Genomic DNA, 144,179 nt, shown 5'->3' with positions numbered 1-144,179 from the left:
CCCTCCGGTAGCGTTTCCTAAACTGTACTTCATCCAGCAGATGCTAGTTTGACGCCCTCTGACTCACAAGCAGTAAGCAAGTCGCTGATAAAAAAGAAGAAACAAGGCACTGGACGAGCAAGGGTTTCTGCTACCATTAACAATAAAATGCTTTGTGATCTGGCTGCATTAGAATTGGTTCAACTAGTTAATGTTCCTACCCATGCTAAAGGCCACACCATTGACTTGGTCTTTAGCAACACTGCTGGCCTAACCTCCAGGAACCCTTCCCCTCTGGTTTGGTCCAATCATTACTTATAACACTTAACCTCATGGTCCCCATTAATCACATACCTCGTCCTACTATAACGCATCCGTACCGTCCGTGGTCGAATGGACTAACACCCTCGAAAAGCTGAAATCATCTTTTGCCAACCACCCCACTGGGTTTGCAGAGACATTTAATGGTTGGATTACTAAAACTCCGGATATAGTACTCCCTTAATCGACTAAAGTGAGGTGCCGCCATAACAAATGTGTTCCCTGGTTCACTCCTCACCTTCACTCTCTAAAGAAAGATTATAAGCATCGTATGACGCCCAGCTAAAGGTGGAATATAGAAAAGCAATTAGACATTTCCACCTAGTAATTAAGTCAGCTCAGGCCACCTATTATATGTCAAGAATTGAACAGGCTTCGAATTCCCCTAAGGCGATTTTTCAAATACTCAAAGAGGTGGCACCGCCTAATACCCAGAGTAGGCTCCTGGATGCCTCCCAAGGAAAAAAATCGAACTCTTTTTTCCAACAAAAGATAGCAAACATATACTCAGCTTTACGTGGAAATTTAAACCTTCCCTTTAATCCTACAGCTCAGCTCATATCACATAACATTTCCCTCTCACACTTTTCCCTCCTTACAGTAAAATTGGTCTCCAGTTCATTAGCCACACTGAAATCAGGCTCCCCCATTGATCCAGCCCCTCCCTATCTACTCGCTCTGGGGTCTTCTACTATAGCCCGGGGCTCACTGATCTCCTGAATTTCTCCCTTACTGAGAGTTTTGTCCCAGAACTTTGGAAACAAGCTATAGTTAAGCCTCTACTGAAAAAGCCCCACCTAGACGCAGCTCTCCTGAATAATCACAGACCTATCTCCTTGCTGCCAGCAGTGTCCAACATAATAGAAAAGCATGTGAACACCCAGCTTTCAGACTTCCCTGAAGAGAATAATATTCTCCATCCCACCCAAATGGGCTTCAGGCCTCTACATAGCACTGAGTCGGCACTGTTAGCAGTTACAGAGGAGGCCAGAAAGTGTCTCGATCAAGGTGGTGCAACAGCCGTCATCCTTCTTGATTCAAGCGCTATCTTTGACACAGTTGATCACGGCACATTATTCTCTGGAATGGTGGAGCTTGGAATTACAGGTATTACCTTGAGATGGCTCTCCTCCTTTATGGAGGAAAGGATTTTCCAGGTACTAGATTGGTCTTTTTTATCAAATCGTATATCGTTCAGCTGGGGGGTACCTCAGGGCTCCTCCCTTAACCCCACGTTGTTCAATATATATATATGTCTCCATTGGCAGAGATTGTGAAACCCTATGGTCTCTCAATAGTGTTGTATTCAGATGACACTCAGTTGGTATTCTCTTTCTCCACTAACTGCAACACTGAAGACTCGGCTCTTACACCATGCATACAGGCAGTGACCAGATGGATGTCAGAATGCAAACTGAAGTTAAATGAAGACAAAACCGAAATAATGATACTAGGGCACAGTTCTCCTCTGGGGCTGCATCCTTCTACCCTTGATCCCATAATGAATCTGCCCGCCTAAAGAGAATAATAAGGCCCTCATTATGACATTGGCGGTAAGTGGCGCTTACCGCCATGCTGACTACCGCCAACATACTGCGGCGGTATACCGCTACGCGTATTATGAGCCACACCAAAGGTCAGTGATAAAATGGCAGTAGCAAAACCCACCCCGTTACGCCAACAGAAATACGCCCACAGAATTATGACCCACGAATCACCGCAGCGGACATTCAACCGCAGTAAACCATTGGCGGTATAGACCGCCGCGCTCAAAATACACACACAAACATACAAAACAACACTTCATTGGACAATACAAACTACATACACCTGACACACATACACACACCGCACCCACACACCCACAACACTATAGTACACACACACACATTACCAACAACGCTTTACGACTCAAAAAAATTGCCACTAGAGAGAGATACAGCAAGAGCACCCACACAACCAGAGCCACATAACACCATCACCCATACACCATCCACGCACCTCACAGCACACACACCAACACATCACCCCACACACCCTCACATACACCACTCACACTACACCCATGACACCACAAAGACACCCCAAGTTCTCAGAGGAGGAGCTTAGGGTCACAGTGGAGAAAATCATCCAGGTAGAGCCACAGCTATTCGGATCACAGTTGCAGTAGACGTCCATTGCTAGGAAGATGGAGCTACGGCAGAGAGTTGTGGACAGGGTAAACGCAGTGGGACAGCACCCCAGAACAAGGGATGACAGCAGGAAGAGGTGGAACGACCTCATGGAGAAGGTACGTTCCGTGGTAGCAAGACACCAGATAGCTGTACAGAGGACTGGCGGTGAACCCCCACCACCTCCCTCACAACTAACAACATGGGAGGAGCAAGTCTTGGCGATCATGCATCATGAGGGCCTGGCAGGAGCAGAAGGAGGACTGGATTCTGGTAAGTCAAATCTTTACTACTTTATCACCCCCCTACCTGCATGCCTGTAGGAAAGTACCATCTTGCCTGGCATGTTACCCCCATATTTCACTGTATATATGTTGTTTTAGTTGTATGTGTCACTGGGACCCTGCCAGCCAGGGCCCCAGTGCTCATAAGTGTGCTCTGTATGTGTTACCTGTGTTATGACTAACTGTCTCACTGAGGCTCTGCTATCCAGAACCTCATTGGTTATGCTCTCTCATTACTTTCCAAATTGTCACTAACAGGCTAGTGACCAATTTTACCAATTTACATTGGCATACTGGAACACTCTTATAATTCCCTAGTATATGGTACTGAGGTACCCAGGGTATTGGGGTTCCAGGAGATCCCTATGGGCTGCAGCATTTCTTTTGCCACCCATAGGGAGCTCTGACAATTTTTACACAGGCCTGCCACTGCAGCCTGAGTGAAATAACGTCCACGTTATTTCACAGCCATTTACCACTGCACTTAAGTAACTTATAAGTCACCTATATGTCTAACCTTTACCTGGTAAAGGTTGGGTGCTAAGTTACTTAGTGTGTGGGCACCCTGGCACTAGCCAAGGTGCCCCCACATTGTTCAGGGCAAATTCCCCGGACTTTGTGAGTGCGGGGACACCATTACACGCGTGCACTACACATAGGTCACTACCTATGTGTAGCTCCACAATAGTAACTCCGAATATGGCCATGTAACATGTCTATGATCATGGAATTGTCCCCTCAATGCCATCCTGGCATTGTTGGCACAATCCCATGATCCCAAGGGTCTCTAGCACAGACCCGGGTACTGCCAAACTGCCTTTTCAGAGGTTTCACTGCAGTTGCTGCCAACCCCTCAGACAGGTTTCTGCCCTCCTGGGGTCCAGCCAGGCTTGGCCCAGGAAGGCAGAACAAAGGACTTCCTCAGAGAGAGGGTGTTACACCCTCTCCCTTTGTAAAAAGGTGTTAAGGCAGGGGAGGAGTAGCCTCCCCCAGCCTCTGGAAATGCTTTCATGGGCACAGATGGTGCACATTTCTGCATAAGGCAGTCTACACCGGTTCAGGGACCCCTCAGCCCTGCTCTGGCGCGAAACTGGACAAAGGAAAGGGGAGTGACCACTCCCCTGACCTGCACCTCCCCTGGGAGGTGCCCAAAGCTCCTCCAGTGTGCTCCAGACCTCTGCCATCTTGGAAACAGAGGTGCTGCTGGCACACTGGACTGCTCTGAGTGGCCAGGGCCAGCAGGTGACGTCAGAGACTCCTTCTGATAGGCTCCTTCAGGTATTGCTAGCCTATCCTCTCTCCTAAGTAGCCAAACCCTCTTTTCTGGCTATTTAGGGCCTCTGCTTTGGGGAATTCCTTAGATAACGAATGCAAGAGCTCATCAGAGTTCCTCTGCATCTCTCTCTTCACCTTCTGCCAAGGAATCGACTGCTGACCGCGCTGGAAGCCTGCAAAACTGCAAGAAAGTAGCAAAGACGACTACTGCGACCTTGTAACGCTGATCCTGCCGCCTTCTCGACTGTTTTCCTGGTGGTGCATGCTGTGGGGGTAGTCTGCTTCCTCTCTGCACTAGAAGCTCTGAAGAAATCTCCTGTGGGTCGACGGAATCTTCCCCCTGCAACCGCAGGCACCAAAGAACTGCATCACCGGTCCTCTGGGTCTCCTCTCAGCACAACGAGCGAGGTCCCTTGAACTCAGCAACTCTGTCCAAGTGACTCCCACAGTCCAGTGACTCTTCAGTCCAAGTTTGGTGGAGGTAAGTCCTTGCCTCCCCACGCCAGACTGAATTACTGGGAACCGCGTCTTTTGCAGCTACTCCAGCTCCTGTGCACTTTTCCAGGATTTCCTTTGTGCACAGCCAAGCCTGGGTCCACGGCACTCTAACCTGCATTGCACGACCTCCTGAGTTGTCCTCCGGCAGCGTGGGACTCTCTTGTGCAACTTCGGTTGAGCACCGTTTCACTCCACTTCGTAGTGCCTGTTCCAGCACTTCTGCGGGTGCTGCTTGCTTCTGAGAGGGCTCCTTGTCTTGCTGGGCGCCCCCTCTGTCCCCTCACGCAATTGGCGACATCCTGGTCCCTCCTGGGCCACAGCAGCATCCAAAAACCCTAACCGCAAGCTTTGCAGCTAGCAAGACTTGTTTGCGGTCTTTCTGCGGGAAAACACTTCTGCACGACTCTTCACGACGTGGGACATCCATCCTCCAAAGGGGAAGTTTCTAGCCCTTGTCGTTCTTGCAGAATCCTCAGCTTCTACCATCCGGTGGCAGCTTCTTTGCACCCACAGCTGGCATTTCCTGGGCATCTGCCCACTCCCGACTTGATCGTGACTTTTGGACTTGGTCCCCTTGTTCCACAGGTACTCTCGTCTTGAAATCCATTGTTGTTGCATTGCTGGTGTTGGTCTTTCCTGCAGAATTCCCCTATCACGACTTCTGTGCTCTTTGGGGAACTTCAGTGCACTTTGCACTCACTTTTCAGGGTCTTGGGGTGGGCTATTTTTCTAACCCTCACTGTTTTCTTACAGTCCCAGCGACCCTCTACAAGGTCACATAGGTTTGGGGTCCATTCGTGGTTCGCATTCCACTTCTAGAGTACATGGTTTGTGTTGCCCCTATCCCTATGTGCCCCCATTGCATTCTATTATGACTATACATTGTTTGCACTGTTTTCTATTGCTATTACTGCATATTTTGGTATTGTGTACATATATCTTGTGTATATTTGCTATCCTCATACTGAGGGTACTCACTGAGATACTTTGGCATATTGTCATAAAAATAAAGTACCTTTATTTTTAGTATACCTGTGTATTGTGTTTTCTTATGATATTGTGCAAGTGACACTAGTGGTACTGTAGGAGCTTCACTCGTCTCCTAGTTCAGCCTAAGCTGCTCTGCTAAGCTACCTTTTGTATCAGCCTAAGCTGCTAGACACCCCTATACACTAATAAGGGATACCTGGGCCTGGTGCAAGGTGTAAGTACCCCTTGGTACTCACTACAAGCCAGTCCAGCCTCCTACAATGCCATCACAAACTCCTACCCCTACCCTCACCCCCATCACTCCACCACCTCACATATACCCAACCATCACAACCCACCCATCCCAAAACCAAGCCCTGCATGCAACACCAATGCATAGACCCCCATCAAAAGACCTGCATGGACACCCATCACCACAGCTTGCACACTAGTGACAATTACTTAGCCAACCAAATAACAACTCACACAAGCCAAAGCTGCCTTGGCAATGACAACCATAGAGGGATGCACAAGATGTCACATGTAGAAACAATAACACTGCATTTACATCCCCACAGGACCCCCACACAACGTCATCAGAGAGGAGGTGCCAGCAACATCCAGTCCCCCCACAGAAGAGGCCCATAGTGATGACAGCAGCGCTGCACGCCTGGATCAGGATGACCAACCAGGCCCATCAGAGACCTCTGGACAGTCGGTGACCCAACCACAGTCCCAAACCACCACAGAGCCTCCTCCCTCAGGAAACACCACCACAGCACCCACCCAGCAGGCCCATCCCTCTGTCCCCAGGACACGTCAATCAGCAGTGTGCCCACCACTACAGGGACCCCAGGGCACACCACAAACCCAAGACAATCAGGCACCTGGGGTCTGTGGCAGTGGGCACACGGTTCAGGGGACAGAGGCACAGGACAACAGGGAAGCTTGGAGGACTGCTGTGTGACAGGGGGGAGGACAGGCCCAGGGAACCGACTCTCCACGAGGCACTCACCAACAACCTGGGAGCATACCACCATTCCCAGGAGACCATGGCCCAGATACTGGCCAAGCTGCAGGAGACCCAGTTGCCGCAGGAGGGAAAGTACCTGGGGATCAGGGAGGACCTGAGAGACATCCACACCACCCTGGTCACCATTGCAGGGGTGCTGGCAGAGATGGCCAACACCATGAGGGAGGCAGTGGCACACCAACGAGCCCCAGACACTAGCCACACCGATGAACAGCCCTCCACCTCCTCTGACGCTAGTGGACAGGAGGCCCCGCCACTGGAACAACAGGCCACCAGCACCCCTCCCCCTGCACAAGGAGAACCACCACGCAAAAGGTCCCTGCGATCCAGGCAGAAGCCAGAGAACATTGCCAAGACCCCGTCAGGAAATAAGACTCCCCTAAATGTCACCCTTGTGTCCCACTATGTCACCCTGTCCACCTTGAACTGCCATTGATCCACTTTCTATGCCTCCTTGGACAATGCACCTGTGATACCAATAGACTGTACTATATCCTGGACATTCCTCCACCATCAGCCCAGCCCATTGCAATTCTCCCTCCACTTATTATCACAGAAATAAACACCCTTTCAACTAATACAAGTATGGAGTTTGTCAATTGATTGAAATATGTATTAGTTTAACAAGCTGTAAACATTGCAATTCAAATGTACAGTTACATATACATAGGTAAGACCTGTAGTGGGCAGCAGTAAACACACCAGGAGCCAGAGTGGGGCACAGATATCTGAAAATAGAGATGCCAAAGGGTACAGTAAGTGGCCATAGAATTAGGAAAATCAGGCTGCCATGTACAATGCCCAACACAAAACAGCAATGGAAGGTGAAGTTTGTGCCTTACCTGTGTGTCAATGGAAGTACTGTTGAATTATAGTAGTTCTGTTGTCCACATCTTCTCCCTCTGCCTCTTTTTCGTCACTGTCCACAGCCTCCACCACTGCCACACGACCATCTCCAGACTCATCCTCCTGCAGAAAAGGCACCTGGCGTCTCAAGGCCAGGTTGTGCAATGATGATCTGGCACACCTTCTTGGGTGAGTAGTACAGGGATCCACCTGTCAGATGGAGGCACCGGAATCTGGCCTTCAGTAGGCCAAACGTGCGCTCAATGATCCTCCTTGTTCGCCCATGTGCCTCATTGTAACGTTTCACTGCCCTTGTCCTGGATTCTTCACTGGGGTCAATAGCCATGAGAGGTTGGGGTAACCAGAGTCACCTGCAAATATCAAGGGATACCTGTTAGCCAGACACTCACCCTTAGGGCCAACCCCTTCCCCATATACCTATATCTACTGTGTGGGCTCACCTAATAGCCACACCCTGTGCCTCCGGAGTTGAGACATCACATATGGGATGCTGCTATTCCTCAAGATAAAGGCATCATGCACAGAGCCAGGATACTTTGCATTGACATGGGAGATGTACTGGTCTGCCAAACACACCATCTGCACATTCAGAGAGTGAAAGCTCTTTCGATTTCTGAACACCTGTTAATTTCTCCGGGGTGAGAGAAAGGCAATATGTGTACCATCAATAGCACCAATGATGTCGGAGATATGTCCCATTGCATAGAAGTCAGCCTTCACTGTGGCCAAATCCTCCGCCTGGGGGAATACGATGTAGCTGCACATGTGTTTCATCAGGGCAGACAACAATGGTCAGCACGTTTGAGAACACTGGCTGTGACATCCCTGATGCCATGACCACTGTCGCTTGGAAAGAACCACTTGCCAAGAAATGGAGCACTGACAGGACCTGCATTAGAGGGGGGGAGACCTGTGGGGTGGCGGATAGCTGAAATCAGGTCTGGCTCCAATTGGGCACACAGCTCTTGGATTGTGGCCCTATCAAGTCTGTAGGTTAGGATAATGTGCCTGTCCTCCACTGTTGCCAGGTCCACCAGAGGTCTGTACACGGGGGTATGTCTCCATCTCCTATTCATCCTCAGTGGTTCAACTCTAGGGTGAAAATCTGTGAGCAGATGGTCATATTCAAACATATACTCAGATTAATATGCCTTTCTTTATTTACAGAAACAGTATGTGAACGTGTAGGTCCGTTGATGTGCCTATGTCTGCTGTGACGCAGTTAGGTGCCCTGGCCTGTACCCCCCTGAAATGGCAGCCGCCTGAACTGTGAGGAGGGCCAAATGGAAATGAGATAATTCCGCTGGCGTTGCGCGCCGTTGGGGGAGGCTGTCAATGACCGCCGTGCAACACATCATTGGTTATCATTGGGTCCTACTGGTTCCAGGAGCCAATGGTGATGTACGCCAGCGGTGGCGGTATGCACCGCCGCGGACATGACCGCCATTTTCTATCTGTTCACTCACTTGCTACCTGACCCTCAACAGGAGAGGACCTACACTGCAAGTGCTGCTGTGACCTGTGTCTAGAAGCGACCATGGCTCGAGTGTCTGGGAAAAGGGCCCCTGCCTTCACTTCGGAGGAGTTGGAGAGACTGGTGGATAGGGTACTACCCCAGTACCCTTTACTTTATGGTACTCCAGACCAGTAGGTGAGTACACTGTGAGTACACTGTGAGCACGATGTGTGGGACATGAATGTATGTAGTGCTGTGTGTGTAAGCCTCGTGTGGGGGGGGGGGGGGCTGAGGGGTCCTGGGCAGAGTGCTCCATGTTCAGTGGGAAATATCTGTGCGTAAGGGGATGGGAGGGATATGTTGGGCCATGAGTATAACATTCCGGACGGTATGAATAATACCTTTTCTGCTGTATCTTTTTCTGCAGGTCAGCACCCATCAGAAAAACGGTATTTGACATGCCATCGCCAAGGAGGCCAAATGGTGGGAGGACCTGCACCGCTGGAGAAGGAAGACGGCGGAGGCCCAGCTGGGGTTGGCCTCCAACGAGGAAGGGGTACCTGTCGTACCCTGACCCCCCTGATCTGCATACTGGGGGTGGCCTATCCGGAGTTGGATGGGCGCTTAAAGGCATCACAGCAGCCACCAGGGGGTGAGTACATATTCAGAATCATGGCTTTGCACGCGTTGAAGTGTTACCTGGGTGGGGGATGTGGGCTGTGGGTGCTCCTAGGCCAGGGCAAACATGGAAGGGTAGGTTCCATGATGGGCAAGCTCAGATGCACTCCAACCCCAATAATGCTAGTGGGCATCTACTACTGGGCAGGATCCTGTGGGTTTCAGGTGTGCAGCTAATGGCGTTTGGCATTGTACGCCATGGCCTGGTGACTAGCATTGTAACTGGTAGTGCATCGCCTAGTGCATAGGGCTGTTCCCTGTGAGTTGTGTACGCCAACGCTGGTGGTGTTGCTGGCATTGACCAAGTGTATCCTCTTCTCTCACCCCCTTTTTGTTTTGTCACCCTGTACTTGTGTGCATTAGCATCATCTGGTGGAGGAGCAGAGGCACCGGCGACGGAGGGAGCTGCATCCCACATGGGCCTGGAGGCCGAATCCACTGATGGTGAGGGCACCAGGGTGATTGATTGATTGACCAGTGGGACGGAGGGCGAGGGGAGCACCACGACGGAGACAGAAGGGGACAGTACCAACAGCGACACCTCCTCCGATGAAAGCTCCCTGGCGGTGGCAGACACCTCTGTGCTCACCCCAACTACAGGTACAGCCGCAAACCCCCGTACCAGCACTGCCCTCCCAGCAGCCCCTCAGCAAGTTTCCTGTGCCTGCTCACCCAGGAGGGTGGGCATCTCCTTCGCCCCAGGCACCTCAGGCTCTGCCCCAGTCTACCCTGCTGCCCTCAGTGAGGAGGCTATTGACCTTCTGAGATTCCTCTCTGTTGGGCAGTCAACCATACTGAATGCCATCCAGGGCCTAGAAGGGCATTTGCAACAAACAAATGCATACCTGGAGGGCATTCAATCTGGGATGGCGGCCCAACAGAGAGCATTCCAGGCTCTAGCCAACTCACTGATGGCAGCCATTGTCCCTTTCTCTAGCCTCCCCCCTCCAACTTCCTCTACCCAGTCCCCTCAAACCCAGCCTATCCCAAGCACACCTTCAGACCTGCATGCACCCAAATCAACACACAGAAGTGGCTCAGGCAAACACAAGCACCACACTTCATCCCACAGGCACTCACACAAGCACCATCCAGATGCAGACACACCAACATCCACTGCCTCTACTTTGTCCCCCTCCTCCTCATCGTCCACCTCCCTCCCAGTAGCGTCTCCACTCACACCTGCATGCACTACATCCTCATCCACTACCTCCATCACCAGCACACCTATCTCAACACGCCCCTCACTGACAGTCACCACTCCCACATCCGTGCATACGTCCCCTGTGTCCTCTCCCACTGTCATGCCCCCTCCTCCCAAAGTACACAAACCAAGCACTCAGACACCCAACACCCATCCACCTCACGACAGCATCCAGCCCATCCACCTGCACGCCAACACAGCAGACACCTCCTACAACCACTCCCTCTTCCTCCACTCCCAAACCATCACCCTCTTCCAGCCCCAGTGTCCGTAAAAGGCTTTTCCTCGCCACCCTTGACCTATTCCCTGCCCCTCCCCCCCCGTCCTTCACTTCGGGCCAGGGTGGCCAGAACCCTGCCCAGCACCTCAGCCACCCAGTCCACAGCCACTGTAGCTTCTGCAGCTACTGCGGGTGTGAGAGGCTCCAAGGAGGCACCCGTCAGCACAGCCAGTGTGCCTACACCACCTGCCAAGGGCAAGAAGGGGCCGCCACCTAGCAATGGCAAGAAGGGGACACCAGCCAGCAAGGGGAAGGAGGCACCACCAGCCAGCAAGGGCAGGAAGGGAACACCAGTTGGCAGAAGCTAGGAGGCACCAATATCTGCCAAGGGCAGGAAGGGGACAACAGCTTCCAAGGCCAATGTTAAAGGAACTGACGCCGCAGGCAGGATGGATCTGGTGCCTGGGGCTGGAGTAGCATCTGGGCAAACAACACCAGCCATGGCACTTCAGCCGTCCGAAGCTGCAGGGGAAGGGCTGGATCCTCCCCTCACCAATGACAGCACCGCCACCTGCACCGCCACCAGCACTGCCACCTGCACTGCCAGCAGCACCACTGGCAGCAGCAGCAACCCTAGTGGGCAGCCGTCCGAGGCTGCAGGAGAAGGGCTGGAGCCTCCCACCACCACTGACAGCATCACCACCTGCACCGCCACCAGCACTGCCACCTGCACCGCTGGCAGCAGCCCCAGTTGGCAGCCATCCGAGGCTGCAGGGGAAGGGCTGGAGCCTCCCCCCACCACTGACAGCACTGCCACCTGCACCACCGCCAGCATCGCCACCTGCACCGCCAGCGGAACCACTGGCAGCAGCCCCAGTGAGCAGCCGTCCGAGGCTGCAGGGGAAGGGCTGGAGCCTCCCCCACCACTAACAGCACCGCCACTTGCACCGCAACTGCCATCCACTGAGCAGCCGTCACCGCCGGCGAGCAGTGTGTAGTCGTGACTACATTGCCTGTAGTGCTTCCTGGCCCCTGCAACACCTGTAGGTGTGACACCCAGGTGAGAGACTGTGACCTTGCACCATCCAGGATGAAGCACACTGGGCACAAAGCCCCCTCCAGAACCAGTGGAAGAAGCTATCCACTCAGCCTCTCCTTGCCAGGATGAAGCACACCGGGCACAATGCCCCCTCCAGAACCAGTGGAAGAAGCCATCCACTCATCCCATCCTTGCCAGGATGAAGCTCACTGGGCACAAGGCCCCCTCCAGAACCAGTGGAAGAAGGCATCCACTAGAGAGACACTGGCTTTGCACTCCCCATGACCAAGCAGTAGGCAAACCACCCAATTGAGAGACTGTGGCCTTGCACTCCCCAGGACATCGCAGAGAGCATGTAGCCCTCTCCAGGAGCAGTGGCATTGTACCATCTTCCATCTGAGCTGCCCCTCCCATTCCCTTTCCCCCACAGGTGCATGTGTGTTTTCGACCTGATGCCCCTGCAGTGTTCTCTCCGTATTGAGGCAGGAGTCAAGTGTGGCCTTGGCCTATGTGTTATGGCCTCGTGGGCCACGGACATTTTGGAGTGGGCATTGTCCCTCCATTTGTATATGTTGTACATACTGTTTATTGCTATAATGACGTAATTACACTAAATTTCAATCAATTCCTTTTGTCTTTGTGTTATTACTGGGGGGAACGGGGTGGATATGTAATGTTGTTGCATCTGTGTATGGTGTTGTGGGTGTTGCGTGTGTGTCACTCTCTTTTTCCTCTTCCCCTCCATTGTGTGCTAGGTGCGGCACTCACTGTGGTTGTCTTCGCCGCTGTTCGTGTTTCTGGTGTAGGAGGAGGTAAACCAGCATTGGAAAAATGTGCAGCTCGGGCTCCATTTCATCGTGGTTCTTCTTTGAGTGTCGAGAGGTGAGTCGTTTCCCTTCTGTGTACTGTTTCCGCCGTGCTTTTGATTTGGTACCGCCCCGGAAACACTGGCGGATTGGCCTCTCATAATACAGTGGGCGGTACATTGTCTTCCACCTGACTGTTGACGGTTACCGCTGCTGTACTTGTTGCTACCGCCGTGGCGGTCGGAGTGTTAAAGTGGCTCTGTGTTGGCGGGTTCCGCCATGAACAAACTTTTTTACTGCCGGCCTGTTGGCGGTATTACCACTGCTTTATCACCGACCGCCAGGGTTGTAATGAGGGCCCAAGTGTCTAGGAGTCTGGCTAGACCTGTGACTTACGATGGACCATCATGTAAAAAAAAAGATGTCTGCAAGCTGTTTTAGTCTGCTTAGGCTTCTGAGGAAAGTCCTTGGAATCTTGCCATTTGTGGCTAAAAGACTAATTATTCAGTACCTTATTATATCCCAGCTGGACTATGGTAATGCCTTATATCTCGCCTTGCCAAAGTATGTAAGCAGAATACTTCAGGTGGTCCAGAACGCCGCTGCTCATCTTCTTCTAGACATACCTAGACATATGTCGGTCAAAGAGACCATCACCTCCCTTCACTGGCTCCCGGTGGCACTGCACATAAAGTTCAAAGCTCTGTGCTATATTCATAGGTCCTTACACAATAGAGGCCCTACTCTACTAAGGTCATTAAGGTCATAAACCTCCTTCTATATGCCTTTCAGACAGCGTAGATCCTCATCGGCTGCATTAGCTAGCCTTGCAGTTGTTAAAAAAGCTACATGGGGTGGTACCTCTATGGCTTAGTTGGGAAGTAAGCTATGGAATTCCCTTCCCCTCAACTTTCGGCTGACCAGCCATGAGCTTTTCTTTCGTTGACTGCTTAAGACTTGGCTATTCAGAATATAATTCCCAGGCTGTATTTTCAGGGACTGCATTTAGCGCTGGGAGGCCTTTGGGTAGCCATGCGCTTTACAAATCCCTATAACATAACATAACATCCCAATCAGACACTGTTGATTCCCAGTGTATTAATGATCTTTGTGAGAAGCTTGAATTCAGGATAGGTCTTCTCCTGAAACCGCTACAGGACTGTTTGGACGGTATTGAGGTTAAGTTGTCCACTTTGTTTGATCAGTACTCCTTTCTTGCCCCCTTACAATCACAGGGCCTGCAGACAACTTCCACTGGGACATTGGGGTGGGAGTAGAGGGTAGCAGAGTGGTTGAAATTCAGGCCCTAATCAACGCAAATGTGATTAGGATATTGGATCCCATAGAATCAGTCACTCTATCACAGGCCACTGCTTTAATGGCCGCAACTGCCATGCCTGCTAACTCCAAAGAAAATACATCCCATCCCCCTGGTTAACCCAGAGCATAAATAAGGGACCCTCCCCAGATTTTGGTGTTCCGGAGACATTACATACTAACTTGGGCCCCAAAGGACACGCCCCATACAATGTGTTGCTCATACGAGGTTACACCTCCTGACTGCTTCGTGTCGCTATATTTTAGTACTTACCAATGTCCCTTGCCTTGGCCCCGAGCAACATAAATCAACTGACCAGCTAATTACAAACGTGTCCCATTGGTTTGGCTGCACCTACAGGAGTGGGTATGTTAGGGCAGACCACATTTAATGACTAGAATGGTGAACTGGCTGGACATGTCTCCAAAGACCTGCTCGGGGGATTGTGTGGTGGTAAATTTTAGGTCTCCAGGGACAGTGGCAAAGTTGTTCCACCATTCGCCCAAACTTCTACTTCGGTCTTCATCTATTGTGGTATGCCCACTGTTTTTTTTTCATAAACCTTGTCATATTCCAGCTCCAGCTTATGAATCTTCACAGGAACAGCATAACATTCCCAGTGTATCTGACAATCGAGATGCCTTCACAAGGTTACCCCTTAGTAATAGGTCTGCACAAACTTGGAAGATTGTAGAGCTGTGACTAACTTCCCCCACAGTGGCTTCATCAGATAGGGTTGCAAAGCAGCACAAAATGGGTACAACATCATTGAAATCCTCTTCAAGAAATAGGGTTTGGAATATAGCCGGGCTAGCTAAAGGTTCGAATCCTGAGTGGATAGACCTTTTGGGGACGTATCAAATTATTTGTCTCCAAGAGACGTGGGTAACTTTTGTCTAGGGATTAAATGGATATCAAAAGGTTGCAGTACCCACCAAACCTTCACAGACAGGTAGGGCCAAGGGTGGGCTGGCCACTTTTGTATCTAACTCTTTAATGGGGAAGGTATCATTACACTCTGCTGTGTCCTAGTGTTTTCATTCTATTATGGTGGCATTTGATTGTGATTGGGATCTTCTACTAATCAAGTTCTATAATAATATTTTTGATGGGTCAGTGGAAGAGATAGAACAATGAATTCAGCCACTGGAGATTCTACGGGTTGGGGACTTAAACGCCCATCATTGTCCGCTGCCTACAAAATCAAGGTGTGGCCTTCTAGAGAGCAGTATGATATGGGCACTTTAGGCATAGTAGCTATGGTAATGCTCTGAATCACCTGCTGGTAAATATAATTAGAAAATGTTATATGATATGGGGGAGGGGAGAACCTTGGCACTGACTTTTTGGGGCAGGATTTCTACTTCTGCTATTGATTATATCTTTAGCTTTGAGCAGTTAGTGAGCTTTCTGGGGGGATTTCCAGGTTACACAAACTTTTTTTAGTGATCATGCTTATTTGTCATCCTTATTTGTCCTGCTCTTGGAGAGGGTTTGGAGACAAGACCCCACGAGGAAAGGTAGGTTTCCGACACATTTTGAGTAGAAAAAACAGATACTCTATCATATGGACCAAGGTAGATAAGGTCAACTGCTTGCGCTCCCTGATTGGGGAAAACCAGCGGGCCATATCGGTGTGCCCTGATCCTGACTCTACTGAAATAACAAAGGTCTTTGCTGATATTGCACACTTCATTAGGACCAGACTCACGTGTCTGTAGGCTAGGAATTCCTCTCAGTCCCAGGGCTGGTTCGATAAGGCATGTTCTAAAGCCCTAACTAACCTTCAAACCGCCCTAGCCGGTGAACCAAGGGATAAAGATCTGATTAAGGTAGCCAAACAGAGTACCGAAAAGCAAGGGAAGTAAGGGGCAGGGAAATAAGGGAAAAGGCATAGAAGATCTTAGGACGGCAAGTGATTTGAGAGTTCTGCTTTTTGCGGGGTGATAAATTCTTCCTACTGGAAAAAGCGTTCTGATCCCTCTACTGAGGAGCAGATGCAGGAGAGTCAGTGGGTGAGGTATTTCTCCAACATGTTTTCATGTCAACAAGTAATAGGAGTGACTGATGGTGACCTGTATAACCTGCACCCTCCCCCCCAGTGGACCTGAAGTTTGATCTAGACAAGGTGGTGGAGGCTCTTAGCGGGTGTGCCAGAGGGAAAGCGCCCTGCCCAGATGGTGTTCCGGCAGATGTATTCTTGGAGTGCCACGACTTTTGGGGCCCTTTATTAACTACTGTATTTGTTGCAGCCACTAAGGTGGGTTCTCCACCCTCTTGGAAAACATCTCTTCCCATTTATTAAAAGGGGATAGGTCCCTGCCTACAAACTATAGACCAATATCCTTGCTCAACTCCACAGCCAAAATAATAGGACGTGTTTTGCTCCAATGATTAGAAAAGTGGGCAAATCAAAATAATGTCCTGGTAGATACCCAATATGGATTCAAGAGGGGCATGAGCACCATTGATCAGTCTTTGAATTTGAACCTGGTGATTTCCAAATATACTGTGGCCAAAAATGAGTCAATGTTCATGGCGTTCATGGACCCATCAGCCGCCTTTGATTGCGTCACACATTCTAAATTATGAGCAATACTTGGAGGAGATGGGGATTGATAAGGATATAATTACCTTTAACAGACAGCTACATTCTGTGGCTGTGTCTTTGCCCCTTTTCATTTTTCTTTGTACACAACAAGACAGAGTTGGCTTTTACTTCTAGAAGTAGAGATACCCCTTTTGTGGGATCTCGACCCCTCCCTATTCTACTATATGCAGATGACTCAGTACTCCTAGCAACAACTGGACAAGCCCCACAGAACCTCATGTAGGATTACATCACCTTCATGAAAGATTTGGATCTCCAGGTGAATCCCCAAAAAACCTTTGTGATGAGGTGCAGGAAGCGCCCAAAGAGAAACCCCTCCTTCTTCAAAGTCAGGGTAGAGGATAAGGGGGCTTTTCCTTACTTGGGTGTGCTTTTCGATCAGAAATCCTCATGGAAGTCATTGGTAGCCAATAGAGTGACCCTTATGGAAAAGTTAATTGCAGAAATCAAGAAATTTTGCAAAGCATTGGGGGCAAAACCCGTGAAAGAGATCTTGTCAGTTGTAGGAAAGTCCTCCTTTTTGGCCTGGTCACCCCCACACTTTTTGGACAGGTACTGGTGGTTACTGACTCTTGGCTGTGCCCTGGGGACTGCTTACCAGTCCCAGGGCCAATGCTCTGTGTAAAGTGGATATGCAAATTAGGCTAATTATAATTGGCTAAGTCAACCTACCTATTCGTCCCTAGTATATGGTAGGGCATGTAGGTGTAGGGACCCCAGCATAGGTAGTGCACCCATAGGTGCAATGCTGAGATGCCCAGTGCCATTTTAAAGGCAGGCCTGCCTTGCTGCTTTTAAATTAATTTTTTATGCAAATTCGACTTTGGAATTAAAAGTAGTTCCAAAGTCTTAAACTACCTTATTTGTACATATCAGTCACCCCTAATGTGTGCCCTATGTGCCCCTAGGGTTGGGTGCAATGTAACTATAAGCAGGGACCTTATAAAAATAGTTTTATAAGCCCTGGTGAGGTAAAAATAGCCAAATTTGTTTTCCCCTCATTGTAGTGAATGGCCTTCATAGGCTAGAATGGGGAGATTTTATTTTAATTTTAAAAGTCCCCTTAAGTGACAGATACGAAGAGTTTGTTATCAAATAATTGTTATAATAAACCCCACAACTTTCAGTTGTGGGATTTAATATAACTTGTTCAGGTAAAGAGTTTTAAACTTTACCTGAGAAGTTGCCAACTTCAGCTCTGCATTGTTTTTGCTGCTGTGCTCTGATTGGCCAGCCTCTGGCAGCCTGGCCAGGCTGCCTTGATGGGGTGTGAAGTGGCCTGGCTTCACACAAAGAAATGTGCCTGTGCCTGATCCCCATCAGATTCCAACAAGGAAGAACCAAAGAAGAAGAAGGACTGCCCTGCTGGACCCCTGGCCTGCACCTGGACCCTGCACTCTGAAGGACTGCACCAGCTGCACACTTGGGCTTCACCACAAGAAGGACTTTACCTGGCCTCAACTGGTTCAAGGAGGGACTCCCTGTTTGCTACAGGTGTAAAATTGCTAACCACAGTCCCCTGCACCCATTCCTGAAGAAATCAACCAGCTGACCACTGTCCAGTGGCCAAAAAAGAGTTTGCGCAGGTGCATTCCGGGAGTTGTAGTCCATCGCAGAGCTTCTGGAACCTTGGGGTGAGCTGTGGAACCCAAAAGAACCTTAAAGAAACATCTGGGAGAAGATCCAGAAGTTTGGAGGAGTTTGGAGAACTTTTGAAATAAAGCTCCATAGAGGGACCGACCCGCCGCGGCAACTCTAGCCGGCTTGCCTCAACCGCGGCCCGGCCTGGTTTGCAGGTTCGTCCTGGTGAAGAAAATGTCCAAAAAAGAGACTAAGTCAGAACGTAGAAAGTTGACCGGGACCTCCCAGCCACCACATCCGAGGAGGGCTCCAGGGACGTCAGATCAAGAGCCAGGTTTACCCCCAGTCGAAGGATTTTCAACTCGAAAAAAACGACGAACTCCGAAGGTAAAAATCTCCAGTGAGGGCTCCCGCGACGCGTATCCGGAGAAGAGTTCCAGGAGGACGGATTGGACTGGCAGGTTCGTCCCACTGAAGAAAATCTTCAGAAAAATGACTAAGTGCGAAGGTAAACTTTTGACTGAGGCCTCCCGCGGGCTGTAGCCGAGCCGGGATCCATCGGCCTTAAACTTTGACTTTGCCCCGGTTGAGGTGCGACCAGATGACCAGATTGGCACTTTTTGTTTCTAGGCACTAGAAAACAATAATTCTTTAAAAAATCATATCTCCGGTTCCCCTTATCCGATTTGATCATTTTTTTTGCCATTTAAAGATAAAAATATAATCTATTCTTTATGAATTGGTTTCGGATTTTTAAACTGTTTCCTGTGTTTTATTTAATTACTATTTTGTGATAATTGAATGCTTTACACTTTGTCTCCTAAGTTAAGCCTTGTCGCTCGTTGCCAAGCTACCAAGGGTTGAGCTGGGTTTAACTTACTGAGACCTAACTGGACCTAAGTGGAGGTTAGAAGCCTATTGCTAAGTGTAGGTACCTATCTGCCCTTACCAATAACCCATTTTCCAACATCAGTCTATACTGCCAAGCCAGTATTTATAGTCACTTATGGGGACGTCTTGTGGGGGTATGGTGGGCGTTGGCTAACAGAGGGTGGAAAATGGTTTCTTTAGGAACCTCCTAGCTATATCTCAGAGGTGGTTTACTGTGTTATGTCCCTCTTGCTTTAAAGGGAAATATGGGGAAGGGAGTCTGAACCTCTGAATTATCGTATTATCAAAAATTGCCTAAAACTTTTACAGGCCTGTGAGATTGTTTGGCTTGCATATGTCAAACAAACATTGGATGAGATGGGGCTAGCTCAGCTATTTTATCTCTGAGCCTATGTAGTAGTCACACAAAAGTAAGCTTGAAATAGAAGAACTTGGGAACTAGTTTGCCCAGGAGGGGAGCCATTAACTGCAATAAAACTTCAGTGTGCTTTAATAAGCAGTTATTCCCCAAGTATGAGTTACAACTGTATTTGTTTATGGGGTGGAATTACCAGCACAGTTTTGTTCTGAGTAGATTATGCTTAAATTATATCCCGTTAATGGTGGGATTTAGAGCTTTCCACCTGCCCTTGTAATGGGAAATCTACCGTCAATTATGCACATTATGTTTTTTCTGTTTGTTATACTCAAGCCCAAGGCAATCACTTCTTCGCCCATTTCTTAAACAGTTTAACTTCTGCCAATGTAAGCCAGTGCTGCTGTTTTGGTAGCAGCTACAGTCCCCTATGGCATGTTATGTGGTGGCAACCTTTATCTGGCAAATTTTTAAAATCAGAAAGGCGTCTCCCTAAAGTGGGGAGATTTGGTAGAAATTCGGTCCCCTGAAACAAAACTAAATGTGGTTATGAATTTAGCCATTTCTAAATACAGTTTTACAGTTTTTTGTAAAGAAGTATCATTTTAAGTTATTTATTGATTGACTCAGAGTCATCACAGCTCTGTCCTTCCATTAGTTTTTGGTTGGCTTAACTACCTGACTTTTCTAGCATTCTCAACCAACAAAATGCCCAAAGTGATATGTTTGATAGGACATACTGCTAACAGAACTGTAGTGAACTGTAGTAATGTATTGCAGTTGTATTTTGTTAAAATACATAATAAGGAGAGGTGCATCTGGCATATAAAATGGATTATATATTTCATGGCTTCCATAACAGATTTACGCCTGTTCAAAATTTTCCCTTTCATCATTTGTCAACTACAGTGACTGAGTAAGCCAAAACTTAGCACGATGATGATCTGTGACAACCCTCTATTCCTTAGCAAAACCTCTTCCTAGACTAATCCCTATAACTTACCCTGCAGTAGAGAAAATGTCCTTGCTGCCAAGCAAAGGTATTTATTGAAAATAATGTGTGGGGGAGGGTGAGGCCAAGGAGTAGAGTGGAACTAAGTGCCAGATTTAGAGTTTGGCGTTAGGAATACTCTGTGACTAATGTGCCAAATAAAACCGATATCCCCTTCCTTTCCTTGTCCTGCAGTTCTCCTTTTTTCCACTGTTTTCTTATGGCAGACATGGTATCCGCCTTTTATACGTGATGTGTGTGACGTGATATTATTATTATTCATTGGCATCTTTAGCATCAGGCTAGAACTGAAAGGCAGTCAGAGAAGGGCAGAGCCACTGGAATTAAATTAAGATAACAAGGTTTCCATTACAACTTCCTCAGCTGCAGACTGCAGAGAATAGCAAAGCACTTAATGTGCTAGCATGCCTCCATTAATTTAGTACAAGAATACTTGTGCTGCATAGTGCAAAACACCTTAGTCATTAATGAGAGGTCATTTATTTTCATTTTTACTCACAAAGTGCCAATTTAGATTTTTTTTGTACCCCGAAATCCTTTAAAAGAAAAAAATCACATATTTAATCTGGTGTCATTCTTTCTGGCTTAATTCTTTGCAGCCGCTCAGTGCTTTTCTATGTGAGGCATGTATGGGAAAAAGTTCGCACTATCCCCCGTGACCACCAAACATTCCATTAGCCCTAGGGACTAGCAGAGTACTGCTAATCTGCCACTATATATTTAAACAAGTGTTTGGTCTGAGCATTATTTACAATGTTTTTTTTTTCCTTTTTGATATTGCTACTTCTCTGCCCCACCATCTCAGCAGGATAGCAGCTCGTCTGCGGCGGCAACAGATGGAGGCCATCTACAATGAATATTGGCGGCTGGTGGCTCCGGAGGAGGAACAACAGGAGGCAACTGCCATTCAATATGTCCCCAGTACCTCCAGCCAGTTGCCAGCGCCGCAGTCAAAACACCACTGCTACACCCCTACTCAGACCGCTTCCAATGCCGTGTGCTTTGCCAGCTGGTGCTGCTATGCCGTGCAGTGGCAAACCTCCGGTGGGAGGTGAGAAGCCTCCAGGCCCTCATTTAAGCCCTCTGATAGCCTTTTTTTTTTTTTTATTTGGTTGGAGGGACTTTATTGTAGGTGGAGAGGGTGGGAATTGGGAAGGGGATGTTGGACTTTGTTTTCTTTGAACATTTTGGACATTTCAATTGGACATTGGTTGGGGACAGGGTTGTTTGGGGAGGGGGTGGGCCTGTTTTGGGTGTAGAGGATGGGTTTACTTTTATTGTTCTTAAAAGGTAAAGGGGATTATTATAATATTGATACCAGAGGGTATGCCATTGCCTATGCCTACAACCATCTACATAAACAATAATCTTCATTAGAACAGAAGTCAATTACAAATTAAACTACTTCACCCATACCATAGTTCTCTAACCACCTGTCAACACCAGAGCAGTACGCGCTCTATTGGCGACAAAAATGCAAAAACCCAACACTCTCAAAACAAAGTATTTTATGCATTGTGCTGATATGCTGTGGTTTAACCTTTTGCATTGCAGAGTTCAATCCTGAAAACTTATTTTTAATATGCTTATAAATACTGTTCCTTTGCAATGTATTGCTGCAGGTTTTCAGAGTGTGTTAGGGTGTGGCCCCTTTCCAGGGCCTTCCAGAGACTTTCCCTGCAACATGCCTGGGCGTGGTTCAGGGCTGGGCCAAGATTCTATAAAAGAGAGCCAGCCCAACTCCCAGTGCTCACTATTAGAGGTCCCGGTGCAGAGCAGCAGCTTCTTCCTGAGCTCCTGTCCCGGCGGCCTATTTGGATCTTCCAGTTTTCTGCCCTAATCCTTCATTGATGATCATTGTTCCAGGGGGTAAGACGGTGGATGGACTGTCCCGACACCGTTATTTAGAATTTTCATATTCTTGGTTTAAATTCTTAACTGAGTAACAGATTACTTGCGTGCTACAATTTCTTGACATTTATATGGTAGTTTACAAATAGGCAAGACGCACAATTTATTTCATAAAGGTTTGACTTTGTTATTCATTGCGCGCTACTATTTCTTGACATTTACATGGTGGCTTAAGAATCGGCAAGACGCGTGATTCGTTTTATGGTGTTTAAACATTGTTGTCCATTGCGCGCTACTATTTCTTAACATTTACATGATGTTTTATGAATTGGCAAGACGCACAACTCGTTTCATGAGCATTTAACTTTGTTGTTCATTGCGCATTCCCATTTCTTGACATTTTACATGGTGGCTTAAGAATCGGCAAAAGAGGCGCAATTCGTTTCATTGTACTTTGATCTTGTTATTTATTGTGAGCTGTTATTCCTTGACATTTACATCATGTTTTACGAATCGGCAAGACGCTTGATTCGATTAATGATGATTTGACTTTGATATTCATTGCGTGCTACCATTTCTTGGTATTTTACATGGTAACACTCGAATTGGCAAGACGCACGATTCTCTCCTCGAGTTTAATTCATGTCGTTTATTGTATGCTACTATTCTAAGATATTATTATGTAATATTCGAGTTGACAAGTTATGTGATTTGTTTCCTGAATCCATATTGTGTTATTCATGGTGCATAATCCTTTTATGGTGTTTACTATATATATATATATATATATATATATATATATATATATATATATATATATGCAATATGCGCAATTTGTGTTGAAACATTTTAAGAGTACACAGAAGGCCAGAGTTTCTAGATGCAATATTGTATGGTCCTAGTATACATTCTCAAAACAGGATTTATATGACTGGTTTAAAATTTAGTCAGAATGTTTTTTCTGATCCTCATGTAAAGGAAAGTACTTGAATAAGAAAGTTTTCATTTAATTCATCTTGATTCCCCTACAGGTATCCGGCCATCTTGAAACTTAGTCATTTTAAACTTAACTCTTAGATTGTTCATGTTTTCAGAGTGACTAGGCTTAGAATCATAGTCTAGTATTGATTTCAGGAGATATAATTTTCGTATCGTGTGTTCTAACCTTTTTCTTACTACAGTTCTCCTTCCCAGCTGTTCCCTTCCTAATCCCCTCTTCCCCTCTTGAACTCTCTCAGTCACTGTGATTTATCTATCAGAGTCTTGGAGCTGTTCAGTGGTGGAAGTGTTGGGAACGTGCACAGACCCCGAGGATCTGGTGACTCTGACACCACCTCTCTCAGTCTTCAAAATACTTAGTGCAGGGTTTATCAAAGTGCCTTCTCAATGGTGGTGGTGGTAGTAGTAGTAGTAACAGGCTAGCACGCTAACAGGAAAGGCATCACAAACAAGGTCCCACTCCCACCTATGTAAACTCCAACTGTAGGATTAATCAGAAGGATTATTCATCACAAGCACATAGATTGCAAGAAAACACAGAGTTAGTGGGTTGTTTATATATATGTAACAACGTTACAAAGACTGTCTGAGACCAGACAACCACCTTGACAAAAAGGCCTGCTATTATCATCACAGAACCTAGCAATTCTAACTTCTTTAGAACAATGAGGAGCTAGTATTCAATTAAAACTAAACTTATGAAATCCTCGAGTCAGGAGGAAAAGTGGACTCATCATAGTCAGGAGAGAGGTAGTGAACAAGGTTAAGCATTTACGCAACACACGGGCTGAACGATGTTGATGAATGATGCATGTAAAACATCTAAATTACGGATACTTTTTTATGCGCAGGTGGGTAAGTGGGGGTGATGTGGGCAATTACTCAGGTAACAGAAGATACTCCAGTAAGCTGGTGTCGCTTTGACAACATCTGCCCCAACAAAGTCTGTGATTAATTTTGGGTGTAATTTAATTAAGTCACATCTCAACAAATCACACAGACTGGGGAAAGAGAGTTAGTGGGTTGATCAATAAATGGGAAAGGGGATTTAGGGAAAGGTGTGACAAACACAAACACTACACAACATAACAACAATATTCCTCAGGACGATGAGCAGCACATCATCAATCTGTTGTGGATGGAAATGAAGCAATGTGCATGACATAGTTCATTTAAATGCATTGAAAACAGTCCTTTAGCCCAGAGACCCAAGTTATTTATATCTAAATGTTCTGTCATCTTGGTTTGAAAAACTACATATTATGGAGTGCAGTCAAACCCCACACAGAAAAATGATACTGTACTGCCAAATTCGGCGGTGCATCTGCATTCTTCTTGGAATGTCCATCACTCTTGAGTGCCTCTCTAAACCAGTCCGCTAAGGTAAGCAGGAATGCTAAAGAGCTCTCGTGTTTCGTGCAGGAAAAAGAGAAGGCCTGCGGATTGTAAACAGAAATTACAGAAATTATATTGTAGAGTCAAAGAGAAGAACAGAAGGTAAGCTTCAGGAGGCATTCACCAAGAAGACTCAGAAGGTGAGCAAAACCATTAACTGCTGCAACTATTCATTTCATTTTATGACTTATGTCATGTGCGATCGATTAACTGAGAAGTGAGAGCAATTTACAACCAATCAGGGATACTTAAGCTGCATGTACGGCACTGATTAATCAAAATGACTGTCATCATCATTATATTTATCTGAGTTTGTGCGTACATTATGTGATGATGTGCCATGACAAATGTCTCCAGTTTCAAGCAATAGCACCCCTGACCACAATCACATAGGAGGAGATTCACATTTGAGCCAGCACCCACACTCAGCAGCATTCCCCAAATTAATGTACACAGAGGTTCGTTGAACTCAGAGTCATCTTTATCATGGTTTCCCTTTGAAGTCCATAACTTCCTTCTTCAGGCTATTGAGGTAATCCTGCCTTGTGTTCTTCCATCCTCCTCCTTACTCTGAGTAACAAATCAGTCTAAATCCATTCTGACCTGAGCAATATAGAGCTGTAGTTCACTGCTGTTGGAGAATAAGAAGAGAAACAGAATTTGAGCATTATGTGTAGATTTGTGTTTGATAACTTCCCTGACTGGTCTCTGAAAAACAAGAAAACAGAGTGGTCCTTAAGTGTGGAAGGATCAATCACCTTCAGGAAAAAGGATCAACCATCGGGCCCCAAACACTGCATATCACTGAAACCAAGTTTACAAATTAGTAGAACACCCTCCCTCACTATTTGCCACCACATCAATCACCACTCACAATCACTCAATAATATATCATCACTCATTGGTGCAATAGTTACCTCTTCTAATTCAAGCATGGTGGTAGGTACATACTTAGATCTCTTTTTTGATTCAAGAAACACATTGGAATTAGGCATTCTTGTCAGTTAAATGATCTTCCAGGGCAGCCCTGCTATGTGCTTAAAAAAAAGGATAGGCATAGGAGGAAGGCAGGCATTGTCTCCAATGTCCTGCAGGGAATGGGGATGCTCCTTCCCTGCACATGGTCTAACACCAATCCGGCCATACATGTGAATAAATGGTGGAGCTGCACAAGGCAGACACAAACATAATGTTCCACTAGCTATATCCTTTTTTTTGTTGCCAAAGGAGTTTGACGGCAAATAATTGAACAGTTCTATGGTTGCCTACTCAGTCAGGGAAGTAGAGTTTGTCCGCAAATGGAGATGATTTGCCCAGAAGTTGGTTAGCTATCACACTTGAGTCTGACCAATTACCCTCCTCCTCCTGTGGTATTTCAGGAACAGTGTAATTGTGTGATATGAAGTGTAGGTTCTTAATGATCATGGTTAATCTCTCTACATTTTGAGATGAGAGACTGGTCCTTTTCTCTGTGACAATTGCACCCGCTGCACTGAACACATGCTCAGCACACACTCTGCCCACCGGACAAGCCAGACACTCTATTGCCAGCCTGCTGAGCTCTGACCATTGGTGCATCTTTCCATATTAATACATCAGTGGGTTTTTATACACTCTTTAGGGTCACCCAAATACTCCTGGAACATCTTCTGAATGGTCGTTGATGCTGCCACTTGCTCAACCTCTTTTGCCTCCACCTCTGCCCTGGATTAAAGACCTGCCACATGAAACCAAGCCAATGCAGAGGTTGGGGCCGATTCTTCTGTTTCCGATGTTGTTGTTGCTGGTGTTGGCTGCCGTGAGACAACAGGACTGCCCTCTCTGAAAATTGATTGCCATCTGTAATTTACATGTGTGTCCCTTGGAGAGTGGTATACCATATACCCAGGGCCTGTAAATTATATACTGGGATTAGCAGAGCCTGAATGGGACATTAACTAACTTGATGGGGCGGAGCACAGCCCCATTTGCACCTCAAAAGGCTGTGCTTTGCCACCACACAATAGGCTTAACGACCTTGTTTTGGCAGTGCAGCCAGTGAGGAACCAGGGTAGGGGAGGCAGGAAACTCCTGGAACTTCACAAAACCCTTCTGGAGACTTCTCACAACTTCTAGGAGCAGAGCACCAGGGAATAAAAATAGGGCTCTCAGACCTACTTTTCAGTTCGCTACTGGACCTACGGAAGGACTCTCAGACCCTCGGAGGACTGCCTGATGCTGTGACCTGCTGTGCATTCTATTAGACTGCTGCTGTACTTAGAAGGACTGCTTTGCTGCCCGGAACCTGCCTTGAGCCCTCAGAGGCCAGCCTGCTGGGGTGCCCCACATCTTCACCCGCACCTAGTACTTCAGAAGTGATTCAAAGGACTAGTTAAGCTGGCCTCTTGTTCAGAGCCACAGGGACCTAACAGGCTCCCACCATCTTGAACCCACACTTGGCCCCGACCTGAGTGAGTCTTGAACAGCCAAGAGGTCTCCATCCACTCCTGGACCCTTGTTTGCGGTGCTAAATGTGCCCAGAAGGCAGTTTTCTAAAACTGAGGTCTTGCTATTTTAAACTTTAAAAATCATAACTCTGGTTCTATTAATTTGATCGTGATGGGTTTGGCGTCAAATAATTTATTAAATGTACTCTATTTTGCTAAATTGGTTTAGTATTTTCATTGTGTTGTGTTTTCACTGTAGTGCAATTTGTGTGCTGCATAGATACTTTACACATTGCCTCTAAATTAAGCCTGACTGATTTTTGTGCCAAGCTACAGAGGATTAAGCACAGGGTAATTTAGTGACTTGTAGTTCACCCTGCAAGGGATTGTGACTGTTGTTTGACCAGGGCTGACATCTGAGTCAACCAACCACCCAATTCCTCACACATGGCCACAACAAAGAACACTTGCAGGCCCATGCATAAGCACACTGTTTGGCTACACAAAAATGGCCACCAGACACGGTCGACAAGCAACAGCTAGCAAGAAGGCATGGCCACAACAAAGAACACATGCAGGCCTATGGCAAGAGCACATTGGCTGGCTACACAAAATGGCTATCAGCCACATGGTCAACCAACAAGCAAGGAGGCATGGAAAATGAAGAATACATTCAGGCCTAAGGACACTGACTACACATAATGGTCCCTGACCACATGGGATGGAGAACAAAGACAAACTGTGACCTATGGTAAACACACACCCACACTGGCCAGGCAAACCCTACTACTAATTCAGCAATGTTAAAAACAAATATTAACTGAGTAATAAAATAAAATAAACAGCACGCAATTTCCCATGGCATCCAATATTACCCCACCTATACACTTTTTGCAGGAAAAAACATGAGAAATACACAATTTAACCCACATTTCTAATTTAATCTAATACCTCCTTGCTATAAATTATGTTTATTTTTTTAAATTAAAATAACATATTACAGAAACAGTCCTTTCATACACTGATGAGTAGTACTGGGCCACTGGCTGGGTGGCTCGTTGGCCCACTATGCCATATACTAAAATAAATGAATATTGCAAATGTTACAAACATGAAAAAAAAAGTGCTTTACTGTGCAACGTTTTTCCTTTACAAATGAAGAAATATGAAATGCAAAAAAATAACTATGCCCCTACCACAATCAAATTTAAAAATCAAATCAAAGTACAAAGAAATACTGTGCATGCCCTATCAAACAAACAACACCCTTATGCAGTAGTCCTTTTAACTTACTTGTGATATCACAAAAACAAAGTCCCTAAATCCAATGGAATGTATGCAGCTGACAAAGAGAGTGATACTTCCACCTCAAAATGTATGTGAAAAGTAATTAGGAGATGGAAAAAACACTGGAAGGAGCCGGCTGGACAAGAACAGGAAGCTGGAGCCTCCGGGGCACTTCCTTCCAGTTGAAAAAAAAAAAGTAAAATAAAAAAGGCTTCATACAGTAAAAAAAATAAAAAAACTTGAACAGTCTGTTGGAGTAGAATATCCACTGAAAAAACGTCTTTATGAGTAGATTTAGCTGCAAGTCGAGTAGAGAGTCTGCTCGAGGTGCACCCGCGATCTCTTGCAGTCGCTCAGCAGCATGACGAGAAAGGAAAAAGGCACCAGAAGGCACAGTCACGGTCAGTAACTGTGCTAGTGGGCTCAAAATCCCGCAAGCGCTCGCAAGTGGCCGAAAAGTATGGTGGCCAGTGGTCACCAAAACAAGCCTCGCATGCGCCAATGGAAAAAAGTCTCCATGTGCCAGATAGCAGAATTTAGCAGGAGCTCCATGTTAAACACACAGCGTGCGCAGTGATTTTTTCTGCCCACCCCTAGTTATGTCTATGTGTCCCAATAAGATTGTCACATGGTTTAGTTTACAAAAACATCTCAATTTCCAGTCAGAGGACGAAAAGTAAATGCCAGTCTCTGTGTTAAAAGAATACAGCACAGTTTTTCACAAAAACATCCTGACATTTAACCTCTGTCTTTGAATGCAGAAGAAGTAAGAAAGGGTAAAAATGCATCTTCCTTGACTTTCAGTATCTATGCGCAGCCAGTTTCTCTTCTAATACCATGCATCAGGTTGTAACCAAGATCCCAATATTTGTCTACTGTCTACAACAAGTTGGCATTTATTCCGTGATGCCTGAGGTCAGTGCTGCCCTGGCAGAAATTAGGGAATTGGTCCTTTTTCCACAGCTATTATCATTGTGCCAGGTTGCAATTTTTATATATTATTTCCAAGCATCACCTAACCGTCTACCTGACTCCACAAACCCCAATAACCCAAAACAAACAGTTAGCTCCTGTAATCCACATTGAGAGTACGAAAAGTTAATTGGGTCAACCAACTGACATCCCACTTTCAGAAATCCTGTGGCTTTTCCACCTCTTCTCCAGACTCGTTGTAATCACTATCACAAACCACGGATCTATAACGTCATACTACTCCACGTATTGTGCCCTTGTATAAATGTTTTACATTATGCTGAAAGCCTTGAGCACATGGGCAGGCGTAAACTCTGTCCCTAGTCTTTATATGAAGAGGACAGATTGAGCACTGAAGCTGCTTGTCACGTGGGGGACTCATATGTCAACCCTCAATTGTACAGGGCCATCTACTTGTGGAAGGAATTTTTGATGCACACCATAAACGCAAGTGTTAGTGGCATTCCTGCAGCAAAGGTAATATCATATGCCAATGTCACTCAGCTGCTTTTCCCATATGAAAAGGGTGAGGACTTCGATGGAGAGGCTATTAAAACTTGCCTCTCTAATGTGTTCAACAAGCTGACAACCAACCAATTAAAATGTAACCCAGACAAAACTGCGATTGTGTTTTTTGGCCCCAAACTGCCAGATCTTTGGAGGACCTCCTGGCCAAATGGCGCTCCCCTCTCTGGCACACAACAAAGCACTGTAAAGAATCCAGGAATTAAATTTGACAGTACCTTCACCTTTCAACCACAAATTCAATTCCTGGTTGCTACTTGATTCGGGCTGTTACACACCTGAATTTTTTTTAAAAACTTTTTCTGTCTGTTGAAGCTAAGAAAACTGTGATCCAAACCATGATAACTTCCAGGTTTAATTATGGAAATGCACTATACTTGGATCTTCCAGAATATCTTAACAGGCTGCAAGTAGTGCAGAATGTGGTGGCTCTGATTATTTTTAATCTCTCCCCAAATACCCATATGACCTTGCATCTGAAAGTGCTTCATTGGCGTCCAATCAAAAAGAGGCCCCTTTTTAAAACCCTGGTCCTGCTTCATAAAGCACTACACTATACAGGAGCGGGTTACTTGAGGAGGGGGATTCATGATTATTCCCCCCCCCTGGAATTTACAGTCATGCCACGGTCGATTAGCCAAAATTCCGAAAATATGCAGGGCCAGGACCTGAGGCAGATTATTTTCTTTCCTTGGGGCAGTCGCCTTGAACAATCTTGCTGTGGAGTTTCGTATTACTACTGAGCAGTCCATTTTCATGCAAAAATTAAAAACCTGGCTCTTCCAACAAGCTTAATAATGTGAGCAGCCTTTGTAATTAGTGCCAAGACACTCTTTTAGGATATCCGTGCACTCTATGAATCTCAGATCATATCAAATCCAATAGGTTAAGATGACACTTGGACCACCTCTAATGAGACCCCTGCCAAAACTCACTCACATTTCTAGATACCCATCATCTGCTGCCATTGCCATGGTGGCACTGGGGAGAAAGGGGGACATAATAAATAGGCAAGAGATGAGCCCTACTTACAAACAGGTCCTCTGTAGAAGAAGTCTTACCTCCTAGTAAAAGTAATTGCTTCTGCTGCAGACCTAGTAAGTATCTGTAGTACAGGCAGATCACTTCACCTTGCTTAAGTCACAAGCATCATAATAGCTCAGAACAAAACCCAGACCTCATTGTACCCAACATACAATCAATCCCTCAAAGAAGGCAAAGTGTTGCACTTTGAAGATGCACTCTAATAAGGAGATTCAGGGGTTGGCAGGTACAAGTACTGGTAAATTATTCAGGGGCATGATGCATGTATGGTATCCCCACCAAGAGCTAACAGGTAACCAGCTTAGCCCCAGTCTCTAAAATGAAATTCCATGTGACAGGGATAGAACACCCAACTTTTTCTAAAAAAAAAAAAATCTGTTTATCATACACATACCATTCTCAATTATTATCACATAGCATTTACAAAGATTGTTAGTTCGAGCGCACCACCACATTTTTAAATCAGTTACAAATTATAATTTTATATCAAATATCAAAGAACAGTTAGAGCGGGCACAACAGATTTGGCAAGTATATCTAGTGCAAAACACAATTTAATTCCCATTCCAGTTTGGACCCAGCCATGTGCAAATCAGTCTTGACCCTGTTCCCCATGGGAACAGTCCAGCCCGAACTGCCTGGCCAGGTCCTCCCTGGACCAGAAACAAGCATCCTGGAACTGGTTTCAGGGTATCACTCTTCATCAGCCAGGCTAGCTTGAATCTGGTGGCATAGCAAGCATGGTAACATACCCTTCCCACTTGGGGCAACAAATGCAAGAACAACAGATGATGAGATGTTTCATCCAATCTTTATTGCGGAGGTCCTTGCCTACCTCAGCGTCCCACTTAACCTTGATATGCCCTAAATCTGGTTAAGTCATCTCCTACTAGGAGCAGTAAAACTAGGACACCAGCCTACGCCCACCTCCAGGCATAATTATCAATTATAAAACCTAGTGAGTATCTCTTTCACTGTGTTATTGTTCCATAAAATGTTGCTCATCTGCATTAGCAATGCATAAGACAAGAATTGTGAGTGTGGGAGGTCTGTTTCATTTGAGAACAGTTCAAGGGATAATAACTTCCCACTGTGGTACAAATCATCAACCATTATCAAACCTAGCTCCATCCAGCAGTCAATGCTCAAGGCCTGAATCAGTCTTTACACTTCAAGAATCCCACCAGTGCTATTGTAGGTGCTTACAGTGGTCTAGATGTCATTGTACATAACAGCCCAGGTCCCAGTTGTACGTTTCAGGCACAGGGAGTGCACATGATTATGTCCATTTGGCCCCGAGACCACACAGCCTGCCATACTCTAAATATCTCACTGTGGATTACAGGCTTCACCTGTTTTTCAAAAATATTAGCAGATTACCTGCAAATAATGACATAATATGTAGCCCATCTCACAGAGGAATTCTTCAGCAGAACTGTTTCAATGGCCACAGCAAAGAGCATAGGGAATAATGGACTGTCAAGATTTGCGATACTTGTGCCCATCCCGCTTTGTGATCCGATTCCGTCACCAGCAGAATGGACTGGACAATTCTGTCTAACAACCTTAAGAAACAAGAGTCAAGCTTAGTAAATGTAATTTTCCATAGGGTCCCCACTGGTTGCTTTGCTGGCATTGATGAAGTGAGGGAGTGTAACATTCCTTCTGCAGTCAAATACTTCATTTAAAGATAGATGCCGTATTTACTACAATGCTAGTGAGCCTTGCATAATCCCACAAGACTGTGTCCTATTTGGCGCCATTTCTAGAAGAGAAGTGTATTTAGAGGCAGGAGACAGTGGCCCTGAGCCTGTATTCAAGGTCTTTCCAAGTGAGCGGAGACTTGTGATATTCCTGTCCCTTTTTCCGGGTGAGACTGCTGTTTGGTGGCCTGCTTTGCATGAGGACACTGCTATTTAAGTATGGAAAAGCTTTCTGAATCAGCTTAATAGGACTCTATTACCGAAAGGCTATTTGATCGCTGAACGGTTAAGGGTGTACGATCAGCGGACTTGTGATATGTACGCAATTGTTTATATTGCAACAAACAACATATTTACATACATGAGATTGGGGCAAAATTGATTATTACTTCAAGTTCACAATTCACTTAACCTAATCATTTCCGTGCCCAGATAAAGAGTGTGTTATCCTTCAAAAAATCATGTTTTGGTTTCTCTTGCAAAAGATATTTCTTTCATTTGATGTTTTACCTCAGTGAGGATTGTACTGTCAAATATCTGTGATGTTTCAGTCCTTCTTTTGTTGGTTATTTTCTTTGTGTTACAGATCTCCTTCCCTCCTGAGCCTACCCTAATTTCTTTTCTCCCCCATCTGGCCACCCTGTTTTATTGTAGTCAAAGCTGCCGGAAGGTGGGCTTCGGGGGGGTACTATTTCGAGGATCCTAACCTTGTGACACAGACAGCATTGCCACTGGACTGTCATAGAGAAGCCTAATCCATCTGATCCCAAATCCTCCCATTCTCATACGTCTAAGAACTCCCATCAGACATTTCCAATTAAGGGACTCAAATTGTTTTTTTTAATCAACTACTAAAATCATAGCGCTGGAGAAGGCATCTATGGGCATTTCACATATAACTCACAAAACACATCTGATGTTAATGGCCGTGCATCTTATAGAACCAGATTGTTTCCTGTGCTCTAGCGAAGTCGTATGTGAATGTAATCTTAGGACTTGTGCCTTAATCAGAGTTCAGCACAGACAGGAAGCACAGTCATTTGGGACTCTTTGAGGTCATTAACGCTTCACCCCATAGTTTCAGGTAGACCACCCATCTCCCTGCCTACTAAATACATCTTGACACCTGTATCCGAATATGCACAGTAGAACCCAGCAGGCAGACCGTCAGTGCCAGGGGTCCTCCCTAAAGTTATTAGTTCGAGGATATTATTCATTTTCCCTTCAGTGATGTGATGTGGTGTGATGTGATTCCCCAGTATTTCAGGAGCCTCCACTGAAATCCTCAGAATTTTCAATTTGCCAAGCAATCCTCTATTTGGGGTTTTAAGGGGACTCTAGCTTTATATCCTCAAAACATGAGTTAATACTGAGGGTCTCAGAGTGTCTGTCCCAGGTATCAGTGATTTGGGTGATCGCAGACCACAGGCAGATCGGTCTAGAAGACCACCCCAACGGACATCCTAACCTCTGGCCTTCTGCATGCATTCAAGCTAACTATCCCCCATTGTCAAGGCACAGCAGCCGCTCTATTTCCATAGCATATTCCTACTGTAAATTTAAAAGCTCTGAACTCTTGTCCGTGTCACCCACTATTCCATTTCCAAGTTCCATAAGGACTCCTCCATTTGCTTCAGATTCCTAGTTAATAAATAGCTGCTGCTCCCCTAGTACATTACCTATTCATTGATCCCCGACCAGTATTTTAAATGCATCTCACTCAACACGGGGAGACATAGCTGATTCCTGATTATAATTAAAATATTTATTGATAGCCCCTCTGAGAGATTTTTTAAACACAGCATCCTCTAAAGCTCTCTGCAGGCACCAGGTTGGGATTGGTGACCTCTTATTGTTGCAAGTAAGAAATCTCCAGGAAGTATCCAGGTACAGAGTGCAAAACACACAACGCTATGCTTATGGTCTGACAGGGCCCTACCCAAATACTCCCCTTGAAGTGTAGTCAAGGCTATATTGAGATATCGGACAATCCAAACTAGGAAAGCATGTAACTCGTGCATTGGGAGTAGAAAGAATATTCTTTATTTCACAGATGAATATTTCTCCATAATTTAAACATTCCACAGTCTAATATCTATTTAAAAATGCAACTGACCACCACAAATTGATGTGAAGACAAGGGAGGAAATCATCTGTCTAAATCAACATTTAGGACAAAGTATGTCTCTGCCGATCAAATTGTTAGCTTGAGACCACATTTCCAGGCTGATGGAGAACCCCTCAAAGAATTGCAATTGATCTCTATTGGGGTCATGGAAACTCCCCAGTGTCACTTCTAGGCCATTCAATCTCCCATGCATTATCACATAGCACCACTGTGTATCTATTTCAACCTGTGTTGCTATAAACATAATCCCCAGGTGAACCCAAATCAAGGCTCCCCAGCATATCCTGAGTAAACTGTGGCAAATATTTGGCTCCTCCATCTTTATTGTAGGTGGGCAACTTTCTTACTAGTCAGATGTGTCTCTTTTAGAAACATCACCTGAGCTGCTCACTGTTTCAAATAAATATGAATCTTAAGGCACTTAAGGGCAGAACCCATAATTTTCACATTCCACATTGGAAGGTATATTCCTTTACTGTTGGCCTCTGGTTTTGAAGTTAACACTGCCTCCACCTCTCATCTCACAATCAAATAACTCCCCATTTCGATTTACCTATCTTTCCTGTCTCGCTAGGCATAAGTGAAACAATTATTCCCAGAAACTCAACATAATATAATCCCCCAGTTTCACTACCCAGGACCAGGGCACAGCAGTTCTGCATCCAAACTTCTTAAACACCAGAACATCATCATCTCTCACTCACAAGGAGATTATGGGGTCTTGGTTAACCTCATCTCATGGCACACGCTCTTCTTAGCTATGCTGCCAGAACACATTGTGCATATGTTATAATTAGTGTAAATAGTAATTTCAAACCCAAGGCCCCTACCTCCCCAGCTTTACCTTCAAGGATACAAATGACAGAGTGCATTACGTCACAAACAGGTCCGATCATAAACAGGCAGTGTCTCGCTGAAATAGTCAAAATCCATCAGCAGAGTATGGCATGATGGTCGACAACTCATGAGCCCCACTCTCAGAACTGGCCAGATTTGAACCCTGCTCAATTACATTGGACCCAGATGTCTGTAAACAGGCAGAGGCTTCCTCACTCCAGATCACCTTCACCAGTGTAGTTCTCTCCAACTCTTGTTCTGTGGGGTGTTTAATGGTCCTGCGTTCTGTCAGTAGTCTGCTGGGTTAGCAGCATAGTTTCTTGGGGCGCTGCCAAATATTGGTACCTTTGCAGATTGAACACCTCGAGCCAGCCCCAGACTTTAGGCATCTGTGAAAAACACTGTGGTTCTATCAATCATTATCTTCAATTTAGCAGGGAAAAAACAACACTTATGAAATCCCTGATTCCCTCAAGGATCTCTTGACTTCCAGGATTGAAGATCACTTAAATTGCATTGCAGCTGTTTAGTCAGGAGAAATGAGCAAATTTTCACTCTCTATTTTAAGTAACATTTAGCTGTCAGCCCGATAGAAATCTTGGACAAAATCCAACTGTCTCAAGCTCAACATTGACAAGACAGAGGTAGTGATCTTTGGCAAGAACACCTAGCCATGGGACTCCAACTGGTTGCTGACCAAACTCAATCCCACACTCATGACCTTGCATACACACCAGGAACCTCTGGATCATCACGGACAGTAAAGTGGACATGACCGCAGAAGTCAACTCTGTCACTGCATCCTGTTTCAACACCTTGAAGATGCTGAAGAAGATCTTCAAATGGCTCCCACGCAACACCAGAACCCCCCGTTATGCTCTGGGAACATCCTCTACTCCAAACACACCAAGCAACTCAAGAAGAATTCAAACCATCCAGGTTTTGGCAGCCAGACTCATTTGCAACCTCCAACGCAGAACTCACATCACACCACACTTCAAGGAGCTCCACTGTCTCTCGATACATGAACACTCTCAGTTCAAACTCCCCGCCTACTTGAACAATCGCATCTTCTTCTTTCAACTTCTCAGACACCTCTGCTCTGCTAGACTCTCTCACACACACACCCTACATATAAACAGAAAGAGATCCGAAGGCTAGGCCTCCCAAAGCGTGGAACAACCTTCCACTGCACATCAGTGCCTCCTACTCTCTTTTTCAATTCCACAAAAAGCTGAACAACTGTCTTTTTGATTAGTCAAGCTGTTCTCAGCACACTCCTGCTTAGCGCCTGTATACCCTGGAGGTTGATAGTGCACTTTACAAATACATACAACATAACATAAAATACGTCTTTGTCTCAGTAGTCATGCAAATCTCTAGGGCTCAGCCTTTGGGCCTGAAGCTTATGTGCTCACTCTAGAGTGAATAACTTCAAGAGTTTTGTTGGAGTCACCATATCAGTTATCCAAGTTCAAGGTCTGAGATCATGTCTGTATTTTCAATGTCTTCTGGTATTTTCACAATTCTTATACTTTTCTGTTGTTCATTCTCCTGAATCTTCTGTTCAGTATTTTAAAAGCCTCAATAACTCTCTTGTCTTAGGCGTTTGTTGCAGCCTGAAGAATTTCACCAATGGCTTCTTCTGTGTTTCTAACTCTGCCAGTTTTAATTAGTGTTCACAAGAGAGGCCTATATCCACTGCAAATGTGTCAATTTTTGAGTCCCTGAGCATTAATGGTAGCTTCTATTGCTGCCAAATTGGGTCTAACTTGTCTAGGGCAGGTGTTGCTAAAGTAGAGTAATTGGCTTTTCTGCTGACAGTTCTTGGGTACATAGAATCCCCCACTGCACCAGTGTGTTGAAACCCCAGATTCAGTTTTTTTAGCTACTGTAGTGTGTACCACTGTAATTCCAGCAACAGGAACTAGGCCCTCTTTATGAGACCGCCAAAGCCACGGGTGCCAGAAGACCGCCAGTGCTGGCTGTCTTCCGCCCACTATATTACGGGTGTTGCTAGATTTCCACCACATTTGTGGCAGAACTCCAGCAGTAGTCGTGATGGCGGGCAGAGGCACTGAGTTGGTTTTACCACCGGCCCCGTCCTGCCAGAAGGACTCCGCCCGCCATATTATGTGCAATAATATGGCCTGGCACTGTGCTGCCGGAGGTGGAAACGCCCGTTCCAGGCTGGATGACCTCCGCCCAACAGGGGAGGGGAGTCGGGGGGTGTTGTGTGTGCGTGTCTGAATGTAGAAGTAAGTGCATGTTTGTGTGTGTATGCAAGTATGAGTGATGTGGTGAATGCCAGTATGAGTGTTGTGGTGAATGAGAGTATGGAAGCATGTGAGTGAATGTGTGTATGTTAGTGTTGGGAAATGAGTGTATGTGTGGTGCGTGTGGGTGTCTGTGTGCGAGTGCATGTATGCAGGGAGGGGGGCGCTGTACCTGGAGGGGGTTGAAGGGGTTTTGTGCTTGCTGGGGTGGGAGGGGGTTGGGGGAGTTGTCTACCAGTGGCACGGAAGCAATTCCCTGTCACCGGTAGCCTTTCCACCAGGGTTTTCGTGGTAGTACTACTGCCGCGGGAACTCTAGTGGAAAGGCGGCTCTCAATATCGCTGGTGTTCTTCTGCGGACTGCCAAGTCAGAGATGCTCATCTCTGGCCCAGTCGGTCCGACCGCCCTAGCGGTATGAGTGAAGATGTGGCGGGTTGGCAGAGGCCAACCCCCAAAACTTATAATGTGGCTGTCTTCACTGCCAGTCTGTTGACGGTGAAACCGCCACCTTTGCCCTGGCGGTCAGAAGACCGGAAGGGGCATAATGACCACCTAAGTGTGTGCTAACTGGAAACAGCGACAAAATTACTAGGAGGTGTTCCTTTTTAATACATATGTTTGTGGTATATCCCTGTGATAGGTTTGGTGCAGCAAGGGAATCTGGGTCCTCACTAGCTTTTAGACAGATGTAGAGGCTTCTTAGTTAATGTGTATTATTGATTCAGATCTGTACACTCACCACTTCACACTGTTCCCATGGTGGTTGGAAAGCACACTATTTGCAAAATGTAACTATTGTCAGTCACAATATGAGGCAGACATTCCACGAGTTATCCAGTAAGGTCAGCGGACTTACAGCTTCCCTTGGGTGTCTACTCCACCCTGTTGTTTATACCAATATCTTAAAGGCATTCTCACTTGGAGGGCATCAGCATCTTGGCCCTTCTCCCCTTTCAGGCGAGCCTAAAGTGCTAGAAAGGGTCACTGCCAATAGAGTAGATCCCAGTTCTTATTTATAGATTAGACCAGGAATGACGGCATCTGTCAATAGTCCATTTCAGAATATAACTAAAGACGGGATAGCACTTATCTTCCCACTCACAAAGGGCAGAAACTTAATTTACCTATAAAATCCCTACAACATTTAGCCAGAATAAATGCAAGATAAAGCCTAATACACCATACACACACCATACTGAAAATTAGCTTAAAACTGAACAACTTCCATAACTTCCCACACAGCAAAGGGTAACATATACAACTACATGGACGCTCACATATATCACATAACTGGAAACCCACAGAGGACACCTCATATCAAGTGTCCGCATAGGTATCACACCTACTGGAATATGGATGATTCATACAAGCAGAAACAAAGTGGAGCCTGCACCCTCCATGGAAATAGCACAAAAGTATCAAACCCAGTGGAGTATGCACCTGCCTCTCGAACATCACACATGCATTCAACACAGTGTATGATGTACATTTTACAAAAACAGCACAAGGACATACGACCCAGTTGAGTACACACCCTCCAAGCAAACAGTATATGGGCATTCAACCCACTAAAGAAAGTACCCTCCACACAACAGCGTGTGGGTATCACAATACCGTGAGTCTCTCACACCTCATCGAGCAACCTAGAAAAAAGTCTGCTATTTGATGTAATGTGAGCACAGTGACTACTCACCAAAGCACGCTCATCATTGCACATGCTGTTATAGTTGTAGTCTTCCTGCTCAGTGAAATATTGCAAACAACTTAGAAAGAACATTCACAGTGAAGCATGGGCAGTAAGGTACATCCTCTGTCATGCAAAAAATGAAAGTACATTCTCAATTTTTCTTTTTTTGTTAATTTGTGTATTTTGTTTTCATTGTATAGCATATAGCAGTGACAAATGGAAATGCAGTGACATTATTAGGCAAGGGCCACCTTGAGAAGGTTTTGACACATAAGTTAATATATCGGTAACTCAATATCTGGATAGGTGATATCATGCACATTAAGGCTTATGAAATGGAGAAACACCTTAGCTATCAAAGTACATGCGTAAGCAGCGGTGATTTGCCTTTGTTTGCCGCTCATCTACTAATATCAGGAGGCACTGTGTGGTGCTAACAATAGAAATAAATGGCTTCATTATGATACTAAGTCGATCATGAACTAGAATAAAACACCCATGGGCAACACAGTAACCCAGCACTCCCCTACTTCATACAGCTAATCGTCTCTGTTTGGGAGCGCCAGCCCTCAGATGTAATATTGTGAATTATTCATAAGCTGCACATGTATTAGAAAGAAAACGGACATGAGGCAACATACATTTGATGAGGAATACAACTGATAGAAATGCGCTTTGGGGTGTCTTGGATTCCAGGGTTTGCGGGGCTTCCCTTCCCCCACTTCCTCTGACTCGGATGAATCTGTACCGTCATGAGAAGCCTCCTGAAAGTCTGCTAGGATGGCATCCCAACTAGTTGCCATGGGGAAATTGCGGAGACCCAGGTTGTCCTCCCTGCGCAAAGCCACGCCCTCCGCTCTGGCCCATGAGGTCGATGAAGAAGCCCAGGCTGCAATGGCAGGGGCTTGTTTGCCTGCCATCTCCTGGTAATGAAGCATTTATCTGTCAGGAAACACAGGTCCTATGCTACTTAGCCCTGTGGTAAAGTCCCAGGAGGCATACCTCCCATGTTGGAGCTATGGTGGCGCGCCGTACAGGCACAAAGTTGAGATACAACTGCTCACCAGTATTGATGGAGGTGAGGGCAGGACCTTAGCATATGGATTAGGTCTGCATAAATCAAAGAGCACCGGGGGACATGCCTCGTCAGTGCAGTTAAAGAAAAGTTGATATTGAGCGGTGTAAGGCAGGCCTGATGAATTATGTAACATTGGATAAGTCTAAATCAGGCATTATGGGGAGGACATGTTGGATCCTCTAACAGGGAAAACCATTTCTTATCTGTACATGGACGGGAGAGGTCATCCTCCCACTGGCAGCAAAGGGGACCGACCGAAGTGGTGAGATGTGTCTGTTTCTCTTATGTCAGATTGACCCATTTGTGTCGTAATGTTACAATCAAGAAGTTATAAAGTAAGAAGTTGCCAGGGAGTAAACCATCCTCTGCGACCAGAGTGTCGAATGAGAGAAGGGATCAATCATGGTAGAGGTCCCCTAGGGTATGTACACCTGCAGAATGCCAGGCCGCTAACTCCGACAAGGACATAATGTTGCGCCACCCCTTGGTGTACCATCGAAAGGGATCGCTGGAGCATAGGGAGTTGAGAAACGTGTTAGGAAGAGACTACAATGGAAGCATCAGTGGGCTGCCTTTAGGAGAATGGGATCTGGGGTTGTGGGCCTGGAGCAAGGCTGGAACAGATGTAGGATGCTGGTGTGGGTCCAGGACACTGTGGCAGTGTCCGACAACTGTGACCCCGCAAACCATTTAGCCACCCATTAAAGTTGAGATACAAGGTAATAGTGTTCAAAATGGGGGAAGGGCTATCCTACAACAAGATTTGTTCCAGATAAATTCTCTAAGGGAGCGCTAAAGTGAATGATAAAAGGGTAGGGGGAAATAGAGGGTAAAAGTAACGAAATAATACAGGAGTCTGGGGAGTGCCACCATTTTAAGACATTTAGAACCTAAGCGATGTGACTGCAGGGGTAAAGTTGCCCTCGAAAAGATTGGGGTGAATGGTATATCTGAATCCCTAGGTATCTGAACATATTAGGCTGACAAGGCACCTGAGTATCTCTGAGGGTTAGGCTGGGGTTGGGCAATGTGAATCTGAAGGGGACTGGACCTGTTTTGGACCAGTTTACAGTTAGACCAACAAGGCAGCGTAGTGGTTGGGTGTCCGGACCACTGAGGTTGGGAACAAGTGTGTATCCCTAAAATAAAAAAGGAGGTCGTCTGCGTAAAGTGAGACTACATGTGTGCCATCTCATAAGGGGATTCCCCTGTCACTGCCCTGGTCTCGGAGGGTCAGAGCCAGTGGTTCTATAGCCAGGATAAAAAGTAGTGGGGAAAGCGGGCATCCCTGACGAGTGCCCCTGGTTATCGGTATATGGACTGATATAAAGGGACCTGTTTTGACCTTGGCAACAGGACATGTATATAGCAGTTGGATTAGAAATATAAAGCGGGGTCCTATGCTATAGTATGGAAGCATTGCAAATAAAAACGACCATTCTAAGGAGCCAAATGCTTTTTCTAGGTCTAAAATCAAACATCCCCATTTTGGCCAGCAGCTGAAGGCATAGTTAATGACGTGAAAGAAGTGTCGGAAGTTAAGGAAGGTGTTACGGGCCGGTACACATCAGCTCTGGTCAGGGTGGACCAAGGAGGGAATCAAGGGCGTCAGGTGATCCACCAGGATTTTAGCCAATATTTTATAGTCAGTCTTCAAAATTCTCAGGGGTCTATAAGAGCCCAGTTGCACATGGCTCCTGTCTGGCTTTGGGAGGGACATGAGTAGCACCTCCCTGAGGGAGGCAGGAAGGAAGGCTGACTCTAGGGCCTCATCATATATTGTTTTCAGTCGGGGGGCTAAAAGTGGGCATAGGCTTTATAAAATTCAGCTGGTAGGCCGTCGGGCCTGGTGTTTTATTGGTGGCTAAGGCCCTAATGGCTTCCCTTATTTCAAATACAATCATTAAGTTCTGTACGTTGCTCACGTGCAAGGTGGGGCAGAGGTAGAGTGGACGGGAATTAGGTGATTTTGCCTGGAGTGGCGTGCGTAGTTGATTTATCATAATTCGGCATAGTGTTGTGTCAGTTCATCATGTATGTCACGTTGGGAATACAATACCTTGTTGATAATAGCACACAATGACAGGATGGGCTACCTAGGCTGGTTCTGGCCTATTAGCCAAGCTAGAAGACAGCTGGAACGGTCCACTGAACTGTGGGTTCTTGCAGAGTGTACCACGTAATTGAGGCAGCATAGCCGTTCGAGCAAGGAGGCATGTTTGTGTTGCACCTCAGCCAGGAGATGAATGTGTGATGAATCATGTATTGCCTGAGTCTCATGTACTAGGAGTTGATGTTCAATACATGATACGTCCTTGTCAAGTTGCTTACGCGTGCACCAGTTGACTCCCATGCAGTGCCTTCTCATGGTAACTTTGAAGGTGTTACATTCTATCATTTTGGTGGCGCTGTATCAGTATTGTGTTAGAAGTAGTCCCCTATGGCCGTACTGAGAGCTTTGCAAAAAGGGGGGAGGGAGGGAGGTCTTCCAATGCGGTTGTCTGTAAGCACAACAGAGGATTGGGGGGGAGAACCTTTCTCCACTGTCATTTGTAGATAATGAGGATTATGATCACAGTGAGTGTAGCCTAAATAGAGTAATCAATGGTAGGAAATCAGATGTGGTGACAAAATGGTCAATACGTACATGGAGCTGTTGAGGCGAGGTATAAAAGGAGTGCACCCTGGTGTTTGTATTACATTGTCTCCATATGTCGAGTAGCTGCCAGTGTTGCAGCCAGTCGCGCAAAGCATGGGCAGTAGTGGTGGCTGTGTGGGGCAATGGAGGGAAAGAGTTGTCTAACATTGTATCCAATACACAATTAAAGTTGCCCCTGTAAGCCGTGGGACGCCATTCTAATGGGATAACATCCCAGATAAACTGTGCAAGAATTGAGCCTGCTCTGCGTTTGTCTGCAGTTGGAGCATATATGTTTCCTATAAGGATATATTGTCTGTCTAAGCAGCCTTTCAGTGACACATATTGCAATTCAGGTTCCACCATCACCTCTTCAGCTGCAAAAGGAACCCCAGTCCATATCCAAATAAGTGTGTCCCTAGCATAAGAAGAATAACTAGTGGAATTTAACTGACCGTGCCAACTACACTGCAATTTAGTTGCCTCTGTATGCGTCAGATGTGTATCCTGTAGCATTGCAAAGTGAGTTGAACGTCGTTTGAGGTAAGCATAAACAGCATAGTATTGGGAGAGAGTGTGCATTCCTCGAATATTCAACTGGATAATATTAGTGTGTCGTCATGTCGATATAGTGGGAGGGGGAGTACCGTTGCGTCGTTTTGCGCAGGGCATGAATGCACACGTGATACAGATGTAAAAGGTGTAGAGAGATTGGGTATCCCGGCACATGAAAACATCGCTAAACCTGAGAACAACAAACAAAATGTAATTGTAATTACAGCAGATGTCCAACATGGGTCGTCCCAAACAATTTAACAATGAACATCAATAGTCAGCAAGAGATGCCGATTGGGGGGATGAATTAGAGTTGTGTGTTAGCCTGGTTGTAGTCAATTCCATGTTGTGCAACGCATATGGACACCGGCTTCACGGATTAACAGAGGGAGGCTTACCTCAGAAGACACAGTGGATGAAGCATGTAAACAACAAGCCACAGAGCACTCACATTAAAAACACACATAAGAATAATATGAAATGCTTGCATATAAGTCATGGCCCCCATTGTACAGCATGTGGCAGCAACAACCAACAAGTGAGAGGGGGATGGCAAGGAAATGTTAACAGAGTAGGTTGAGGCCATAGGTCATATAATATTGTCTGCTGTTGGAGGGGTGACCTCAGGGAAGGTTACAGTGTCTGACTCAGTGGGCCATGTGGTATTAGATCCATCATCGCTGAATGATTTGGTGGCGTTGTCATCTGGGTCAGACATTTGGGGGGTTGTCCGGATGACAGCAGCCATTTGTAGGGTGCACTGCTGTTCCAGAATTACTTGTTCCAGATCAGGAGTGGTACCAGTTTTGGACTTGTGTTTCCGTTAGGGTTTCCACTGACTGCAGTCAGGGAATTTCTGTGATTGCTATGATCCTGTCAGAGGGTGTCCCGTGGTTGCCAAGCCAGACGATTCCAGCCAGTTCCAAGTGCCCTCTGGGGAGTCAAAAAAAAGTGGTTGTCCATTCGCTATTACCCTGAGTCAGGCAGGAAACAGAAAAGAGTACTGAAAATCTAGGTTGTGAAGGCGGTGTTTGACCACTAAGAATTAGTTCCTCTGTCGCTGTACTATTATGGTATATTGCTGTTATGGTAAAAAACATAGCTCAAGAGTTATCCACTGTGAATTCTTTAAGTTTGTGGATTTCACACAATATAGAGTCCCTGTCGCAGTAGTGGAACGGAAGTGGCCTGTGGGTGGATCCTGTAGGAGGTCTCCACGCTGGGACGCAATGCCCTGTTTCTATGGAGAAAAACTGTGAAAACATAGATCCTGGGGGTAAGTCTTGTAGCTATTGCTCAACATAGGCTGCCACATCAGCAGTCTCGGTTCCCTTGGGGAGGCCCATCACACTATGTTGTTCCATCTGGAACGACCTTCAGCATCTTCTATACAGGCATCCAACATGGTCATGAATTTCACAAGTGTCTTCATTGAGGATTTCATGTCTCGGGAGCATGATTATAATTCAGTAATGACTTGTTCTGCAGTGTGGGCTTTGTCTGCCTGTTTGCAGTGGTCTGCGCGCAAGAGTGTAAGATCTGTCACAACGTGATCTATTTTGTTTTCTGGCGAGGTTCTGGTGTCATCTAGAGAGGTAAAGATTTTCTCAGTCACTTCCAACATTATGTCTAATTTGTCCCCAAAGCAGAAGGGTGGCCAGTTGGTTCAGTGGCAGTGCAGGTTTTAGTGCTGAGATAAGTGGTTGACGAGACGTGTGGGGTCACACTCTGGGTGACCCACTGTAACCACCCAATGGCTCTGCTGATGAAAGGGAGGTGGTAATGAAAGAAGGGTGTCCCCAGGCAATCTTAAGGGGCCCACTTGCTGACACGACTGATCTGCAAAGGCATCGGAGAGCAAGTAGTCCCGTGTCATGGTAGGCAGGATATGTTGTCCAGTAGGTTGGTGCATCTCACAGGATGGAGAAGAGAAGAGAAGAGATGGAGGAGGTCACTCTGTGGTACCCATGGGCCCGCTTACAGGTGCCAGATTGTCCCCAAAGGGCCCAGCAGCACAAGCAGCCTGGTCTAGCAGTCAACGGCAACCATATGTATTGTCACAACTGGTGCAGCAAGTCTGAGGCCAGTGCTGAGGTAACGGTGGGCCCACAATCAGGGAGCCTCTGTAGGTTGTGCTGATGTAGCTCAACCAGGGTGTGTTGGAAAATCAAGATGAGAGAGCACTAATAAGAGCACAGTGTAATTTAATCCACCACTTCAGTCACATTTGTTGTGCCACACCAAGAAAAAGGTGCATGAGGCCGGCCTCATCACATATTGCAGGGTGACTCTTGGTCTGTGGTTGTGGCTTCATTCGTTAGTGCACTGCAGGTGAGGGGAGCATTGCGAGGCACACCCAGGGCAGTCAGGCTGTAGTGTAGCACCTGCAGTGCACATGAAGGCCCTTGTTGCAGAGTGCGGCAAATGCATCTCCAGTCAAACCCAAGCAGTGTTATGCCTCCCCTGATGCCCCCAGCATGCGAGGGGCCCAGACGAGCCAATCGGTGAGACAGTCAGGTTCAGAAAGGACCAAAGACTGCTGTCGCTGCCTCACATATGCGTGCCTCACAGCATCAGACCTTACCGCCAGTCTTGCATTAAGCTGGGCAGCCCCACTCTCCAATGGGGCCCAGTGTACTGTGGTGTGGACTCCAGGATCAGGATTCAGGTAAGGAGCTCCAGGCAGTTTATGTAATTGTTCTCGGTTGCGTGCCAGTATGCCGGAGTGGCTGGTCCAGCTGCCAAAGTAGCCTCTGCAAATCCACGAGTCAGGTGGCCATGAGGCTAGACCGAATGGGCACAGAGACGGCAGCAGGCACTTTAAGGCTGCGGCGATGATCTATAAGGCTCTGCGTGTGTTGGAGGGCAGAAGGGGCATGAAGTGGGCTGCGATGTTTGCTAAGTGCCAGTGTGGTGCAAAGAAATTATCAGATTACTGGTGTTGTAGCAGAGCTCCATTAAGGTGCGACTACTTTGTTGGCTGTCGAAGCCAAGCCCCCTCTACATTCTCCCTTCATGCCATTAGTATACAGAATGCAGCAGCACAAAAATCCATATTTCATTAGGATCCATGAAATATCTAACATATTTCACAGGTGCCTTTGAAATAGGGATTTCGTCATCATAATAAGAGGCCTCAAACAACTTGGAAGAGTTTTATCATTGTAAGAGCTATGAGGTTTAGGCAACAATTGAGAATCAAAGAACAAAGCAGGAAGTGGCAAACTATGCAGCACATTGTCTGGCAGCATTAATTATTTCTATTTGAGCAAAAAACATTTTCCATTGTTTTATAAACAAAAGAATTACCAATGGTAAACAAAATCTAAACATTCTCATTCCACTGTCCATTGTTACCTGCACTTTCTAGAGAACATTTTAGCGTGTTTTTTTAATAATGCAAGGGGTGTTTTTTCTAAATTTCAACATGGTTAGCTACATAATTAGGTATTCTCTTCTTTTTAGCACAGAAAACCAAACAGTATAGTCCTGAATTTCACTTTCCAGTTTAAATATTTTTTCCCCGTTTGAAAAAAAAAAAAACCTTTCAAGCGAACCACCCCAAAATAAACACTTACTATAAGAAAACACATATTGGATAACATGACATTTAATGTGGTCCATTATTGGCATTTGGTGGTTCTGGTGATATTTACAAATTACTTGACCTTTGGTCTTTGGTTTATGAATTACCAGAATGCCTCGACAATACTGGACCATATTACACAGTTAGCCGGTATATTGTTAGAAATTGCCCTTTCTGCAGGGTCATCCCCAAAACGTTTTGCTTTCCTTCTTGTGTTCTGACTTTGTTTTTGTTGGCTTTAGGACTAACCAGTGCAAAAGTGCATTTGCTCTCGCCTTAAAATATAGTAATATTGGTTTATCCATCATTGGCATATTTAATTTACTTGTAAGTCCATAGTGAAGTCCACTATATGTGCCCAGAACCTGCAAATGAAATGCAACTAGTGGGCATGCAGCACTGATTGTGCCACCCACTTAAATAGCCCTATAAGCATGTCTCAGTCCTGCCACAGCAGGGCTTGAGTGAGAAGTTTCACTGCCACTTTGACTTGGCATTTAAAGCCTCTTGCTGAGCTTTAAATTCCCCTTTTCTTACATACGTTACCCATAAGGTAGGCCCTATGTAGCCTATAGGGCAGGGTGCTGTGTTAGTAAAAAGTAGAAGATGTACTTTTAAGTTTTACATGTCCTGGCAAAGACAAACTCAGAAAGTCGTTTTTCACAACTGTGAAGCCTGCTCCTTTTATAGGCCCACAGTGGATATGTTTTAATGTACTTTTAAGCTGTAATTCCTGATCAGAAAGGAGTAGCTGCATCATATTTCATATAATTGGAATGGTAATGATAAATCCTCTTTTTTAATAAAGTTGGATTTATTATTACGATTTTCGAAACTTTTAAAAAGTGGGCATTTCTCTGCTTTCACTGCTCTGTGTGGCTGACAGTCTGTCTCCAATACATTTCTCATCTGGGCTGGGTGACCGCTACGTTTGCACATTCCCTCCAGACGCCCACAACACAGGATACGCAAGTGCGTCTGCATTCACCTGCAAACTGATAGGTCTTCATGGGCAGGGAGGATGGGAAGGGCTCACACTTACACTTCAAGGGTAGTGGTCTGAGCCCCACACAAAGGGCTGATACCCCCCACTGATTGTCTGGCGCCAGGGCTGGACTGAAAGGGGGGGGGGGGGGAACTGTGCACTTTAGAAAGATCCTTTTGAATCATCCTCCACATCACAGGCACTTGTTGGTAGAAGTACTGGGTCTCTCTCCCACTGAAAGAAGTACACTATTGGATCTGAAAGGAACTCTGCTGGAGTAAACACTGCTGTGCTGTAAGAATTGCCACTCTGTCGGAAATGACTGTTCACAGCAACTGCTGCTCTGCTTTGTTGTGCTGCCTTGCTGCCTGCTGACCTCTGCCCTACCAAAAACGAAGGGCTAAATCCAGAGTGACTCCAAGGGCTTGCTGACTTGCCCCTGTTCTCATTGAGGTCTAAGGGACATCAAAGACCTTGTGCTTCATCTCAACCCCCTGCGCCGCTCAGTGTGCTTTCTGCCACTGGCACATTGGAGAAGTGAGTGCAGTGCTTCATTTCAGCCTCCCCCACTGTCCCGAGCATGCCTTTTGGAACCTGCCACCCAGAGAAGGGAGCACAGTGCTTCATCTCAGTCCCCTGCACTCTTTAGAGCATGTCTGTTGCCACCGAGAAGTAAGCACTGTGCTTAATCTCAGCTCCCACACCATTCAAAGTGTGCCTGCTGGCATATCAGAGAAGTGAGTGCGATGCTTCATCTCAGCCCCCTGCACTATTCTGTAACAGTGAAACTTCCCTGTGTTGGTGCTTATTCGGATCACCGGAGGAGCAGCACCTCTGCGCTATGAACACTACAGGAGCAGCGCCTATGGAGACTTCAACTGCCTGTGTGCCTCCGCTCCACCTCTCTGGTCACCCAGCACCTGAACAACCGTGCACACACCTGTGCGCTGAATCCCGAGACAAACTTGTTATATTTCATCATGCATAAGGAATTATAGTAAAGGCTCTAAGAGGAGCCCATTAAAATCAAGCACTGTTTTGACCTTTACATTTAAAGAAGCATAACTTGTCGTTTTGATCTTATTTAATGCACATAAATAATCACTATTTTTCCAAAACCTGTGAGGAGTCTTTTTGTGGTGTCTTCATTGTGTTACTGTGTGTGTGTGTGTGTGTGTTGCACAAATACTTTACACATTGCATTTTATGATAAGCCGACCTACTCTGCGCCAAGCTACAATACTGTGAGCACAGGTTTTCTTAGGTGTGTAACTAATTTATTCTCACTAGAGTGGTGGGTTCTGCCTGGCTTAGATGCACACCCTATCCAAACAGAAGCCCCCCATTTCTAACATACATAAAACACAGAAACAAACACTCTGAGGAAAACGACACACATACGTGCAGATAAATTCCACAACTGGCACGACAAAGGACGAACATCCTCTCTCATGTACTTGCTAGATTCAAATGAAGGGTTCACACATTTTCACTAAACTGCCATGGAAACCAAACCCAATCCCCGGCAGATTATTTTTTAAATAAACACACATGAACATTGTGATAATTCTGCAATGCGGCAAATTCAATATCAATACTCGACTTTAACTTCAGCATTGATCCCCATGAACCACCTAAGCATCAGCCATATACTTAAAATAAGAAACTACGTCAGCTGCTATCCCTCTAGACTAGAAAAAAAAACACAAAATGATTATATCTTAAAACGCCCCTTGATGGATAAAATATACATAAATCAGCAGTGGCTGTTCAAGTCTCCGAAGATCCTGGAAGCTAGTACTGTCTAGCAACAGAGCTTTACCCTCTAATAATGTTACTAGGAATCATAGCTGGGGCAGAAAACAGGCGAAAGGCTGTCCTTGATCTTTAGGAATGAAAATATTTGCTCTCCAGTGAAGGAACAGAAGAGCTTGGTCCCATTACAGTTTTGAAAGCCTGAAGAGGTTCCCAGCCGGTCTTTCATGTGGCTGCATTGCAGTTGAGGGAATGCCATATTGAGAACGATATATGTTGATAGCGCCAGTGGCATGTGAGCTCTCAATTAGACTACTTGTAGAGGCTGGGTTTCCACAGCACAGGCTATGTAGCACTTCAGTATTCGAACAATAACACCAGATGACGTCACATGTACTCACTGATGCCTGTGTTCGAGCTGGCCAGTTACAACTGACCAGGCCATGGGACAACAGCAAAAGGAAGCAAAATGCTGCAGGGCTACGCTTTTTCGCTTAACAGTAGCCGAGAGAGTCCCTTTCTCAGATACCGTCCCTGGCACCTTTTGCTCTGCCCTGCATTTTGATTTCGTACCATATATATACCCTGTGCTCCTTAGTGCTGGTTTCACATGTGTCACAGAATAACAGCCACTTCTTGTGACCATGAACTGAACTGGGAACAAATATTCCAACTGCAAAATTGTGTATGCTGCAGAAAACCACTACTTCGGAGTTCTCCTGGTACAGAACTACTCAGCAATGCTAATGCAGATCTAATCCATGGAGTCCCTTTCTCTGCCAGTACCTCATTTGAATTGAATTTAGCAGTGATCCTTGCACTCAAATCCACTGAGTGATACTTTGGACAACCTTGCTTCTCCTCCCCTTCTCTCCAGCACACACTCCTCCAAGTGAGGTGGTGGATGCTGCTGTTCTCACTCCAGACAACTGCAGAGGTCTGCTGTTGGGCTCCCAGATCTTGTAACACTGGTGGGGTTACCTCTTCAACTTCACAGTTACACAGGTCTCCACTTGGGTCTTCTTCAGCATCTTCAGTGTTCACTCTCACCATTTGTTGCATTTGGAACCAGTACGCTGGTATGGAGATTCAGGAGGCAGGCAAGTGCAATTTCAGGTACTTTATTTAGGTGCAAGTTACACATATGGAAATCTCAGGCCCCATCTGTAGCCCAAATCTCTAATTGATAGGGGCAGGCACTTACCTACATGAAATCACACAATCCACATGACTGACAAACTCCGAACGAGACGAGAGCCAATGTACCACAAGAAGAATGTAATTTCACTTAAAATTAGTGAAATGCTTGAAGCACAGATAATACATGTTAGGGTTTTATCTGGGTGTAGTAAAAAAAAAAGCCCTCTTTGTCTTGAATAGGAGGGGGTAGCGGGTAAGATAAATGTGAAATTAAAAGCGCACTCATAATGTTTTAGGAAGCTTAATGAAGAAAAGTGTGTACTGACATCTACTAAACCTCAAGATTGGAACTTTTCCTCCAAAATAAGGCTAGTTGATGGTTTGGCTCAGCACTTATTTTGTTGCCCAGCATTATTTGAGAATCCCTAGCACATCTTTTGTCATTAGATGATCTGTTCCAAAAAATATTCTCAATACATCGAAAGCCTCCTTAAGTGTTTTGATGGCTTCTTGTCGCTTGTTTTTTTTGTACAGTATGAAGCCTAAGTGCATAAGCTTGAGAGCACCATTTCTAGAGACCCCAGAAGCATACAGTCTGTAGGGTGCCAGAGTTCTGTAGCCAATCTGTAAAGCTTCGTCCAGCAGATTGAGAGCCATGCAGGCTTCCATGGCATAGTCCAGTATTTGTAGCTGGTAGATATTCTCATCTGGAACCCGCCCCGAGTTCCTTTTTAACTGGTCCCTGCACAGAGCCAGGCTCTCTTTCCACTTTTTACTCTCCTGCAGTTCCAGCACTTTGGATACCAAGGCCTTAGTCTCATCTGAAGCTTGCTTGTCACCCGCCAGCATCTTGTCATCCTTGTCCCGTGTCTGACACCGGTGGCAGTCACACTCAAAGCAATATATGCGCATCAGCTCCCTCTGGCGCTCTTCAGTAGGCCTCATGGTCTCGGTGTATTGGATGGTCAGTTCATCGCCTGCTTTAATATTTTTGATTGCCCGGAGGTGGACATGTCTTCCCATAAAAAGAGTAACGCAGTTTGGATCACAACTGTGGTTCACGAGAGACATGCTGGGATAGAGACCAATTGCAACGCTCAGTACTGCTCCATCTTCGATTTGCATTGCATTGTAGGACACTTTGGCAAAGAGGTCAGAAGGCTTTATGTGAGCTGGCAACTGGGAAACGATTTCATCTTTCAGAAAGTGTTGCAAAAGCATTCCATATCTCTCAAACTCAATTCTGTTTTCATTGCTCATTTTCTCTAGATTGGCCTCAAGGTCAGATACAGAATACAGCTCTTCTGAGGGACAAGAAGATTTTCGAAGAATCTTGAAAACAATTTTGCCAACAAGCCTGAGTATGCCGGTGCCAAATTGTGGGTTCTTAAGAAATGTACACTCTCTCTTGTGGTCACGCCAGGATTCTCTCTGACACTGTTTGCTGCAGTATTTGGCAAACTTGCACTGAGAGCACTGAAGGAGGCGGTCAGGGGTGCACAGGCAAAACTCACATACAAGTCCTCTTCCTGTCTCATTGACGGTGTAGGAAAAAGGCTCAGAAACATACAGCACTTCTCCCGGTGACACTGTGGATGTAGCCCGCAGACCGTATCCTTTCCCTGCACTCTTGAACTTCTCCACCTTGCTTGCCATTATAGATAGTTAGGCTTCCCTAAATTGTGTTGTTTTGAAGCTGGTGCCCACGGCTGGTGAGTTTAGGAGAGTTGGTGGTACTTCCTGTTTTCAATCTATTCAAAAGCTGAGCCCTTTACTTCGACGTTGCTTCAACAGTGACTTTTTATTGTTGAAAATGGAATATAGCGGCAGGGATATCACCAAAGTTCCTATGGAAAGAAAGAGGAATGAGTCATGTTCGCTGATTGGTACACAGACACATAAAATATACAAATGAGCCCTAGCAGTCAAGATTGATTTGAAAGTCAACTCCGATTTCTGCTATGAGTTCCTTCTAATTTAAAGGTTAATTGAGAAAAGTGCCTACTTTACCTGTAGAATATAATTTCCAATGTTTTGAGGTGCACAGTAAATATATATTTTATTTTCCATTCCAACACAAAGATCCATTCGAAATTCGAACTTAATTTAAAATGCACAAGTAATCTGTGGGCATGAAGAACATTTCTGCTAAACTGATGTGCTGCCTAAATGTGCAACTTGTAATTGTGCCAAAATTGCACACTGTAGCGGTGGTCTCCAAATGTTTTAATGCCGCCCTCCCCCAGTTGAAAAATAAAAAATCACTTTTTCACAAATATTTTATAAAGATGGCAATGTTTAAATATGTCTAGACGTATTTAAACATTGCAGTTAAGTGCTGTTACCTTTTTAAAAATGCAATAACATGTTTCTGCTTAAAACAAAACACTGTTATCTGTGTAATGCTTCTTTTGTCCAGAGCCTGTGCCCCCACCGGGATCACTTGAGGCCCCCCTCTGCCCACCCCCCAGTTTGAAGACCCCATAATGGGTGCAACACTATGAACAGGGGTGTATCTTTGATGAGGGGGTGGGGATGAGGTGGAACACCTCTTCAATATTTATTATCAGTCGAGTAGGATGTCCCAGGTGACCAACAGTTCGTTTCTAAACATTAGAAATTAAGTCTAAACTGTGCAGGTTGTCTGTTTCCCTATCTGCGGAGTACGCAATTGTGACAGAGGCCGAGGGCCGACTGTGGGTGCAATCTTGGCAATGACAGACCCCCTTAGTAGTGACCCCCGTGACTCCACGTATTTTGTAAGGACAATAATTGTATGCGTCAAAATAAAGAAATGTATGTGACTGGGTCTCCTCTCCCTGCAATAGTTTTCGTCTCTGATGATGGAGATGGGATTCATTCATTAAGATTATCATCTGAGTTGGTGTTAAGGAATTAGTAGCAAAGGCACCCACCCATGAGTGTGCACACATGTATGTTGAATGTGAGACTCTGTGCCGTGTGTGAATGTGAGTTTGCACGTGTGTATGCGTTTTATTGAGTGTATGCATATGTGCATATGGGTGTGTGCATGTGAGCGTGCGCATTATAATAATAACTTACAACGTGTCTGCTCTAAATAGAAGATGCTACTATTACCCGCTGCTGGTACTCTATTTACTTACCTTTCGCAAGAAGGAAGGCTGAGTCGGCCTTGTCAGGGTTGAAATACTTGACTAGCTGATTACTGCTTTGTTGCAACGACGAACGTTCAGCTCATTGAGCTACTTCTCCACACATGACTGAGTGTGAATATGTGTGTGTGCCAGTGTTGTGATTTGTACTTAGGAGTGTGCACATAAGTGCACGCTATCATATCTGCAAGAGTGGTTGTGTGCACCCAGGTGTGTGCGTGTGTCTGGATGTGCAGGAATCTTTTTGAATACCGACAGGTCCACTCAAGTTTTCTTCATTCTGAACTCTATTAAATGAGCTCAATTGACTTGGAGAGCAATAAACATCTTGTTAACCTGACAGCCTTAGGGTGGTCACCCCTAACTATTTCCCTGCCTCCCTCCAATTTTTAGATACTGTTTTTGCTGGTTTTACGACTCCCTTTAAACATGATAACTTTGGATCATACCCAATTGGATTATTTAATTTACTTCTAAGTCCCTAGTAAAGTGCACTATATGTGCCCCGGGCCTATAGATTAAATGCTACTAGTGGTAGCACTGATTGTGCCACCCACTTAAGTAGCTCCTTAACCTGGTCTCAAGCCTGCCATTGCAAGGCCTTGTGTGCAGTTTCACTGCCAATTCGACTTGGCATTTAAAAGTACTTGCCAAACCAAAACTCCCCTTTTTCTACATATAAGTCACCCCTAAGGATGCCCTAGGTAACCCATAGGGCAGGGTGCTGTGTAGGCAAAAGGTAGGACATGTACCTGTGTAGTTTACATGTCCTGTTAGTGTACAACCATTTTTATACTTCTGTGAGTCCTGCTCACTTCATAGGCTAACATTGGGGCTACCCTCATATGCTGTTTGAGTGGTAGCTGCTGATCTGAAAGGAGTAGGAGGGTCATATTTAGTATGGCCAGAAAGGTGATACAAAATTCTGCTGACTGGTGAAGTTGGATTTAATATTACTATTTTAGAAATACCACTTTTAGAAAGTGAGCATTTCTCTGCACTTAAATCCTTCTCTGTGTTACAATCCACGTCTGGCTGGGTTCAGTTGACAGCTCCCTAGTGCATTCACTCAGACACACCACAAACAGAGGATACTCAGCCTCACTTGCATACATCTGCATTCTGAATTGGTCTTCCTGGGCTGGGAGGGTGGGAGGCCTGACACTTACATGTCAAAGGACAGTAGCCTGCCCTCACACAAAGGACTGCCACACCCCCTACTGGGACCCTGGCAGACAGGATTGAACTGAAAGGGGACCATATGCACTTCTAAGCCATGCTTTGAAGTCTCCCCCACTTCAAAGGCCATTTGTGTATTTAAACAGGGCCTCTGCTCCTACCAACTTAGACACTTCTCAACAAGGAGATCGACACAGCATCAGCGTAGCAACCGAAAATTCGACGCACGGCCCACTGGATCGACGCACAGCCAAGCCGGAACGATGCAGCCCGACTTCCAGAGAGGAATTGACGCAACGCCTGCCGTGCGGTAGAAATTTCCACGCAACGCCCACAGGATTGACGTAGTCCCTGTGACTTCGTCCTGTCAGCGCTGGAAATCCACGCATCATCCCCAGGGCATCTGAAAACCCCGCAAACCGAAGAGGATCCATAACCGAGCTCTGGAATTCGACACAAAGCCGTCCCTGCGTGGAAACTAAACGACGCATCGTATTGTGCGGCCCGAGAAATCGACGCACACCTCCCTGTTTTCCACGCATCTCCTCCTCTGCGGTTCTTTGCGGAGATTTGTAACACAAACCAGGTACTTTGTGCTTGAAAGAGACATTGATTGCTTTTAAAAGACTAAAGACACTTTATATCATTTTTACAGTGATATTTTCAACATATACTTATTGCATCTTAATCGTTTTGACCTGCATTTATCCCGATAAATATGATATATTTTTCTAAACACTGTGTGGTGTATTTTTGTGGTGCTATACTGTGATATAGCATGATTTATTGCACAAATACTTTAAACATTGCCTTCTAAGTTAAACCTGGCTGCTCAGAGCCAAGCTACCAAAGGGTGGGCACAGGATAATTTGGATTGTGTGTGACTTACCCTGACTAGAGTGAGGGTCCTTGCTTGCACAGGGGGTAACCTGACTGCCAACCAAAGACCCCATTTCTAACCCATCTGTTATGCAAGACCAGCATATACCAAAGTATTAATGCACATTTTTACAAATCAACATGTTCTTTGTGCAAAAAGTGTGCCCAGGAGAGTTGTCAATACATATATGCCTGTCCGTGTGTGTCAAAATAGGCATGGCAGCACCCAGATGTTCAGAACTGAATGCACTGGCAAAACGATTCGTTATTCAAACAAGAATGGCTAACTTAAATATTTCTCATTTTAAGGAGCTTGGACTGTTGGCACCTCTATGCCCGTTTCGAGTGAAGGGTTCACAAATGCCTGTCCACTGCACCCTTGGACACTGTGAATGCTGGCTGAGTAAAGCAAAGTGATGGAACTGATTCAGTGGTAGAGAGAATAAAAATGAAAACGATTACAAAAGCGCAGGGAATGAGCTCGGACATAGGGACGAGTGGCTCTGTCTAGCGAGCTTGTTCCTCTGCGTTAACTAAATAATTTTTTAGTTAGTTAGAATTTGGCGGATGCAAGACATTTACCAAAAATTGGCAGATGTCCAGTCTACTATATTTAAGTAACAAATGTATACACTCTAAGTAGGGTGGACAGGTCTTCCACCATTTTTTAGAAGCTGTCCTGCACCTGCAAAACTAAAAATAACCCAATTTGTCCTTCCACCGCTCATTAAAATTCCTATCCTGCAGCACAAACTTCGTCCTAGACTCCATCATGCTGAGAATCCTATCTAGAGGTCTGTCTAATGTACGTATTCAACGAGACCGTCACTGGGGAACATTTTACCTGACTGACAAAAAATATTAAAAGAGTGTTCGACTCCACACCCTCTGCCCTCACATATAAATATGCTACAGCAATCCTGGGAGGCAGCCGGGCCTGCAACATCGAGAGGCTGGGTGGATGTAATGTGCTTTGTGCTCAGCTCCTTACAGTCTTCCACAGTGGCTCTTACGCTGTCAAATTGTGTCAGCTCCAAAACCGGTCCCAGGATGCTTGTTTCTGATCCAGGAAGGACCTGGCCTGGCAGTTTGGGCTGGTGTGTTCCCGTGTGGAACTGGGTCAAGACTGATTTGCATATGGCTGGATTCTAACTGGGGTGGCAATGTGGGCAAAAAAACTATGGCTTAAACCCAGATCTCAATTTTATTGTGAAATCCAGCACATCAGCGGCTCTATCTGTGAAACAAAAATTGCTGCCACCAATGCGGATAAAGATATAAAAATACTCAAAGATCTGATTACCACGCAATCATGGTGGAGAATGACCCGGCCCCTGGCTGATGATGTTGAATTCCAAATGGTCAAAAATGTTCAGGATGAGCTAGCAGTCTCCCAAGAAGGCATAATACTATGAGGCTCAAGAATCGACATGCCTGGAAGCCTAAGACAGCGGGTCATCGATCTGGCCCATGAAGGACACTGTGATGTTGTAGCCACCAAGAAAGCATTAAGAGATCAAATGTGGTGTGCGGTTCCCTCGGCTAGATGAGCGAGTCAAGATGGAACTGAAGGCATACCACATTTACAATTGTTTCTCCCCAAAGATGACGCTGTACCCACTGACAATGTCTGATCTTCCTGCCCATGCCTGGGAGAGAGTTGCAGTTTACATCTTTGGGCCACTAGGAAATGAACACCATCTCATGGCAGTCATAGACAAATATTCACGTTTTCATTTGGTGGAAGACCTATTTTTGACAACCCATGACAAAGTCATAGAACAGCTTGATTACATATTTGCGACATGGGGCATCACCAAAATCACCAAATCTGATAATGGACCGCCCTTTAACAGCAATGAGTTCAAAGAATTTCTCATCCGACTCAATGTCAAACACCAAAAGAGTACACCCCTCTGGTCCCAAGCCAATGGTACAGCTGAATGATGTATGGCCAAGCTCAAGATTGTCATTCAACGAGTGTCCATGGAGGAAATCGATCTGAACAAAGTCATGTGTCAGGCCCTCAGGGCCTATTGATCAACTCCTCACTCCACGACTGGTGAGAGTCCAGCCACTTTGCTGTTTGTGAGAGCAATCAGAACAAAATAACTTCAATGGACCTCAGATCGATCAGTGAATACTGACACGATTTGAGACTCCAGTGCTGCTTGGAACAGGAAAATGAAAACACACAGATCAACGTTGCCATGCCCAGGAGACCGTTTTTGACAAAAGACTGGGTATAGGTAAAGCAAAAACGCAGACCGAGAGACACTCCTTTTGCCCTGATCTGTTGCAGATTGTGGCGTGCAAAGGACAAATGCTGAAAGCACATTGTCCTGGACAATCCGGATTCGGGACACATCATATTTTAAACCCCTGCTGTGATGTTTGTCGAGTCCTGAAATGAGACATGAGGTGACCTCGCCAGCAGGTGCGGCTCAAGCACCTGATGACAAATGAGTGCGCCTCGCTGACTAATCAAAGAAATGTGGTTTCGGTAATGTCTACCCATCTTTTTACTTAACAAAGGGGGAGATGTAGCAAATTGGTGTAATGCTCACTATAATCCTCATGATTCTGGGCAGTCTGTGAACAGGAAGTACGTAGTGTGCAGGGAGGTGTTGGGGTGTGGTTAATGGAAAGTCTGATGTAATGAGTGTATGCTGAGGAATAAAGTAATGTTTGACCGCAGCTTCTGTGTATGCTCCCGGCCTGGGGAAGTTGCTACAGGTAGAACTTCCTCTTTATCTTCCTTGTTACAGACCTATACAAAATGAGGAGGCTAAAAGGATTAGTAGTCACTAATCCTTTGTCAGTTTTAGTGCAGAAAAAGGAACCCACCCATTCCTCTCTTCCCTATAAAGGGTCTGGCTCTTAAACTATTCCTTCTGTTTGGTTTATCTGTTTTTTACAGTCCGCATGAAGGCCAGAGGAGTTCACTTTATTTTCTCAAGTTTTGAGTGATTTGTGAACATTACCTTTCTTGTGTGGGGCTCGAAAAGGTTATGGCGGTCCACCCTTGGAGAAGCATACACTGGTGAGGAAGATGCTGTGGGGTAGGTCAGCACAGTTTAAGGAGGCTCTGGTAGAAATGCATTACTGGTCTTGGAGTGGCTGATACACTGAGTGCCACACTGACGTTTCTGGGTTAGGAACCCTGCATGAAAGAAGCCTGAAGCATCTATCCTTACAGGTATTTGTTCCATGCTTTTAAGTCATGTCGATACACCACATATTTTCAATTTGGAGGCTATTTTTACCCAATGAAATTAAAAAAAGAAAATAATATTTAAAAAGAGAAAGGAATAAATTATGCTGTAACAAGTTCAATGGATGCAGGGAAATAATTTTGGTTTCTGGTTAAATAATTTCCAAAATAAGGAGTGGGCAAGCTGAATAAACCTACAATACAACAGGAAAAGTGGTTAATGCCATACATTTTGCACATCCAATACAATATGTATATATAGTGCTGGGAAAGATCCTAAGTCTTTGTAGAGATGTACGATGTGGGTGCCAACCTGGTGTAACACCCAGCCACCAAGGATGTTGAAATTGCTGATTGGAATGCCAATCAGAAATGAAAATTGTCAATATATATCAGGGCACACCAATGTAGTCCACCAATGTTCCTCCAAGTGGAGGAGTAAATACAGAATCCAAACCACGTTATTGGAGTTGATAGAGGTTTATTCTTGTCAAGAAATGATAAGTCTAACGTACAGCCACAGCCGACACATGTTTAGTCACATTGACTTTATCAGTGGCTGTACATTGGACTTATCATTTCTTGACAAGAATAAACCTCTATCAACTCCAATAACGTGGTTTTGGATTCTGTGTTTACTCCTCCACTTGGATGAACATTGCTGGACTACATTGGTGTGTCCTGGTATATAGTGACAAGCTGAATAAACCTGTTTAACCAGTTTGGGGAGCGTATTTTCAGCAAATCATAGGGGAGTTTTACAGGTAAATCACATTATTGGTTTATGATAATTAGCTAATGGGTCAGTCTGGTTTTTGTCACATGGGTCTTGTCTTTCCTATTTAAGAGGATTGGTTAGCCCTTCTTTTGTTCAATATTTGAAAGCCATGGATGGAAAGAGAAGTGGTAAGCTGTTAAAGGAATTGTAGAATATGAATGTTAAAATATAGCTCCACAACAGATGTTGGCGGAAAGCGTTATGCAGCTGTACCTAGTAAAAGAACATTGCAGACTCAAAACTAATACTGACTGGAATAAGGAAGAGTTCACTTGAGGACATAATGAAATAAGTATCTTGAAATGGTTGTAGTTAAAAGCCAACTTTAGCCATGTTTAGCAAGCATGTAGGTATTTATGACTATTAGCACACAGGCTCACTGGCACATACTTTGTGTTCCCAAATAGATTGTAACCTGAGTGGACAATGAGTACAGCACATCTAATCATCTCAGACTACACAGATGTCTTGTTACAATGATAAAGCACACGTGGTTTTAAAGTCGAAGTTACCACAAATATGTCCAAATTCAAGAACAAAGAATGGTTAATTTGCCAAACATTGCTAAAGCCAGAAATGAAGAATGTGTAGCAGACTAGAGTTTAAGGGTTCCAGGGACACAGGTGTTCAAATCTATAACCAACCAGTCAATATGATTTACTGTTTTGTAATAAAGCATTGTGTCATTCTGTATACAAGAAGCTATCTATGATGAAGCAAATTGAGACTGGCTGTCTGCCTGTGTGAGGAGGGTTGATCCCCTGTAGCAACAGTAAAGGGCGGTCTTTACATTGCCAAAGAGGAGTTTGTCTTTCTTTCCATTTTTTAAGTTTTGAATTACCCTGCAACAGTTGGCAAGCCATATAGGAGGTCCCTTTTTTGTTTCCACCTGACTGCTGACACCGGAGGACAACCTACCTCGCTGCATAGATTATTACGCCTCTTTGATGGGGCAACCAGACGCCGTGATTTTTGAAGTTCTACTTGTGCTGGGGGCTGGGAAAGATTCCGTGTACTCCTGTCTTTTAAGGAGAGGACACATGGGGACTAACGTTCTATGTCTTTGTTTATACTGCATGACTTATTTCCCTTGGCGATGGTAAACACAGAGGTAAATATATAAAATAAGGAGACATAAGGTTCTAAGAGATATAAGGGTATCACATGCATTGGACTCTGCAAGAAGTACGACTTTATTCCCCACGATCATTCCACAAATGTCACATGATCAATTGGCCGAACGGGAGCGAGTATTATATGCAACTTCCTTTTTCCTCTACAGGATATGGATCTCTGCATGTAATGTATATGAGTATGGAGGGGGTTTGGCAGGGTAGTTATTTAGGCTCCTGGTCACTTACTGAATTTATAAACTGCCCCTGCACCCCAACAACCCCAAACTTCCCCAGGAAGCCTGACTTTCAATAATCATATCTACTACATGGGGTCTTGGTGTGCAAAGTATGGGCTCTGGGCTCAGTTGGCCTGGATAAAAGATAAAGGCTCTCATACTCTACACCTCTTGAGACTAATCACTTGGGCAGCCCCAACCCCCAATAGCAGAAGCAATTGTTTTACCACTGGTTGATATGTTCTGGTTATTTCTACAGTTTGATCCAGCAAATGGTTACTGTAGGACCGAGTATTTTTGGGATGGGAATATGCAGTTTATTGTTGTCACCTGTTGTCATAGATAGAGGCATATTGTTGGACGATGTGGGTACATGGGTGGTTGGGGGGTAGAAGATGTCCTATTACTGAGTTAGATGGCACGGAAACTAAATGAATACACTATGATAACATGGAATGTTCAGGGATAGGACTCAATGTATAAAAGGCATAGGATGCTTGCACAGCTGAACAGGCACTGAGCACAAGTAGCATTATTACAGGAGACTTACCTCACTACACACAAGGCCCAAAAGATGCGCAGGAAGTGGTGGGGGTAACTGTTCCTACTCTGCCTTTGCATGTGGTGAGTTTATATGGCTCTGAGCTGGTGTTCTGTTTGCAGTGCTGGAAAGGCACAAGATATGGACTCAGTTGGGAAGGTTTAGAAAGTTACACCCACAAAATCCTAACATAAGTTACAGACAACCTCATGCCCACCACATTTACTCATCCACTTAGGTCCGTTATTTAACTCCTACATGCCTCTTAGCATAATAGACCAATTATTGCTTACTATTAGGAGACAAGTTTGGTTAAATAAAAAGTTTGGCGGGGTTGGTTTATAAAGCACGAAGATAATGAAATGTATGACAATTCCATCTAGCACATTGCAAAAGATGCTCAATGACAATGACATTTCGTACTTCAACATAATGTAACATGTACCAATTTAATTATGTGGAATGTTGAAATATGCATAAATAAAACCAATAAAGTTTGAGTAAAAAAAGGGTATCACATGCATGATTGTGTACATGTGTTGCACAATATCAGGAAAGGCACTACATAACGTGTCCACTTGTTATTCCCACCGACGAGTTGGACATAGCCAATGTGGGTAATTCGAAATTGGGGGATGCCAATATGTGTTTTAAAGTTTGACATAGAGGGACAGCTGAAAGGCTGATATTGTTAAACTTTACCTCCAAGTACAATCTGAACACTCAAATTACTGTCCCTCATCTAGTATCTAGGAGTCATTCCATGGTCTGAGAGATGCATGATTTAAAAAGGTTATACTCTCTAAGCGTGGAGGGAAGTGACAAGGGGTTGCCGGTTGTATTTACCATTTAGAATTAGAAAAAAATGATGTTTCTAAAAATACTGGTTGTGAGTGCATGTGTGTATGAATGAAAAGTGGCCACAGAATGATGTTGTGTATTGTTGTATAATGTTCTTTTAATGTGTATTGCATAACTGACAAAGACAAAAGTTGCGAAACTTTCCTGCTTTTGAAAATATTTGTGTAAGTTCTAAAAGAGGAGTACTATTTGGCCAAAATGAGAAAAAGGTTAAATTTAGACATATTGGGAAGAACGGTAATTATGAAGACTCCCCTTTTCCAAATAATCAGTGAAGAATTACAATATTGTTCAAAATGGTTTAAAGCCACCCACCCATATCCCTTGTGAAAGAAGGGACAATCAATGACCGAATAATTGAGAATATTGGGCCAGATGTACCATCACAACCCACTGCGATTCGGTAATAGCGATTTTTAAGAAATCGCTATTACCGACTCGCAAAGGGCCATGTATCACATTTGCGAATCGGTAATAGCGATTTCCTAAAAATCGCAAATGTTATTACTGAATCGCAAATTGCGATACCGGCCCCATTGGCAGCTATGGGCCTGTTGGCCCATGGCTGTGAATCTTTTGCATTTCCAAAATTGCGATTTCTGAACCAGAAATCGCAATTTTGGAAATGCAAAAGGCCAGGGTGCTGGGGGCCTAAGGCCCCCTCTCCTGCACCCCATTTTTTTTTTTTAACATGTAAGGTACACACATGCCAAAAGGGCATGTGTGCTTTACATGTTCAATTTAAAAATGCAGTTTTACTGCATTTTTAAATTTTGCACCAGGTTACCACCTGGTTGCAGATCATGGTATTTTGCATGTGCAAAATGCCATTCTGCGAAAAATCACAAATTGCGATTTTTTGCAGCATTGCCTTGCTACCTGGATTTTGCGAATCGCAAATTGCGATTCGCAAAATCCAGGTCGCAGCGCTACAAATCGCAATTTTAGCGATTTCTACTTTGTGGTCTGCGAATGCCTTTCATCCATTGCAGACCACTATTTTGCACTCGCAAACGCCCGATTTTACCGTTTGCGAGTGCAAAATATTTTCATACATCTGTCCCATTGTTACATACCTTAGGAGCAAATATGAAGGAACCAAATTACAGAAAAGAGAAACTATTCTAAATTTATGGCAAGTAACTATATGGCAAGTATTTTGTGAAAAATCTAAGAAACATTTAAAATTTAATACCCCTAGTATCCCATCCGTTTCCCCATCCCAATATGATTGTACGAGTACCACTACCACTGTACCCAGTACCTGTCCACTGGTGCAGCTACAAGAAGCTGAAGTAGGATTTGAGAGCCCCGAAAGCGAGATCCCTTCACAATCCCCCAAAGCTACCCATAATGTTGTTCCACAAATGCCAAAGCCAAAATATGTGAGCACACCTAAGCAGCAAGCAAAGATAAGTGAATCCCAGTTTTCACGACAATTAGAAGCACAGTTCACTGTACATTTAGACCCAGCCTCTACCAAGAAGGACAGAAGCCGAGAACAAAGTCCAGAGGATAGTGATGCCCTGTCACGTGCTTCAACAGTTACATCGCATTTGTTGCAGAGGAGAGACACAACAGGAAGGGTAGTTAGGGAGCAAATGTTTACCTCAAAGTCTAGAAATGCAGATGACGTCAGATGAAGTGACTATGTGGACAGAACTGCTAGTATGGCACAATGGCCAGCATCTCAAGTAAAAGATAGGACAGCAGATAGTCTTCCACCTTGGCAGCAGGAGAAGGGGAACGTAATAGTTTCACCAGAAGGAGTTCAAGAGTGGTTATCATGAAGTGAGAGAAGGGTAGATGCAAGGGAAGCAAGGAAAGAAGGATATCACAATGACTTTTCATGACAGGTTTAGGGAGGTTTTGGAAAAGTAACAAACAGAACAGAGTCTATACATAAGCGAGTGGATACCTATGATGCTAGTTTTCAGAAAGACCCCTTATTGATTTGCAAGGGGATTGTCTGACCATATTGATATTAGAGAGGGAGAACAGGAGAGGTTTTCCAGAGTTAGGAAAACTCGAGAGACAGAGCTTGAGAGACTGCGATTTCAGGGAACACATGGCCAACCAGAACCAGGGATGGTATCCTGTGAAGCTATGGGAGGGTTCAATGAATCAATCAATCAGTATTTGCAAAGCACGGCTACTCACCCGTGAGGGTCTCAGGGAGCTGGGGGGGGGGGGCCTCATTCGAACAGTAACGTCTTGAAGTTCTTCCTGAAGATGGTGAATGACGGGCTTTAAGTGAGGTGCAGGGGGAGGTTGTTCTAGCTCTTTGCTGCAGTGCAGGTAAAAGATCGTCCTCCGGTGGTGGTTTTGTGGATGCGAAGGACAGTGGCCAGGGTCATCTGGGTGGAGTGGAGGGATCTAGCAGGGGTGTGGAAGGAGACTCAGTGGTTCAGTTAGGCTGGCCCTGCATTGTGTATGGCCTTGTATGTGTGGGTGAGAAGCTTGAAGGTGATTGGCTTCTCGACCCGTAGCCAGTGGAGGGTCCTCAGGTGTTGGGAGATTTGTTCTCGGCGAGGGAGGTCCAGAATGAGTCTGGCGGCGGCGTTCTGGGTGAGTTTAAGTTTTTTGATCATCCTAGTTGAGGTGCCGGCGTAGAGGGTGTTGCCGTACTGGAGCTTGCTTGTGACTAAGGCATGGGTGACTGTCCTGCAACAGCCTGCTGGGATCCATCTGAAGATCTTCCGGAGTTTGCATAGTGTGTGCCAGCAGGAGGAGGCAACAGTTTACCTGGCGGGTCATGGATAGGGAGGAGTCGAGGATGATTCCTAAGTTGCGGTCGTGCTCGGTCGGCACAGGGGGGTCACTGAGGGATGTGGGCAACCATGAGTCATCCCAAGCTGAGGTGGCGTTTACGAAGGGTTGACGCAACAGGATAGACCAGTGCAGCAAATTAGTGTTTCATCAGTTTTGCACAGCAAAGATTTCACCACTAGAGAGATAGTTGCAAAAGAAGAGAATAGCTGGTACAGTGTTGTGCCATATGCAGAGATTTTAGTGGACTAACATCATAGATAAGTCCATAGCCTCGAGCAGGGTCCTGTGATCCACGTGATAATGCAAATGCAGAGGGCTGCATTCTTTATGGGGAGAGAGAGATAGACGGGGATTATCCCTACTTGTGGAAGCGTTCGCATGTATGCCAGAAACGCTGCCTCAGGGGTAGGTCTTCAGTGTAGGACCGGTTGCCCAGCATGCAACAGTCTTATGGCAAGTGATTCCTAGGGAGCCATTTACATAATCTGGGACGGGCAACTCCTACATACTAGATTAATCAATAATACATCATCTAGAAAGTAAGTGACCATAGCCAAGTTGACTGACGTTGACGGACACATGTAGGTCTTTACAACCTTTTTTTGGGAGAAGTATTTTGTTTTAGTCCTGAAGAAGCATTGTTGGATCCTTTTGGACCAGTTAGACGCAAAAAGGTTGACCCACTAGAGAGGGAGTCACATAATGGTTCTTTTCCCCTCCGTGTTTTTGACTGAGTGAGTGGTTGAGCATTATCTCAATACACTCCATTTGTGCTCTTTTAACCTTGGCCTCAACCTTTGTTTGATCTAATAAATTTATGATGTATACAAGGGTTCTGAGCCAATTTTAACCTTATTTTTCTGTTCTCCTTTGTGACTTTGTTAGGCGGCAGTGTCCGGCTTTCTATCTCTCAAGGCACATTGACATCATAACAGACCTCCGGCAAAGAGCCCCCTTTATGGGGAGCCCGTCAGACATTGCAGCGCCGGTCTGACGAGGAGCATACCCTATGATGAAGCATGACATCCAATTGGATGTGTGAGGGCTTGTGCTTCTGACAGTAGGGTCACCCTGTGTCTTCTTCCTGCTTTCCTTTGAAACAGTGTACTTTACACATGAATAGACTATAACCGGGAGGCTGTACACTGGACCATTAAATCTCCCAGTCCCCTCTTTCATAATATAGAAATATGCTAGACAGCATAACTGCCAGCGTTCTACCACTCTCTTACATCAGATGCCCCTGATACGCAAGGGACCTGGGGCACCTCATTATGGGGGTCATTCTGACCCTGGCGGTAATTACCGCCATGGCGGAGGTCGGCGGTAGCACCGCCAACAGGCTGGCGGTGCACCGCTGGGCATTCTGACCACGGCGGTTCAGCCGCGGCCAGAAACGGAAAGTCGGCGGTGTCCCGCCGACTTTCCGCTGCCCTTGAGAATCCTTCATGGCGGCGGAGCGCGCTCCGCCGCCATGGGGATTCTGACACCCCCTACCGCCATCCAGTTCCTGGCGGTTCTCCCGCCGGGAACAGGATGGCGGTAGGGGGTGCCGCGGGGCCCCTGGGGGCCCCTGCAGTGCCCATGCCAATGGCATGGGCACTGCAGGGGCCCCCGTAAGAGGGCCCCAAAAAGAATTTCAGTGTCTGCCTAGCAGACACTGAAATTCGCGACGGGTGCAACTGCACCCGTCGCACCTTCCCACACCGCCGGCTCAATTCTGAGCCGGCGTCCTCGTGGGAAGGGTGTTTCCCGCTGGGCTGGCGGGCGGACTTTCGGCGGTCGCCCGCCAGCCCAGTGGGAAAGCCAGAATGACCGCCGCGGTCTTTTGACCGCGGAGCGGTCTTTCGGCGGGAACCGCGTGGCGGGCGGCGACCGCCGTCCGCCGCGGTCAGAATGACCCCCTATGTTCCATGGCCACAAATGGACACGGAAAATCTTAAAACATTGTTGTTGTTGCTTACAGAGGGAGCAGGAAAATAAATTAGAGCTTTTGAAAAACAAACTGCAGGTATTACCTTAGCAGTAGGGAGACATTACAAGTCAGCTTAGATCTCCTATAGGAGCTGAAACAGACATTGTTTTTCATAAGACTGGAGTGAGAAACGTTACCCTCACTGAAACTAGATTTGATGGGTCTCCGTTTAATTAAGAAAGGACAGCGATTTAGGATCAGTTGAGGAAGATGTATCCTGATAGGCAAGATATTGGATCTCTCATGACTCAGTCACTGCAGCCAAATGAAGATATTGCTGAACCTCTTAATAGGATGAAAGAGAAATGGACCCAAGACAGAGGTCAGGGTTGGGAGATAACAGGAGGAAACACTGTATTATTTTATAATATGGTGACAAAAGGGTTACCCATTGTGGTACAGGATAGCCTTGATAATATAGTGGCACTGGAGGCCAAGCCCTGTACAGAGATTCAAGCACACATAATTCATTTTTGTATGAAGAAACAGGAAAAAGAGAGGAACAAACAGGAAGCGATAGACAAAGCAGAAGCCAAGTTAGTACAGCAGAAGTTAGTAAAGAAAGGAACAGTAGAAGGAACTGTAATGGCAGCAGCCAGACAGATGACTGCAATGTCTGTGGGATCGGTCCCAGGGACCACTCAACATCAATACCCACAGAGACTGGACAATGTAAGGATACAGGGAAATAGCAGAGAAGGACAAAGAGGAATAGGTAGGATGGGTCTTCAAAGACTGGATCAGGTATGCCATTATTATCAGAGGTATGGACATTTTATTAGAGATTGTAGAACTAAGAGATGGGCTAAGCAAAATGGTAGGGTAGAAGTTTATAATCAGCCAGGGAATACAGCAGTCCAGTCACAACCAAATTCACAAATCATATGTACATCAGACGCCGTCACAAAATAGGTAGCCACCAGTAATGCCTCAAGCACAACAGGTGTCACTTCAGCAAAATGGTCAAACACCCACAATGGTAATTCCACATCAAAGTGGACAGGGAAGTGTAATTGTGAGGGGAGGAAATGCTTTCAAGATGAACCATGTAGGAGGACATACACAATGAGGATGCCCATAGATTATTTCTATGTGTCCAGTATTTTTACGTAACACACAGACCAAATGGAACCCACTGTGATGGTAGCTATCAATGACAAAAAGTATGCATTCCTCATAGGTACAGGAGCAACGGGATCCTGTATTAAAGAGGGGGACTTCTGATTCTTAACAGATCAATGGAATATTCTGGGGAACTAATGAGGGTTCCTTTCACTAAACCATTAGAGAAGGAAGGTACATTGATGGCTGTATATCGTTTTCTCCAGCTGCCCCAGCTAACTTATTAGGAAAAGATCTAGGGGGTCATTACGACCTTGGCGGGCGGCTACTGCCGCCCGCCAGGCGGTAACCGCCGTGCGGCCGCACTCACGCGGCCCCCATTATGACAGTCCCGCTGGGCGCAAAAGGGAGGAGGCCGCAACATAGGAGCCGGCGGGGTTGCGGCCGTGCGACGGGTACAGTTGCACCCATCGCGCTTTTCACTGTCTGCTATGCAGACAGTGAAAAGCTGGCCGGGGCCCTGTTAGGGGGCCCCTGCACTGCCCATGTCAGTGGCATGGGCAGTGCAGGGGCCCCCAGGAAACCCCTTACCGCCAGCCTCTTCCTGGCGGTGCAAACCGCCAGAAACAGGCTGGCGGTAGGGGTGTCATAATCCCCAGGGCAGCGCTGCCCTGGCAGATTATCACCGCCGGGGCTAAAACGGTGGGAAACCGCCGGCCCCGGCGGTGCGACCACGGTGCTTCCGCCGCGGTCGTAATAGGGCTGGAAGCACCGCCAGCCTGTTGGCGGTGCTTCCGTCCTTTTAGCCCTGGCGGTCTCGGACCGCCAGGGTCAAAATGACCCCCCTAATGCCAAATTAAATATGACTATCCATTTTGAATCTGATGGTACCATGATTTTTTCTACCCCTGGAGTTTCATCTTCCAGGGTGATGGCAGTAACAGTAGATTCCTCTACTGGAGATCAAATCAGAGCATTACCTGCTGATAAGGAGGCATTTCCAGCAACAGTATATACGATTATAGTAGAGCCACCAGGCCTATCGGGAAAGGAGGTTCAGTTATCTAAAGAATTTATTTTTCAGCGACAAGGATACCATTGAGGACAGTGTTGGAAGTAAAGACATCCACACCAGGTAGAACGATGTAGTGGTACAGAAATTTTCAGTTGTTCCTGACCTGTCTATCTTTCTGAGGACATTGAAAGGAAAGTTATTGACTATAACAGTATTGATATGGCTACTCTTCTATAATTGTGTATGGAGACCTTTTGTTGAAAGAGAGGATTTAATAAGATTGCAGGCACACAAAAATAATTTATAGGGGTCCCAACATTTCTCATTGACCAAAGTATTGCTGACTCTTACCTGAAGGGCACACCTGAGCTACTGTTGTGGACATCAGATCATGTAACTAGCTTTCTTGCATTTTGACAAGCTCTGTGCAAATCTCCCACTTTGGCTCAATCTAACTATACTAACAAATTTCACTGCTTTCTTCATGAATCTGAAAGGTGTGCTCTTTTAGTCCTTACCCAGCAGTGTGTGTATGGAAAATGTCACTTACCCAGTGTACATCCGTTCGTGGCATGAGACACTGCCGATTCACATGCTGTGCATTATCCTGCCATCTAGTGTTGGGCTCGGAGTGTTACAAGTTCTTTTTCTTCTAAGAAGTCTTTTCGAGTCACAAGACCAAGTGACTCCTCCCTTTCGGCTCTTTGGGCACTGTGCATGGGCGTCGACTCCATCATAGATTGTTTTCCCCGCAGAGAGTGAGGTAGGAGTTGTGAGTATATTAGAGGTGCCCATGCAATGCAGTAGGTATGTATGTACTTAATGTGTATCAAAAGAATATTTATATACAAATGTAAAATTTTCATTCAACAAAGAACGGCTACAGGCTACCGGGGAGGTGGGAGGGCGCATGTGAATCTGCAGCGTCTCATGCCACGAACAGATGTATACTGGGTAAGTGACATTTTCCATTCGGTGGCATGTGTAGCTGCAGATACACATGCTGTGCATAGACTAACAAGCAGTAATCTCCCCCAAAAAGCTGTGGTTTAGCCTGTAGGAGTTGAAGTTGTCTTTGTTTGTTGAGTGTTGCTCCCAAGTATTGTTGTATTTGGGATGGTTGCAGATGTGATTTTTGGTAATTTATAGAGAACCCTAGTTTGTGTAGAGTTTCTATGACGTATTGCGTGTGAAGAAGACACTGTTGTTGAGTGCTGGTTTTTATTAGCCAGTCGTTTAAATATGGGAATACTTGCATGTGCTGTCTCCTTATGTGAGCGGCTACTACTGCTAGGCGTTTTGTGAATACCCTTGGGGCCGTTATTATCCCGAACGGTAGCACTTTGAATTGATAGTGTACGCCGTGCATTACAAACCTTAAGTATTTTCTGTGACCAGGATGGATGGGTATATGGAAATATGCATCCTTGAGATCCAATGTTGACATGTATTCCTCCTTTTTTAGTAAGGGAACCACATCTTGAAGTGTTACCGTGTGGAAGTGGTCTGATTTGATGAAGAGATTTAGTGTTCTGAGATCTAAGATAGGTCTTAATGTTTTGTCCTTTTTTGGAATTAGGAAATATAGTGAGTTGACGCCTGTTCCTTTCTGATGATTGGGTACTAGCTCTATTGCTTGTTTGTGTAGTAGTGCTTGGATCTCTATTTGTAATAAGTCGAAGTGTTTTTTGGACAGATTGTGTGTTCTTGGTGGCACATCTTGCAGGAATTTTTAGTGAATTCTATGCAATAACCTTGTTAGATAATTGATAGGACCCATGCGTCTGTGGTAATATGTGTCCAGTTTTGATAATATGCGGTTAGCCTCCCCACCACTGGTGACAAGTGTTGGGGTTTTGTGACATTGAAGTCACTGTTTTGTCTGGCTTGGTTTGGTGGCTTGGAACTTTCCCCTTCCTCTTGGGAATTGTTCTCTATAGGAACCATGAAACCCTCCCCTTTGATATTGTGCCTGATAGGTGGGTCTGGTTTGAGAGGTGGAAGGCTCTGATGTTTGTTGTCGAAAAACCTCCTCTGAATTGTGGTTTCCTAAAGCTGCCTCTGGCTTGTGGGGAATAGAGCGCGCCCATGGCTTTGTCCGTGTCCGTGTCTTTTTTTTAACTTCTCAATTGCTGTGTCAACTTCCGGCCCAAACAACTGTTCCTGATTAAATGGCAAGTTCAACACTACTTGTTAGATCTCTGGCTTGAATCCAGAACTTCTTAACCATGCATGCCTGTGAATGGTTACCGCGTGTTGACCGTTTGCGCTGCCGTGTCTGCCGAGTCTAGTACGGACCTTATCTGGTTGTTAGATATGACCTGTCCTTATTCCACAACCTGTTGAGCACGCTTCTGGTGTTCCTTGGGCAAGTGCTGTATGATGTGTTGCATCTCGTCCCAGTGTGCCCTGTTGTAGCGAGCAAGTAGGGCTTGCGAATTAGCAATCCGCCATTGATTGGCTGCTTGTGCTGCCACTCTTTTGCCCACTGCGCCAAACTTTCTGCTTTCTTTGTCAGGCGGTGGAGCGTCTCCTGACGACTGAGAGTTTGCTCTCTTTCTTTCCGCTCCTACAACCACTGAGTCTGGTGTAAGTTGTTGTGTTATGAACACAGGATCTGTTGGGGGAGGTTTGTACATCTTCTCAACCCTAGGCGTGATAGCCCTTCCCTTAACTGGCTCCTGGAAGACCTGTTTCGCGTGTTTGAGCATGCCCGGGAGCATTGGCAGACTCTGATAGGACGCGTGGGTGGATGCCAAGGTGTTAAATAGGAAATCATCCTCCACTGGCCCTGAGTGCTACATTGTGGAACGTAGCTGCCCTGGATAGTACCTGGGTATATGCAGTACTGTCTTCTGGAGGTGACGGCTTTGTTGGATAACAATCCGGACTGTTATCCGATACTGGTGCATCATATAAGTCCCATGCATCAGCATCATCCTGTGTCATCCCTGTATGTGTGGGTGACTGCATTGGAGGTGTTCCCACTGGTGACAGTTGTGGTGAGTGTGGTGGGGACGGTTGTGGTGATACCCTTGGTGGTGGGGATTTGTTTCTAACCACCTTTGCCTTAGGCTGCATTTCTGTCTCCTGAAATGCAAGTTTCCTTTTAGTTTTTATTGGAGGTAGAGTTTGTATTTTTCCAGTCTCTTTCTGGATATGTAACCTCCTTCGTGTATGGTCCAGTTCTTCCATACTTAATTCCTGCTCAAATCTATGTCTTTCCTTTATTTGGCTGGAAAGTCCTTGCTCTTCTGTATAAGAACTTCTTTTCGGCTCCGAAGCCGCTTTTTGCGGTACCGAGGTTTCAGATATAGGGGGTCATTACGACCTTGGCGGTATAAGGCGCTTACCGCCGTGCAGAAGACCGCCAATACACCGCTGCGGCCGCGGTAGACCGCCATAGCTATTATGACACACATCTCGGAATCCGCCGAAATTCAGACGCCCACACAACACCGCCACACCAAAGGTCAGCGATAAACATGCGGAAACAAATCCTCCACCTCCACGCCAACAGAAACACGCCCATGCTATTACGACCCACGAATCCACGCAGCGGTCTTTCAACCGCGGTATTCCATTGGCGGTACACACCGCCGCGCTCTAAATACACACACAGCTCCAAAACACAGCCACATTGGACAATTCCAAATACACACACCTGATACACATACAAACACCACCCCACACACCCAATACAATATAAAAAAAAAAAAAACACATCACACACAAACCCTTACAACCACAATTTCTGAGAGAAGGCCAGAGAGAGACAGCACAGAATAGAGAACCCCCCACATATCACACACACCACCCCATGGCACGCCAAAGACACCCCCGCTTCTCAGAGGAGGAGCTCAGGGTCATGGTCGAGGAAATCGTCCGGGTAGAGCCACAGCTATTTGGCTCACAGGTACAGCACACATCAATAGCCAGGAAGATGGAGCTATGGCAAAGAATAGTCGACAGGGTCAACGCTGTGGGACAGCACCCAAGAAATAGGGAGGACATCAGGAAGAGGTGGAACGACCTACGGGGGAAGGTGCGTTCCACGGTATCCAGGCACAACATCGCGGTACAGCGGACTGGCGGCGGACCCCCACCTCCTCCCCCACAACTAACAACATGGGAGGAGCAAGTCTTGTCCATCTTGCATCCTGAGGGCCTCGCAGGAGTCGTTGGAGGAACGGACACTGGTAAGTCAAATTTCAACTATCATATCCCCCACCCTACCTGTATGCTATCACACACCCCCACCCTCACACCCTCCCCTATCACTCCAAATCCTCACCTATCTACCCATGACACCAACCACCCATCCCAACCCCAAAACCTGCATGACCTAACTAAGCATGGATACCCATCACTAAAGCATGTCCACTGCACCGACCCACAACACCCCCAGGAATCACCACACAAGCCCCCACACAGGAATGCCTGCACTGGGGTACACGCACACCCAAACATTGCATATCATGAAACACACACATGCAATAATCATGCACTCATACCCCCGCAGGAACCCGAAGGAACGTCACCACACCAGAGGGTCCAGACAACACCACTCCATCCCCAGAAGAGGCCCACAGTGACGACAGCAGCTCTGCCCCACTGGATCTTGATGACCAGCCCGGACCATCGTGGGCATCAGGACAGTCGGTTCCCCTTGCCCAGCCACAGCCCAACACCGAACTGCCACCTTCTGGGAACACCAGCACAACACCCACCCAGCGGGCCCAAACCTCCCTACCCAGGACAGGTCAATCAGCGGTGTGCCCACCACTACAGGGCACCCAGGCTAACCCACCACCCCAACAACAACAGGGACCTGGGGTCAGTGGTAGTGGGCACACGGTCCAGGGGACGGAGGCACAGGAACACAGGGGAACTGGGAGGGCTGCTGTGCGACAGAGGGAGGACAGGCCAAGGGAACCTACTCTCAACGAGGCCCTCTCCTCCATCATGGGAGCATACAACCACTCCCAGGAGACGATGGCAACGGTACTGGCCAAGTTGCAGGAGACCCTGCGTCTGCAGGAGGAACAGTATTTGGGTTTCAGGGAGGAGCTCAGGACCATCGGCTCCGCCCTGGGCACCATTGTAGGGGTGCTGACGGACATTCAAAAGACCTTGAGGGACACCGTGGCACTCCCAGGGGCCCCTGACACTAGCCACGATGATGAAATGCCCACCACCTCCGCCGGCGCTAGTGGACAGGAGGCACCGCCACAGGACCAACACACCAGCATCCCATCCCCTGCAGACGGACCACCACCACGCAAGCGGGCCCTGAGATCCAGGAACAGGACAGAGCAAGATGGCAAGACCAACACCAGGAAATAAGACCACCCTGATCGTCCTCCCACTGTCCCACTTTGTTACCCTGTCCAAATCGGAACTGCCCCAGCTCCACTTCCAATGGCCAGATGTGCAATGTACCTGTGAGACTAATAGACTGGACTCTGCCATGGACATTCCTCCACCATCACCCATCCCCATTTCACAACCCCCCTTCATTGTTATGCACTTAAATAAACACCCTTGAAACACTAATAAAACTGGAGTCAGTCAATGATTGTGAACTTTGTATTGTCAATTACAGTGTTAAAAAAGGTTACCCATTGGAAGGCCAACATACCAATGTCGCACATCACAAGTCTATCAAGGGTGCAAGCTGTTGACACGTAGGTTACCACAATGGTGAAACTGAAATGGAAGTGGACAACTCAGTTAACAAATAGGAAGTGAAATGTAAGTACAGGATAGAGGTAGACGTGTGAAAGTTAATAATATGTGAAACATGAAAATGTACTCACCTGTGTCTCACTGAAAATATTGCTGTATGACTGACTCCCTGTTGTCGTTTTCATCTTCATCAGCTTCATCCTCATCACTGTCCACAGGCTCCACAGGCTCCCCCGCTGCAACAACACCGTCATCTGGATCATCCTCCTGCAGAAAAGACACCTGGCGTTGCAATGCCAAGTTATGGAGCATGGAGCAGGCGATGATGATGTCGCACACCTTCTTCGGTGAGTAGAATAGGGATCCACCAGTCATATGGAGGCACCTGAACCTGGCCTTAAGAAGGCCGAAGGTGCGTTCGATAACCCTCCTAGTCCGCCCATGGGCATCATTGCACCGTTCCTCTGCCCTGGTCCTGGGATTCCTCACTGGGGTCAATAGCCAGGACAGGTTGGGGTAACCAGAGTCCCCCAATTGCCATACACAGTGCCTCTGGAGTTGACTCATCATATCAGGGATGCTGCTATTCCGCAGGATGTAGGCGCCATGCACAGAGCCAGGGAACATAGCATTTACCTGCGAGATGTACTGGTCTGCCAAACAGACCATCTGTACATTCATAGAATGATAACTCTTCCTGTTCCTGTACACCTGTTCATTCCTGCGGGGGGACCAGAGCTACATGGGTCCCATCAATGGCACCTATGACGTTGGGGATATGTCCAAGGGCATAGAAGTCACCTTTCACTGTAGGCAAATCCTCCACCTCAGGGAAAATGATGTATCTCCTTACGTGTTTCAGCAGGGCAGACAACACTCTGGACAAGACGTTGGAAAACATAGGCTGGGACATCCCTGATGCCATGGCCACTGTTGTCTGAAAAGACCCACTTGCAAGGAAATGCAGCACTGACAGCACCTGCACGTCAGGGAGGATTCCAGTCGGATGGCAGATTGGTGACATCAGGTCTGGCTCCAACTGGGTACATAGTTCCTGGATTGTGGCACGGTCAAACCGGTAGGTCACAATGACATGTCGCTCTTCCATTGACAACAGGTCCACCAGCGGCCGGTACACCAGCGGATTCCGCCATCTTCCAATATGTCCCAACTGACGGTGCCTAAGAAGGACAACAGCGAAGAAACTGTCAGCATTCCTCCAGGTATGTACCCACAGTCACACACAAGACTACAACAGACAATTAACTCATCCGGGAAAGGTTTTGAGTGTAGGCCTCGGTATGTGTGACGCAGTAGTAATTGAAGCCATGTGGGCCCCTGAAATGGCGGCTGCCTGACCTCTAAACTGGGACAATGGGATTGTGGGGTAACTGCGCTGGCGTTGGACACCGTCGCGGTAGGCGGTCGTAGAGCGTGGCGGAATACTGCATTGGTTAACATTGGACCCTATGGGTCCCTGGAGCCAATGAACAGGTGCGCCGCCGGTGATGATGCGCACCGCCGCGGAGGTCACCGCCGCGGACGTCACCACCATTTTCTATCTCTTCAATCACTAGATACCTGACCTTCGACAGGAGAGGACCTACACTGCTAGTGCTGCTGTGACCTCGGTCTGGAAGCGACGATGGCTGCTGCGTCTGGGGAAAGGGCCCCTGCCTTCACTGCACAGGAGTTGGAGAAACTTGTGGATGGGGTCCTCCCCCAGTACACGCTACTCTACGGTCCTCCAGACCAACAGGTTAGTACACAGGGAGCCCGTTGGATGTGCTAGGCTTGGGTGGAGAGGGCTGGGTGGATGAGGGAAGGGGGCAGAGTACATAGAACAGTTATGCATGGGGATGAATGGGCCACAGGGATAGAGTTGGGAGGGGGCCACTCACATTGACGGTGCAGTAGGTAATGACTGTCCTCTTTCCTTGTGCATGTCATGTAGGTCAGCGCCCACCAGAAGAGGGACATTTGGCGTGCCATCGCCAAGGAAGTCCGGACCCTGGGGGCCCACCAGAGACGGGGCACCCACTGCCGTAAGAGATGGGAGGACATTCGCCGCTGCAGCAAGAAGACGGCGGAGGCTCAGCTGGGGATGGCCTCCCAACGTGGGAGGGGTGCCCGTCGCACCATGACCCCCCTGATGTTCCGGATCCTGGCGGTGGCCTACCCGGAGTTAGATGGGCACTTAAGGACATCACAGCAGACACAAGGGGGTGAGTACTACCTCATCAAATGGACCTTGCGTGCAGTGGAGGTGCCTGGGTGGGGGTGGTGGGAGTCCCTAGGCCAGGGCGAGTTAGGTAGGCAAGGCCCCTCCGTTATGTAGGCCATGTGGCATCTCTACCCCAGCTAAAAACAGAGGGAAGTTGATGTATAGTTGCCCCTTTGCCATCCATGTGGGCAGATTACTACCATTGCCATGTAGGCCATTTCCCAGAAATAGCATGTGCAGAGGTCAGGAGCACGGCGTAATGCATGGGGCTGCTGCGTCTGTCTTGTCCGCCAAAGGTAGCAGTATGCCATGCACTAAAACTCTCTTTCTTCTATCTCCCCCCTTTTCCTGCTCTCCCTGTCCTTTTGTACATCAGCATCAACAGGCGGAGGTACAATGGCACCGGAGCACGAGGGAGCTGCATCCCACATCACAGACTCTGAATTCACCAGTGGGACGGAGGGCGAGGGGAGCTTCACGTCGGCCACCAGATCACAATCCAGCGACACGGACTTGTCCGCCGATGGGAGCTCCCCTGTGGTGGCGGCACCCTCTGTGCGCCCCACTTCTACAGATACAGCCGCCACCTCCCCTACCAGCACCGCCCTCCCAGCAGCCCCTCAGCGTGTGTCCCGTGCCCGCTCACCCAGGAGGGTGGGCATCACCTTCGCCCCAGGCACCTCAGGCCCTGCCCCAGTCACCCCTGCTGCCCTCAGTGAGGAGGCCATTGACCTCCTCAGGTCACTCACTGTTGGGCAGTCTACCATTGTGAATGCCATCCAGGGTGTAGAACGAGAGTTGAAACACGGTAATGCATTCCTGGAAGGCATTCATTCTGGTCAGGCTGTCCTTCAGCAAACCCTGCAATCTCTGGCTTCAGCACTGATGGCAGCCATTGTCCCTGTGTCCAGCCTCCCCCCTCCAACCTCCTCCACCCAGACCGAATCCCCTGTACCCCAGCCCATCCCAAGCACACCTACAGACCAGCAGGCACACAAGTCAACACACACAAGTAGCTCAAGCAAACATAGGCACCACACACACCACAGGCACTCACACAAGCATCACACCTATACAGACACAGCAACATCCACTGTGTCCCCCTCCTCCTCTTCTCCCTTCTCCCTCCCAGTCTCGTCTACACACACACCTGCATGCATCACATCTACAGGCACTAGGACTCGCACCAGAACACCCAGCACCACAAGCCGCTCACCTGCACTCACCACCTCCAATGCCCTTTACACGTCCCCTGTGTCCTCTCCCAGTGTCTGTGACGCCCCCTCCCAAAGTACACAAACGCCGGCAATCACTCACCCAACATCCATCCACCTCACAACAGCCTCCAGTACCTGCACCTGCACCCAAAACACCTAAAGTGACACCTCCTACAACCACCTCCTCTACTTCCACTCCCAGACCCCCTCCAACTACCCATCCCAGTGTCCGTCAGACACTGTCCCTCTGTCAAATTGACCTGTTTGCCCCCACCCCCCCTCCAGTTCATCAGTCCCGTCGTAGCGCCTCAGCCAAAAAGCCTCCAGTACCAGTGGTGCGTGTTCCAGGTTTTTGGAGTGCATCATCCACCAGGGCAGGCAGAAGGACCCGGAGCCAAGGCACTGTCTGCCCACCCCCTGTAAAGGCACCGAAATTGGAGAGTGGACGAGGGGACCGTGTCAAGACTCCTGGTGGGACAACAAGTGAAATGGGATAGAAGGCGATTGGTGAGTCAGCTGTAACTCCAAAGAAGGTGGGGAAGGTTCCAAGGAAGTCTGCCCAGCCTGTTGTGAGTGTCACGGCGGAGAAGTGCGCCATCATTTCCGGCGGACCAGACACAACCGCCAGCACCGTCCTTACTGGTCCAGAGTCCAAGTATCGTTACTGTTCAGGAGACCACCGCCAGAGTCAGTGCCCAGGAGGGCCCAACTATCGTTACTGGTCCGGAGACCACCCCCTGAGTCAGTGCCCAGGAGGGACCAGGATCCCACAGCCCCGTTGGGCGATGATGGAACGTCATGCCACACCCCAATGTCCAGTGTGGAGTTCGTCATGCCACACACCAATGTCCAGTGTGGAGTTCGTCATGCCACACCCCAATGTCCAGTGTGGAGTTCGTCATGCCACACACCAATGTCAGTATCTGAACCGCCATCTCAGGCTACCGCTGAACAGTCCATAGTCAGCCATGGCAAAGCACTGCTGAACAAGGCCAAGACCGCCATGGTGAAGACCGCTGAACAGTCCATAGCCAGCCATGGCAAAGCACCGCTGAACAAGGCCAAGACCGCCATGGTGAAGACCGCTGATCAGGGCAAACACTGTGTGGGTATGAATAGGCCGCCACATCAGGCATCCTTCTCCCATGTGCAGCTGGGACAGTGACAGGACAGGAACTTTCACGGGGAGACTCATCTAGTCTGGCCACCAGTCCCACCCAGTACCAGTTGAGAACTGCATCTACTTGCGTCAATGTGGCTTTGCACTCCCCAGGATGGTCCAGTGGGCAAGCCACCCACTGTAAAGACTTGAGAGACTGTGACTTTGCACTCCCCAGGGTGGTCCAGTGGGCAAGCCACCCACTGTAAAGACTTGAGAGACTGACTTTGCACTCCCCAGGATGGCATAAATGGGCATGGAGCCCCGTTGTGGATCTGGCTTAGCATTCATCCGGCTGAGGTGCCCCCCCCCTTCCCTTCCTCCTGAGGTGCCTGTAGTATTTCAATCTGATGCCCCGGCAGTGTTCTCTCGGATTTTGGTCAGGTATCTATTGTGAGCCTTCGCCCATGCATTTTTGGACTGTTGGTGCACGGACATTGTTGTGTACATATCTGCACTACTTCTTCTATTGTATATATAAATATGACAGATTTCGAGGTTTGATTCAGTATATTTTTATATGACATTTATATTGGCACATTACAATATTTGAACGGATCTCGTTTTGTCTTTGCATTCTTCCGGGGGGATTGTGGGTTGTTCATGTGATATTTTTGACTGCATTGGTGTGTATGTTGTAATATGCGAGGGTGGGGGTGTTTGGTGGGTGTCCCCCTAACTTTTGCCTCCCCTCTCCCCGTGTCATAGATGCAGTACTCACCGGTATGTTCTGCGCCTACGTCGCTGTTGTTCATAGAGGAGCAGATAGACAATGGCAGGTAGTATTTGGAGTTCCGGCTCCATGGAGTCGTCGTTCCTCGTGGAGTGTGTTGAGGTGAGCGTTTTCCCATAGCAAAAGCTGTTTCCGCCGTGTTTTTATCCACGGTGAATCCGCCTCGGAAAAGGTGGCGGATTGGTGTGTTGTAATAGTGTGGGCGGTACATTGTCTCCCGCCTGTCTGTTGGCGGTGACCGCCACGCTGCTTGTCTGTACTGCTGTGGCGGGCGGTGTGTTAAAGTGGCTGTCTTTGTTGGTGGTTACCGCCACGGTCGTAATTCCCTTTTTTTGTCCATCGGCCTGTTTGCGGTATTTCCGCAGCTTTAACACTGTCCGCCAGGGTCGTAATGACCACCATAGTCTTTTTCGGTTCCGAAGATATTTTCCTCACTTTGGGTGAGTCGAACTCTCGGTGTCGAGATCGTTCGGTGCCGGAATCTCGACCGGAGTCGGAAGTCTTCGGCAATTCCCTGGCCTTTTTCGGTGCCGATGTTTGGTCACCTTCTTTTCGGTGGGTTAAGCCATGGCCTGTTGGCAGTGGCATCCCCATGGCCTTAAATATCTTTGTGTGAGTTTTGGACGGGGCAGGTTTGCTCACTGTTCGCTGCACCGTCGAGGTTTGGTCATTTTCGGAATCGTCCGAGTCCGTCCCCAGGATGGAAATGCTTTCTTCCTCTCCGACGTCGAGTTGCTCTTTCGTTGTCGACTCCATTTGCAGTCTTCTTGCTCGTCGATCTCTTAGGGTCTTTTTCGATCGAAACGCTCGACAAGCCTCGCAAGTATCCTCCCTGTGTTCAGGTGATAAACACAGATTACAGACCCGGTGCTGGTCTGTACAAGGATACTTCGAATGACACTTAGGACAGAAGCGGAAAGGGGTCCGGTCCATTAGTCTTCGACGACGGGTGTGGTCGGGCCGACCAGGCCTCGGTGAAGAGCGGAAGCCCCGAAGGGCCGCCGGAGCGCTCTTAATGTCGGTGCAGATACACTAACACTAACCCGGTACCGAACGATAACAATACCGTCAAATTTTTGATAATTTAGCTAACTTTCCCAATTCGAAATACGGAGCGAAGAGGAACACATCCGAACCCGATGGTGGAAAGAAAACAATCTAAGATGGAGTCGACGCCCATGCGCAATGGAGCCAAAAGGGAGGAGTCACTCGGTCTCGTGACTCGAAAAGACTTCTTCGAAGAAAAACAACTTGTAACACTCAGAGTCCAACACTAGATGGCAGGATAATGCACAGCATGTGTATCTGCAGCTACACATGCCACCGAACATATATATATATATATATATATATATATATTTTTTTTTTAAACAATGGATACAGGGACGGTATAATCAAGCTCACATTTCAAACATACAAAACCATAGAAATTCACCTGTTTTTGTTAGTGTTATTTCAAGTAACTTGTGTCCCCGCCATGCACAGTTTTTTCCTCAAATATTTTACTGTAAATATTATAATGATATTATTAGTGATGTTATCTAAGATGTCACGAGTACTGTAATTTGTGGGGTAATTAGCAGTGCATGGCAAGGGTGTGAGCACGAGTTATAGTTACTTGAGATAACTATCTGTAACAGGTGAATTTCTATGGTTTTGTACATTTAAAATGTGAGCCTAACTATAATAGCCCTGAAAGCTTTGGGTTTTTTTTAAGCAAATTTCTCTGTTATTTTTAAATTCTATTTCCTCAATATAAGATCCCGGTAACTCTAGGTTCTTTAGTGAATTTCTAAGGTTTTTCTAACATAAAGTAATTTTCATTACTATACGTTAATCCAACCACTGTTGGGCATTGCCTTTGGCCGTGCAAGGTGGCGGTTAGCCGCAGGGCCTGGCCTGTGGCCAGACCCTGCAGCCAACTCACCTAACCACCCAACCCCACACTGCGCACAACCTTTTGTCTGTGCGCAGCAGGAGCTGGCCGTGGCCTGTCTCTCTGGGTGTGAGAATCAGTGGTATAAGAGTGGGTTGTCAGTGTTTGCGTGGGTCTGTGGGTGGGTGAGGAGTTCAGTGGGTCTGTAAGTGGGTGTGTGAGTGGGTGGGTGAACAGGTGCGCGAGTGTCTGGGTGGGAAAGTGGGTGTAATTTGCCTTAGTGGGTGCTTGAGGGTGCGCGTGGGTGGGTCTTTGAGTGCATGAGTAAGGGTCTGGGTGTGAGTGTGAGAAAGAGATTGAAAAAGAGAAACTGCGAGAGGGAGAGAAAGAGTGAGAGGAGAGAGATAGTTTTTTAGGCTTTGGTAAATGATATACTTAGAATGAGATATTTCTGGACATATTATAAATAAAAGTGTGTTGTTTGTCAACTGTGAGAGTGAGATCACCTTTTATTAAGAACCTTAAACATTTACATTTGAAAATAAATTAAACAATGGAAAAGACTACAGACACACTTGGACTAGAACCCTCAACTTTCAGTGTAAAGGTTTGACACCTTAACCATTATGCCACAGTTGACTGTCTTTTTTCTGTAACGTCATTCCATGGAGAGACCACTGCAATGACAATCTCTTTCTCTCTCTCTCTCCCGTCCCATTATGGGATGGAAGAGAGAAAGAGTGACAGGACCGCAGGGGAGCCTCAAGGCCCCCGTGGTCCTAGCCAGCTCCCAATGCCCTGTGGGAGCCGGCATTGCTTCCACAAGCCAGGAGCTGCTTGAAATAGCAGCTCTCTGCTTGCGGGAGCAGTGGTTTCATCTGTCAGATGAAAACTCCACTTTCTGACAGCCATAGCTGTTTGGCAGCTCCTGCTGTCAGAAAGCAGACTTTGTTTGCTTTTGCTTGGTGGGAGCTGTTACACATGCAAATTTTTCTAATGCCCTAGATACAAGCGTTAGAAACGTCTTTGTAAGATGAAGTACCACAGACACATACAGTACAGCATATTTTTTCAGCTAATCAAGACTTCTACGTTTTTCTCTAATTAGGTGTTTCAGAGAAAGATACCCAACAATGACCAGGAGATCCAACCCGTGACAACTAGCCAACAAGTTCATATTTGTAACTATTTCCTGAAAGGATTCCCAGTTTGATCGACTTTTCTTTGTGAACAATGACTACTCCAACAAGCAGTCAAAATCAGTGGCAGAAAGCCCGGATTCTACCTTACCAATGCCCGTCTGAATCCAGCATCACACCAAAACATCATAGACAATGTAAATAGAATAAGGGGGGGGGGAGAATTTTGTCATCGTAAAAATATCCCCACCCACCTCTGCTTTTGAGCAATTCTTTTTTTAAAAGACAGCACGGGAGACATGTATTTTTGTTTTCTTGTTGTTTTTTTTTTTGTCTCTCAATTCTATCTTTTCTGCTTTTCTACAACAATAAATTCTTTAGTTATAATATTTTATGTGTACAAAGAGAACTTTCTTATAATAATAATAATGTGACCTGTAATGCCCATACTCAACTGTTATGTACTATCAGCATATGTTAAACATAGGTTTGGAAAACAATAATGAGTCCTGTTTTGTGTGCTCCCCAATTCCTCATGCTACTGAATCAGATAGGTTATATTCTACAAAAGATGTACCCCCAAGTTCAGCCTTATGTTTATTACATCTTTACTTATGAAGGATTAAGGCCCAAATGCAGTTGACGAATGTTAAAGTAGAACATTTCTTAGGTAACGCCACAAAAAATTATACTTTTGCAGAAGTGTTATACATTCTCCCACACAGATAGGCCATCAAAAAAGAGATATCATGCATGAAGATGTCAGGTCGTCAACACTGTAGATTAAATCCAGAAGGTCCTAGATCTAGGTTTTCGAGGAGCAACACGCCCACCCGCTGAGTGTAACAGCTATTTAGTGAATCCTTTACCCCCAGATTGTGTTCGTAGGCAAGGATTTATAGTCACTGGATCAGTCTTTGCCCATGATCAATAGCATTCTGATATCAAATTTTCTTGTAGGGTTATATCTAAATGGAATGGTACTGATGTTAGTCAAGATGCGATAGGGAATTGTACACATATCTAGGAGAAAAACTTTGCACATTACACCTAGATATATAGCACAATAAGTCCTCAGACTGTCTTGAGACTAACTTGTTTCCTTATGTTTTAAAGGAAATGGTACTGTTGATGTGTGCCGAAATATTCGATGTAAGACCACAATAGATAACACCAACATGCAGGGAGGCACCTCCAGCCTCATGGCCTATTATTGGCAGTGTGGAGAACTACTGTATGCCCAGTTGCCACCAAACTGGGGTGAAATCTGCTCAATTGTGACTTTGCACGCTCAACTTTTGATAATTTGTGGAATTAATCTGACAGCTTTACATGAACACCCCATGAGCCATCCAACGACCTTGCTGAATTATAATCGAAGGAAGACAACTGCAGAATATTATGGTACAAGAACTTGGAGCGATATTCCTCAGGAGTAACATTTGTTCAATAATGCACAGCTCTTTGTTGGGAGTATGCTGCAGTTTGTCCAGGCCAAAGCAACAGCTCGATGGTTGTAGATAATCAATAAGAACTTCTCAAGACAATCAACACTGCAAATGGAAACAGTAGAAGATGACACAACTAAACTTTTTTCATGGTGAGGAGAATCTTCAGGACCAGCTTTACCACTGCATGATAAAATCAGATCTCTCACTTTGAGCAAGTGAAAGGGGTAGGATCACTTGACGGTCCCAAGATTTATGCAGAAAACATACATGCTGGAGAATGCAGTCAGTCCTTTCACACAGAGTAAAAACTGACTCCATGATGGGAAATCTGGATGGTAAGATGCCGATTTGTAAGGAAGACTGTACCCTTCATGCTTTGGATAAGAAAAACAGTCAGCCCTAAAGAAAAATTATGTGGCTGTATGTATGCTGCTTACACAGTTCACTCACTGGTCAAGGATTTGGATGGTTGAAAACATTCAGGTACACTGTTCCACAGTAACAACTCCTCAATACCAAATAGGAGAGAAGAAGCAGTCACCTGAAGAGTTTGCTTATTAGGAGTACGTGCTCTTACCTACCCTTAGGTGGCACGCGTCATCATCGGGCCTGCTTCTCCTTGTCGGGCCGGTGCTGCAATGGTGAATGGCCCCGGAAGGGGCCTCTTTGCCGGAGATCTTTTTCATGAGTGCCAGTAAAGTATTGGGGGTGCATAGTATATCTTAGTACACATTGTATTGAAAGACTGCAAAGGGTGTGGGTTCAAATTGACTATAGGTTCTATAATTTTAATGTGAGTGCTAATACCTATGTCAAGATAAAAACTGAAATGAGAGGTTACCTGAGATAATGCTCCAACCTTTTCCAAGTGTTAGTCTGTGTACTGAAGTTGCAACACTACAGAGCAGGGGTCGTCATTTTTCACACCTGGTTAGTCCAAAAGGATTGAATGGCGTTTCATCAGAACCAAACAAAAGGAAAAACCTAGTCCTCACTAAAAGAGAGTATGAGTGCTCTCACAATAAAGTGTTCCTACAATCTAATGAAACTTACGCTCGTGTTTGTATCCCCTTGTCAGGTGACCTGAATAAAAATAAAGTAACAACATAGTATTGAATTTCACTGGACCGTCTCTTGTACAGTCACATAAGTGTCCACAAGCACACACTTGACAAGTTAAATGTTTGTGATAAGAAAAAGTCAAACTCACGCCTTAACATCTATGAGGTAAGTTCAAGCATATGATGTCACAGAGTAAGTAAAGTCAAACACACAGTGCAAGCAAAAGCTTGATATAAAGAAATGAGTCTAGGCATCAATTGACCGCATACACTGAGGAGGGCAGAGACCCCAAATAATGCAGAAATGGTTGAAGACAGGATGCAGATTCCTGAGTTGCACATGAAAAAAGCTCCTGCCAGGACTGCTGAATAAACGGGATTTGCCCATCCGTAACGGTAAACAATGTCCTGCGTTTGTGAGGGGCCGGCTATAAAAAATGCTCATGCACAGGGTCACTTCAAATGAAGGGTTACTGTACCGGCCATGTGTGAAAGGAGGTTCTGCCCTGCTTCAGAGGGACGGTGAGTATCAACCCTTGTGGGTAAAAAGTGTGGAGAGAGAAAAACGCTCCAGCTCAGGACTACTGATAGTATGTAAATCAACCGGGCCATAAAAGCTGTGTCTCCTGCAGACCCATTAAGAAGCTGACTTGCTTGTGTGGAGGCCGAGGTCCTGAGACTTACCCACCGTCAAAGACCCTGGAAGTAACAGGGATAGGGAGATGACATGTTATGAGGCGTCAACTATGGGTGGTCAGAAATGTCTCATTGGCTTGTTGATGTGAAAAGAATGACGTCCCATGACGATGCTCACAAATGGGTTAGTCGGCGGTCTATCAAGGTTATTAAAAAGGAGTAGTGAATATAGGACCACTCAAAAAGCTGCAACAATAATGGGCACAATTTGCTAAAAGGTTAAATTGCATATAGATATATGTCCCATAATCAGGAAACTAAGTCCCATAGGTGATCTATTTGCCAGAGGACACAGAGATATTAATAAGAACAAGCCCACGTGTGTTCCTAAAATAAAGACATCCCAGGGGACCAGAAAAAATATATCTCCACACATGCAATCTAGGGGACTATTATCTCTGCACTGCTGAATGGCAAAAACACTGTTGGGGCATAGTGAAAAAGGAGAACAAAAAAGAGGGGAACAACAACCCTGCTAGTTGAAACATTCATCCACAGTATGTCACTCTTCAACTCTATTATGTGGGTCTGTAGTTTGTAGGCCCACCTCTATTCCTTCTCAAAAGGTTTTTGGTAATGTTATGTGTGTCAGTGATTTATAGGATGGCCCATTGGAGGTTGTCATGAGTATGATGACTCTCTATGAAGTGTGAGCTGAGTTTCGTCAGAGCCTTTTGACATCTGACGGTGCTAATGTGTTCGTTGATCCAGATCTTAACTTGTCTAGTTGTCATGCCTATGTAGAAGTGGCCACACAGACAAGTGATTTGATATATTCAATTCTTGGATTTACAGTTATTATGTTTATGGAGATTCCATGTCCCTCCCGGTCCCAAGTCAACAAGTGTGGTGGTAGTTGTAAGCGGGCAGACATTGCACTAGCCACAAGGATGGTGACCTTTCACTAGGGGCAAGTTCCAATTTTTGAACTTGCCAATAGATTTTGTTTGTGTTTTCTGTCATAGTCTGGTGTGTACCAGAATATCTTTGATATTACTAGTTCTCTTAAAGGCAAAAAGGGGCTTCTCCATGGTATCGCTCCCACTCCTTAGTATCTCCCAACGTTTGTTAATAATCTTTTTAACTTAATTTGATAGGGGTGTGAATGCAGTCACGCAGGGTCAGGCTAGATTGTTCTGGTTTGGGGTGAGTCGCCAACAGGACTTCCCTATGGTTGTTGTGTGCCATGTTATTAATATACGATGGATAACTGTGATTCCTCAATTTCTGTGTAAGTTCCCTCACCTGGATGACAAATGTACAGAGTTCACTGCAATAACATCTGTCGTAAAAATGTACCATAGATTAGGTTAACCCGGTAAACAATTTCTATCAGTCTTCTTGCGGAAAGTCTTTGTCTGTAATCTTCCATTATGTATAGAGATTGAGAGATCCACAAAACAAATTTGTCTGAAATTGAAGCAGGGAAGCAGGGAACTTAAGGTACTGAGATGTCACTGATGTTACCTTTCCAGATAATGAGGATGTCATCTATGTATCAATGCCATAATTTGATACCTTGAGCAAAGGGATTACTTTGATTCAAAATATACTGCTGTTCAAAATTGTACATGTAGAGACATGCTAGGCTCAGGGCTAAGGTACTGCCCATCGAAGTGCTCTGGGTCTGATGATATAGTTGATCTTTAAATTGAAAAAAGTTCTTCTTCAGGGCTAGTGTGATACACTCTACAACAAAGTATATTGGGGTTGGAGAAACTCAAACTTGTGCCTGCAGCATGTCTTCTACAACTGAAAGAGTGGTACCTTCTGGTATGTTGGTGTATAGGGCTTGCACATCAAGACTGATCAAAAGGTCAGTAGATCCTTCAGAGTTGGCTTTGTCTATCACATTCAAAATGTCTTTTGTGTCTTTCAGAAAGGTGGGATTCCATTGCACAATAGGTTGTAAGAAGTAATCACAAACACAGGGACAAGGATTCCAAGAGGGACCCAATGCCAGACATAATGGGTCAAGCAGATGGAGGATTTGTCCCTTTGTGGATTTTTGGAAGGCAGTAAACATATGGTAGCTGGGGTTCCTGTTTGTATCAGAAGTCTGCTTCCTTCTGGATGTTCCAGCCAAACAGTTCAGCCTCATTAATCAACGTCCAAATCTGTTGTTAGTGTCCTCAAAACGTCGGAGGCATTAATGCATGTATTCCTTGGTGTCAAGGATGACTAATGATCCTCCTTTGTCTGCTGGTTTAATGGTAATTTCCATATTTTTCACCAAGTTGTCTATGGCTTCTTTCTCCCTTTTAGAGAGGTTGAAAAATGGTTGTTTGGGTTGTATATTTATTATGTTATTCAGAAAAGCCTTTTCAAATGCCAATATTTTGCATGGTACCATATAGAAGGGAGGAGTAAAGTTAGATGGATGCCTGAGTCCAGGGTCTTTTGTAGACATGGGCAAAGATTTATCTTGGGAAAAGGACTGTAACAAATATACCTGAAAAATTGAGACAGTTCACAATTGAACCTAAAGAGGTCCTCCCTAGGAGTAGGTACACATCTCATACACTTGTTAGGTGCTTGTCGTTCAATGATTGTGAGGGGCCTGGAGGATAAATTAACCACTAGTTCAAGGACCGTTAGCATGTTTTCCCTTACAAAAGAAAGTCTAAGATAATCAATTGGCTTTCCAATGTCAAGAAGTATTACAAAAAGCCAAATTCCAAAAAAACATCCTTTGAAATAGAAACTTCAGAGCTCCTAACAATCAAGGATCTTCATGCACAGATCCCCACGTAGGTGGTCCAATGCAAGGTTTTTTGATGTCTGCAGCCAGAATAATGGATCTCTGGGCACTGAATACTGCTCAGTATAGACTTCCTAAACAGACTTTCATCCCTTCACCTCTCCCAAGCAACAAGGAAAACCCATATGCTCTTTGGAAAGGAGTATACAATCTACTCAGGAAAAAAGCAATTCTTCCAGTTCCAAGGGAATATCAAGGTTTGGGAATCTACTTAATCATATTGTTGGTAGAGAAGTCTTCAGGGGGTTATGGGACGGTACTAGACCTGAAATTAGTCAACAAATAGGTCCCTATGATTTATTTCACAACGGACTGCCTTCAGATTATAAATCATTAGGCTGCACAAGGAGGAATTATGGTGAATTTGAGTTTGCAGGATGCCCATATCCGCATCACGATTCATCAAGACCAAAGAAGTTCCTGCAGGTTGAATTTCTCAATCACCACTTTCAATTCTGTGCACTCCTATTTGGTCTAAAGACAGCACTGAGGGTGTTCAAGAGGTGCTAGCTCCGTTCACTACCCTGACCCACAACCAGAGCATAACAGTGCACCCTTACTTGGACAACTAGACGATTCGTTCTCTCGCAATTCAGCAGATGGCAGATCATCTTTAGATGGCAAAAACTCTTTTGGAGGATCATGGGTTTTTCATAAACTGGAAAAGATCAAACCTGATTCAATTGAAGGAAATCAGATTAATCAGAGCAAGGTTTCAGACAGAGGTGGGATGGCTCTTCTGATTGAAACAAAGAAGTTGAAGAGAAAAAAAAAAAAGATGTAATTGTTACAAAGTCAGATGACATGAAGAGTAATTAATTGGTTTCAGATGCAGGGAGGTTTAGCTGCAACAGTGTTTATCATCCTATAGGCAAGATTTCATCTGGGATTATTTGTCAACCACCTACTAAAACATTGGAAGCTGGTGTTAATGAACCTGGATGCTCTTCCTTCAATATCACGGGAAATAATTTGGAACTGAACTGGTGGCTCAATCATTTGCATCTGGGATCCCGGACAACTCAGAATTCTTCCCAACTAAAAGTAATCATGATGGATGCAAGTGGGTATGGATGAGGAGTAGCACTGACCATTTAGAAGATCCAGAGAACATTGCCCTCTCAGATGATGAGACATGCCTAAAAATGGAAGGAATTAGGGGCAGCGAGGCAGGCTTTACCCCAGAAATTCTTTGCTCTCCAGTGGTGATGAGAACAAACAATTTAACAACCAAAATGTATCTGAACTGGAAGGGACAGCCCTCGTTCCCAGGTGTTAGCAGAAAGAGCAGAGATGATTTTCAGATAAGCAGAAAAGAATCTGGGGCCAGATGTAGGAAGAAATGTGTTTGAGACTCGCAATTTGCGAGTATGCAGGATGGTGTCCCTGACACCATCTGCGAATCGCAAGGGGGTCGCAAAGACCCACCTCATTAATATTAATGAGGTGGGTCGCAATTTGCAACCCCCTTGTGATTCCCTGCATTCACAGGTGATGGTGGCCTGCTGGAGACAGCAGACTACCATGTCTGTGACTGCTTTTTTAATAAAGCAGTTTTTATTTTTGTATTGCAGCCCATTTTCCTTAAAGGAAAACGAGTTGCAATACACTCGAGAAAATGAAACCGTTTGGTTTAATTTTTTCAGAGCATGCAGTGATCCATAGGTACACTGCCTGTTCTGAAAAAATATTTTTAGAGCCATTCACAAAGGGGGGGGGGACCCCTTCCCTTTTGCGAATGGGTTAGCACCCACTTCACATGGGTGCTAACTGCAAATTGCTTTGCGACCGTGTTCACAAAGCAATTGTGCAACGCAAATAGGAAGGGGAACACCCCTTCCTATTTGCGAGTCGGTAACAAAGTTACCGACTCGCAAAATGGGAATGAGCATCGCGATGCGCGTTTTGTATGGCGCAAACAGCAAATTTAGCTGTTTGCGCCATGCAAAATGTTTGTTACATGTGGTCCCTAGTATCCCTTACAATAGTTTATGCAAAATGGGAATGAGCATCGCGATGCGCGTTTTGCATGGCGCAAACAGCGAATTTAGCTGTTTGATCCATGCAAAATGTTTGTTACATGTGGTCCCTAGTATCCCTTACAATAGTTTATACAAAGAAAAGGGGAATATGGTGGCAGACAAACTCAGCAGAGGTTTTCCTTAATCTCTGTATCTTTGTCTAAATCAACTGTGGTGCAGGGGAATTTCCAGGCGGTGGGGTTCTCTGGAAGCAGATCTGTTTGTGACCACAGAGAATGAGTTATGCCAGAAATATTTCTCCAGACATAGGGCGAAAGATGCATGGGTGATAGATGTTCTTTCTTCTCCATAGCTGCCATGACTTCTTAATGTCTTTCCTTTCATTCCAGGAGTATTAATGAAGATCAAAAGGGAGATGGTGGTGGTGATAATTGTTCCCCTTTTGGCCCAGATCATCTTGGTTCCCTTTTCTTCATCAGATTAGGAGGTATCAGGGATGGGTTCTTCAGATTTCTCCATCTCCTTGCCTAAATCACTTCCTAAAACTGGTGTCCTGTCCAAGCTCAGATTGATGGTTTGGAAGTTGAGAGGTTAGATTTACAGATGAGACCTTTCAGGAAAGTTTGCAGTGGCTGCCCAGCGATATCGGAGGGGTCTTCTCAGAGATCCTGTGCTCTTCTGCTCTTCTTTGGGCACTGTTTAGAAAGTTGTGAATCCCCAAGGATTTAGATCCTAAAGCTTCTGAGGATTCAAAGTTCTTTCTTTTTCAATGATGGGTTTGACCTAGACCTGAACTCTGAAGCTTCAGTGGCTAGCTATTAAGGCACTTAGAGAATTCTGGGGAGAAATAGGTTCTCTAGAGTCATATGAGTGAAGGCTATTGAGGAGTTTTTCCCTTTCTAGACCACCAATGAGAAAAACTGTTCTGGACTGGGATTTGCATCTAGTACGAGAGTGCTTGAGGGGACCTCTCTTTGAAACTCTGGAGTTGGTCATTCTAAAATGTTTGACTTGAACAGTTTTCTGTTTAGTGGCCATCACCTCAGGCCATAATTTGGGGGAGTTAGTACAGATTGGTGCTGATGATTAGGCCAAACCTTAGACCAAAGTTGGATTCCCCTCACCATAAGGGTCAAGAGATGATTTTTTCACACTTCATTACTGACTTCTCTTCTGATCAACAGTCACTTCATCTCTTAGATGTCAGGAGAGCAGTTCTCATTTACATCAAGAGTTTCTTATTTCAGGCAGGTGGAAAATTTGGACGTAAATTTCGGCCCTTTCAGGAAGTGATTAAAACTTTCAATTCAATACTTGAGTAGGTGGGCAAGATCTAATGTTGTTTTGGCTTACAGTGAGAAGAGTTTTTACCTGGCCTGAGATAATTCAATGGAGAGCCTCAAGAGGCCTGTTGCTTTTTGGGAGGGGGTTCGGGAAGCATCAATTTTCGAAATTTGCTGGACAGTCTTGTCTTCAATTTTGGTTAAAAAAAAATATATCATATCCAGCATGGGGGGTTGCACTATGTTAATATTGGTTCAAAGGTTCTTTCAGTGGCACTGAAGTACATTTTTGGGAAGGACATTCTATTAAAGTTGACACTAATACATGTCTAATGTTGTCATTTATGTGCCATATTCAGGCTGATAGTTTGGCCTAGATTACACTCAAAACTTTATTATTCATTTTGTATAGGACTGTAACTAAGAAGATGGAAGACTTGCCTATAATTTGATTACTCTGTGGTATTTCTTTCTCATTACAGACAGTTACTCCCACCCAAACTCACCTTTTTGTTGGGCAGGTAATCTGCAGGCTACGTTTATGTTGATGCATAGCTTTACTTCTAACAGAAGGAACTACAGAAGGAATGCACCTTTTATAACAAATGAGGGGTTCTTTTTTCTGAAGTAAAGCTGACAAAGGAATAGTAACTATGAGTCAGTGGAAGGAGGTAGCCTCGCCATGTTGTATAGGCCTGTTACATAAGAGTAAAGGAATTACTGGTAAATTATTATAGCAACTCCCTTTGGGCCCTGGAGTTGCAAGGTGATATCAGGCTCAAGAGCACAAAAAAGGAAAAGGATCTGATCTTCCTGTGAATCAGTAGAAAAATAGGTTTTATTGGTGGGCAGTAGATTACTATGAATTTCCCCAATCTACTGCCCGTTTCAGTGAACTTGGGGACTCTGGTTTAAACCCAAACAACCTTGAACATCTCCATTTTCATCATTTTACCTCATAAAACGGCTAAAGATTGTACTTGCCACATGTCCACGCCAGTAGTGGCTGATCTCTATTGTAGACTGGATGCAGAGACGAGGACACAGGTGTACCTCAGTGTGGGAAAATATGAACGTCCTGCTTCATTAAGTTAGACATCAGGTCTTGACATGCATAAAGTTACAATGGCAGTTGGGATGAGGGGGGACACCAAAGACTGATGAGAGACCCACAGAGATGGAGGCTTAAAAATGAGGGTACTAATTAAAATAGGGCAGGACTAAAGAAAAGTGGCAGGGATATTTGAAACTTTGGATGGGACATAATATATGAAAATAGCATAAGTTAATTGGATTATTCATATATAAGATTTTGAACAAAACCTACCTGATACAGAGTATTGCTATACTGTAGGATACATTTTGTATGGTAATTACTGCAGGTTTGAAGGCAGGAGTACTGCATACAGCCATATGCAAGTATTACTGCAAACAGGGGGTACCAAGGCACTGTCTTTGTTTTCTACCGGTGGTCATTTTTGCATCCAACTACTCCAACTTTAAGGTCCCAAAGAACATTCATAGCATTCGCAAAGGAAAAAAGGACACTTCTGCAATGTCATTGCACACCCCTGGCAATGCACCTAACACCTGTCAGAAGATAAGACAAGACAGTGGCCTGTTTACTTTCCCAGTTCTTTTTTTCCCTTGCCCAGCCCTCCAGTATCCTGCTCCCTGTTTCCCCCACTGTAGGATCATAGCCCCATAACAACACACCATAAAATGCTTATCCACAATGGCCGCTCTTGACAAACCTTTTTCAATCAAAGCTATGATAAACTGCACCATATCATTCCTCCTCCTCCAGTAGTTAGCACTTCCCTGTCTCCTCCACACTTTTGACTACAGAAACTCATTCCACACCTACGTACATCTAGTGCTGTATCTTTTTAGACAAAGCACATGATACTGAGCACTCCATGAGCAGTGCTTTGTAAACAAACCATTCACCCTGAAATTGTATCCCCATCAATTTGAAATTCCCAGGGTGGACTGGTAAAAGGCAGAACGCAGCCTTAATGGCTTTTGGTCATTCAAGCCCCAAATCCCACCTTCCTCACTAATTCAATCACCATGTACACAGAGTAATGTGTGACAGAAATCTGATTCTCTGCAATAAAATCGCTGACCCTTGGGCCAGGACAGATGTATTAAACCTGTACTGCTGCTTCTCCTTTTCTGGGACCACACTGTTTGAGGGAAGAAACAAGCAAGTTATCCAGTGGTCAATCACTAAAGGGGCCTACCACCACCTCCTCCTTTTGCCCTCAGCACCATCTGTGTCTCTTCCTTCTTCTTGTACCATTGTAATCAATATGCTACTCTGCCATCTAACAGGTGTAAGTGCCCTTTCCCATAAGCCCTTGCGCTCCCCCCAGTAACCTCCTCGTTGACCCTGCTTCTGCCAGGCTCCCCTCGTTGTTCCGTCATCCCCTAAGCATTAACTCTACATTCAGTACCCAGGTGCCTTGCCCCACATTTCAAAAATATACATCTAAACTTACAAAACTCTCTGTTACAAAATCCCGGTTAAAGACCCAACATGTCTCCTTGTCCTTGCTGTTTACCCCAACGCTGACCCCACCCCTTGCTGGGTCGGGAGGCCCTGGAATGGCTGATACACCACTGGCAGGCCACTGACTTTGAAGACATTTGGTGTTGGTCTGGTAGGTACCACAGTATTTAGCCTCAAAACACTGTCTAGCTTCCCCCATTTTTACATCTTCCAATAGTTGAGCCCTAAACTCTGCATCGTACCTCACCCAAGCACAATTCCCAAAAGTTACATGTGCCTTCCAAATCAATGATAAACAATATATGCTTGTGTATATCAAAAACTCCACTGTCCAGTTTTCTATAGTGACCAGGACCCTGGGCCTCTTCACCAGCTCTTACTCTTTTCCTTCTTTAGCTCTCACTTCTCTATGAAGTAACTTCAAAATTTCCATGCATTCGTTCTTTATATATCTGTCTGGGCTGCCATTAAGTGTGCCCCGAGTGGCTCTGTAATCCCCATGTGGGTAACTTTTTGACCTTCAGTTCCTTACTTTCCTTCTTCTCCTCCTCGGTAACCCCCAATTACTTCTTCTTGCTCCTCTTACTTCCTTCATCCCCTTCTGTCCCTATCTCCCCTTGACCTTCTGATCCATTTGACCCTTCCTATCGGCCTTGTCTGCTTCCTCTACAGATTCTGTCTCCTTCCCACCCTTCGTACGCACATCCTGCTCCACTACATAATTGCCCTTGTGTAGACTCACTAGTCCTCTGCGGTCCCACACGCCTCATGCCCGTTGAAAACATTTCAGGCCTCACACCAGCATCAAACCTCCTACATGGACCCAGGACCAGCACCCAGACAAAAGCCTGACATCCTACCAGTGGCCGTCCTTAATCATTTTCTTTCCCTCCCAAGTCCTCCTGTCCACCATGTGCTGAAACACACCAGTCCTCCCCCATCACCATCAGTGCCCCAACTTTCTATTTTCACCCCTGCATCTCTCACATCCCCTTCTTCAAGTTCTTTATTCTTGTCCTAATCCAGCATTGTCACTTCCCCAACACCTGCACTTCTGGTCCCTGGCAATTCCACATCATCAATACCTTCAGCATACCCATCAATAGGCATGTGCTATGTGTTCTTTGACAATGAGACCACATCAGATCTTCACCAACCTTCTCTTGACCAGTTCCCCAACACAGTCTGGGCTGCTGTTGACAGTGCCTTCTCTGTCTCCCAGGGTCCATGGGCAGCACTAATCCCTCCCGGATATGAAAGCTGCCCCGCCTGATGACCTGTTGAAGCAATGAAACCCAGTGTGTTGGGATTACTCTCTACACTTTCTGGGGGCACCCACAATCAACTCTCTTGTGCGCCTGTAGCCCCATATCTCTCCCTATTCTGGCAGAATCCCTTTTCTACACTCATGGTCCCTTACCTGCCCCTTCCTTAGTCTCCTTTGTGAAATCCTTAACCCTCCAGCCATACACATTCATGGAATTCCCATACAGATTCAGGGGCCTATTCTGCTGTCTTTACTTCCATAACTGAAACACCCTATCCTCGTTCTCCACCACGCTCTCCTCTCCACATCCCCTCTCCTCTCCTCTTCACTCCACTTTGGCATTGTAGCAATCAAGAACAATGTTTATCCACTATGCAGGTCTGATGACATGCTCTGCTGCCCCTGACTGCTCCGGTCAACTTCCTGGCCCTGTCCATGCACCAATGCCATCCTGCTCTCTGATGCTATGTGCTCAGGGACAGTGTTCACTCATGTTCCCCGCCTCCTGTGGCTTACTGCGGATAGCGCAGCCTGCCTCGTGGCTCTGTTCAAGAGACCGAAAAACGTGCTCCCCGGCAGCTAGGAATTGCCAGGTCAGGGGCTGCTACTCTGCTCTGCCCATCTTCCCATTCCCCACCATTTTCTTGTAATGCCGCTGCTAGACCACATCAACTTTTGATATGGCAGCAAGCAGGTAAACTTTACCTTGTGCTGACTGATCCTTTGTCTGCTTCCTTGTGATTAATTTCTGTGTTTTGTTTTGAAAAACGATTAAATCTTTAAAAATAAAAAGAACGTTTTTAGTTGCAATGTGCAAGAATGTGGTAAGTGTGGGCCTCTCAAAGTAAATGTTCACACTGTACAACGTTTTCTTTCAAGAACCCTCCATAAAAATCAGATTGTTTCTTTCTCATAAAAGGCCACAAGGTATTGCCCTAACATTTTTGGCTACAAGAAATGAATAACATACTTTGACTATGAATGTAATAACGTGCATATTAAGTTACGCAACTTGTTTAACATACTGATAATGCTCAGTTTAAATTGAACGTTTACTTAAGTAATATCCAACAGGATGATGTATATTTTAGATGGATTGTCTTCCAAATGCACTCATAATGAAAAACTGACAACTATGGTTTCAAGAGTTTTCCAGAAATACATGGTTTGCAAACAAAACTGTATGTAAACAGAGAAATCAAGTTGTCCATGCCAGGTGTATTACAGCATCGTCGAGTTTGGTACATTGCCTTATGTTACCAATAGCTTTTCTAACCTGAAAAGAAAAACTAGAGTCATTAAAACACAAATACAAAAACAGGATAATGGGCCAGATGTGCTAACAGACCGGTCCCAAAAAGTAGTAGTAAATCTCACACTGACATTTTGCTACTAATATGTAATTTTGGGGTGCGAGCTGGCCCACTGCAAAATATCCAGCCTAAGGGGGTCACAAAACAGCCTGCATAATGAACATTAAATTAAATAAGTATATTTTTGCTGCACTCTGCGATTGGCTACAAACACAGACGTGGCTTGCAAAGAACAGCAGAATACTATCTCTGCGTTTCTATTAACAAACAGGAATCTTTCGCGTTTTTAAAGAAGCTTGTGTTCCTTAAAGGAACCAGTACTACAGCTCTGGCAACTGCCACACATCAGGGGTTAGACTAATGCATTTTAGTGTGGTGGCCGGGTCACTGCACTAAAATGCATTAGTCGTGCATCTCACAGCGCCCTGCCACCACCCCAAAATGCATCTAGTATGAGGAGCTGCAGCACTACAGGTATACTGACAGTAAATGCCCTATGCTACTAGTGGAGAGTGCAGCATGCTACTGTGTCTTATTTACTTGTATTTATCAGATCCATCAGTGAGCTGTTAGGCATGTACCAAGGGGAATGAATTTCCATAATCACCAACTAGAATTGAACCCAGCTAGTGCCTAAAGCGATTTGAGCATACCACATGGTTTTCTGAGTGTCAGCGCTCCGAGGCGCATGGATAAATAAATTAATTTGCCCATGCAGTGTGCCCTCACGTGGATTGGGAGGACGGGAGGCTGGCAGTGCTTTGCCTATAGTTTTTAGACAAGGTGACTGCCCCAGTATGACCACACAGGGCCTGATAGGCTGTGACACTCTTTGTTTTTCCTTCAGGGACTACCAGAGACTAGCCCCTCTACAATGCATAGCATGTGCCACTGGAATGACAATTAAGGCAGCGGAACCGGTTGCTGGAACTCGTGCTCACAGTGTGGCACGGGGTCTGCAGGCACAATGTTTTCAAAGTCTGCAGCCCAGACCACCACAGCAGTCCCCAGCATTGGCAGAAAACTGCTGCCTTTGCGGTTTTGAAAACATCGGCTGTGCAGCTCCACATGTGTTTGGGGGCGGATGCCTGGGCACAACTAGTAAAGGCACTGGCTGAATGTTTTTAAATGCAGAGGCCTAGCAAATCAATATGTTTACAGGAGGAAGGTTGTGGTGATGTGTGTCCAGTGAGAGAATGGAGCAGCTTCATAAGATGGCCAGGGTGCAGGCACAAAGACATTTTTTGCCACGACGATGGGGCGAGGGCCACAGCATCTCACTTGCTGGCAGTTTTGCGTGCGGCCTTGTAGAAGGTAGGGCAAGATCCTGCCAGTTTGGGGACTCATTCCTAGAGGATAGGGGCAGCAACTGTGGCTGCACAACTGGATAGGGCCTGGGCTTGGATTTGCAGGATAGGTCGCTGGAGGTTGAGGTTTTGTGAAGGGTATGTCAGGAAATGAAAGTTGAATTCTTGTTGTGTGAGGGTTGGGGGGGGATGAGAAGTGACACACAGGAGTTTACAGCTAATGCTATTCTCCCTCCCCCTTTTTCTCCATAGGGTGTGTGGACGGTCAGGGGACACATAAGGCATTGATCTGGATGGTGGGTCATTCATTCGGTCACTGGGCTGCTAAGTATGTGGAAAGATAGCTGTATGGACGGAAACTGGGATTGCAGAGCAGCAGGCATGAGGTGTTGTTGGGGGGGGGGGAAAGAGCGAGATGAGATGGGGGCCACCTTTTGCTTTGGTTGGCGGCACTGGATGCCTGTGTGGGGATGCCTCACCATGCTGTTCATATGCCTGGGAGAGAATGATCAGTTAGCTGGCTTGACTTTACTGTATCACATGCAACAGGACTTATTGCTGCTGAAGCAGAAGCTGGCAGGGACTTGTTTGGTATGGACGGAATTTGTGCTGCAGTGGAAATGGAGGGGGGCATTAAACATGCGGCCATAGACAAGGCTAGGACGGAAGCTCAACAGGGAAATGCGTTTTTTTTGTTTGGCCAGCTACATCAAGGTGGTGGCGCACAATGGTATCAAGGAGGAAGAACCAGGCTTGTTCCTTTAGGGCAGTGTACATCTACCTAACCTAGGTAATGCTTACTATGTGCTAGAAATAAGGGATGTTGGGCTCACTGTGGTATGAGAAGATTTGGTGCAGTGCCAGGTGAAAGATTGCATTGCAGTGTTGCAATATGATGATGGGTGGGGCACTAAAACTCCCTCCCAGATTTTCCTGGGTGGCAGGAGTTTCGGGGGTGGAGAGCCAAATTCAGGACAATCCAACTCTTGGAGATTGAGAAGAAAAGGGTGCTTGGGTGAGAAGTGTAAAGGAATAGCATGAGCAGGATGGTGTGCAGGAGTGAAAACCAGGGGTCAAGGGAGAATGGTGGGGATGAAAAGGAGATTTAAATTTAAGTTGTTGTCTGATGTTATTATAACAATGTTAATATGCAATCCTGCCCTAATTAAATGGTGCATGAGTGCTTCACAAAGGGCCTTGCTACCTCTATTGGGAAACTTGATGACAGCCATAGAAAATAAGAATGCAAGAAGAAGAGCGAGACCAAATAACTGCAAGTAAGAGTTCCTATAAACCAAAGTGCTATTATTCTGGTAAGGGGCTTTTATGCACTGGTGAAGCAGGAGTGGCACAAGGTCTATAGGTGCAAGGGGTGCCTTCCTGTCCTCTTCTAACTTGTGCACACCATAAAACACTGTTGCAGTAAGAGTTATAATTCAGTTTTTAATGTATATTGTTCTGCTTGGTTTCTTTATTTTAAATTGTACGTTTTCCAGAAATTTGCTGGATGCTTGTATACGTTTGTAATGTGAGGGACTGCACTGATACATGTTTTAAGTTTAGGTAAATTGCACAGGTTACTAATTATATGGACAAGTGCACACAATTTGTTATCGTACTTAACATTTCCATAGTGCATTAAAATGGCATGTTAGCTCTAGGCACATGTAATGTGACATTGCTGAGATTTGGGGGTTAGTACAAACTTTTATATACATATACATACAATTTAGTTGCTTTTAAAAACTGAGAACCTAAAGATAGATTTGAAATGGTATTCTCCAAAGTGATCAAACTACGTTAAGACCATGTTTTCCTTTATTACAACAGACCCAAGGCACACTTTGGATTCTGGCCTCAAATCATTATAACAAGAGTGCATCACTGTTGAAACAATAATTCCCACACAAGATCAAAACTAAGACAAAACAATTCCATCCTCACATCCTACACATTGAGATGTGCTAGCCACGTAGGAAAGCGCCTCAGTGACCCACATAGGGGTAGTAAGCCCCATATAAATGTCACAATACAATATAAGGTGGCATAGGCGAGTCAGCAGATCAGTCCACTGAAGATGCGTGCAACGGGAGCGATGCCTATCAAAGTGTTGGGGCCAGGTCAAAAACCTTGCTCTATTTAAAGCGCTAAATATCTCAGAACTATTTTGTTGGTATTTCATCTTCAGGTAACTAGATGATAAGATAACCTAAAAGATAAATCATGCAAGGTAAAATAATAGATAGGAAAATTAATCCTTTTTAGGTTTTGCCTGCGCTTTGCTTGTGTTGTGCTTGTGAAATCTTTTGTATTTAAATTTAATTTAAAAGGGGCTCACATCCTGCCTCCTTGATTTCCTTCCTTTTCATTGATTCCTGTGCTTGCCACTTGCTTTTCATCTGTTTCTATTGACTGTAGCACTATTTCCTGCATTTATCCATGCTTTTTTTCTCATGTATTTGCTCTTATAAGTGTCCCGAGGCCCAATTACTGTGTTCATCCACTTTGGTTTCAGAACTTTTCTAAAATGATTTCCTACTTTACATAAGGCACCAACCCCAAGGAAAATGTATTAAGCGCTTAACAGGCAAGGGGCGATTACATGATATGCACAGTAACACTGGATTTTGTGCCTTACACCGAGGCTCGAATTGTGATCGCAACAGCACTCACCAGTCTCCCCCGGGGCTGAAGCAGGCACCCACTCTAGTGCTCCACTTTTGTTGCAGAGGCTGGTGCTTGTTTTATTACTTTGTCCGGTACTTTCTTACCTTCTGCACTAGCACCCCAAATGCGCTCAGCTGTAGCTCTAAATCACGTCCCCTCTGTGGTGGCTAATTTTAATTTTCCCAGTGTAACAACTTGATTCCATTTATTTACTGCCACAACATTTTCACCCCTGGGATTTCTGTCATGGTTGCCGCAGCTCTGCGGGCCCTTTCATGGGTGGAGGGGGAGGAGCAAGTCGGGAATGGCTGCTCTGTATTTAACCTGATTTTCAAGTGGCAAAAAGAGTCAGGCAGCCTGTGATTCTAAGCGAGCAGCCATGAACCGTCTCAAGCTATGGTCTCTAGGAGACATTAATTAGGTTATTTGACAAACAACTTGGGTTGCTGGCAGAAATCTGTTTAAAAGCCCGTTAAAAACGAAATGTAATAAAAACAAACCCCTTGAAATGCTTCTGGAAGAATGTCACTGGATAGTTATAACCACATTAGCCATGAAAACACAGCACAAATAATTACATACACTGCAAATGTTATATACTGGAGGGCCGCAATGGCAGAAAGAATGCACCTCCCATAAGTGCCCAACAGTATTCAGGTAGACTAAACTTATTTCAGAAGGTCTACCAATGGTGCTATAGGGTTGACTACCCTGCTACTCACAGGTTGAAATATGTATTCCTTAATACGTGAAAAACGTACACATTACAATCAAAGCCCTCTGTACATTCGAACAGTAGAGAACCAAGAGGTTATATGTGTTTCAGACAGATCCGTCTTGTGTTGAAAATCTCCTTTATTTCAAAAACTAAAATCCATTCATGCTTCCATACAGTTCTTCATTACAGTTGCTTGTACTTGACAGCCTTATTACAGTTGTTCGTACTTGACAGCCAACACGTGTTTCGTCACAAAGTGACTTTAACAAGGCTGTAAGGTATAAAGATGAACATATGTGTATGAACCTAATATACACAAAACATGCACTGACTAAGAGGTCAGGTGCCTGCCCAGTGAGAAACATGGCATGCCTACACCAAATGTGATATGAAGTGTATGTAGATGGTGTGTTATGTGCACCCAGCAAATGTGCAAATATTTAATATAGGAAATGAAGCTTATGTGAAGACGAATGTGGATAGCTAGATGTCAGGATAGAAAACACCTTAAGTGTCTTTTTAAGAAATAAGGAGAGAAGAGAAGTCATAACATCCACCGTTATTGTCCTTGGTGCGCTTAGTCCCCATGATAAATAGCAGAGAAATATTTTTAAAAATAAAGTAGTAAGAATATATATATATATATATATATATATTAATAACCAACCCGTGTTCCAAAAATGTCCAGAACATCATATAATCGCGTCTGTAGCTAAACTCCACAGTATACTCATATGATGAGTAATGGCAATGTGTATCCATCAGCGAGTTTCAGTAGAGTAATCTGAATAAGTAATGCTTTGAAAATTCACATCTTCACAGGTGTTTTCAGAATTTAGCAGGCCAGACCATGATAAGCCCAATATTCTGCGGGTAGAAATAACAAAATGCATGATAAGCTAACGAGGAGAAAACCCTGGCGAGTTGGCCGTAATTTATAAGGTAATGGATTATAAATAATATTTCAATCTGTGAGAATATTATAAAACTACTTGTCGAATCACATGCTGAAGGTGTAGAAAAACCAACCAAAACCGTGCTTGTAACCAGAGTCCTGGTGCTACTGAGTAACAATTACAAAACATAATTGAAATGTGCCTAATGGTAAAATAAAACATGCTCTGCAGTGCCGACTGGCTTATGAGTGCATGCAAACATGCTCTGCAGTGCCGACTGGCTTATGAGTGCATGCATAATCAAAAATGGTACCAACTGGTCCGCCTGTAGTTGTCGCTATTTGTTAAAAAATAGTGGCAATGAAAGTAAAATACATCACTATAGCGTGCATATCAGCGAACGAACAGTAATTGCGTATGTATTGTTTACAAAAGCTTTACGAACAATATATCAGTGTTTGTGACATGTGCGTAATTAGTTAAGTGCAAGGTTATTATCGACCTGGGATGGTAATAAGTGCCACAGAGAGGACTGGTTGCTGGTTTGCAGCGTATTCTGCTCTCCGACCCCGTGGTGCCAACTATCTGGTGAGTGCGTGCATAATCAAAAATACCAACTGGTCCGATTATAGTTACCCCCAGTAGTAAAAAGTTGTGGTGACAAAAGTATAATACACCACTACAGCGTACGGGTCAATAAAATAACAGCACTAGAGTGTATACTGTTCACAAAAGCTATACAAATAATTATTAGTGTTTGCCATTTTATTGAAAAAAGGCTCAAAATAACAGCTGATATTGGAGTACATTTACACTACGGTTCAAGTAATGATGTGGGACGTCAACTCCCATAATTCTTAGTGTGTTATGTAAGGATCGCCTAACTGGATAATTGGTCAGCTACAATTACGCCTGTCACCTCATTAAAAATCGCGTTTGTACACTGATTGGATTTAATTTCCTTCGTCCTGAAGTTTGTGATTGATGCAGTGCTTTGCTTAGTTCAAGCTTGCTTTAAGAAGGTTGTGCTGCCCTTTGCTGCATACTACGGGCCATGATTAGCTTCCATATTCTTAAGGGCACTTGAGACTCTGAATTGTGTTACCTTTTGCTATATCTCGAACCGGATACTTGAGGGTTTGTTCCCTCTGTCTGAAGGCTTTAGGCTTTTTTGCCTTTTCCTCTGCTTATCCCCAACGTTGGATGATCCCCTTAACTGTTGAGTCCCCATTTCTCTGATACTTTTGCTTATTTACAACGCTTTTTTCATTATTGCCCAACTTAGGGAGTTTATATTATTATTTAGTGCCTTCCTAAAGCGTTGTGTCCGCGCTTTAAATTTAATTAATGCAATGCATTTGCCACCCTATAGGCATGATTCGGTAAATAATGGAAAGACAGCAAAACATCTGTACAAATTTCTGTAATTCTTAGGGTTTAAATATAAAACACCTAATACCTGGTGAGTTTAGTAGAAATATCACTTGAATAGGTCTAGACGTAGCCAGTGCTTTAATTGGGCTACTATTCAGCGCTTTATAGTTTCAGTAACTTATATTGCACAACTGTTTACCAAGCTACAAACAAAAACAGCTTATCACATAAGCGAAACTTAATGCATTTACCAATGCTTGTTAGTTTTACTTTTACTTTATGAAAACTCAGTTGGTACATGGAGTCCCTGCTGATATTTTCTGAGTGTGTTACCAGAGAAAAACTGAATTTTACCCTGTTTGGCAAAGTGAGAAATAGTGACTTCTGTATTTATAGTGGCATAAGGTCCCAAATCACGACTGCAATAACTGAGAATGTACAACAAACATCTTAGAGAGGGCCTGTAGGGTAGTGACATTCAATTATAGAGTTTTTGCATCATTTTCAACATCTTCTTTTTTTCAGGAAGCGTAAACGTATTGCCCCTTGTTACTCTCAGTATACTTCTTTGGGTTTAAAGCCATTTCATTTGTTCGTTTCAGTGTCCTTTGAAATTCCTTGCTTCCTAGAGGTCAGTCAAGTATATTTGTCCCCCTTTTTAGGTCGAGGCTAGGCAGCACGCATGCAGAGTCTGCAAGACATGCTGTATTTAAACTATGGGCCACGTCAACCACGTCAACTATTGCCATTCATTCTTTTTTTGTGCTTGTCTTAAATGCTTTCTTTTTATTGGTGCATTTTTCAAAATGTCCCTCCCTTTGTGTGCTTAGGTCCCTCTCACGCGATTTCACTAAGGGAACCTTACTGTCGGCCATCTCATTCCGACACACTTCCTCCTGTTACAGCGTGTGATGACCCCACCTCCCGTCTGGTTGTGGTTTTCCCTTTAATCCCAGCCGCTATCCTCTCTCCCGCAACTCATTTTTTCTTGTACTTTCCTACTATTTTTAAGACAGAATGTTAACATCGGTGGTTTAGTGTGTCACCGTGTCTGAAGTGTAGCCGAGGTTTAGTAATTCACATGGCTGAGCTGTCAAAATTGGGGTGCTTGACAGATTGTGTGCTGGTGGCTGGCTTCCAGTACACTGCTCGTTATCTGCCTCGTTTGTTTTTCTCTGTGGTTCCGTTTATCCTTTGAACAATCCATTTTGCGTACAGTGTAAGAGGTATCTGCGAAATATTTCTTTTGCCAATCCAACGTAAAACAATGCATTGCCTACTAATATGAATGCGTATTAGCAAATTAAGAAAAAGAGAGAATGTAATGGAAGTCACATTCAAACCTTTGACGTGGATGCTTTGTTGAAGTACAGATAATGCAGTGCACCCAAAGCGTGGCTTTTAAACGCATGAGTGCTTTGCCCAGAATGTCCTTTTTAATCTGTAAAACAGATTTACATTTGGTACAGTAGTGTTCTTGAATAGTTGTTTCTGTGATTGCGTAGACAGTCGTGTGCTAGAGTACAATTTCTTGTCTGTAATTGTTCATAAATTCTAGAATAAGTAGGACGCCTACCCGAGGTGGTGGTATAGTTTAATGTTGGCTTGACAGCGTTTAACACAACCTGGCTAGACATCTAGTTTATTGAGTTAGCATTCAATAGGTTATTCAATACTGTTTTGCAGATCCTGAAACACACACAGCCTCTGCATAGCAGTGTCAGTATTAAAAGTACCTCAGTTCCACAGATCTACAGGTGTTTATAGTACCTAGATTTCAGTTGACCTACCTCCATTCAGAGTTCCAACATCCAAACAGGTTCGGAAACGTTAGGACCCAAATGAGTTCAAGCCTTATTACATTATGCTGCATTTAATCCAGAAAAGTGGCACATGTAAATTATCAGTAATTAAACATATTGTACATTTGCTGAGTTTTGTATTTGTCTCCAAGCCTATTGTGTATTTCCAGCTTTTGAGATTTTTACAAACTCTCCCCAAAATTAAAACCGTTTGCATTATGCATGAAGTCTGCACGTTGCGAATGTTTTTTATTTTTTTCGAGGCAGTGCAAGCCTCACCAGTGAAGTAACACAAAAAGACAGGCACCCTCTGCAGAATGTGAAGAGAGGCCACAGAGTCTCGCATTTATCAAAGATATTCACTGAGCTCGGGTTGAATGCCACCCCTTCTTTTCCCCCCAAGGCCAAGGGACCCCTGAACAATTGCCCCCACCCTGCGATGCAGGGTTGGCAGTGGCCCTCATCACACCCTTGGGAAAGGTTAGTTTGTAGTTGATGAGAAAAGGGCAACACAGCATCATGTGATCAACGCTTTTCTGTCTGTAAACTGCTGAAATCCCAGGCAACGTTCTTTTCTGGCTTTTGTGTTTGGGTACCCTGTGCTTTCACTTGTGCATTTTGAACGTAATGTGGGCCGAGTGTGATTGGTGGATATGTCCACTCGCTGGAAAGGCAGAAAAAACTGCAGATAGATCCCAAGAGGTAGATCAGCAGGCAGTCTGTAGACTCCATGCGCTCTCATCTTGAAACTCTGCAGCGATTTTAAGACGACATCCTGTAAGGACAGGTTTACTTTATTCTATTCACAGCCACTTTCCAATGGTATATTTCCTTCAAAACTGCGAGATTCCTAATGGCTTCTGTGGCTTACTGTAGTCTTCTATAGACCTCAGCGGATGTACTTATGTGTTCTAGAGCTTTTCAAATATGACTAATGAGACCATACTGGCAGATAATCCTCTCCATCACGCGTGATCAGCTGTTGTATGTTGCTTCTATTCACTTTGGCTTTTTGGATAATCCATATGTTTCGAAATTAAAATCTCTTGACTATGATGCCCTGTCACGAGCATGAGGACATTATGATTGCTGCCTTACAACTTTCACCTGGAGGCAGGATTTGATGTTTGAGGATTTAACATTAACAAGGATACATCCAGGGAGGGAAACTGTTGCCCAGGAGCTGTGTACAATTTAAGGGAGCATTTATAAAGGGGTACTTGCATTACGTATAAAGAGCAATTTTCAATTTGAATAAATCCAGCTTGTGGTAAAACAAGTTGCAAAGACTGTTTGCTGATGAGGACGTAAGGCAAGATGGATGTACACAATCAGTCTAACACTATAGGAATCAAACTGTGCTTTTAATGCCTCTTGCAAGCACTCCAGGCAGGCAAGAGTGAAGTTTGCATGCACAATGGTCCTGGCCTTTCTACTTAAGGGCCCTTCATATATCTTTAAGCAAGTCATAAACATGAGACATTTTCATCTGGTATGCTGACTACATTTTGCTTTCCCAGATATGGCTTCTGGTGTTAGCCTTTATCAAGACTATGCCAGTGTCTCATCGGAACTTTGTGACGGAGGGTAACGCTTAGACTAGTTAAAGTATCTCTCCTATCAGAAGCTGCAGAACTATCTTTCCTTGTGCCTTGCTGTTCCATGAAGTAAACAGCAGCGCTGTATCTAACAGATGTGACCTGCTGGTGCCATTTGTCTCAGCAGGACAAAGCTGAGCTATCTCTGTGTGTTATATTTGGTGCCAGGAGAGGGTCTGTTCTGTAGTGAGATGCACTGTTTTGAACAGTGCATCTTATTTCAGTTATATGTTCATGTAAGGAGATTGATGCACTGGGCCACATAATTCTCCCTAGTTTTGTCTCCCTAAAATTGTTTTTGGTATTGTTCTGTAGTGTACACTACGTAAATTAGCTCTTTATGTATACTTTGGATGTTTGAATGTTGGCTTGTAAAAGGAACTGAGCTGTTTTTAAGCTGTAACATGCATGGCGAATTGGAGTGTTACCCGACTGTAAAGAGCTCAGCTATATCTCATTCTGTAAGACTTGTGCCTTGCTAAAGGAGCCTTTTTCAAGGTAAACAGCAGAGCTGGTGCTCAGTATGTAACAACTCCTCTCCACTCCAGTGCTGTTGACTTGCATCAAGGCACTTGTCTTTCTGTCTCTGTGTTAAAAAGACCCTAGTGGTTGTTCTGAGCACTACAATCAAGATACTACAATATTCGCTGCACTCGGAAAATCACCCCATAATGCTTTGCGCATTCCTTTTATAACACATTGTTGCTCATAACTCACTGTGTTGTGGTCCTTGGACAATGGACCAATAACCCCTCCCACCAGCCAGTATCTTTTTAAGTTTTCTCATAACTGGAACTTTTATTTTAGAGCTGACAGTAGTTTGTGTTTTAAGGGTCATGTTTGTAATATTATTCAAGTAGGCCTAAAATGTGTAATGCACTACGCCATATGGGGCTAAATATATGCCATTGTGTTTCTGTGGCTTTGCTCTGTAGGACCCGACTATATAGTTACATGACCATGTTTCTTACAAATCTTATTTTTCTAATGGTGCCCGCTAGGGGCTGTTCTGAGCATTACAATCAAGATACTACAATATTCGCTGCACTCAGAAACTCGCCCCATAATGCTTTAAATGCTTTAACCCCTTCCCCGCCAGGGACGTAATGGTTACGTCCATGGCAGCGCCCGTGTGGCGCCATGGACGTAACCATTACGTCCTGAATGCTGCCCTCGGGAGAAGCGCAAGCGCTCCTCCCGAGGGCCGCCCCCCCCACCACCCTAGGTCAGGGCTGACAGGGGAATCCCTTCCCCTTCAACCCCTGACCACCCCCCACCCCCCTGTGACGTCAGCGCGCGCTGACAATCACACAACCTCCCCCATCGCGCTGGAAGCTCTGCTTCCAGCGCGATCGAAAGAGAAATGCTCAGCATTTCTCTTTCGATCACGTGGGGGAGGCCCGGAGGGGCTTCAAAGGGAAGGAAATGTATTTCCTTCCCTTTGAAGTCTCTCCGAGGGTTTCAAAAGCCGGACTGCTTGCAATCCGGCTTTTGAAACCCCACTAGACACCAGGGATTTTTTTTTTTTATATGAAATTGACAGAAGGGAGCGACCCCTTGGGCAAGGGTCGCTCCCAGGGGGTCATTTTTTTTTTTAAGGCCTTTTCTGCCCCCAGTGGGGGCAGAAACCTCTAGACACCAGGGATACTTTTGTTTTTTTTGTTTTCTTTTGTGTTTTAGGTGTGGGATGCGACCCCTTAGGCAAGGGTCGCTCCCATAGGGGGGAAATTATATTTAGGCCATTTCTGCCCCCTTTGGGGGAAGATTGGCTTATTTATATGAGGCCAATCTGCCCCCAAGGGGGGCAGAAACCACTAGACACCAGGGAGTTTTTTTTGTTTGTTTGTTTTTCACGTAAGGGGAGCGACCCCTTAGGCAAGGGTCGTTCCCTTGGGGGGCAAATTTATTTTAGGCCATTTCTGCCCCCCCATGGGGGCAGATCAGCCTATTTTTATTAGGCCGCTCTGCCCCCACGGGGGGCAGAAACCACTAGGCACCAGGGATTTTTGTTGTTGTTGTGTTTTACAGATGGGGAGCGTCCCCTTAGGCAAGGGTCGCTCCCCTGGAGGGGCAAATTGTATTTAGGCCATTTCTGCCCCCTTTGGGGGCAGATTGGCTTATTTATATGAGGCCAATCTGCCCCCAAGGGGGGCAGAAACCACTAGGCACCAGGGATCTTTTTTTTGCGCGGTCACGCAAGGGGAGCGACCTTGTAGGCAAGGGTCGCTCCCCGGGGGGAGGGTGAGGGGGGCAAATTTATTTTAGGCCATTTCTGCCCCCCCTGGGGGCAGATCGGCCTATTGGTATTAGGCCGATCTGCCCACAGGGGGGGCAGAAACCTCTAGGCGCCTGGGCAAATAGTTTTTTTGTGGGTTTTTTTTTGTTTGTTTTTTTTTTTTAGAGATGGGGAGCAACGCATTAGGCAAGGGTCGCTCCCCTGGGGGCAAATTGTATTTAGACCATTTCTGCCCCCCTTGGAGGCAGATTGGCCGACTGTAGGTCAATCTGCCCCCAAGGGGTGCAGAAACCACTAGGCACCAGGGATATTTTTTTTGCGCCGTCACGCAAGGGGAGCAACCTTGCAGGCAAGGGTCGCTCCCCGGGGGGGGGGGCAAATTTATTTTAGGCCATTTCTGCCCCCCTGGGGGCAGAAACCTTTAGGCGCCAGGGCAATTTTTTTTTTGTGTGGATTTTTTTTTTTTGTTCGTTTGTTTTTTTAGAGATGGGGAGCGACGCATTAGGCAAGGGTCGCTCCCCTGGGGGCAAATTGTATTTAGACCATTTCTGCCCCCCTTGGAGGCAGATTGGCCGATTGTAGGTCAATCTGCCCCCAAGTGGGGCAGAAACCACTAGGCACCAGGGATCTTTTTTTTGCGCCGTCACGCAAGGGGAGCGACCTTGTAGGCAAGGGTCGCTCCCCGGGGGGGTGGGGAGGCAAATTTATTTTAGGCCATTTCTGCCCCCCCTGGGGGCAGATCTGCCAATTGGTCTTAGGCCGATCTGCCCCTAGGGGGGGCAGAAACCTCTAGGCGCCAGGGCAAATTGTTTTTTTTGTGTTTTTTTTTTTTTTGTTTGTTTTTGTAGAGATGGGGAGCGACCCATTAGGCAAGGGTCGCTCCCCTGGGGGGCAAATTGTATTTAGACCATTTCTGCCCCCCTTGGGGGCAGATTGGCCGATTGTAGGTCAATCTGCCCCCAAGGGGGGCAGAAACCACTAGGCACCGGGGATTTTTTTTTTGGCACCAATGTCACGCAGGGGGAGCGACCCCATAGGCAAGGGTCGCTCCCGGGGGGGCAGAGGGGTTGGGGGACAAATTTATTTTAGGCCATTTCTGCCCCCCCGGGCCCGGCTGAGCTAGAGGCCAAAATCCACAGGTAGGCCCTGTTTTCTATGAAAAAATGTGATGTGTCCAGGTTGTGTTTTGGGCCATTTCCTGTCGAGGGCGCTAGGCCTACCCACACAAGTGAGGTATCATTTTTATCGGGAGACTTGGGGGAACGCTGGGTGGAAGGAAATTTGTGTCTCCTCTCAGATTCCCGAACTTTCTGCCACAGAAATGTGAGGAACATGTGTTTTTTTAGCCAAATTTTGAGGTTTGCAAAGGATTCTGGGTAACAGAACCTGGTCCGAGCCCCGCAAGTCACCCCTCCATGGATTCCCCTAGGTCTCTAGTTTTCAGAAATGCACAGGTTTGGTAGGTTTCCCTAGGTGCCGGCTGAGCTAGAGGCCAAAATCTACAGGTAGGCACTTCGCAAAAAACACCTTTGTTTTCTTCCAAAAATTTGGATGTGTCCACGTTGCGCTTTGGGGCGTTTCCTGTAGCGGGCGTTAGGCCTACCCACACAAGTGAGGTATCATTTTTATCGGGAGACTTGGGGGAACGCTGGGTGGAAGGAAATTTTTGCCTCCTCTCAGATTCCAGAACTTTCTGCCACAGAAATGTGAGGAACATGTGTTTGTTTAGCCAAATTTTGAGGTTTGCAAAGGATTCTGGGTAACAGAACCTGGTCCGAGCCCCGCAAGTCACCCCTCCTTGGATTCCCCTAGGTCTCTAGTTTTCAGAAATGCACAGGTTTGGTAGGTTTCCCTGAGAAACTGAGCTAGAGGCCAAAATCTACAGGTAGGCACTTCGCAAAAAACACCTCTGTTTTCTTCCAAAAATTTGGATGTGTCCACGTTGCGCTTTGGGGCGTTTCCCGTCGCAGGCGCTAGGCCTACCCACACAAGTGAGGTATCATTTTTATCGGGAGACTTGGGGGAACATAGATTAGCAAAACAAGTGTTATTGCCCCTTGTCTTTCTCTACATTTTTTCCTTCCAAATATAGGAGAGTGTGTAAAAAAGACATCTATTTGAGAAAAGCCCTGTAATTCACATGCTAGTATGGTCACCCCGGAATTCAGAGATGTGCAAATAACCACTGCTCCTTAACACCTTATCTTGTGCCCTTTTTGGAAATACAAAGGTTTTCTTGATAGCAATTTTTTACTCTTTATATTTCAGCAAATGAATTGCTGTATACCCGGTATAGAATGAAAACGCACGTCAGGGTGCAGCTCATTTATTGGCTCTGGGTTCCTCGGGTTCTTGATGAACCTACAAGCCCTATATATCCCCGCAACCAGAGGAGTCCAGCAGACGTAACGGTATATTGCTTTCGATAATTTGACATTGCAGGGAAAAGTTACAGAGTAAAACGTAGAGAAACATTTATGTTTTTTTCACCTAAATTTCAATATTTTTCTTTTTCAGTTGTTATTTTCTGTAGGAAACCCTTGTAGGATCTACACAAATGACCCCTTGCTGAATTCAGAATTTTGTCTACATTTCAGAAATATTTAGGTTTCTGGGATCCAGCATTGGTTTCATGCCCATTTCTGTCACTGACTGGAAGGAGGCTGAAAGCACAAAAAATTGCAAAATTGGGGTATGTCCCAGAAAAATGCCAAAATTGTGTTGAAAAATTGGGTTTTCTGATTCAAGTCTGCCTGTTCCTGAAAGCTGGGAAGCTGCTGAGTTTAGCACCGCAAACCCTTTGTTGATGCCACTTTCAGGGGAAAAACCACAAGCCTTCTTCTGCAGCCACTTTTTCCAATTTTTTTGAAAAAAACGAAATTTTCCCTGTATTTTGGCCAATTTCTTGGCCTCTTTCAGGGGAACCCACAAAGTCTGGGTACCTCCAGAATCCCTAGGATGTTGGAAAAAAAGGACGCAAATTTGGCTTGGTTAGCTTATGTGGACAAAAAGTTATGCGGGCCTAAGCGCGAACTGCCCCAAATAGGCAAAAAAAGGCCTGGCACAGGAGGGGGAAAAGGCCTGGCAGCGAAGGGGTTAAGGGGCATTCCTTTTACAAAAAGTTCTGCCCATAACTCACTGCACAAAGTGATCTTTCTGTCTACGTCATCTCTGGGTCACCACACTAGGTTGGGGAGGACCCCAGAATAATAATATAAAAATATATAATAATTAATGGCAGGATTTTTACATTTTGCTGCAGATAGAGGAAGAAGGTAAATGGAAGTGCTTTAGTTATATGCAGGGCCACTGGAATTGGGGCAGAGAAGACCAAATTATGCAGGAGGGTTGACCAATGTATGTGGCAAGAAAAGTCTAGTTATGCATTTACAATACCAATAGCTCTAACTCAAGCAAATGCAATACCTATTTCATTGCAAATGCTTGTTTAAAGCTTCTCATTGCTCAAAAGGTTGTACTTTCAAAAATTTATTTTTTGCTTACAAGAAAGTGTCACTCAAAGTGTCACATTCTTAGAAGCTGTATGTCACTCATAATTATGGTAAAACCACAAAAAATGTCACACATAAGCAAACTGAATACCTGGCAGTTAATGGCGCTACTATAAAAACAATTGTTTCCCGTTTGGGTCACAAACAACTGATACATCTCATCACCATTGACTTTGAGGAGGGAAAGCCTTTCAATGACCCTTCCTAATTTTGATTTGCAACGTGTCGATTAACCTATTTTGAGATTTGGACCGCGATTTAGCAAATAACATAGTGGATTGTTAGCATCCATCCTGCGAGTGCATGCGCTTGCGCATGCTTCTTGCATGCAAGATACTGTTGTATTCAGTACAGGGCTTGGAGCCTGATTGTTGCTCATCATTTGTTGGTGTGAGTGGCACTCTTCTTTACAGCCTCGTAATGATGTGAAGGCATATCTGGCATAATTTATGTTCCTCTGTCTGGAGAAGGGATCAAGCACTAATTGATTTCAACTTAATTAGTGCCTGTCCACCACTCCCGACGTGACTGAGGTACAATTTTGTTCTAACTTCCAGTGCCCTGCAAACAAAAGACTTGTGACTGGCAAAAACATGCCCAGCAGGACAAACAAAATTGAAAAGTTTAATTACTTTAAAGCTAAATGTATTTTATTTTGTCAGGTCGTCTTTTCTCAGTTTTAACTAATTTATTTTTTGGTTTTGCTCGTGGGCACTTATGTCAAAAGATGACAATTAACTTGGTATATAGTGGGTACCTAACCCTAGGGCATTTGCATCGACCTCCTGTTCAATTAATGTTTTAAAGGGACACGAAAGTCAATTGTTTTGAGAGGTTGAGTGGTTTTTTTCCCGCTTATGTTTTGATTTCGCGCTTTTGCAGAATGGGCTGTAGCAACAGTTGAACTCCTCTCTCCCTTGGAGTCACTCTGCCAGAGGTGCCAATGCACCACACGTCAACCAAGCGTGCTTGGCGAACAGTGTAAGAACTATTGAAGAGATGTTTCTGGAGCAATGTGTTGTAATTCATCTTGCCTCGCAGCGCAAACTCTCCCTAGAAGCGCTAACTCATCCCCATAGGCAGCACTCTTCAGCTGCCCTTGTGTTCCCAAGGAGTTCTGGTAGCACCTTAGATGTTTTCAGTGCAATTACACACTTTGAAATTAAAGGGAATTTTAAAACAGTACAGTGTGACTCTGCTTGAGGGGGTGCTGTAAATGCAACAAAAAGCACTTGCAGAGTGAGCTGCATGTATGAAAAAACAAAACAAAGGAAAAACCAGAGGACAACCATCCTCTATAATCTCTGGATTGTCAAAATGTTTGTATTTGTCTAAGTGTGGGCAATGAAAGCAAGAGTGGGAAGATGGCCGCGCATACGTCTACTTTCTGAAACTGTGTGGTACTCAGAAATTCATAAAAAGACACTTTTTGGTCACAGCATTAGCTTAGTCTCTAAATGCACAAACATCATGTAATGAGTCTCTGAGCATTTCAGTGGGAATCTTGAAGTAGTAAAGTAGCGTTAAATGATGGTGCCCCCTGTAAAATGTGATGAGAGGCCCCACATCTCCCATATGTCACAGATATGAATTGAACTTGGGCTGAATGGGACCCTCTGATGGTCTTGGAACCCTTAAGTGGCTAGGGGGGCCTCTGTCCCACTGGGGTTCCAGGGGCCTGCATTACACCCCTGTCTTGAAGCTGTATCCTATAAGGAAAGGAATCAAATACTTTGGAGCTCAGTCACAACGGCATTTTGAAGTACTCTTTTACTTACTCTAACATGCCTTCCTACAATTGCCCCCAAAACATCTAAAATATTAATAAAATGTGAGTATTCAAGGAATATTCGTTTTTAATGAGTGCAAATAAAAAGGACTCTGGCAGCTTTGTACTTTTACCAGTGCTTTAAGTGGGATGAAAAGGGAGGGGTACAGGGTCTCTAAATGGGTGGCTTGGTAAACAACTAAGAAGCTTTTTGAAGAGACTTGCCCTATACAATCAAGGATGTGACTCAGGACATGTAAACAAAAATTACACAGCATGCCACCTGACCAGAATTTGAATGCCACTATTTGAGTTTTCTGTTATTGCATCCACAGATGTAACACAATAATGTGCATGCACTTAAAACAAGTTAGACCTATTGACCATGCCAATGCTTATTAGCACTAACAACAAGTACTTTGTTGTGAATAATTAGCATTGAGAATGTATCATTTCTAAAAAGGGCAGTGGCCCTCAGAATGTCTCTGTCACTCCTGTTCTGCCTTTCATACCACATTCCTTTGCAGTCTTTCGGTCTCCTAGACCCACCCTTTTTGTAGTCACATCATTCTGAAATCCTCCTTCTCCGTGTTTCTTTTCTCTTCAGCACTGTCGTTTTACTCTCTCATTTTGCACATACTTCCTTTCATCTCATCCTTTTAACCTGACACCCACACACTCATGACCCACTAATTCACCTGTAAGCGCTGCATTCTCTTTTTCCTTGGCACTATCGAGATTTGTTCAGCCTTATACTTCTTTTGTACACTTTCCCATTGACTCACAGTTACAGTTGGTACATATATGCCCAATGCACTCTGGACTCTGCCGATAAGCCAAGGATCGGATGCACTTTTTTATCTGAACACCTTTAGGGCCCACTGACCAGGATTGTGAGAAACTCACACTGCCTTCAACTCCAGAACTCTCATTCATGGTCAGTCATTAATATGCACTCACAACTCAAACTCACACAGATGGCCTCTAACCGTATTGTTCACCAGTGATTTGCCAACATTTCGCTGTGGGACAAACCAACACACTCTTGACACCGATGTTTGCCCAGCAGTAATTGCTGTTTTTTAGGTCAAGCGCACAAGTGCTTTGACCTGTTGTAAGTATTGAGGGGTTTTAACCACGTCCATGTCACTCCCATCACTTTCACTCGTTCATAGGCTTGCCTTATATAAATCATGTGTCATTCATAATTGCTTTACGTTTGTCCCACCTTGAGGCTGTTTTTGCCACATCTTGCAGACTGCCCGTTACATGGATTTTTGCACTACTGCCAATATACTTAATTGTGGGCAATTTTCTTTTTTGTCGCTCCCCTTCATGCTGCATGGAAGCCAGGGTGCTCACAGCCCGAATATTCACAACAGCATGAGCTCGATGGGTGGTATTAAAGCGCTGATCATATTGTTCACAGTTACCTAATCAGAGTCATTTCTTGTGGCTCTACCCTTCAAAAACACTTGAAATTGGTAAATGCTTTACATAAAACAGAAATCCTCAAAGTGAAAGTGGCCTTCTCGGTACAGAGGCAAAGCCAATTCTTCAATATTCACTGCACTTGGATAACTCGACCCGTAATGCTTTGCAAGCATTGTTTTTTTATAACATTTTTGCCCATAACTCGGCCTGTGGTGGTCCTAGAACAATGGGACCACCACCACAATGTTCTTTCTGTCTGGGTCCCCACCCTATGTTAGTGGGGATCCTAAACTAATAACCCCTCCAACCAGTCAATGTCTTTTTAAGTGTTCTCATGGCTGGAACTTTTCTTTTCCACCTGGGAATAGCTTGTGTTTTAAGGGCATTGTTTGTAATATCATTACTGTAGACCTGTTACTCCTACAAATATGTAATGAAAAATGCCCTCTGTGGGCTACATATATGGTTACTCTGCATTATTTATTGCCATTTTCTCTGGGCTAACTATGTAGTTACGTGACCATGTTTCTTACAAATGCTATTTTCATTGTGGTGTCCTCTAGGGGCTGCTCTAAGCATTACAGTCATATTAACATACTAAAATATTTGGGGCACGGAAACTTGCCCCATAATGCTTTGCAGGCCATTACTTTTATAAAACATTTTAGCTCATAACACAACCTGTGGTGGTCCCAGGACAATGAGAACACCTTTCAAATATTGACCACAATATGCTTTTTCTGACTAGATCATCTTTGGGTCCCCAAACTATGTTGGTGGGGACTTCAACATAATAACCACTCCCACCATTCCATGTCTTTTAAGATTTGTTCAAGGCTAGCGCTTTTGTTTTACAGTTAAGAGAAGATATATTTTAAAGGCCTTATTTGTAATGTCATTGTAGTAGGCCTTCTAGTCCTGAAAATGTCCTGTAGGGGCTAAATATCTGGTTACACTGCATTATTTTCTCCTGTTTTTTTCATGGGGTAGGAGCTAACAATTTCGTTATATGACCATGTTTCTTGCAAATTATATTTTTGTTATGAGGCCCTCTAGGTGCTGTTTTGAGCACTACAGTCTAATGCTAACAGTTTATTTCTGATTAAGGTTTAAATTATAATTGCATATGTTGTAATAATCTCTCCTTATTACAAGTATGACCATCATTCAGGCCAATTTAACATGCTTATTAGACTAGGACTGTTCGAACACTCTTGATATGTTTGGGTGACCCTTCCAGTTTATTTTTCCTCTGTGCCTGTCTCGTGTCTTTTCTTGGGGAAATGGGTTAGCCAGCCAGCAACTCTGATGGCTCGGTGGTGAAAGAGGTATTTTATTTGAATTAGCATGGCAGATTAAAATTAGGATGCTAAATGGCAACATTTTCATTTTTTGCTGCAGATAGAGGAAGAAGGTAAATTGAAGTGCTTTAGTTATATGCTGGACCACTGGAATTATATGGCAGGAAAAGTCGAAATTATGAGGCAAGGTTGACCAAGTTATGTGGCAAGAAAGGTACAGTTATGAATCTACAATGCCAATAGCTCTAACTCAGACAAATGCGAGACCTCATTGCATTGCAAATGCTTGTGTACGTTTTGTTGTCCATGTGATAATGCAAACTGCAAAGTTTGCAACTGCAAAATGGTTTCGTGTTTCATGCCCCTGAGGGGCTTTACTGAGATGGAACACATTGAATCCTCCGCATTGTGAATTTCGCAAGTGATGTGCTCACATTCCCTTTCCGCTATTGTCGCCTTCCCTCTTTCTTGTGACTGCCCCGCCCCAATACTCACTTACCTCTCCTGCCCGATCGCGCTTCCACTCCTCTTGTCCGCTGCTCTCGTGTTATTTCTTCTCCCCGCTTCCGTTCTCTTGTCTGCTCTGAGTCGCATATCATCCTATAAATGCGACTGCCTGCTACGTCATTCCTGAAGGCGGAGAAACGAAACCGAAACTTATGTGGCGCCTTTCGTTTCTTATCCGAAAGAAATATATAAGTACTCAATTGAAAATGCAACAAGCTTTACCTTAACTATTATTTAATGCGGGGGTTCTACTGTGAATAGTGCGTACGTTTCCATTCACCTAGCTGCCGTTTAATCGACACTTTAGCTTTCATATTATTTTATCAGAATTAACTTACATCAAGTTGTAAACAGGTTAAGTCACGCCCTAAGTGTGTGCCAAACGGGGAAAACGAGAAGGCTCTGTTGTGTCCGCTTTTCAGTCCCAGTAGTCCTTCGGTTTAGAACGCAAGGGACTAGTGCAGGTTTAGAAAGTTGCACAAATAAACTCAATTAGGCTGCACAGTTAGGATTTATTACGGGGACATGGTAGACCGACAGGATATAAAGGAAAGCAAGAGCAGTGTGGGGTGAAGGGGTGCAGTGGGTGAGCCCAGGGTTGCTGAGGGGCAATGATGAACTAAATGACGGGCGGGCAAGTCATGTGAGGGTCAGCTGAACAGTTCTAAGGCTCTCAAAAAAGGGTTCCATGTGCTCTGCAGAACTCTCGCGTTTACAGTTTCCAAGCATGAGTAGCTAATCGCGTTCACGTTTTTTGTTTAGCATTCTGGGACTTGTAGTACTGATTGTACAATAGCATTAACAGGAATAGAGGCCCTGAGAGCAAAGCAAAAACCTGCCCTGGATAAGCTACTCACGCATAGACCTGGGAAACGTGAGAGCTCTGACTCTGCCGCTTATTATGAGAGCCATGGTAGGTTGAAATGCAGCTTTTGTTAGACGAAAATACTGCTGGTTTTTGTATTGCTTCTTATAGGTGGCATTTCACTCTTTCCACTATGCAAGCTACTCTTGCAATCCCCGATTCACATCCGGTAACCAGAGCCATGCCAAGCCAACTATAAATAAAAGAGCAGCTAGAGATTCTATTTTATAAGGCACTTTAATCATTTTGGGAGAACAAAGCTAGGCATATTTAATTTTCCTTTACTACGGAGATTCATAAGAGAATTCAATAAAACATCTGAAATTAACAAGGTCCAATTTTACTCTGAGGTGCGTATATATCTAGAAAAGAAAGCTGCATTTTGGGGCCTATTCACAAACTGCATTTTGTACTATATTTAGCAGTACTACTAAGGTACAACAAAATGCTATTCACTAACCTTCGCACAGAGTTATATACCTCCCCCTCTCCTTTCCTTTACGCCCAAACGGTAGAGGTCTCTGCACTCATACATTTTAGTAGTAAATATGAGAGGCAAGGGGCAGTGGCTGGAAAATGGGGAGTAATTACAACTAAGTGGAAGGGTTTTAGGGAGGAGTGATGAGGAGTTAAATGTAGGGGTTTAGGGACAGACACCCACCCACCCACAAAAGTGTAAGCCCAGTCCTATTTTTAAACTACACTTCTGTACTTACTACACCCAAAAAAGACCCAAACAGTTGTTAATGTACTCCACCTCAAAGCTGAAATCCTCCCAGCACCACACATGGCCAATAACTGGTACAGGACTTAAAATAGAACCTGGTAGGAAATAGTTAAATTAAATTCATATATTTTACCATTTTACTATATAAAAATTTAGTCTAATGCAAAAAAATATTATTTTACTTTAAAAAAAAAATACATTTTGTATTAGAAAATACATATGTTAATTAATAAATTCATGAAAATTATTTCTGTTCATAACTTAAACGTTTAACACATAATAAATGATTTTAACATTTTTTCTTTCGGTGGACTTTCTTAAACAAATCTTTTAGAAAATAATTGTCATTTGGTACAATTAAATTAATTAATTGAAAATGTTATTCAAAAATAACTAAATAGTGTTGAAGCATTTGTTTTTCATTTTGTCGTATGTTTAAAGGAAACATATACAAATAACTTACTCTAACATTTAAGATAAAATTGTAAACTATTTTTTCAACTTTAATAAACTTTTATAAATTCCCTATACTTAACTGTAGGGAGGTTTGCCATGACAGCAGGCGTTTCCACCAAGCATTTGTAGCATTACATACAGTAGTAAAGTCGCTACCAGTAATAACATTAAGGTCATCTTGACATTTTTACTGACTTCACCTCCTGTTTCAGGGAGTGGGGATATGTAAGTTTACATTTTTGAGTAACTTTACACTTGTAAATGGTGAATATCCAAATTAGCAAAGTTACTCAAAAGTGCAAAACTAAACTTACACATGCAGATTTACTTGTGTGCAAATTTATCTTTGTGAATAGGCTCCTTTATGCATGGACTAACCCAAAATATATTCTGTACTTGTTAAACGTTCTCACTCAATCCAAAATTAATTTTGGGCAGAAGTCAATGGCACACTTCTACATGATGTATCTAGTTTTAACCAACCAGTTTGTAATATGTTGCAGCAGTGCCCACTCGCACTCAGCCTCATTAGCCAGGCAGTAAAAGGGTGTACCTGTGTGCACAGTAGAAGGAACTCTCAGTAGTTTCTGGACTCTCCACAACGACGGCCAAATGGAACCTTGTCATTTGAGAGGACAACAGTGCGGCTGTTGCCCTTTGCTGAGTTTGGAATTGTGTTGAGAGTATCCCTTACTAAACCATTTGAATGCTTCTTGCAAGAGTTGAGGGCTGGTCCCCGCCAGGGCAATGAATATCAATATGACAATGAAGAATCCAAGTATTCTATTTGAAGAATTGTATCCTGCCAAATGCCTTCAGTCTTCTCCTCGAAGGATCCACACTCTAACCATTTTAACTAAAGCATCCAACAACATTCCAAAGGAAACCAGAATGTTCCAATTCTGACCAAGGAAAGGCGAATATATATATATATATATATATATATATATATATATATAGATAGATATAGATATAGATAGATATAGATTATAGATAGATATATACACACATATACAACACATGTTGCAGACAAAAAAACGATCAAACAATAATAGTGCGTAAGGAGGAAAATGATTACCAAACAATTACAATAAAATAACTGTAGGAAAGTCATCCTTTTAGCCATGATCACCTGCATTTTTTGAATGGTTACTGATTCTGAAATTATCCTGGGCTCTGCTAAACAGGCCCATGGCCGGAGCTCTGTCCTTAAAAGGTATATGGTAATGGGTGAATTTTTTATTGGCCAAGACAACCTACCTGTAAGTCCCTAGTATGTGGTAGGGCATGTAGGTTTAGAGACCCAAGTGGACTTAATGCATTTAAGTGTGTTATGCTTAGGTATCTAGTGTCATTTTAAAGCCAGACTTACGTTGCAGGCTGGTTTTAAAATAAAACTATGTCCAAATTCGACTTTGGAATTAAAAGTTCTTCCAGCATCCAAAACCACCTTTTTATTACATATGTGCTCCAGGGGTAGCCTACTTGTTATAAACAGCAGGGACAATATAAAATATGTTTTATATGCCGTAGTGGGTAAAAACAGCCTAAGTCGTTTTTCCCCATTGTAGTGCTGCTAACCCTGTAGGCAAACATGGGAAGGATTTATTAAACTTTAGTGAAGTTTAACTTTTGATTGGAGTCAGCTAAAAACATGATTCAAAGTATCAAAATAATAATTACAAAAAATCCAACAACTTGACAAGGGTGGATTTATTAGAACTATTACAGGAAAGAACTTTCAGAACTGACTTTCCTGAAGTTACCTTAAGCAGCCCTGTAGCAGCCTCTTCTGATTGGTCAGCCTTACCTTTTTACAGCCTGAGTGAAGCTGCTCCCTGAGTAGGTGTGACGAGGCCTGAAAGAATATAGCCAGTTGGCGAGAGGAGATCTGTGTCCTGGGGAAGCCAGGACAGGAAAAGAGGCTGGGTAGATAAGTTGATCTTCAAAGTTAGAAGCACAGATGTCTCAGGAACCAGCCAGGTACCCACTTCCTTGTTCCCAAGCCAGAAGGGCGGCCCCCTAATTAGACTAGAAGAGAGGCTGGAAGGTGAGTGTAGGGAAAAGTTAGGCACACCTGTGGGTTGGGTTAGCCAGACCTGCACTCCAAGGAGAGAATTTACTCTTTTTGCTTTTTAGAGGAACTGTGAATTCAGGAACAAAAATATGCCACACTTCCCAACAAGTGGTCTTACCAGAGGAAGACATCTTGATCCTCATTGGTTGGGATGTCCCCGTCTTGCCAGACCAGAATGGGGAATAAATATAGCGATCTGCAGGAGCCTCTCAGTTCCCTGTCTGAATCATCTTAAGAAGAAGGACTGTCCTGCTGGACAGTTTGTACTGCACAACAGAGGACTACCCTCAGAGGGACTGCACCTGCTGCACTTTAAAAGCACCACACAAGAAGGGCTTTGCCTGTCTTCCAGGATAAGGAGTGGACTCCCTGAGCAACAACAGGTAGAAGCAGGAAGAAGCCATCTGCAACATCTACGAAGAGGACAACTCCAGCTGAACAGATTCACCTGGATTTTTCTGTACAGACCAGGTGCATTGTGGGAGTTGGAGTCCCAGACCCCTAAGATGCAAACCAGAGCTTCTGAATGCTTGGCTGGTGCTGTGGACACTTTCTGACTCTCAAGAAACATTTCAGAAGAAGATCTGGAAGTTTAGGAACTTTTTGCCATTTTTTGTGAAAAAGATTCAGAAGAAGACCTGCTCAACGTCAAGAGTCAAGCGTCTGTCGTCGAACTGCGAGTCGGCCTGACTACGCTGGTTTGCTCCGCTGAAGGCTCTGGAGCTCCCCGTTGTCAACGCCGAGGACAAAAAACTCCAGAGACTTATGAGGCATCATGCTGAAGCAGGAGGCAGTCGTAAAAGAAAACTCCGGATTCGATTCACGACCTAATTGCTCAAAGTCAAGAAAAAATCTCCAAAAAAGTGACTAAGTGCGAAGGTAAAATCTTGACCAGAACCTACCACTTTACCAGTCAACCTGCGCTCCATCGTGCTCAGCCTAAACTAGAGAGACACTGGTGCTCCAACAAACCCCCCACCAAGCCCAACTCTTTCAGGTCTGCCCTCAACAGTTACCACCACGACTCAGGGAGACCAAGAAAGAAGTTCCCAGCACCCACACTGAGGCGAGCGCCAACCATGCCAAAGAACTCTTCAGCATAGTCAGCTCCTCCGCCACAGAGAGCACGATCTCCCAAGCTCTCTGGGACATGCTATCGGACTACTTTCACCACAAGATCGCCAACATCTACAGCAAATTCGACCCCCGGCCTACCAATTTCGACCACCACTGCACCCTACCCCCCTTCTGCTCCCCACCAGATCATCGAATAGAAGCAGCTCTCCACCAAAGACGCCATCACTATTATGACCTCCATCCATGCTGGGCCCCGGCTGACCCCTGCCCACGCCACTTCTGCAACCTAGAAAGAGAAGTAATCGAAATCCTCAACACCTCCATCTCCACAGCCACCGTCCCCAATTCCTGGAAGCACGCCAAGGTCAAGCCCCTCCTGAAAAAACCCTCAGCCAACCTCAATGAGCTCAAAAGCTACCACCCTATCTCGCTCCTCCCTTTCCCCACTAAAGTCTTGGAAAAGGCCATCAACCACGAGCGCACAGACTTCCTCGAAGACAACCACTTGCTCGACCCATCCCAATCTGACTTCCGGCCCGAACACAGTACTGAGACCACCTTGATCGCAGAAACCGACATCAGACACCTCAACCGAGGAGGAACAGCGGCACTCATCCTCCTCGACCTATCTGTGGCCTTTGATACCGTCTCCCACAACACTTTCATCACCAGACTCCATAGCATTGGCATCCAAGACAACGCACTCAACTGGATCTCCTCCTACCTCTCTGGCCAAACACAGAGGATCCTCCTTCCACCCTTCATCTCTGCACTTAAAGACATCATCTGTGGCATTCCCAAGGGCTCCTCCCTCAGTCCCACGATTACACCTACATGCTTCCAATGGCAGACATTGCACACACTGATGGCCTCAACATTATCTCCTACGCCGAAGACACCCAGCTTATCCTATCCCTCACCGAAGACGCCGCCACCACACAAACCAACTTCCAAAACACCATGACCAAAATCGCTACCTGGGTGAGGACCAACTGCCTCAAACTAACTTCAGACAAAATTGAGATCCTCATCTTTGGACACAAGCCCTCCCCCTGGTGTGACACATGGTGGCCTGCCGCCCTTGAAACCCCCACCAACCACTCGCAGGACCTCAGCTTCATCCTGGACACCCAACTCACCATGAAGCAACGGATCAACGCTGTCTCCTCTGCTTATTTCCACATCCTCCACATGTTCTGCAAGATCTTCCCATGGATCCTCATCTCCACTAAGAAGACAGTCACCTAGGCCCTCATCTCCAGCCGACTTTAATGCAGCAACGCGCTCTACGCCGGAACCATGTAGCAGCTCATGAACCTCCTCCAGACTATCCAGAACGTGGCAGCAAGACTCTTCCTCATCTGCCCCAGAAGAACCAGCTTCACTCCCCACTTCATTGTCCTCCACTGGTTCGCCATCCAGCAAAGATGCCACTTCAAGCTCCCCACACACATCTACAAGGCCCTCTACGATGCCAGACCCTCCTACATCAACAATCACATCACATTCCACCGACTTACCAGAGAACTCTGCTCAGCCTACCTCGCCCTAGCCCATGTCACCGCACCCGTCTTGAATGCTTTGGAGGCTGCTTCTTCTACCACTTTGCTGCCAATTCCTGGAACAACCTCCCCCTCCACCTGCACACCTCCCCTTCCCTGAAGGACTTCAGAAAGCAGCTGAAGACTTGGCTCATTGACCTCCATCACTGGCCGGTCAAGGCTCCCAGCATCCCTCCAGTACCTGGAGATCCCCCTGGGTGATAAGTTTGTGCTCCACAAGAACCCTTGATTGATAGTAGTTGCTGTACTTTTCCCTTTCTGTAGGATCACCCCTAAACTCTTTGCCTTCACCCCTCCTAATTTCTCAACCCACTTTTGTAGACTTATAGGACTATGTGCACTTTACACTGCTAACCAGTGCTAACATGCTTGTAGCATTGTCTTACACTCAACTGTCACATTTAATTTACATATAAGTCCCTATTAAGGCCCAAGGTCTGTAAATGAAATGCTGCTAGTGATTTGAAACACTTATTTTGCCACCCTCTAAAGTAGCCCTTTAAAACATGTCTCAGGCCTGCCATGGAAGCCTGTAAGCTGTTTCAAATTGCAAATTCAACCTGGTCAAATAATTATTTGGCCAGGTCTAAACCTCCCTTTTTAATACATATAGGTCAACTATAGGGTGGGCACTAAACAGCCCATTGTGCAATGTGTATTGTACTAAATAAGTTGGACATGTACTTTTAAGTTTTACATGTCCTTGTACTGAAAAACTCCTAAATTTGTTTTTCACTACCGCAAGGACAACCACTTCCATAGGATAACAGTGGCTTACCTTATTACATTTAATAAGTGCTAACTTTTGATTGGGTATAGGTAGAAAATTCATGTTTGGTGTCAAAGAAATTGTAGTTTAGAATTCTCTTTAACGGTAAAGCTGGATTTTAAGTCACAATTCTGAAAATGGCACTTTTAGAACGTTGACATTTTATTGTCTTAACCATTTGGTGCCTGCAGCCTGCATCCTGGGTCACATGACTGAGTGTAATTGGCAAATGGCCTTTTTGTATTCCTCTGTCAGACTCCTGTGCCAGATTACAAAAGAACAATTTACATTCCACTAATCTGTATGTGCAGGCCCCCCAATGTCTTCAAGAGAGTGAATTCAACACTCATGTCAGGCACTGACCTGGTTCCAACCGTGGGGACGATGCTGGATCTCCAATCCCAGATAGGTAAAGTCAACCTTTGTTCGCCCCCTGCCTCACGAGGGAACAGGGGAATGGGATAAAGCAAGAAAAGGAGAACTTGCGTCACTGATGGAACTGCTCTGCTGTCTTGTGCACTGCCTAGTAGGATCGGGTCTCTCTGAATCTCTTGATCATCAATGCAGGTGTGATACACTAAAAACAACAAGAGGCAATGTTATCCATAGGTTCCCAACTCAAAACGATCTATCAATAGTTTACGCTTTTTGTACACTTACAGACATCACCATAGTTATTGCACGTGTGAAAGCAGAACCCATTTCAAGAAATAACTGGTCATTTTCTGACTCTTCAAACTCTAGAAGATTCTCCCAAAATACTGGATACAACTTGTCAATAAACACAGTGGCAGACTTTCATTTCGGGTACAATAGATTTCAGAGTGCTGCAAAGAAAGAGTCCAGAGCGCTGGGTCTCACGGGGGTCAATACTCTAACAATGTCCAAAATAAAAAAAACATGCTCATGCCTTCAATAAGACCGCCAGTGCAATGAAGTCCCCGCCGGCCCTATTATGATTTTACCGCTGGGCCAGCGGGCAGAAACAGTGTTTCCACCCGCTGGCCCATCCGGCTTTTCAATCATGGCAGCTCCACCATGTTCATAATATGGCCGGCAGACCGCCATGACCGCAGCAGTCCACCCACCACCGTATGTCTGGCAGTCTCAGGACCGCCAGACTCATAATGAGGGCCTATGTCTTTTGATTATTGCTAACCTATGGATTAGTGTGCACTAACCTGAGGGGAGGGTACTTAGCCATAGCAGTAGTTAAACCGAAGACAACTGGAGACTCGGTGCAAGAAGCTCAAGAGAAGACAAAATCATAGCTAATAAATGAAGACACTGGAAGTGTGGCAGATGCCTGGAACAAAGAATCATCAGGAAGGCTTGGAAGCCTAGAGTGCCGGGAGTTCCGGGTGACTAAGAAGATGAGTGCAGGGACAAAACTAGGGCAAGGTTTGAGCGCTGAAAGTCTGGGCAACTAGGAAGATAAGTGAAGGGACCAATGTTGATAGGTGAGGGGTGAGTGCAGAAATTCTGCTTATGCAGGACGGAGACGAGGCCAAGTGCCGGTACAGTTTCAGAAGGGGTATTTATATGGGAAGCAAGGAGTGTTCCAGTAAGGCACGTGTTCCACGTGGAAGCATGGAATATTCTAATGAACATTGGGAAAATCATGTGTTACCTATAACGGATATGAGGCCTAGCAGGAGGCAGGTGCAAACAGTAATTGGCAACAATAAAGAAGCACAATGGAACCCCAAGTGTATAATGGTACAATTCAGTGGTACACAGTGGAGACGTGAATATCCTAAATAGGCATGTGATATCTGGAAGTGCAACTAGACTGAACTTGCATAGCAACATAACAGGAGGGTCAATGGTTCAGGCCTTCTGGGAGTGAAACCATGGAGTGCTCCAGACTGGAAGGTGCCACAAGGGAAGAATGACTTGGATTACTCAGGGCAGGGAGGCACCAAAAGGGAAGGGTGACATGAGCCCACAATACATAGGGCACAAGATGGAGTTGTGACAACTCAGTCAGAGAAGTCCCTAAAGGAAAGGGGGGGGTTGGGATTAAAAGAGAGAAAACAACCAGATTCCTGCCTTTCAGAGCTGTGCTCCCCTCAGGAAGAGCACCATACATTGCTTCACACAAAAGCCCTAGGGTAGAGTCTAATATAGCTCTATGATCATTGCGCAGTTGCTGCAAAATGAAAGCACACATTCAATTATTAACAGCCAAAGTGAGAGCACACAGTCAATTATCAATATGTCAATAACCCAACTTCCCACAGTGAACACTTGCTTTTTTCACTGATCAAAATTTCTGTTAAATACCGTGTTATTTCTCCCCATAATTATTTTGTTCTCGTGAACACATGTTCATGACTCTTGTATTTCCTACCAAATTGTCCTTCTTGCAGATGCTTCTTTGGCCTAAAATTCATTACAACAAACAATATTACATAATTTAACGGTTGTGCAGGGTTATACAATTTCCTTTAAAATCTTTAAGATGTCAAGGGTCTTATGTCTGTCACCTTAGACAAGTGTTGCTTGCAGTTGTTCATGTGATCCGAGTTTCATGAATAAAATGTTTTTACTTGTAATCTCAAAGTCAGGCATCCCTAACTAAGCCTAACTAACTAGCTTTTTCTACTTGTATTTTTCTTTAGCTGTGCAGTGCTAGTGAATATTAATCTGGATTCTTGACCAATCATAGTTGTCCTTTTCTTTTTCGTTGCAGATTCTCTAGGAGCTGCCGAAAGGCAGAGCACAAGGCGACATTACCAGGAATTGAGCTGGAGTGCGAGTGAAATATCAGGATTAACTCTTAGGTAAGTCTGGAACTCCCAATGGTGGTGGCTTCAGAGATGGCATCTGTTACCAAGCGATGTGTGGCACCAGACACATGCCTTTTATAGCTTTCCAAGTTTCAAAGCGGCTGCCGAGATTCTCAAAGGACCTTCCACAAAATTACTGGTGTTTCCATAGGAATTCATTCAAAGGGACAGTATGTCAAAGAGTTCTTGCTCCATCTTTTCAGTGCATGGTTTGCCATGTGTGTCAAAATATGTGCATGTGCACTCTTCTGATGGGTACATGCAAGATACGTTTATGTTGAATACTTATGAGCAATAAACATGATGGTTTCCTGACCCTGATAACAGTTATCTGTCCCCTAGTGGTGTCTCTTGGCAACACGTCTTCTGAATGCCCTATCCTATTTATCCAATGGTGGGGTGCTTACTTATATTTAATGAGGACCTAAACTTGCTTGTGCACTTTTACAGATGTCATGATATCCTCCCAGACAGTGAGACAAACAGCTACCAGTTGTTAGCAGGATGGCCCATCTTCCCAGGATGGAAGGGACAAAGCTGTGGCCTGCCCCACTCACACACACACTCACAACGAACTTGACACCAGCCTTTTGTCAGCCTTGACCTCTTGGAACCTGCACAGGGGAAGAGGGTAATTTACAGAACCAGATGTAGGAAGGCCTAGGAATTTCTCTCCCTTCAACGGCTGGTACCAAGTTTGAATATTGGACCCTCAGATCAACTCTTCAGTATATTCCTGAACCCATGGAAAACTTCAAATTGACTACCTTGTACTCAAAGGACTGCCCTGCTGCTTGAGGCCTGTCTTGTTTCTTTGAGGACTGCCCTGCTGCTTGATGCTTGCCTTGTTCTTCAGGAACACTGCCCTGCTTGAGGCCTGTCTTGCTGGTTGAAGGAAAAAGGATTGTAGAAATGGTTTTCTGGTTGGCTAGGGTATGCACCTAAGCCACGCAGAACCCACCACGCTAGTCAGGGCAAGTATGTTACACACCAAAGATAACCTGTGCTCACCCACTAGTAGCCTGGCACAGAGCAGTCAGGCTTATCCTCCAGAGGCAATGTGTAAAGTGTTCTCGTAGCACACAAAGACACCAGTGACACATTAACTACACCACAAAAGAAATTCCACACATGATTATATAAAAATATTCTTCTGTATTATTATACATATATCATCAGACCAAAACAACATAATCATAAGTACTGTGCATAGCATTTCACCACTGAAGTAGTACTCATTATTCTAGATAATGCTACAATCAACATTGCCATAAATCATAACACCAGTGAATACTCATGGAATTAAAATGCAGTAGTAAGGTGCATGAATTATCACCTGTCATAATAAATGCATGGAAATTATGAACAAATACATGAATCACAGCAATAGGGTGAGTATCACATCATGGTTTAGAAGCAACATACCTAAATCCCAGGTATCATCATAGTAACCCCGTAACCCTATAGGGTAGAAGCCCTTACACTAGGAGGAAACAGCGCACTTGCACTTCTACCTAATGATAGGCAGTAACTATGAACCTATGTGAGCTGAATGCATGGATACACAGTAGGCCGCAGGAACCCCTGCGTGCCTACTACATGAATTGGGGTAACTTCCAACTGGGGCCAGACTCACTTTCTGAGGGCATACGGGACCTCTGTTGAGGGCCCACCGTGCGAATAATGCATGAGCCACCCCAAGATCCAGGTTGGTGGCCCATAACAATTAGTGGTGCGCTCCACTGCCTCTATCCTGACGCACGATATCTCCTGCGTATCTACTTAGGGTAATATAGCAGGTTCCGGAATGAAGCCCAGCCACCTCCTGCTGGCGAACGGGGTGGGGTCTCTGTAGTGGCAGCAGACTAATCATCGTAAAGCATGACTCTCAGGCACAAGAACGGGGAAGCCTCAATACTCCTTTAGGCCCACACCGGCCCGGGGCACAGGGCCTTCTTCCAGCGCGCCAAGTCCAGGATCTGACGAGACTGCGGCGACCTTCTTACTCTGGGGGATAGGTGTGGAGTCTAGCATTGCCTGGCAATATGCACGCTTAGCCCGCAGCGCTTTTCCCACTGATGCCGGCCGGGGATGGCAGGCAGGCACTTGGTTCCTCTCCCCTCAGCAAAGGTGCTGAGCAGCAGCTTGGGCAAGGTAAGGCTTCCATGTGGACGCGAAAGCTAAATGCAACAACCATGGAGCATCTTAGCCTTAGCCAGAGATCGGGCAGCGCTATTGTTTTAATTGGGCAATGTATTCAGTCCTCACCGGGTAGAGTGCTGACTCCTACAGCACGAGCCTTTACTGAAGAGAAAGTGAAGCAGGTACACAGTCTTTGCAGGCCCTAAGGCACTTAAAAAGACAAGGGGGAGAGCAGGTCAACCAGCCCTCGGAGAGTACTTTTGGAGCCCAGCAACAGGGGACAGGCAACAGGCCAGCTTATCCAACTTTAATGGCAAAGTGGTAGTTCTTCTTTCAGGCCAGCAAGTAGGCAGAAGCCCAGCACAACAAAACAGTTAGTAGAGATGGTGGTTTCTCCTGGCAGCCCTCCAGGGCTTTGGTAGGACAGAATCAGGGAGCAGCAGAGCAACAGCAGAAATCCAGTGAGTCATTTGGGCTACTGAGTAAATAGCAGGCAGCAGGGCAACAGTAGAAGAGCAGTCCAAATGAGTCCTTTGTGAAGCGCAGCAGTCCTTCTGATAGAGGTTCAGTCCCAGTTACACAAGTGCTCTAAAACATGGGGTCAGAGCCCCTGTATTTATATTCCAATATGTCTTTGTTCAAGGGATGGCTTCAAAGCATTCCCTTCAAATGTACCACAACCCTTTTCAATCCAGCCCTGGCTCCAGAAATCAGTGTGGGGTAAATCAGCCCTTTGTGTGAGGGCAGGGTGTAGCCTATTGACATATAAGGTGTTTGACTGTCCTTATGCAGATGGTTACAGATGCCTCTTCTGTCACTCCCAGCCCCTTCACTAATGTGGCTGTCTGGAAAGTATGCACAAAGTGTAGCTGTCACTCTGCCCTAGACGTGGAGTCAGGCTGAAAGACACTAGAGTCAAAAGCACAGAGAAATGCCCACTTTCTAAAAGTGGCATTTCTAAAATGGTAATGTATACTCCAACTACACCAGTAAGCAGGATTTCTCACTACCATTCCAAACATGCCCATGCTACTTCTTTCAGATCAGAAATTACCGCTTAAAAAATATATATGGGAATACCCCATGCCAACCTAGGGGAGGACCAGCCCTCAGAGTAGTGAAAACCTAAATTGGCTGTTTGTAACTACTCAGACATATAAAACATAAAAGTACATGTCCTACCGTTTACATACACATCCCCCTGCCCAAAGAGCTACCTTGGGCCTACCTCAGGGGTGGCTTAGGTATAGTAAGAAGGGAGGTTAGGCCTTGACAAGTAGTTTTGGGGGAGAAAGAACATGCACTTTAGCACTGATTAGCAGTGGTTAAATGCCCAGAGTCCTAAAACCAACAAAAGAAGGTCAGCTATATAGGAAGAGGAAGGCAATACGTTTGGAGATAGCCCTTCATAAAAGGCCATTTCCATTAAAGAACCATCTCCCTGAACCCAGGACTAACAGAGTGAGTCCATGGGGCAGTTGGCTGACCTCCCATTCTGAGCTACTGGGACACAACAAGCGCCAGACGCCTGTCTGGTACTCCTCATCTGCTGTAACTGGACCTTCCGGGACCTGCAACCAGACCTGTCTCAGCCCTGTCGTCCTCTTCTAGACTGAGGCCCTGATTCCCAAGAAGTTGCCCTATCATCCTCTTCTAGACTGAGGCCCTGATTCCCAAGAAGTTGCTCTCCTGGGCCTGGACCCTTTGCTGGTATCAGATTGCACTCCTCTGGGAAGAAAATGAGAAATCCTGAATTTTTGGACTCTTTGCAGGCGCAAACACACCAGTTTGTGTCAAGAGCTTGCTACCGGCATCGCCCACCAATGTGATGCTCCAGTGAACTCTGATCCTTAGCGATCACTGACCACCAGAAACGACTTGCAACACAAAGAAATTCACTTTGCTATACAGCAAAAACAGCCCACAGTGGCCGTCAACATGAAACTCCAGCAACGACTGTCCACGACGCCCATCCAGATCTTCGCACTACAGTGGTAACCATCTGTGATGCCCTGTCTGCTCTTCGCACTACAGTGACGATCATCTGCAACGCTCTTCTTGCTCCTTGCGGCCTCCTCTATCACCAACAGAACTCTTCATGCTGGACTTTAGGAGGTAACTTTTTGAGCGGCACTAACCTGGTCTCTGTATTTTGCCCGCGTTCCATCGCAGTCAGCCTGAACTTGTTATTTTTCCCCTCTCTATTATGACCAAATAGTGGTACTTTGCACTTTTAGGTGCTATTTTTACCTAAATCTTTGGAATTGCATGTCCCTAGTTCTTCTGATTGGCTTTTTTTTCTTTTTGGGCTCATTTTATGTGTTTTACATTTTTCTTAATTGGTGTGGGATATCTCTTGTGTTGTGGTTGTACTGTTTGTGTTCCTGTATAAATACTTAACACAGTGCCCCTAAGTTAAACCTGACTGCTTTTGTGCCAAACTACAAGATAATTACATGCAGGTTAATTTAATGACTTTTGTGGTTCACCCTGACAAGGATTGTAGTTGTTGCTTGAGAAGGGTTATCAACCCCTCAACCAATACCCCAATTTATCTTTTACAGTAGTCCTAATTTTAAATCAGTGAAAGAAAGAAAGAAAGAAAGAAAGAAAGAAGAGTAGGATCACAGCACATCATATGATTTACACTTCCATTCCACCCAAACAATAATATTAGCCCTATTTTTATATCAGTGAAAAAAGGAGGAAGAGGCGAATCACATCATAGTCATGTAACTTCGAATTTCTAAAATATAGGGGGGTCACATGATTGCCTGAACAATGCTCCATTGAAGCCTTCAGGTATTGCAAGGAGTAATCCATAGCCGTAAGGAGTAAAACAGTAGCCAGAACAGTTTTATTTTTGTGGGTCATGAATGAGAACTTAAATGATAGTGTCATGTGTATGATAAGAGGCTTGTGATGGTGCTGTGAGCATGTGTACAAATTGAGAGAAAGAGGTGCTGTTCTGTTTTTCGTTTGGCCAGGCACAACAGCTGTGATGATTGTCTATGCATAGGCAGAAACTTGATTCACTGGTAGCAAGGGGGAGCTATTTTCCCTAGTTAAGGGTGCAGCGGCATAACAACACAAGAATAGATCTCTGCATCAGTATAATGCATCTGAGCCCTTCTGTCAAATGCCTTCAGTCCTCTCCTCATAGGATCTACATTTTAACTCTCTTAATTGCTGCATCTAACATTCCAAATTACAATAGAACATTCCAGTTGTAACTAAGGGAAGGAAGGTTTAGGGGAAAGAGGAGCAGGGAAAGGTAAGAGGAATGTATATATTTATAGATATACTCAACAGAAGGCTTGTTAGCTCCTACAAAGGCAGGGATCCCAGCCCACACAATCTGACATGAGGAACTGTGGAACTGTGGTATTATATGTAATATCCAATAGTGGAAATAAAATGCTGGTCACTCCAGGGAGGTAGGGATGGTGAAGTGGACGGTCCAGTCAATGGGTATTGTTGCGGGGCCCACTCCTAGTCTCCATTTTAGATTTCCCTTTTAGGTTAACATCTTTTTCTAATGGTGTCCTTTTACGTATTTTTCTATTAAAATAAAATGTGCTGCTTACCCATTCATTCTGGATAGGCACTGTTGTCCTGTAGTCTTCACATGTAGTTCCAGAACTTGCAATCATAACGTAATGCCTTTGTTTTCTTTTTCTTTTAGTGCTTGTTAGGAGACACCTTGTTTATGCTAGACAAACCAAAGGAGCTTTTCTGTGCCTCTGACACAGTGTGATAAGGACAGTGTTTTATTATATAAGCACTTTTCCTATTAAGGTCGGCGAGAGGAGCACTTCATTCTGGTATTATCATGGAACCACTGTGAACTGTGACTGAGATGCAGCCCTGCTGACTCCGACCTTCATCCGGCAAAGAAAGATAGCCTGTTCACTTAAAGCAGCTTCGTTACATATAAGACCCAGGTATGGGGGTTAAACTATCCCGATAGATTTGGCAGAGGGTATTCCCACTATGCTCTCTTTAGTATAGTATTAGTGACAGATGGGATTAAGGTAGCATTAGTAGCAATTAACATGACTGAACTGTTTATATTTTTTACCATTCTAATAATTCCTATTATAACTATGGGCCTGATTTTGAGTTTGATCGAAAGGGTATCATCATCAAAACTGCATCAAATTCCCTGGCTGCCAAATTGGCAACCCCCCTCCTGAACTACTATGTTAGTGGGTTGCTGAACGAGAGACTGCCGGAGTCTCTCGTCAGCCATTTACCAACCGCCTCGACAGCTGCATAGGGAAAGCTGTCAGAGGGAGGTACAGACAGTGTTCCTGCTGTCCAGATTACAAAGAGCCTTTCCATCGAGCCGGCTGTGGCGGGGAGACCGCCTGCTTTGGATGGCAGAATCGAAGGAAATGGGGTGTAAGCTCACCCATTTCCTTCTTTTCCTTTCAGTCTTTGATGTTGACCACTTCAGCCAGAGCCCCCTTCACAGCAGCAACATGACCCATAAGAAAAAGACCCCATGGCGGGCAAAATCCAGATAAGTACATTTTGCCCTTTTCTCCCAGTGACTGGACTGAGCGCATATGGTCCGGATTCCAGCAATGGAAAGGCACTTGTACAAGGTATTTTTTCACGCCATGCATATGTGTACATTTTACAATTTTTTAATCAAAATGTACACACCTGCATCAACGTATATGAAAAAATATTTCTTGAATTGCTGATCGCATCCTGTGCTGGTCCCCCGCCGTCAGAAACACCGCAGCTGGGCCAACAGGGACATCTAAATGCGGCAGACGAGAGACCACCAACTCCACGGAGTACTTGGAACTGCCGCCGCAGCGGAATGGCGGTAAGACCGCCAAACCTGTAATCAGGCCTTTTGTGTCTGTATAATCATCGCATCTCTCGTCTTATTGGCAAGAATACAGTTGTTTCAATAAATGTTTTGAAAATGCAGTTTTGTATTTTCCTTGTTTATACGTTATGCTTGCACAAGTAACAAACCAAAGGGTTTAAATCTGGTTCCAAGAATTCCTTGAGAATCAGCGTAGTTGTGTTTGAGGTTACCAGAAACATCTATTACCCTGGTAAGTTTAGGGTTTACATGTGGTACTATGAGCTAGCCAAAATGAACTAGCATTTACTAATGAGATATGTAGGGTACGTCTCAATATTGTGAAGTTCTTATTTATCTAATATACAGTCCTGTAGATTTGTAGGAACCATGTAACATGGCACCACCAACATTCTTGGTCAGGTCCTTTTTTAGTGGTTCTCCTGAGTAGTTTTCTTGCATTTGTCCAAGGTTCTTTATTCACTATTATACGGAGACGTCCGTGGTGACAAGGATTTGTCTCCTCAGCTTAATGGGAAGCACCTGTTTATGGCTGTAAGTTGTTCAAACTTAACTTTTAAAAGGATTACCCCACTCTAGCCTTTCCTTTCTTGAAATTCCATTCATTAAATATGGCACACCAAACTAATATTCCTGTTAATTGCAGACAAGCTGTTACTAATCATTTAATCAATGGCTGGGGAGATGTTACCTTTGTGGTTAGGGCATACAAAGCTTATAAATGTAAATTATTTTATTCCTGTGTTAATCTTCCTGCAGTCGGTGCCAATACTCAGACATTTCATACATACACAGTAGGGCCAGTTCTGACTGCTTATGGACCTTATGAATATTTAGAAATAGCACTAACATATTAGGAACATCAAAATTAGTTCCAAGATGCCCTCCCACATACAGTTCACCATGTTGGACTGGGTCCCCTCAGTAATAAGTGGGAAACCTGGCCAGCATTGGCAGGATGTATGCCATATTCAAATGCACAACAATTGGATCAGGCCGACAAGCTTGCTCTTTTTTCATCATCTAGTTAGACAATGTAGAAATCTAATCAGGTTGTTGTGCATACAATAACTAGTTAGTAATTGCAGCTGTGTCTGCTATTATTCCAGTCACCAATAATGCCATTATAGGTCAAATCTCCACCAAACAGCATGAAATTCCATTTTGAATTGCACAAAAAACAAATAAGCATGAAGTGGTGTTTCCCCATACAGGACCTTTAGATAAATTTAGAATTCTCATCATGTGTCTTCCACTTGGTATGGTTCCTCCGGTTGAAGACTGCAACATAGGACCTGTCTTTTCCGCCATACATACCATTACACATGGTGCCCCATCAATTACTATTTTGCCTGAAGTGCTTAAGCAATTTAAAAATAAACACAGGGCAGCCCATGTCCTGGATTTGGGGTTAAAACTAACTGGCAATTTTTCCACAGTGTTCACAATAATTTTGAGTAATAATAAATGAGAGTCAGCTTCTTTGGCAATACACCAAAGCCTCACATCAGTTCCGGCTGTGGATCAGGAATGCAATGTTGCCTAAAATTATCTCTGAAACCTCTACAGGTCATGATGGTATGGAAACCAGGCCTAATAACCCACAATTTTAAACAAAATCTGATACAGATAATACCAAGCAAACATCTGAGTTGTCTAAAAAAAACACTGGGATAAAAATAACAAAAAAACTAAAACTAAAACATGGATGGACCTTCACAATCGTAACCCTCTGGAAAACGTTATAATTTATGTAACCGTAAAATAATTAAAAGCCTGATAGGTATCAGTATTCTGATACGTCCCGCTCTTCAGACAAAAAAGTCAGATAGAGTGGGACGTGACGGCTGGAGACATGGATAGTTTGTGAATCAAAAACGGAGTTACAGCACTCGTCTGATCTAATCATAAATAAGAAAGAAAAACTTCCACAACAAAAACCCCAATTTAAAAAGAAGAAAGTGGTAGTAATTTCTGCTAAATATGCCACAATGCTCAGAACTCTTCCCCAGAACAGGGCTGGGTGAGAAAACACTGCCCAAGATCACAGCAGAAGTCATGATAGTTTGCAAGACTCTTCAAGAGTTTCTGCTGGGGAGACCGACTAATGACTATATACAAGCTCTAACTCCAGATCAGCGGCTCAGCCTTCCAGAAAGACTTTATGATTTTGACATCCAAACTGAGGGCAACATACCTCGTACTATTAAAGTAATATTGTGGCAGAATTTGACTGAAGCTTATGACATTCTCTTGGCTGAGGTGGATTGGCGTTGTTATAAAAGTCCCATGGGGGAGTTTGTAATATTAACATCCTTTTCTAGATTTATTTCTGAGGAAGTTAAAGAAGCGTATGCTGCAGCATGAGTTCTTGCACATGCCCCAACATTATATCGTAATCAGGCAGGCTGGCAGAAGGTCTCGCCAGATCATATTATATACATAATTTCTAGCCCCAAGTACAACCACAGTAAGCTATTAAACATGAAGCTAAATGCCCTGCTGGGAGATTTTATCATAATTAGAACATCAAGGCATGATTGAGCCTTGAATATCTGCTATGACTAGCACTTTATTTCCTCTAGCTAAACCAGATTATTTCTATTGCATAGTTTAGACTATTTAAACAGCTATACATGCACCTTTGCTATACAAAATTCTCACACCACAGCTTTAATGAATAATATTATTCATAAAAAATGGTAAACTACTTTGGACATTTCCAGTGGGTTTTGCTGTCAAAATAAAGCTCATGAAAGCAGGGATCTAACCGCTGTCACCACTTTAGGGATCCAAAGAGGATTCTGTAGGCTCACTCAGGGGTATAAGAAGAGTCCAGGTCTGTTTGCTGACCAAGTTACGTCAATTTTACAAGACATTGACTCTAATGTGTTGCCTTACTTGATTAAATTTATCTTACAGATGACGATTTAAACATACATTTGGCTAGAGTGGATCGCATAGTTCTAGGATTTGCTGAACATGGCTACAAATTCAGTTTTCCAGAATCTAAATTAGCTTTTTTCAGTGTCCTATTTTTAGGATTTCAGTTATCAAATCAAGGCAGAAGCCTTGCACCACACTTCTTAGAGTAGTGTGCCCTCTTACAATCACCAGATACATTAAAAAAAACTCAATCACTTTCAAGCTTTCTAAATTTTGGTAGAACATACATACCAGATTATACACAACAGGTTAAACCATTGTCGATTTAATTTGTCCTGTTTTTTCCAGTAAACATTGGACCACTGAACATACTAATATTCTCAGAATATTACAAACAGACATGCTTGCATCTAAACACTTAAAAACATGTGTAAACACTACTAATTTAGAGATCTGCATAATTGTGGGTTCTAGTAGTTACACATGTCACCATTAATGAAGGTGAAACAGTACCAATGGCATATAAATCATGTTTATATTCCAATGCAGAAATGCATTTTGAATTGATAGAAAAAATTCTGACTGCAGTTCAAGCAGCTGTCCTCAAGGAAAATCCATGGGCAGAGGGGAAATTATTGTGGTATCTCTGGTTCCAGCCCTAGAAGCTGTCACCACAGCAAGAATCCCTAACACAAAAGACTTAAATCCAAGATTGATCCAGTTGGCCTTTTTCTAAACTGCCACTGATATAGAATATGTTTTTGACCCTAGAAATTTCTCCACTATGAATATGAATACCCCATATCTAATGAAATCTTGCCTCTAGATCAGTATGTATAAATAAAATATAGTTCAACCCACCCCGTGGTTGAAACTAAACATAAATACTCAGCTGCATGTACTGCAGTAACAAATATCTTGAAAGATGATGTATTTTAGGCACAACAAACATATACAGAAATTTTAGGTGACTGTGTCGCTCAGCTGGCTGAATTGAAAGCTTTGGTTCTGGAGCTGCAAAATGTGGACCCAGAATACCCCACCCTATAGTGTGTGATTCCTATTACTGGATCCAGTCCTTTAATGATAATTTACATTATTGGCGCCTGAATGGATTCAGAGATTCTAAAAGTAACAATATCAAGCAAAAATTGCTTTGGGGAAAGGTGGCAGATCTAAAAGATGCTCGCCCGTGGGCTCATGTCATCAACACATTGAGTCATCAATCTGTTAGTGCGCACGTTGCAGGGAATTCATTGGCTGATGAAGATGTTAGGTAGGCTGTTCAGACTGTATTAATAGTTGTGATTACTTCTTCACATATGAGAATAGATGATGACATGATGGCTGAGGTCACTGCTTCAGCTAGTGGCACTCCCCACCTAAATACTACCCAGCAAACCTCTGCTCTCTGTTGAGTGCTCAGAATATTGCTTTTGCCCACATACCCGGGATGGCTGATTGAGTAACACCCAACCAGGACTGCAGGCTAGAATTAATCATAGCAGCTCATGAAGGATTAGCATCTGCCTTTGCTGGTGTGGGGCTACAGTTTCCTTGTTGCAGAAATGCTACTGGTGGCAGGGTCTTTATAAAAAAGCTAAACAATATGCCCTTTGTTGTGACATTTGCCAACAAATTAAAAGCTCCACCGTTGCTCCACACTGCAGACACCCCTTTTAGTTTCAAATAAGCCATTACAAAGCTTCTATTTTGATCACTGCTGACCACTCCATTTAGATGGTATGTTTACATTTATTTTATTAGCTGTTGATTCATGTTCTTGATTTCTAAGGGTGTGGCCACGTCTTTACCAGTACATATGTTGTAGCAGCCTTCCACTCGGATCAGAGAGTGGCTTTTGCCTATAAGGCTTACCAGGATACAGTGGGCACCCTGGGTTTTGCTGTACATATTTTTGCCCCTATCATCCTGAGGAAAATTCGATAGTGGAAAAGAAGAACTGTGACTTAAAGCAGTCCTAACAGCTAGGATATTAGGCTCATGTCTTAGTTGGATCCTTCACCTGTATGGGGTCCAGAGAGCTTTAAGCAATCTGCCTAAAAAATCATTGGGTAGTCGGACCATGTAGTAGGTCCTTTTTGGAGTCCAAATATATGTTCCAGATCTTGATAACCCTGGCATAGTGGCGGCAGATGTGTCCTTTGACATCAATGAACATTTCACTGTCTTACAGGCCTCACAAGACTTCTTGGATGAGCACTTGATAATAACTTAAATGTTCTGTTACTGACAAAGTGAAGGAGCAACCAGCGACTTCTGACTGGATTCCTAAGGTTGGGGATCTAGTTCAGGAGCAGATTGCAGACAAACAAGAGGTTGGTGTGTCCCTCCATGTACCATTGTCTGTCCTTGATATTCTAAGTACCAGACTGTAATTTTGTCACCACTTGCTTGTTGTAAACATAAACAACAAGTTTCCATTGATTTGATCAAGTTACATCAAGTGGCCAATTCTCCACAGTAGGTCACAAGGGAATATGGATAGCTCCTTTTTTCCTCTCCTGACCCTGGAAGAGATCCCTCTATTTGCACTAAGCTGTGCTAATATTTTTACGACCCGGCTGGGGACTTCAGATGCTGAACTTTCACTTGTTCCTATATCTACGGCCAACACAGGATACATTTCAATGAGATTATGGCCCTCATTATGACATTAGCAGTCAGCTGACCACCATGCCGGTGATGGCGGTAGTACCATCACCAGTCTGGCAGAGAAGACCGTCAAATTATGACCATGGCGGTGATCCCTTCCATAGACAGCAAATGTACCACCCGAACCGCCAGTGCGATCCGTCCACTGACCACATCAGTAGCAAACTTTAGGCAGGCAGAAGACAACGACCTGCCCACCATATTATGACATAGCAGACCACAAGGATTTCTGGGGCAGGATGAGGCGGAAACACATCACATAAAAGGAGACACGGAGGAGTCCGTGGCCGCCATGGATCCCAAACTGGAAGTCCTGCTGATGCTGTACCACGCGATGGCAGTCTAGGAGCACCGATGCCGACAACAACGGTGAGTACAGCCGCCTAGCACACAAGGGAGGGGAGAGTGACACACCCACAAGCACAACACATATCAAACGCACATACCACACAACAAGAACAATCTGCAGAGTAAATCAACGGCAACATAACCCAGGAGCAAAGAAAGCTAGGACACATACCTCTGGTCCAGCCACTGTAATAATGTGGGAACAGCAACCTCAATTTAAAATAAATAAATATATACATATGTACAAATGTACAGCAAGAGCCATTGGCCAGTCCCTAGCCAACAAATGGCCACAGGCCAATGTCCAAGGGCCAACTTGACTCCTGACAGCCCAGTCACTCCACTGGGCAGGGGCACCATGATGATGTTGGGCAGGCACCTCAGGCGGTGAGGGGTTCAGGGGGGGTTTCTTCTTGGGAGGGGGTTCCTTGGGCTTGGGTTTGGGAGAGGACGGGTCTTTACCCTTCTGTTCACGGGGTGGAGGAGTGGGCTTGGGGCAGGGGGCTGGAGTGCCACTCTTTTGCCCCTTAGTGGCAGGTGTAGTTTTAGGGGGAGGAACAGGAGTCGACTGGGAGCTCGAGGTACTGGGCTGGGGGAGGGATCTTTCTCTTACGGGCAGGACGGGGAGGGAAGAGGTCAAGGCGGGAAAGGAAAAGCTTCTTAGACCCAATGGCGCGGGTTGTGGGAGGAGGATTGGGAATGGAGGTAGAGGGAGTGGTTGTTGGAGGTGTAGGTATGCTGGACTTGGGTGCAGGTGCATGGACACTGTGCGAGTGTGAGGTGGATGGCTGTTGGGTGTCTGAGTAGGAGCGTTTATGTGTTATTGGAGGGGCAGACAGGGTGGGAGAGGACAAACAGGACGTGTGTATATATGTTGTGGTGGTGTCTGCAAGTGAGGTGGGTGTGCTGCATGAGGTTGTGTTGGTGGTGGTGGTGACTGCGCATGTGGTGTGTGGGGTGCATGTCTGCGTGTCTGCTGTTGTAGTGACTGTGGGCAAGGCTGTACAGGTGGCAGGACCTGGGACTGATGATGCAGTGCATGCAGGTGTGAGTGTTGATGTGACTGTGAGGGAGGAAGAGGAGGGGGAGACAGGGGAGGCAGTGGCTGTTGTAGTATGTGCATCTGTGTGTTGGCTGTGTGTGTGCCTGTGTTTGTCTATGTGAGTCCTGTCTGTTGTTTTGGGTACATGCTTCTCAGATTGTGTGTGTGGGATGGGGTGGGGGAGAGGGCTTTGGGATTGGGACAGGTAGTTAGAGGGAGGACGGAAGAACCAG

At 45.1% G+C, this 144,179-nt stretch overlaps 1 pseudogene; it reads right to left on the bottom strand.

Moving 5' to 3' along the window:
- Positions 1 to 47,111: 47,111 nt before the first annotated feature.
- Positions 47,112 to 120,270, bottom strand: LOC138299911 (histone-lysine N-methyltransferase SMYD3 pseudogene; annotated as a pseudogene).
- Between the last annotated feature and the right edge of the window lie 23,909 nt (positions 120,271 to 144,179).

This window comes from Pleurodeles waltl, chromosome 6, assembly GCF_031143425.1.
Source record: "Pleurodeles waltl isolate 20211129_DDA chromosome 6, aPleWal1.hap1.20221129, whole genome shotgun sequence".
Taxonomy (NCBI): Eukaryota; Metazoa; Chordata; class Amphibia; order Caudata; family Salamandridae; genus Pleurodeles; species Pleurodeles waltl.
Note: the sequence above shows the minus strand (reverse complement) of the source record. Positions and strands in the feature narration are given on the sequence as shown.